The sequence below is a fragment of the Anopheles gambiae genome, chromosome 2 (genome assembly GCF_943734735.2).
Source record: "Anopheles gambiae chromosome 2, idAnoGambNW_F1_1, whole genome shotgun sequence".
Classification (NCBI taxonomy): domain Eukaryota; kingdom Metazoa; phylum Arthropoda; class Insecta; order Diptera; family Culicidae; genus Anopheles; species Anopheles gambiae.
This window is the reverse complement of record NC_064601.1, coordinates 108,379,021-108,510,356: the sequence shown is the minus strand read 5'-3', so window position 1 is coordinate 108,510,356 and position 131,336 is coordinate 108,379,021. Positions and strand designations below refer to the sequence as shown.

Below are 131,336 nucleotides of genomic sequence, written 5' to 3'. Positions count from 1 at the left end.
CAACTTAGGTTGCAACAACCTACCTACATTACCGTTGGGAGGAGAGGAGAAAAGAAAATAGACGAGGAAAAGAGATGGAAGATGCAACAGAATAACATGTAACAAAAAAAGGCTTTCAATTTAAGCTGCACAATTATTACAAAATAACCAGCGGAATAAAGAGACCAATGTTTTGGAAACATCGCGAATGTTACAATGCGGAAACACAGCGTTTGCTAAGCAGTGTTAGTTTTATATGTAGTGTTTTTTTTGTATATTATTTTGACGATAAAAATTAATTCAATTGACTCGAACTACTGCGAAAGATTGGCTTTTGGTCATTAACTTTCTCAGGATCTTTGGGAGTCTTCGAGCAATCGGGAATATTGAATCTTTTGTATCAAAATAAATGTTATATTTCCGTTTTTATGAAGTTTGCCAAAATTTTATGTTTATCGGCCAAAAAATCCTACGAAAAAGTAAAAAATTGCTTGGAAAATGCTTTAAAAATGCATGTTTTAGTAAATTATGGGAAAAATCCTACTTAAAGCTCTTTGCAGAAATTTTCCGTGTTTTGTGTGATGATGCTATTTGACCTTAAAACTATTTTTGTTTTTACATTTTTACAATTAATTTTTTTCAGTGTTTTTGGAAATATTTTATCTCATTTTCATAATCTGCCTACCCACCATTTTATAAGAATCCAATACAAACTTGTTTGTGCTCCTGCGCAACTATTTTTCGCGGCAGTTTCGAGCACGTGTTTGAATGGATTTGACATTGTCTGTTTATAAGTTCAAATCAGAATACAGCCTCTTGAGCCAGTGTAACATTTCAAAGCACGCGAAAATCTCACATGAAATGACTGGCACGTGTATTCATTAAACACATGGCCATTCGATTTCAACAACATATACAAAAAAGACATTTTCTTTGACATTGCGATCTTCATCACCGTTCTTACTTGGTAGCCACAAGGTCAATCTTTGTCGCTGGTTCCTCCGACGTGATTATTATTGTCAAATAATAAAAATCGTATCGTCCCTCGTTCATAAATTATCTTATGCTGTACGACGAAACGCTCATAAATACGACAAAAGTAAGGAAATAAATTTAACATAGAATTTGCAATATGACAGTCCGTAACAATTAGCTTGAAATGACAGCGTACAGTTCAGCCGATTAATGATGATTCATAAATCAACCAACATCATCAGAAAGTGATTCAGACCCATGACTCAAGGGAAAGGAAAATAAAAACCCCAACCACCCCACAAAAAACGAGCAGTTTCATTCGGTTCTAGACTAGCAAAACGGCATGGTAACATTTCGGTAACGTTTCATCACGCTCACGCTTATCCTTCCTCAATGTTGGGCGAGTTGTGAGTGTAAGTATTATTTTTAAAACGTGACACGGCGCCTGCCGTCCCGCTTCACGATCGGTTGCAATAAATTTGCTAAATAACTACAACCATATTTCGTCTCGCGGAAGCCAAGTGGCGCGCTGTTCACTTAATGTGTGATGTAAATTTTCCTCGCAATGGTTTTTGTCGCCACCAACACACGCACACAAACACACGCATATAAAACTTCCGGATGGGGTGAAGGTTGTGGGGTGGACAGATTTGAAAATTTTAGAGTGACAAAACCAAGCGCCACCGGAGACAGTGTGTTGGGAGGGCAGTGCCACAACGCGAGCGCGAGTGCAGCCCACCGGGCGCACAGTCACGTAATCATCAGCCAGCGCGCGAGCCGGACGGACTGTTCTGTACCGATTCCGCATCGCCACGTGGCCCGATGGGAAAACGTGCCTGATTGCGTAAACCTCGGCCCAAGCACGGGGAAGGCCAAGAGCACTCATCTGCTCGCACGGGCAGAGGCCGCCGGTTTCGCGAATGGCCGCCGGGGGTGAAGGTAATGGATATGGCATCGACAGCGCGCATACGCATTCGTACGGTTCTAATTCGATGATTAATTAATCGCACGTCAGAACAACGAATTAGCTGGCCCATGCTTATGATTGGGCCGGCAATAAATTACCTTGACATTCGGTTTCGGTTCATTCGTGCCTGCTCGTTTGGTTCATTCGGAGTGAACAGCGCTGTCTAGCTCTCCCCAGTTGCGGTGGAGATGCCTTCCGTATCGAGATGCCAGCTCCACTTCCAAGCAACTGCACACAACTCGGGAGCGGCGATGCATCTTATCCACCCACTCGCTTCCCACGCCCACTCCTCCCCTTCTGGCGGAAAACGTGTACCGTTCTGGCGCGGTTCGACTGTAGCTGGTTCATCGTAAAACGTAAACAAAACTCACGTGTAGCGCACCGGCCACGTGCGCATGTGCATCAATGATGGCGCGCGCGAGCACAGAACCGAGAGAGTGAGAGAGAGGTAGAGAGAGAGAGGCGCCGCCGGTGAGAATAAAAGCGCGAGCAGTTGTAACGCGCGTTATGTAAGCCGTGTTGTTGTGTTGTGTGCAGTCGAGAGATTGAATTGTTTTCTGCCACAAGTTACGCCGGCCCGGTTGCTACAGAGGAGGAACTTACGGGAAGGTATTGCGCGGGAGGTTGTGTATTGTTGATTTGAACGCATTTTGCGATGCATCCGAGCGATATAATAGAACGTGAGCAGTGAGCGGTGCATCCGAGCCTGTTGTTTATCTATATTTGTCCGGTTCGGAGTTGTGAAATGAGGCAAATATTTGTAGCCGGTAGCATGTGGGGAAGCATTTTCATTGCTATATGTTGTTTTATTAGCAGCGTTTAATTGGAAGGAAAAACTTTTTGACAATTTATTTTCTAATTTTCTTCCATTTTCTTCTTTATGAAAAAGTCATTTTTTTGACAAATATTTTACATAACATTAGAGAATCTAATACTCATGAAATAATGTCTATAAATTCACTTTTAATCAAACAAACAAAAATTAAAATATGTTAAAGCTTGTAGAGGCAATCGAAATTCAATAATAAAACACTTTAATTAACAACTTTAAAGTACCTAATGCTATTTAGTGGGATATTCGAAGGATGATTTACAGTACAAAAGACTTGTTTATCGCATCTTTAATGGAATATTGAGGAAATATCTCTACATATTAGGACACATTCAATAGTTGGTTGGAAATTAAAGTTCATTTTATTCTATCTATAGTTTTATTAAGTAATCTCTTTAACAAGAAGATATTGTTTAACAATATATTTTCAATAAATGTCTACAAATCCACTAAAATCACCTTATTTCAATTCTAATCAAAAAGCAATGCGCCAACCAAATCATTCGATAAAGAATAGGCTATTAATGCATATTTTTTCAAATTAAGGCTCATTTTAAATTTAAATGCTCCATAAATAAAGATTAACTAAACCATCGTGTCCCATTCGGAAGCTTTCACCGAATGCAGAACGCAACCCGCTCAATGTCATTGCACAATTACATCACAATCAAAAGATGGTTTGCAGCGGAATAGCATATTCAATTATGCAAATGGTGTCCGCTGGCGTCGCAACGCATCACGAACACTCTCTAGAAACGGCATCCATTGTGTGCGACAATCACAGCAGCAGCAGCAGCAGCAGCGAAAGGAGACACAAACATTACGTTAGGAGACTCGTTCCAAGCATGATCATTAGTAGGTTTCGCCAGAGGAAATCTAGCAAAAAGATGCTGACGAAAATGCTTTTTTTGAGTTTGGTTTTTTGTTTTTTCCTTTGGCAGCAGATACACCTAAAGAGGAAAGTGCTTTATACTAAAGCGTTTGAGATCGGTTGAATGACTTCATCCGTTTTTTTTAAAGATGAGATTAAGAGTGTTTTAATGCTGTTTGGTTTTGGTGCCCAATGCATTTTGCAGATTTACTTCAAGAAAATCATATATTTATATGCTTAATGAATATCGATCCCTGACGATGATTTTAAGCGATCTGAATATCGAAAAGGACATGTGCTTCGGTGGAAATGAAATACCAGGCGTCTCCACCAAATTTTCTTTCTTTCTGTGCAATGTCTACTACGACTTGCTCAGAGCAAAAGCGGAAAGATTGATGGCATTATAAAAACGAAACACGAGCACTCTGTAGCTTACGCAATCATTTGCCAAAATTTCATTGTTCTCATCGCTGCAACGTCACCGTTCGTCGTGTGAAACCAAATACCATCGCGTTCTAGCAACGGCCAGGCCCACCGCAATCGGCTGGGTCTATTCTTGAATTTGCTCTCTCGCTTCCAACAAAAAAGAAAAACAAAACAACCACACCCAACAGACCCATCACGTATTCAAAATCATTGCGAATCATACGAACCCATCCAACCTGGCCTTGCTTGATGGGCAGCATATTAACTGTTGGATTCGTTTGATTTTTCTGACAAATGAAAATAGACAATGATCCCGGTTCTGTTTCACTCGCACAGTGGATGCGGACCGCGTAGTAAACCACGACCCGCACAATGCAACACCAGACCCCTAAAATAGATGCAAACGATTCTTACCAACACATTCTCGTACGGAGTGGAGGCGGGAGAGCGAAGAAGATAACAAAAAAAAAAATGGCAAACCAACAAACTCTACTACGCAATAATTGTAAAATCACGCCACATTTTTTTGCTGACCGTCGACCATTGGGCGTCGACTCATCTCGAAGGCAGAAACGGTAACCGAAGCGGTTCAGTATGCTTTATTCATGAATCGTACCGTTCCACCGTTTCTGCGCCGTTCGATGTTCGATTGTGTCCGTTTTTCTTGTGTGGCCTGCGTGTGTGTGCATTTTTGCCGGATGCGCGACGCGATAAGCAAAGCGAGAGCAAATCGAATAACATTATTCGTGGATTTATTTATATGATAGCAAAAGAAGCATCAGTAGGAGCATTTTGTGGCAAGGAGCAAAAATTAAACGTGATTGCATAACCTTCGACCGAACCAATCGAAGGGGGAAGGAAAGCACGGTGGCCAAGGCACAGTAAGCGAAGGGAAAGAATGCTAATGAACTGAAGGAACAGTCCGGAGCACGTTTTTATCGGAAGGAGCAGCGGGGTGGAGGCAAAACACATCAGCCCAGAAGGAGACACCGAACGCTAGAATAATTGGCATTTATTTATGAGACGGCGACGATTTGCATGCCCGCGCCGAGCGTTTTTGGTTGTTTCGCGCGACGTTTTCGGTTATTTTCGTAGCAGCACAATTTGAGACACCCGACCGCGGTTGGCTTTCGGTGCGTTCTGTTGTCTTTAATGACAGATTCTGTGCGTTATGGGGGGTGAGGACTAAAACCAGTTTTGCGATCAAACGTAAGCGCTGAGCGCGTTTAACAGGTGCCAAGGGAGCAATGTTGGCTGTGGATGTGTGCATACAATAATGAAACGATTGTATAGTTAAAAATGCTTAAAATTTAAAAATAAATATTAGTTTCAAACCGTCAAGCAGTTGCTCGCGTTTGCAATTAATTTACGTCCATTTGCTTATCACCAAACATCTTTCCGCAAGGCATTAACGCGAAAGCAAAAAAGGAGCGCCAAAAACTGCATAATGCTAATGAGAAAATGATTTCAAACTTCAAACCGCCTGCCGGCAGACCAACAGTACAGTGAAAGTAGCAAACAAGAAAAAATGGACAAAACCCCCAACGGCCGCCCCAAGCCACGCCACGTATAATTAATTGAAAGTACCGAGAAAAAGGAGGCGCTGGAAAATAACAAAAACAAAATACATGCTGCAGTGCGCAGCATGCCCGGCCCGGTGTGTTGTCCCGTCTCATCAAGCCGCAAAACACGTTCCACCAGGGGTTGCAATAAAAAATTAATGAAAGCAACACACAATGAATAATGTTCGAACAGATTAGAACGCGCAAAAACAAAATTCAGACAGAAAAGCGGCGAACGTGGACAGCTCCCTTCCGGGAGGCAACATCAACACAACACACACAAGACAACCGGCCCAGGAAGGGCGGATAAAACAGTGCCGTCAATTTCGTGCCAGCAAAACAAAGTACGGACACAAAAGTTGGGAAAATAAAAGCCCTGAAATTCCAGCGGGCCAGCCCCATTTTGCAGCTTCTTTTGCTTCAGTTCGGGGAAAAACTTTCATGCCGCTGGTCACTCGGTATGGTGTTGTTCTTTTTTGCAGTTCCCGTGTGGCGATAATGTTCCCGCACGGTTTCGTCTGGCTGCCCGCTAGTGCACGGTGTATTGTGCAGTGTTTCTTGGCGTTTCGCTTGTTTCTTCTACCGTTTTGGGGGAAGCTACGGGCTTTCTTTTTTAATAATTCATAGCTAAAACTGCAACACAACTTTGCGTTGGGAGCTCCTGCAGCTTAGTGTTGGTTGGGAAACGTTTAAAAATTCTCTTGACTGTCTTTTCAATTTTTTTTTTTTTTTTTTTTTGCTGAACTTTTATGAGAAGCTTTTCCCAAAGAACAGAGGAATTAAATGTTTGCTTGCATTTCTTTTTTGTACCATTTTTTTTCACCGTACAGGAAGGCAAACATGCACCGTGTGCCAAGCCAATAAGGTAGAACGTGCAGCATGCGAGCACACGGAAGGCACGGAATTCAATTTGTTAAATGTATTTTTTGTGTTTTACTCGCGCAGTCTCACGTGCCCCGAGACTGCACATTTGCATACCGGTGCAGTGCGATGCATCCGATCTTGATAGTGAAAAGTTGCTGCTCTGCAGGGAAAGGTGGCATTAACAAAAAATACGATCTTGATAGCAATACGTGAAATAAAATAGTAAAACCTTTTCTAATAGCAAACACTCACGAAAAAAAATAAAATAAAACCAAACAAACATGATACCATTGCATACCACTTCACTGAACTGCGCATTCCGCGATAATCCTCTTGAAGCATGACTCCACCAAACTCCCCGGGAAAGCCTTCATGCAGTACCTCACACTCCATTTGGCATTTCAAATGCAGCACAGCCAACGGTTGCAATTGGAGCCCCCGGTTCTGCACCGTCTTCTTTTATTAACGCTCGCTGTGGCCATTTAATGCGTTTGCCCTGCTGGGCGGACGTCACGTTTGAAGTGGTCATTTGTCACAATCGTCCTCGGAGTGTGGCTGCCACCCAAACCCAAAACGCAAAGTGTCCTTTAGCGCCAGATGTGACGCATTGCGTTTGACCACATCAAACGGACGGAACGGAGAGAGCCGTTTTGATTAATCGCAACCAACAGACCAACCGAACGACAACAATCATGCACGATGAGTGAGACCGAGGCAACATAAATCACACGTCAAATGGGTTTTAATGCTTTTGCTGTGGTTTTTTGATGTATTACGCTCGTGTCTTGTGTGTTTGCATCCTGTTTGCATTGCAATTAGAAACCGAAAAATGAACATAATGAACATACCCAATTTTTGATTCAATTGAAAACATTTAAAACAAATTTTTAGTTGTCGTTAAAGCTCTTTGAAACCTTAATTTAAACACATCTTAAAGTTCAAGATTGACTAAATCCATTCGGATTATTTATTGAACATTTGCACACCCAAACACCCTTCTTCCCCTTGAGTTAATCTTTGGCACTCCAACTCTAACGAACCGAGCTGCTGCCACATTAGCAAACTCGAGGAGTAACATTTTCCCGTCTCCCAATATCTCCGTAGTGCGCACTAAATCAGTACGGTCGCAAATGCAAATGAGCTCATCGTTTTGCCCAAAACGTCTTGTGAGCTATCAACTCACCCGCCACCGACGAGACACGCTGTGTGTGTAAATTCGCGACAGCTAACAACACATGCACCTTCTCCCGGCGGTGGCGGCGGAGACTGATGAAGCCTGAAACGCCGTCCTTTGTCACTTCGAATTGACTCGTAGAATCGTAAGCCCTGCGAACGAACGAGCGCGATTTCGTGACGAGATTTCGCGCGTTTGCCATTCGCTTTTTGGTTGCACCGTGCCGTGCCGGCTGATTCGCTGATTGCTCGTTCGAGTGAGCTGATGCGAGATGATACGCTGCTGATGATCATAATTAAGTCGGTGACGGTGGTGACGGATAAGGACTTTCTGAGGGGTATACAGGGGAAGTTAATGGAGCGTTTTTCCACGTCTGGTTTTTGGAGCGCTATGGTTCGATGGAAAACGGCAACAGGGGGGTTTTGCACAGCAAGCTTGATGTTTGCTCTGATTTTAAATGAAAATTGATTAGCTTTTGTTTTTCATTTAGCAGCAATGCACTGCGTTTTGAGAAAAAAATGCGATATTTCTTCTACAACTAACAGCCGCGGAGACGGGAAAGTAGGTTAATTACATTTGTACAACAGATGTTTACTCTAACCTTCGCCATACGACACGTCTTTTCTGCCGCTTTTCTGACCCATTTCTCAACAGAACGATCAGTAACACATCGCTTTGAAGCAGCGCACCGGAAGCATTCACACCACCTTGACACATTTGCTGATGATGAAACGTAAATGTAACACCACACGGTGGGTGGTCCTGTCACATTTTCTAAGTGACGGGCTACACACACTTTTTACCAATAGAAGAAAAAGCGTGGAAAGGCGATTGCTAGTGTTAAGATAATTTTTTTGCTAAAAGACAAAATTTGGCTTTCATCTTAAATTCATTTAATGACATTTCAATGGCAACAACTTATACAAAAATCATAACATCAATCACGTACTTTTCCCTCCTCGGATTCACCATCGTATAGATGCTACGCCACATGTTCTTGTCATACTTCTCCGCACACACACACACACAAGCATACACTAGAGAAGTAAATCATAAGCATGTTTTCCCAAACTCTCCCACCCAAAACAAAAAATACCCCTTGTCGCTCCTTATCGCCCCGCCAGTTAACGAAACGGCGTCTCATCAATGAACTGGGCCGCGCTGGGTTGCTTCAACAACGCAGTTATGGTTTTATTTTTAAGCCATCCCCCAAACCCACCTCAAAAGGGTGCCGCGCGCTGCTGTACGTTAATGGGAGGCATGGCCATCCGTTGGTGTGACGCTGATCAGGCTGATAAGATAAGTGATCGTGGCAGAGGTTACTACATTTCAAACCAACAGTTGCTGACATTGGACACGATACAGACTGGTTTTGGGAGCGCAAAGTAAGGGCTCCGCCAAGCAGGAGTGTTTATTTGCTGCGGTTGAAATAGGTGCAACCATGTCAAGAATGGTGTGGAAAGATAAATATTTCAAAGTCGAATCGTAGGGCGATGCGTGTCAGAAATATGAAAAACAAACAAAAATCGAATACGCCCAAACCATTACTTTCAAAACACTTTCTCTTGATAGAGGGTTCTCGTACGTTTTTTTGTTAAACTGATAACATGAAGTAGTTTGAAACATAATGGAAAGTTTATCAGTGTAGCATTCATCGCATCAATTCAAGCATTGAGTTTTTTCTCCAAAACTCACTTTATAGTTTTCAGTTTTATGCTTGTGCCATTGAAGGGACGGTGTTTGGGTTTCATCTTTATCTTGCACTCGTAAACATCATACAGCTCAGACCATTTGCGCCCATTTTATCAAAGCAATATGAGGGTAAAATGTTCAAATATTTATTTAGCGTAGCGCAGCAGGGTGTCAGCCGACTGCTAGGCGATCGTTTAGAAAAATATAGCAAAGCTCGAAGAAGATAAACAATCGTAGAGAGGAACAACCATTCACGAAACATACCCAAGTGTGGCTTTAAACGCTATAAAGATGTGCATGAAAGTCGTGAAAAGTGAAATCAATGTTAAAGTTATAATAATTGTTTGTGTTTTAGTTAATGAACTTAAAGCTTTTCGTTGCCCTTGAAATAAATACAATGTAAAACTATAACAAATCCAACGATTATTATTGTGGCAAAGATTCTTTTTCATAAGCTCTACAAAACAAAAAAGAACTCAATGCAGTATTGCACCATCATTAAACGTACTTTAACTAGACAATTCTAAAGGGAGGCTGATAACACAGCGTCATATTGCAGCGATTGTTGCTCGTACCCTTTGCGTTTGTTTTTCCAGACGCTTCCGGTTGCACCAAACTCATCTGAAGTTCTTCAAACATGCTTCCCATAGCCCCAAGGGGGAAAATGTTTTTCACATTTTGCATTATCTTTTATCTGAATTTCGGTACGAACTTCACAAACTAGAAGTGCATGGTGTGATAGCTTTCCCCCTGCACTTTTCTGTACCCGGTTTCTTCGTCTCGTATGGTTATTCCAAGCGTTGAAAAGTTAAGAATTTTGTTTTACACTCATGCAGGAAGCGGAGACTCACTTAAAAAAAAGAGGAAGAATGAACGCGCTCCGAGCGATAAAAGAACGAACGCTTCCTTGCTTTAACGATGAACTCCGATGAAGCCCGCACTGGCACCGTGCAGGAAATGGGAAGAAAATCCATCCGTCCGGGGCAGTTGCAAGTACGTCTCGAGCCGGCCCTTTGGTTCACTTTGAATCAACTTTGATTACTCCAGAAAACCCCTCGAGGGTATCAAAACGATTCGAAATTGCATCTCCCGTCGTTTCATCGCCGTGCGCCCGGGTTCAATGGACACCGTTTTTAAAAGGAAAAACGGTGCCAAAAGGAGGTGTTTGCAGCATAGAAAACGGACGCTTTCAACGGGGTACTTTCAACGCAAGAGCGCGCACAAAAAAAAATTGGGATCACCGTGAAGAAATGAAAATGGAAGGAAAGGAAACTGCATAGAAATAGAAATTATGTTCCATGTTTTGCTGACCCGGAGCAGGCAAGCGAGCACGGGCAGGACACGGAATGCACACCAGTAATGATGTAGCCGTTGGGCAATGGGAAGCAAATAAAATCTCACTCGCTTCACCGTCAAGTCCACAGTGAGCGGACGCATAGCAAAGATGCTCGACCTCAATTTTCATCCCTTTGTCTGCGGATTGTCGTGTCAAGGATGTGTGTTTCATGTTTCCCGAGTGGAGCTGCCTGTCTGCCTCCATCTCGACGATAATTTTAATCTATTCCATGAATATGGAATCAATTTAAGGAGTAGCAAAAACTTCCCACCGAGCATGCATTTCAAACAAAATCTCGCCTAAACAAAGGGGATATGTTTCTAAATGCAGCGCACTCTCGGGAAACGAGATTGCAAACGATTTATTTCCACAGCTTCTTTCCACATTTGCTACATGTTGCTCGTTATTATGCGATCGTACGAGACGGTACGATTTCTGTTCCTGCAACCTGCACCCTGCCGGTGAACCGTACCGTAGCGCCAGTGCCCTCTAATGCCCCGACGCAAAGTTGTCTCAAGAATTTTCAATTATGTAGATTTCGCAACGCTGAACGCATTTAACTCGAGACGTTCACTTCGAGCAAAGATAGTGTGCGTATGCATTTGAGCTAGAGTGTCATGGCATGCCTTGCCTTGCCTTGTCTTCCTTTGTGTGGTATGCACACAAACCCATTCCTCCCCCAAGGAGTTCTTTCGTTGACGAGAAGTATTGTCCTCTGTTAACTGAATTGCACTAGGGAAAAGCTTTGCATCCGATGCACAATGTGATTGTTCATCTTGTTGTATGGCTGCTTTATTGTGGAAATGCTTGGTAAGAACAATATTTTTTATTAAAATTACTATTAAAATGTTTTGTGAGTTAACAAATTGCACATTGAACTATTCAACTGCTTGAAATGATTATTATTATTTATAAGTTACTGTTGAATATGTTTTGTACTAATATTACATGGAATTATACTAATATTCCTTGAAAATGATTGGGCATTTACCATTTATTCAAGATTTTCATATTAATTTTTTCTTTTATTTAAATTAATTCCTTTTTAATTTACGCCTGTTCTCTATAAATCCCTTTGTGATTCTATCCATTAATTTCATATCGATCTCATCACCTTCCGATGCAGGATCTAAGCAGCAATTATTGGAATGTTTGCTCATCATTTGCATGCCTATCGTTCGATTTCCTGCTCCACGAGCACACATTTTCATACTAAATGAAATAAGTTGCATGCATCTCATACTAACGACGCATTTTGTTCCCTTTCTTTGTCTTAACAAATCTTCATTCCCATCGCACATTGCAAGATGATAGCTTTTTTTTTGTTTTTTCGCAAAGAAAAACGAGAAAACAGCACAGGAAATGAAGGGATTAATCCCAATTTTAATTTAGCGAAACGATACAAGCAATCTAAATATTTGCTTCACTAAGACGCTTGCCTGCTCGCCTCCAAATGGCGCAGCACGGGACGAACAGCAACAACAACAGCAACAACACATTCGCACCCGTTCGACGCCAAGAAGTTTGTCGTCTGTCATGTTTGCTGCGTACGTGAGTATCGTGTCACGTTTGGCATGTAGTGTACTCGGTTACCCTTCCCAGCGCATCCGTTATCCTCCCGGCGTCCCGATGAAGTTCGACGTTCGAGCTCCCGCAGGCCCGCAAGTAAACGAACCGAGCGAAACAGCCAACCCCGGTAACTAGCGTATCGTATTCCCGCTTGGCAGTGTGCGGCATGCGCTAACGTGAAGAATACGAACTACGTGACGGGCATGCATCGCAACCGTGTCACTATGCGCAAACATTCATTCGGATAGTTACACTATATTTAACGTAAACGGCAAAACGGTCTTTCCATATCACACAAACAATCTTCCTATTTCGCTTGGGGTGATGTTTTGCGGCGGTTTTGCAATATTGCCTGAGATCCTGGTGGCCCCACTGCAAAAGGATTATAGCACGTCTCCGTCCTTCCGCTAGTGTGTGTGCGATTTGTAAACGAGCATCAAGCACCGAGTAGCAGTGTTTAAGGTATTTTGAGGGAACGTTTTGAATTCCGATCTACACCGAGCAGCAGCACCTTACCGCAATGCTGCGATGCTGCGTTTAAGAGCAAGGGTTTGTGTTTGCAAATTAATGAGTGGTTATAAATTAAAGCCCTAACGTGCCGTGTAAGCGATCCCTTGTGTGTCTGCAGCATTCCACTGTGAATAGCAATCCTGAGCCGAGACGCGTATCAGGCGAAGCTTTGTGAAGTCGTACATCATTTGGAGTGTGTTTTGTGGCGATGGTGATGGTTGTTGGCATTGGTGGATGGTTGCAATTTGTGGGAGATGTGATTTGTTTGCATTGCAATAGTTGGATAGTTGCATTTCTACTGCAGAGACAGGCGGATTGCAAGACTTTGTGGTTTTTTAGCTTAATGATACGGTGAAGATTCTTTAATTTTTTAGGTTCTAGACTAAAACAATGAACGAAAGTACGAAAAACATTATTCTGCGGACAACAGATGCCACATTTTGAGCACACGATTTCTCGAATACTTCACAGCAACATTATTAGCTAGTGAACGACTCTCTTAGGTGCAGATCCTTGCTATCTAAATTCTATTAACAGCCGGCCACACCAAGTGTCATGCACAGCGAATTTTAATAATTTACTGGTAAAACTATCTGACCAGTAACTTTTCACGGTTTATCAAATCTTTTAACGATTTGAAACGGTTTGACGCGGTTAAATAGAGCTGAAGATGATAGATCTTGCACATTCGATAATCTCTCTTTTGATCTGATTAACTGATAACATATATACCAATGTCCAGAAAAGCAGCTAGCTTGCTGTACCCTCTCAATGCCAAAGTTAAGGTTTGGAAAATTGCGCCATATATCCTAATTTCATCTACTTAAAAGGTATTGTGTATGCAGTATATTTTACGTTGTTTAGGCCTTTTTAAAAGTATTCTTAACATATAAATATAGCGCCATTTACTCTCAAATTTTATTTATATTTGCTTCCAAACGCATTTCAAAAATGGCAATCAAACGTGGAGCACATTCAAAAATATAAGGGTAATTTTAATTTAAAAATTATCACGTATTTTTAACCCATTTTATGTTTATCTGAGCAATGCTACATGAGCATCTTACATATATTCGTTTCACACTATGAATGAAATATTTGCTTTGCCTTTTTTTTCTACTAGATTTTTTTTAATTTTTTCTTTTATCTTACCGTCAAACCCAATTAGTAGCATGCTGCATTAACGAGAGAGTACATTTTAAACATACACCGCACAAAACTTTCCCCTCCGATCCACCTTGACGTAAAGACTCACCAAGCTGTTAACACAATTCTTTCACTCTCGCAACCTGCCTTCGCTTGTGCTGAGGAGTGGAGCGTTAAAAATTCATACATGCCTATACTTCTTCCCCCTGATCCTCCTTCTTGCTGGTAGAGCAGTCACACAAAGCAGGCGTGAATTTGAGTTCACTTCACGCTGCATGTTCACATCCTTGTATCCGTCCTGACATAGCGGTAGTGACGGTAGCGATAGTGACATCTGTCGTCCCTCTCCCCGAAATACTGACACCTTTCGTCGGCTGTTTTCTTAGCCAATTTAACGTACCTTTTGTTTATGTTGCTTCTTGCTTTCTCGATTTTTTTTAATTTTATTTTGAGTCGTTGCAGATTTTTCTTTCAAGCGTTGTCGACGGTGGTGTACTAAAAGCATGACCGCCACTTGAAACCGCAGCCACACAAAGACACACGTAAACACACCTGTTCGGTGTGCGAAAGGGCGTTAAAAGGCTTTTATATTTGCCATTTTTCCGACAGACCATTAGAGGCTGGCGTTCAGCACTTCCGATGCGGTCCGAACCCAATATGTCCTTTTCCCAGTCGATAGCATGGCCCTGCCTTCCTTCCTACTGTTGCTTGCCCTTAACGTCGCGCGGGAGACTCAGTGTCAGTGTGTGCCTTTCGTACGTGAAGCGACAGATGCGACACCGGAAGTAGGACGCATTCATAACCATAAAATGGACCGATCCCAGATGGAGCAAGGAAATTTTCCACCGGAATCGCGCTAAGCAGGCGATGACAATGGCAAAGCGACCGGAGGTGGTGCGTTCCCGCTCTATAGCTGATACGCTCGTAAACCCGGATCCAGACCAATTCAAGCACATCGACCGATTACGGTACTGCGGTTGTTGTTCCGGTTCGGTTGAATTTTACTTCCCGCCTTACGAACGACGCACGAAGCAGACAAAACACAGAACAGGGACAAGGGGACACATTGTGCGTTCCACCGGGCCCGACCGTTTGTTCCCGTAAGCATCGTAAAGAATGTGTAATTATTTCACTGTGTGCTTATCGTTAGTGCCGTCATTTCACGTCGAGTGTGCTTTAAAGTATGAACCCTTCGTACACTGTACGCTGCTCAACTGCTTTATTGCTAGAAGTACACAAAAAAGCAATTGACATTTTCTCGCTTTAAATCTACTGCTCGCGCAGAGCTGCGGGGAAGTCTAACAGAAGGAAATATTTCAACAAACAAGTGCACAAGTGTACAAGGCAAAAATGTAATCATCTTCACTGGAACCATCACAAAGAGCGCATTTTCCCCAGCGCTCATTAGAAATCAGACACATCATTAGCGCTCATTAGAATCGTGTTTCCTTTCATTGCTCTAGCCGCTTGCCATCTCGACACAAAAGCACCTTAAAGTTACGCCGGTCGTTAACATTCTTGCTTGGCGAGTCTCGTAACAGTGTCCTAGCACCCAAGTGAGTGTAAAAAAGAAATAATGCTAACACCAGCGTAATGAAACCTCCTCCTCGCGACGCTGAAGACTTCGTTATCAGTGATCCGTTTTTGGTTCATTGGCCAATTAGAGTGGGAACCTGACACCGGCAATGTACGCTGACGGACGAATAAAAGGACTTGTTTTGGCTATTTTCCCCTCGCAGCCAGACACAAGCCTAGAAAGCGCGTTCGTTGCTATCTTTATGATTTCCTGACATTTACGACAGTCAAAAGGACTGCCAACTCTGCGAAACGGTTGCTGATTAGCAGCGATGTGAATCATGCGTGCATTACTGCAATGCAATTTGTTCATGGGGATTTAGATTTTCTTTTATGGATTCAATATCATGAATTTTAAATAAATTATTATAATTGAAGTATAATGTAAGGGATCTTCATCTCAAATAGATTTTAAAACCTTTAAAGTACTTCCGTGCACTGGTAAGAAATTACATATTAGATATATTGTAAGTTTTTTATTTTGTAAAGGGTCTCTAAATATCAGCAATAAAAGTATAACGCATATAGTTGTGTTTTCATTTTCTATAAAAATGATACACCTTATTTTACATAATTTGAAGAAAACCAGTACAGAATTTTTTTCTCGAAGTACTAGGCGCCTCCGTCAGAGAACTGCAATTGCTATGGTGATAATATGAAGATATATTTATAGTACTGACTCATACTGACCTACAGTGACATTCGTTTACGTCTAATTTAAGTAGTCCACTTTCATATTCGATAGATGAGTGGGATCGTTCAAACATTCTCATTACGGAAAAATAATAATAATATGAAATATATCTTATTTATGAAGCGACACAGCCTCATTCTATTCTATTGACGAATATTGTGGAGTATTATCGAGTGTAAGACCTAGCAACATAACCGTTTTGACTTCATATCTCTTAACAAGACTTACATAGACTGGATTAATGATTTTTTATCTAATCCGATTTTATTTCTATCTGAAAGCTAAAAAGAAATCCAAAGTAAACTTTTTCTACAATCAACACATCATCCATCAATACGAGCATGAGTTAGAATACATCTGAGCAGCACACAAAATAGTCATATATTTTGCGTCCGCATAGGACGGACATGCCAGTCTTTATTGGCTTTCGAGACTTCATTTATACCATGCAGCCGGATAGTCCGTCCTTGCAGTCAGTCAGGGGGGACGGTTCGTTCTAGGCTTAAACCCATGACGGACATATTATTGAGTTGTACGAGTGGACGACAGTACCACGGGAACGCCGTAGAAAAGGATTACGCAGACCAACTAATAACATGCTCATTGCATTGCAGAGGTTTGTAGTTTTATTAAGATTATAGTTTATATTACCCATATAATGTTTTGGAGATGACATTTAACTTACTATCTTAAGGAATGATAAACCTTTCTTACTATCTTAAGGAATGATAAAGGAATGACAACTAACTGAAGCTTCTTTTTTGTTAAATATTCAAATTGATATTTTGTGAACTTTTTCAGTAACATCTACGGTATATTGAACAATCCTATTTAAAAAGTTCCATCAAGGTTATAATAAGCACCCAAGACATCCTTTCACTTACTATGAACCAAACCATAGCGCACTGTTGAACTGTTTATGCTTACCCGTTTACACATTACCACAAAACAACAAAGCTATCCAAAGCTGCTAGACTACTCTCTGAGCATGGCACGCGACCGGCTGCATTGTAACGCAACGAAATCTGCCCCCACTGCTGCTGCTGCTACTGCTCAACATTTGCCAGTGACCCAAAATTTGCCACTCAAACCATTTCAACAAACCCCAGCCTCGGAGAGTTGCTGCCCGGAGTAGCAAAAGCTTTCGCAACCAAACCACACCAAACAAAACCAAAAAAAAGGCACTGACGGAGCAATGTGGGAGAGACCCTAAAAAGACCCGAACCTTCAACCAGCCGGTGACTTTCGGTGGTCGTTGTGGTGATGTGGTGGTTGTGTGGTGCAACTCCCGCCGAAAAGCAGCGCAGACAGCTTGTAATACTGACCTAGATACGCGAGTGCAGAAAACTGAAACAATGAGCGAGCGCGCTGCAGACGAGATGATGGCGAACAACTCCCCATGCAGAGGCTCGCCCGCCTGCGAAAGGTGAATGGAGCAAATGGTGTTGCGTTTCCGAGGGGGAAGAGAGGGAGTTCGCTCCGAGTGTCCCGTGAGCGAGATGGAGTGGTGGGTGGGTTGAGCTGGGCCCGCCGGTCTATGTTGCGTGAACGGTGGTGCGTTACATAAAGAGCATATATCGCCATGTAACACTCTCGAATCTGCGTCTCTCCCTCTCTGTCTCTGTATATCTTTCTCTCACTCGCCCGCTCGAAACTAAAATGAACGTGCGGGAGAGCTCAACCCGATAGAGAGCTCACCACGAGAGTGCTCGCGAGTGCGCTCGGTCTCGTCCGGCGGGATGAATATCTCACTTTCAACGTGTCCGTTGTACGAGGTGGAGGCGCACGAGCGCTCGGTTCATCTACGTTACGTCTACCCGTGGCCCGGCTGTTTTGGCGCTTGAGGAGCGTCCTCCGATTCCGACCTCGAAGTCGGCGCGCAAAAACACACCGATACGTAACGAGCTCGTGTGTGCATCACCGTAACACCGTGCACTCTGTGTGTTGGTTGAAGCAACAAAAAAAACGTTTGTAGTGTCGAGATTCTGGAGCACAGACTCCGTGCGTGCTCGTGTGTGTTTGTGCTTTTCTCAGCGAATCTGATTCGCAAATTTGTTGATCGTGAGTGGACAGGCAAGCGTACAGAACGGTTTTGCAAGGTAAAAATACAAAACAAAAACACCAAATTAACCGACGCGTCCGATTGCGTCGTCTCGTGTGAGTGTCTGGCGGCGTGTTTTGTAATCAGTCGCCGAGTGTGAGGGAGCGAAAGGAAGGGGGAGAAAAAAAACGAATCGAAAAGTAAGTGCTGCGACAAAATGGGGTGTCAAAAATGGGGCTTTGCAATGAGGGCAAACACACGTAAATAAATAAATAATACGGGCGAATAGGTTGCGGGAAGGGTTTCGCCTTCGCCGGGGCCCTGGGTTCGTTCGGTGCGTTCGGTGCTTGTGATGTAAGTGTGTCCTCTACTGCTGCTGCTGCTGCTGCTGCGTCGCATGCAGTTCGAAAGCGCTGCAACGGTTTTTTGCTTGCCTGCTTGCTTCACCCCAAAACCAGCAGTGTGCGGGAGTGATTACCGAATCAATTCATTCTCGATTCTCGGCTCCATGGGGCGCGGGTGAGTGTGACGGTGGTGGCGTGAACGATTCGGCTCCAGGAACGGGACTGGTGCTGTGTCGCAGCAGCAGCAGCAGCAGCAGCAGTATCAACATCGTCACCAACGGCTCCACCGTTGATGATATAACAGCTGGTTGCCTACTTCCGTCGACCGTTACGACGTAACGCAGAACGAGAACGCAGCGTGTGTGTGTGTGTGTGTGAGAAGTGAGACGAGCAGCAGAGAATCGACTCGCTGGAAGGCATGGAAGGAGAACGGGTTGGGAGGCCCATGTGTGGCCTATTAGTGTGTGTTTGTTTGTGTGTATATTGTGGGGCAAAGCGCCATTTGTGTCATCATTACGTGAAGACGTTGCATTTATTGATGTGTTTGGCCGCTACCCTTCCGTTCCCTGTCGCAATCTCATACACGTCCAGATAGTTCCGTCCAGTGATGTAAAGCCTGTCGCTTAGTGAATCTGTTGTATTAGCACCTCAACGATTTAGAAGTGTCTTGTCAACCGCACGGTTACAGAACAAACCGCTCCCAATAGCGTAAACAATCGCCAACAGAATCGACCGGTTCGGGTCGCTTGGTGAAGTTTTGTTGTGCGTAAGAAGTGCGTTTTCCAACCACCCGTCGCTCCGAACCCTCGCTCCCCGTGCGTTACATAGTAAAACCGTACTGAATGGCGTGCTCCGTACGCCTCTCTTGTCCCCGCCGTGATTACCTAACGCGTGCTGTACCAGCGTATGTGTGTGTGTGTGTATGTGTGGTTTTTTTATTTCGTCTGTGCCCTCCCGGCTTGTGTGTTTTTCTTTGCGGGATTACCAAACCACCGCCGGTACGGGTGGTTCGGTGAAAAGGATTACGTGCGATGGGTAACTCAGTTCATTTTGCGCGAGCGATAATGGGGCTGGCGAGCGCGCGCGCCACTGTGTTCGCGGTTAGATCGCCGCTCGACCTGAATCCAGCGAGCGAGCGATAAAGTGTAGGCAACGAAGCAATAGAAAAACACACACACACACGCGCGAGAAGGTCCAGCAGCGTTCTGACGGCTGTGACGCTTGGTTACGCGATACAACGCGTTCACGCTCACGTTCGAATGCGGGGAGCGTGAATGCGATTGAGCGAGAGAGCGCGTGAGAGATTCGATATGCCACGCGTTCGGACGCGATAGAGAGCAGAAAGTGGGTGAAGCGTTGGGTTGGACGAACAGTTTCGGTTGATTTACTGAAGGGCACGTTGGCACCCAACCAATTAAAAGTACTGTTCCAGAATTTAACCCCAAAAACCAAAGGCTCCACCGACTTGCTTGATACTAGATTTTTAGTCTGAATAACAAAACCAGCATGCGCTCTAGTAATACAATCGGAGTCAAATAGCTGATCGCTTTATGGTTAGTTTGTTTTTTTAGTTCAATATTCGATTATTGGGGCTAACTTCTTCTTCTTTGGCACAATAACCGTTGTCGGTCAAGATCTGCCTCTGCCATTAGTGGGCTTGGCTTTCTGTTACTTATTGGTTACCCTTAGTAGGATAGTCAGTCCTGCGTTTGGGGGCTTGGTTCATTCGGTGACTGAACCTATGACGGGTATTTTATTTAGTCATACAAGTTGACGACTGTGCCACGGGACCTAACAGAATTAATGTAATTGAGGCTAACAGAATATCTAAAAATCGGTTATGAAATCGCTGTTTTTGAAAACAAAATTCGCATCTCACAATGTATTGGCTTATGAAGATCGAATTTAGTAATTAAGCTAGTTGATTCGGTGTGTATTGTTTGATCTTTGTGCATTACTTTTTCTTGTTACAGCGGATTTGTGCCTCTATATTTCTTTCATATTAAAAAATAAAAATTTTGCTTAGAACTTTTACTTTACTGTGCCATGAATTAACCGCTTTCAAATTCTTTGATAGAAAAAGTTTCAATAACAAGTTTATGATAATCTAGTATTTTTATTATTTTTAAAAATAAATTCACATATTTCATTAATTGCTCATTCCACATACGTCAATTAAAGATAAATAAAGCAAATTTACACAATCTATTAATCGGATGATTAATGAATGCACAGGTTAAATTACTAAAATTATAGGAAATTATAAAAATAGAATGGACTTCTTATTGTGCTTCTGGACTGCTTCTGGACTGCAAATTGTGCTCATCCTAATGCGGTTGTTACCGCTAGATCAAAGTATTTATTACGGCCCATCAGTATACAACTACCAATATGCGTCGTAGAGTTACTTTTCCTTCAACCCAACATGCCCTAGTATGCAATGCATTGTTTTGCTCGCTTCTGAACCAGTAAGCCTCTCACGCTTTACTGTTGCTCTCTTCTGAGCACTAAACCCTCAGTATTTGCCCTCATGTTCGACGGCGTGAGTGTTCTCGCGTACAGAGTAATCGCTCGCCCCTTCCCGTTCATCGGAAAGGGTGGTCAAATGTGCCGAAAACACGCCTCCCCATCCCCTTTCTTAATACTTCACATCAACAACAAGCTTCACTCACAGTTGTTGATGATTACGGATGAGGAGAAAACGATTTTTGCTGTGCGTTTGTGGTTTTGGAAAAATCGGAAAGCCCTGTGACTCAAGTTTTGTTCTCAGTTACCGTCGGGAAAGCTCATCACCGAGCGATGAATTCAATGAAAAATTAGAAGAAAAAAACAACCCCCTGAGAGATCAAGGCAGAAGAGAGGGAGCGGTAATCATTCTCCGAAGCCGGCTTGAGACGATTCTGAATTCATCATCCCCCGTTCCAACACCCTTCCAAGATGGACACACACATACACGCACACACACACACACTTAGATTTAGTGCTCCATACGAAACAGCTGTCGATGACATAATCCAAACCGTGCCCGGTACGGAATCGACCTTTGCCGGTGTTATATAATTCGGAAAAAAAAAATGGTTCCAATATTTGTCGCCACGTTGCGCACACACACACACACACAATCACGGCTGGAATGGGTGATAATTGTTCGCTTGATAATTTGCCCCGGCTTTGTTGCGCATTGTTGGCTAACACATTTTCATGCATTTTACTTTAATTTGGTAGTTTACGGAGAGAGAGAGGAGATTAGGGAATACCGATTCACTCCTGGCTGATAAGTAGAACCTTATCATCTACGCTTTATTCATTCTATGGAGGAGCCCCTAAGCGCAATTCTCACGTACCATTGCACGATGAATCATGGATGGGGCCATTACCGTTCGGCTGACGTATTCCCGTGTTCCGTAACGCTCAAATTGATGCCAGTTCCGGCGTCGGTTCACTTTATTGACTACTGCTGCTGCAACCGTTCAAAATTGGGTGTGCGTGTGTATGTGTTTATATTGTTTTTTTTTTCTATTCGTTCTAGCGCATCTTGTTCTGATGCAACCGGGACCGCCGTTTACATAACTTATAGGCGCGCGCGCTCATGCCAGCCCCGGTTAGAACGGGGTCGGGTTTTTCCTGCTCGGTCATCGGCACGACGTGACAGCCAGGCCGGGCACGTACTCAGCCCCTCAAAGCGAGCTTAAAAAAGGGGTCCCATGAATGGGAGCCGACATCCTTTTTTCTCCAGCGGATGTGAATCATCTTGAGTAACGGTTTTGTTAGTATCTCTTTTATTACTACCTTTTATCATAAGAACCTACCGTTGTAAAAGTAACCGATGAAGTTCTTATAATAAGTTCTATATAGTTTTTGCTGTTGTTGTTGTTTTGTTTATACAATAAGCACCACTAAGGAGTCAATGGAAGGCTTCGTCGTAAAGCTACTTTAAGCGCACCCACCGACAAAGAACGTAGCATATTTTTACACTCCATTATCATCGGAGTTCCTTTTTTGTCTTTCCTTCCCTCTGCCTCATAACGTTCACTGTCCGGTTTATTTTATTTTTTTCTGTGTGCGGTTACACAACAGTTGTATTTCTGCACCTTTCTCTCTCTCTCTCTCTCTCTCTCTCTCTCTCTCTCTCTCTCTCTGTCGCACGCACACACAACAATCATTCCCCGCTACTTTGTTGCGCCCGAGAACAAGTGGGCGGGAATTGCCGGGAATTATCAAGCCGGGAGGTGTTATGCTGGCACACGCTAACACCGAAACCGATTATGCAACAGTTTTCCGCCGACTTGCGGTGCGGCGGGAGGCCCTGTAGATGGTGAGACAGGGAGGGGGAAGGGAGGCGGGGGCAGGTTTCTCTCCGGGAGATTCTAGAGGCCTACTCTCGCCCACCTTTTTCCACCCAGTGTATGGAAGGTGTTCATTCCTCGGGGTGTGTGTGTGTGTGTGTGTGCGTGCCTGGAAGCGGCACAGCGTTGCCATCGTTATCCCGAAAAATCGTGCAAAGCGGTTAAAACAAGCAGGGACCAGGAGAGTCCTTCGCCACAAAGAGAAAGAGAGAGCGTATGAGCGCGAAAATGCGGGAGTATTTGTGTCCAGCCATTAACGCGTGTGTTGGTTTTTCGCGCCATCAGTTTCACCGGTGTGCAGCAGAAGGGGGGGAGGATGGGAGAAATTGCACGCCACCCGGGTCCGTTAATTTTCCACCGGTTTCGGTTAATGGCAATGTGAACGTGGCAAAGAAACGGCACGGCAGCACGCAGCTTAGATTTATGCGTGCGGTGATAAGAATGCTGGTAGTGCGTGTGATTAGGAAACACTGGAAGGGACCACTCTGGCAACGGTACTTTCCACGATAACAATGGTTTATGACTTTTATACCAGAGCGAGGGAAGAGAAGGGTGTGTGACGTTACGAGTAGTGTCCCCGTGTAGTCGGGAGGGATTTAATTACCCAACCATTAGCCGAACTCAAGCGCATTCGTTTTGTAAGGCTCTCGGAAGTGTGTTTATGACCCGGTGTCGATGGTAGTAAACTATTTGCCCATTAAAATGTAACATAATTCTTACATCGCGAGCCAATATCAAATTCGATCGACAAACGGCATTGACCTTCCGAAACAAAAAGATGCCACTCAAACGGTTCGATTACGTCGCCATGCATCCCTATGTTGTGGCGAATACATCACACCCCTTTTTTGTGTGCTGTCGCCACCACCGCCAATGATGTCCTTCCGCCATTGCAGCTGCCCTAGCGTGCGCAGTGCAGTGAGGGAAGTGACCGTTGCGTAATGCAGTGGGGTTTTTTCTTTTCTTTTCCTTCTTCCTGCAGTTGATTTCTTACGAAAGTGGGAAGATGGAAGGACAACCCCGCAGCGGATGGGGCCCCATTGTGAGGTTACGTCCTATTATTGTTCCATTTTTACTTTATGCATTACATGATGTCATCACGGTACGACCAGCGGAGGAGAATGGTTGAAACATATTTTATAATAGAATTTGCATAACCGCTCGATGGAGTGGGGGGGGGAGAATGGGTACGCTTGGAAGCACAGGACGCGGGTCAAAGATGTGCGGATTCTGTTCCGCGAATTGTTGCCTATTTTTAGCAGACAATTACACCCGTCGCGTGCCAGTGAAGTGTGTTTTGGTGGCCTTTTTTTTTAAATCGGCTTTGTTGTGCCAACACGTGAAACTGAAACCTCATCAAGTGGAAGTTTGCTCTGCGCTGCTCGCGCGAGGAGCTTTGTTTTTATTTTTCTATCTTGAATATGGTTATGGATTACTTCCATGGCTCAAACACGCTGTACCAACATAATTCCGGGACCGGAGGTCCTTATTGCATCATCTGCAATTGCATAATGTATTATCTCATAGTTAATGAGGAAATTTGTTTTGGAGCTTCTGTTTTCCCTGTTTAATACCCTAGCAGTGAAGTAATTTTAGATGACTAATGTCGAAGTTTTCCCGGAACAAGTCAAATGTTTTATTGGGGAATAAGGTATAGAGAAAAGGTTGGATGAAATTTAAGAAAAGTTCTTATTATTAGTAACGTACTCAAATATTTTACTTAACATTTTCATGTTTTAATGCCGTTTTCTATGAATTAATAATGTTTCTTCGAGCCAGAAATAGTTCTTCAAGCATTTCCAAACAATCACTCGTCACGCTAGCCCACCTAGGTGGCGAATATTGTTCCCCCTTTCCTACGTTAATTATTGCACTCTCTTCAACCACTACTCAGCGAAACAATACTGGCATAATTATAATTAAAGGGCTCAGCTCCCTTCGCTTCACCGCCCGCTAAGAATCTTAACCAACGTCTTACCCTTACGCTACCAAACAGGAAACGCACTGGTCCCGTTACACGCAATACATATCGCACAGCGGTTCCGCCCGCTTGTTTACAGTCCCCATCCCACATCATCCCTTCCAACTCCATAAGCCCTTGGCGTATAAACATTCTAGCCCTACTAGCCGTTCTGATGCTACCAGCGCTGCACAAAAACTTACGCCAACGAAAACGACATTGCAAACCGACAAACCCACAAACCCCCGTAGTACTCCGCCTCACTGTAGTAGGGTTGCGGCTGAAAGCATGCAGGGGGGAGGGGAGGGGGCGATTGCGTGCGGTCGGAAAACTGTGTGCTGTGGCGTTACGTTTTTGCTGTCCGCGTGCGGTTTTTTGCTTTCATAACACAACCTTCAAAAATCGCATTTTATTGTTATATGGGCTGAGGCCCCATGCTGGGGGGAGACAGCACCACGCGCCACACGCCAAGTTCGTGCCTCTCTCTCGCTCGCTCGCTCGCTCTCTCTCTCTAAGATTCACTCTCTCTGTTGAATGTTGGTGGGGGAGGGGGTATGTAAGTTCGTGTGAAAATGAGAGCGAGGGAGCAGTTCTGCGAACCATAGCAAAGGTAACAAAAAGCCGTGAACACGATTACGCGATCAGCGTATGCTCTGGACTCTCCCTCGAATCGCCACGCGTGAGTGTCCGTGAGTGGTTCATTCGCGCTCTCGGATGAACCTCACTCTCCACTCTCTCTCTGTCACTCGCTCGCTCGCGCATTGGCTGGCTCGCGTGTTTATGGCGTTCTTGGCTGCACCGCACAATGCCGTGCCAGTATTTCTTCGCGGCCTCTCAACACGAACGGGGCAACAATTTTGTCGGCTGCTCGGTCTGGCCGTTTGGCGCAAAGTGTGCAAGTTTTGTCGCGGCGTGCGTGCACGCTGACCCTTTTTTGGTTGGTTTTCTAGAGCCGGAGCACCCATTAGGCACTGCTGCAGCTCGCGAACCGGTAAGGGGGTTACTGTGTGTTTCGGCAAAACGAATTGTGGAGTGAAAAAAAATCTTATTCAGAATTTTATGGAAAGTTGGTGACATTTTGTTTAATGAAACCGGTGACTATCTTTGTGATGAAGCGAATAAAAAGTGTTCCTTCACAGCAATAGAGTCTCCAGACGGTGTTCCATCCATGTGCCGAAGAGCCACACCACCAACCAAACCAACATCGTCGTCGTCGTCGTCGTCGCCGAAAAGCGTCGGTCTCTTGCGTTATGTAACGAAACGGTGTCGGCTGAGAACGCGAGAATGAGTCTCGAGCGACAGGAGTGTGTATGTTTGATACACTCGTGTGTATGTGTGTGTGTGTGTGTGCTTGTGTTTGTCTGTGTTGCTGGAGTGCAGTCCCTCACCAGAAAATCGGAGGAAAGATGCCCCTTGCCCAACGACCGCCTCTGGGGCATTACTTTTCCACTCTATTTTTTTTGGCCGCTCCGTCACCCCGGGGGGAACCAGCCAGCATAGCACTATTTTACGGTTTTTGGTGTCCCTCCGGAGCGTTTGGCTTGTGTGTGTGCGTGTGTGTGTGTGTGTGTTTTCTCAACCGCCAACCCCCCTACCAACCCCAACGCCTTGTTGCTTTTCACCGTCGTTCTATTCCCATATTCTGCCCATGTTTTGCTGCTGCTGCTGCTGCTGCTGCTGCGTACGTGTCGCGTTACACGGTCGGAGTTGTGTGAGAACGCTGGAGAAAGAGAGTGAAACGTGTGCGCGCTGGTGAGCAGCAGAGAACATGTGCGCGCCGGGTCCCGCTTGTGCGAGATGGGTGCAAGAAGAAACAGCCAGCAAACCGACCCCAAAAGGGAAACGGGCGTGAGAGTGAGATTGCGATACAGCAACAGTTTTGCTTGCTGGCCGCCCGAAACTTTGTTAGATAACAGGCCGCCGACGGTGCTCTGTGTGTGTGTGTGTGTGTGTTTGGTTGTTTTTTCTTCTTCGGATTGCGAGGGGTTAGAATGTGTGGCTGTGCAGGAAGAAGGAAAAATGCTTACTGATGAAGTGTTGTGCTGCATTTTGGAGGTTGATTTTGGTGTAATTATGCGTCCACGGTGCACGGTTCTGAAGTGGGAGAACGTAACCTGCTGCAAGACGGGTTTATGTAACGTCGATTAGCTTCACCGGACAGTCAAAAGTGATACCATATGGAGCGGGCAAAGAATGAATTAGACTGGCGGAATGAGTGTTTCGCTGAAGTTTGTCAGTGGCACTCATTAAACGTAAATTATTTTTCGTAAAAGTCTTGCTTAAAAATCCAGAATAATTGTAAAATTCACATTCCCAATCAAAGCAGTTACATAAGAGGTTTGATTACAATAATCGTACGATTGTGGTACCATTTAAAATGCGATTTGTCCCTCAATTCTCGCCCCCAGAACTCTATTTACAAGCATTACTTGTTTACCGCCTAGAGAACAACATTTCTAACCCTCCGCTCGTCCCGCGCTCCCAGCAGCGTTTAATCGTTCTGTTTACCGACGCGGTACGCACCCAACAAAACGTGGCAACGCGCCTGTGATATTTTTAGGTCCCACCATGGGTCCACCATTTGTCCGAAGCACGTTTCTCACTGGAGCTAGCGTGCACGCGACACACAGCCAGTACAGGTTGGGGCCGCAAAAATGTCTCAACTCGAAAAATAAACAAACTGCTACCGATCCCCCAACTGGTCCGCAGCCCCCAAAAGATTGTTGTATCCAGGTAGTTGCAGCGGGAAAAGCAGTGCGAACAAAAGGGGGGGGGGGGAAACTGTTAACACCACCGGCACCGGGCACTAAGAACGAGGGCAGCCCGGTCCCCGCCTGTGGGCGAATTGTTCCTCCCTCGGGGCATTATGTAATCCGCGGAAAGTTTTTGGTGTTTTGATGTTTGCTGTGCTGGCTGAGGGGGGTTTTTTTTCGAGGATTTTCCAACCACCTGCACCACGAAAGCAAAGAGGGGGAGCTTTGCTTGGCCCAATTTCTAAGCGGTAAACTGGTTAATGGTGATGGTCAAACGACGACAGAAACAACAACAGGTCGGTTTGGGTTTTGTTCCGAATTTACCTTGCCTACCGGCCGGTACAGATAACCACACACAGGGGGTGGAGGAAAAGCAGAATGAAATTAAATGTTTTATACATTGTTCGGGAGCTTGTGTCTGTGTGTTTGTGAGGGCTAATGGAACTCATTCCTTTTCAATAAAAAAAAGACACAACCAAATTAACGAACAACCTAACCGCATGGAGGTGAAATGGAGAAATGAAAGCAAAACAAACCAACCCCGTTCACCTTCCTTCTAACCCCTAATCAGTGGTGGCTAGGCCGGGAAAGCTTCAATTGGTTGCGTTTATGTACCACACCGGATCGGCCACTACCGACGGCCATTACCGTTCGGTTACCCGAGAATCAATTAAAAACATTAAAACATTCCTCCCCGCGCACAGTCGCTCGCCGTCGTTGTCCCCGCAGTACACCCATATTTTTATAATTTATCTGCACAGAGTGGGGGGGGGGGCTTTCCCTTGTTTAATGCTTCTTTCGGGGCAAACTTCTCCATCGCGCGTTGGCGGGGCCGCAAATGAAAAAGGATCATTTTAATGCACCTTTTAACGTCACCCACCCGCAACGCACAGCGAAAAGAAAGGGCTGGGGCACGATAAGATAAACAGAGCGTGCAGCGGACCGCAATCAATAGCGGTCGCGTCTCTTCCAGAACGACATCCCCGCGAGACCGTGTGCGCGCGCTGATAAAGAAGTTTAATTATTTGCTCGTAATGTAAACAGCTCGTAATGTTGTTTTCCGATAAGCTAATTTGTGTACAGCCGAGTGGCAGGATGAGGCAGCTATGAGGCTTAGACGCGGGGCCTATGGCAAAAAATGGCGTAAATAACCGCGTTTAACGTCGCGACGTCAGCAGCGGACAGGCCGCTGACTCATGGCGAGCAGAATCCGGACGGTTCTGGATCATAGTTTACATTATTTAAAGATTTTTTTCTGCATTTATAGCAAACAGCACACAAAAGCAAATGCTTCAAAACTTATTCTCTTAGCACACTCTATTGGCTTGTTGATTTTGTTTTGTAAACGATTGCCTCAAACGGCAATCATGGCGAGCTTTTGATCAGCTTTCTATGTGAGAAAACGAACTTCATTTCCCTGTTTTTCCCAGAAAATGCTCTGTCACATCCAACCCCCCTCCCTCGCCGTCCCAACCAGATCGTTGTCCACCATCTTGAATTTCGCAATGATACATTATTGATCGGGCTCGGCAGAGAATTGTACGCACTGACGCATTGCATTCCGAGAATTGTTTTGCCAGCAAAGTATACATTTCCCTCCGTACATCTCGCTGCCTTTGCCCCCGGGATGGGAGATGTTTTACAGCAGATTTCGGTTTACTTTCGACAAATGAATTTGCCCGAAACCATTTCCGTGCCGTACCGAGAATTAATCATAACTTTTGCTAACGTTCCTTTTCTTCTTTTTCGTTCCGCTCTGCACTCAACAGCTAACGTTCATCGCAGCATTGAAAACTCGTACATCCAAACCAGCGCACTGTGCCCGCGTTCCGGGAGAGAAGTTGTACCGAACATTTTGCCACCAGTTTGCACATGCGAACAAACAAACCGAAAGCTCCCCAAAAACAATTGTACTGTGTGTGTGTGTGTGTGTGTGTGTGTGCCTGTGTGCAGAAGTGAACCGTTTATAGCCGATTTGAAAGTTGTTGTTACCGCAAAGTGACAAAACCACCACAAGCTGACATACGCTCCCGCTGGCCGGGACAAAACGCCCCCACAGCGAGGCGGGAAAAGTTTGCCCCAACCTTGCCAAAACCGCCCAGTGTTTGGTTGCAGTTTGCGCCTGGAGCACCACCACCAAAAAAAAAAAAACCAGAAGAGAGCAAAGTTCTGCTGACCAACCGCACAAATGCATTCCCCAGCATTTCCCAGTGCGCTGCAACGCTCGACGATGCGTTAATGTGTGCGCTAGTGTCACGCCATGCCGGGTGGTTTCTATTAATAAAGCGATGAAGCAAACGCTCCTGCTGATGATGATCATGATGGGCGCGAATAAAATAATGCCGACCGGCGCATCCGTGTGGATCCGTTGGTAAGTTGGAACCGTGTGTCACCGCCGCGTTTGCCGAATTTCCGCGCGCGAAGGTGCGTGAAGGATCGTGTGCAATCGCAGTAGGACGGACGGTGAAGTACCGCAGAAGTATCGGAAGTGTAAAAGTGTGCCCATTAGTTGATATTCTCTGCTAAGAAGTGGGGCAGTGTGTGTGTGTGTGTGTGTGGAGCTAATTTATTGTGGTGCATTCTTTCTCGCGGGAAAGCAAACGAAGCAAAAGTTTATAAAAACCTAGGCTCATAATAAGTGTCCGTTTTCGTACCCATTTGTGCTGGGTAAGTGTGTGAGTTTTGTGTGAGCAGTGATTACATAAGCACCAAGGAGTGTGGCAGGGTCCAAGGTGGCCAGGAGTTGCATCGCAAAATCGTGGTGCGTTTAAAATATTGTGCTCGTGTGCTGGCGCTGGCGCGCACGTAAATCTGTCCACACCTCGTTTTGGCGCTTTATCGGTGTGTGGTGCGCGAACGAAGCCGGCTTCACTTTCACGCGGCTTTCAAGTGTCTTGGCTTGGTGCGAGAAGATTAAGAACACTGGGCGTAGTGTGTGTGTGTCTGTGTGCGTGTTTTTGTGCAGTGAAAAACGTCGCTCCGATCAAGGCCGTCGCTCCGTGTGTGGGTTCAGGCGTGGTGCAGTTCCGCAGTTCTCCGTCCGCGGTAAAGGTTAGCTTTTGAAGGTGTGCGGGCGTGTATGTGCCAGTGTTTGGTGTGCCACACGTTAGTGCTAGCAGCCGGGTGGGAGCCGGGTGGTGGTGGAACAAACAAGGTGCGTACAGCCATAATGCCCGCCACGTCGTACGTGCGCGTACACCGGAAGTCGCTGTACTATGCGCGCCCCGAGCGGGCCACCCTCTACGACAGCACCGAGGAGGACGTTCGCAACGTGTGGGACGGTTCGTCCCAGGAGGGTGACGAGAGCGGCGGGAAGGATGCGGCCGAGGATGAGCTGTTGCTGGCCGAGCGACCGCAGCCAGTGGTAGAGCGGCCCGAGACCGGTCGGGCCGAGCTCAGCCGGCAGTTGATGGAAGATGTGGCCACCGTTAATCTTTGGGCGTCCGTGCTGGAGCTGGTGGGTCGGGTTGAGGCACGCCGTACGGAACACATCCGCCAGGGCATCGGGCTCACCGCCGACGGGCTGTGCTGTCCGATCTGCGAGGGTGTGCTGCGGTACCCGGTCACGGCGACCTGCGGCCACACGTTCTGCCGGCAGTGTTGCTTCGGGCATGGGCGCTGCACGGTCTGTGGACAGCGGTTTCCCTCCGTCGCGGGAGCGCCGGCTGCATCCAGCAGTGCGCCCGTTGTATTTACCTCCACTCCGTCCGCCTCCGTCTCGTCCGCTTCCGGCTCTTCCTCGTCGTCCTCGGCGACGGTGACGTCCGGGTCGTTCCGTGCGCTGCCGGCCCCGGAGGAGGGAAGCGAGCTGGCGCCCGCGGCGAGCGTTGGGTTCGAGCTGGACATTCTCATCCGGCGGCTGGTGGAGCGGTGGTGGGCACCGGAGCTGAAGGCGGCCGATCTGCACGAGGAAGCGCAACGCCACCTGGAGGACAACTCGCTCGACGAGGCCCTGCGCTGCTGCAATCAAAGTCTCGAGCACGGTAAGTGGAACAAGACAAGAGCACACACACACACTTATCATGGCGTAGGCGATAAAACCGGCAAAATTGCCACCGAAAGGAATCAATTGGCAAAACTTTTTCGTCACGTTTTACCGTTTTCGAAGCGAATCCGTCCGACGAAAACTAATTCGCTCACGGACCATTTTCTACGGCTCATCCATCACGTTTGCGGAATTTTGCACGACCTGAACGGTGTTCGAAACTAAGTTGCACCTCGGTCTGATGGCACGGGAACAGGTGACACAAAAGTTTCGCTGATCATCCCAAATAGAATCTTCCAATACCTTCCGGGAGGGTTTGATTAATTGAGTCTTGATAGAGTTCGCTCTTTTGCTAATGGAGCACCGTGTAATTGACTTTTCGGGGGACTTATAACTGCGCATTATTCATTCTGTCTGTGAAGTCGTTCAATTATTTGCTAGAGACAGCGTGACAGCGCTCTTAACTGTTTAAAAGTTGTGCATTACTGTGAAGAACGAATCAAAGGAATTGCGCTGAACCTGTTTCAGAAGGTCATGTGCAACATGGGAAAGAGTTGAAGGTTTTATTAATTTTTTTTTATGAACACGAGCAACATTCCTGGAAATGGGGAATCCATCCACTTTATTCCTTTCTTCCGAGAAGCGACATGAAACAACCTGTCAGTCGATCTACTCGTAAAGGGTCCATTTTCTTACTCTGCCATCTCCGACACGCCGGTCCCCGAACCTGGTGGATAGAGATGATTGATTTTGTAGGTAAAAAAGCTCCAAAGGTTCATCCTCGGCTACCGCATTTCCGTCATGTGGAACAGAGAGTTCGTTTCGCTACCAATAAGTAAAAGCAGCCTTCCGGTGGCTCGAGGCCTGACCATGATGGCACCTAAGGAGTAAGTTTCATAAACTTCTACATCGATGCAGCTGCGCTTCTACATCGTGTGTAGGCAGCACCAAGACAATCATAAATCGACACTTTGTCCATTTTCGTTCTGCAGTACCTTTGCCTAGCGCGGCCTAACACCATCCCCAGCATCGGGTTAAATCCTCCCGAGAATCCATGTGTGGAAGGATTTATGTGCCCGCAGTTGCACTTTTTTCTCCATTCCGTGGGCAACACGTTGCTCACAAAGCACACACGAACAACAAAGAACCCACCACACCCGGGTACGTGTGAACTGACAGCACAGGAGGCTGATAAGCGCCACCATCTCGAGGCGCATAATGTGGCGCGCGGCTATAAACACGGCAACCTCACGGTGTGTGTGTGTTGAGTTGAGTGCTCTAGTTTTTTTTATTTCGTACGAAAGTTTCTTTATTCGTTATTTGCAGCACTCTGGTGCCGACACAAAAAGGGTGGGAAAATGTTATCCTCCAGAGTGAGAAATATCAATTTAACACACCACAAAACACGACGCGCTTGCATTTCCACTCTGGCCTGGATTTGCGGTCGTGGCAAGGATGAAGGTTTGTTTTTTTGTTGGCCACCCAGTTCCTTTGAGCTGCTGCTACTCGGGAAAACTAACTTTCCATTTCGGTACCAAAGAAAAACGCACCAATACATAATCCTTTCCTGCGCCTTCGGTCACACATCGGTCGTAAAATGTGGAGTGCGACTATGGGGCAGAAAGAAAAGTTGCGCTCGCTGGTGATTGGAATTTAAAAATCAATTTTTTGGTACTCTTTTTCTCCACTGCTCTCTGCTTTTATGTTGCCGGTGTACATTTCGAGAAGTACATTCTGAGGTACGGGTGTATGTATGTATGTGTGTGCAAAGATTGTGTGGCAGCGTGCCTCTTCCCCAAAAAAAGTATTATTTTACGATCCTGTTTCTGCGATGGAATAAATTGAAAAAGGTCGTTAAAAAGTTGGTTATTGCAATGTTTGACTAGCGCTCGGTGCAAAGGATTGCTGCAAAGGATTGAATTACCGATCCTTCTGCTCGTGTAAGGCTTCGCTCGCTCGGGTACAATTTATTCCAATTAGATTAATCACCGAGGTTTGCAAGTTTTCCCTGCAATGTGCGTAAATTTAGCATCGAAAAGCACGAAACTGTGAATGTTTAAATTAAATTTAAACAATGAAATACCGCCACGAGTTTTTCGCTCACACGAGCTGGTTGTTTTCGATAATCGGATTTCTCCCCAGTTAAAGCTCCTTTTGCCTGCTGGATGCTGCCGAAATACTTAGCTCATCAGTTTCCCTACACCATTAGGCACAAAAAGGAGGGTTTTGTTCGAGCATAAGAAATCACATTACATTTCTCCCACCACTCACCATCACCTTCGGTGTGGGTGATATAATCTCCTTCCTTTTCAATCAGTCCTACATCTATCACACCCTTCAAAAGGCCGCTACCGCCTCCGAAGGCTTTTGCAGGATCGAAGTATAAGCCCCCCGCCGTGTGTGCTGGTGGTGGTAAGTACGGAAAAGGACACGGATTCTTTATGAATCACGATAAGAACGGTCCACAGATTACCGGGGCAAACTTTCTTTTTTTTTCCTGCCCGTCCCGTCCGTTCGTCCGTCTCGGGGCATTAGTTGACATAACCTGTTGGAAGAAAGTTTGAATACCATCATGAAGAAGCGCACACAATCGCTTCATTTCGCTTCCAGTCCGAAAACTTTAGAGCCATATTTCCTGCCCTGCCTTCGCACACTGCGGTTCTGCGGTTCCTGCGCTCTGCGGCAGTACGTTTACCCACCACTCGTTGCGTTTAACTTCGGAACAAAATTGTGGTAAAAATAGTAATCCCCCATCAAGCTGTGAAAGCTTTTCACGAAACAATTCCGGCCCCCCCCGCAGCTGAGCTCGTTCAGGAAGACTGCATGCTGCGAAAGGCATCGCTTTCCCTCGATACATTTATGAAGCCCTTTTTGTTCGTGATTGGGAACCACTTTCAGCATGGCTAGCGTGAGCTTCCGGACTTGAAGCAAAGTTTCTAAAGCTGGGAGTCGATTTTTGGTGAGAACATTTCAAGTCACTGTAGCACAAAAAAAAAATATAACCGTGTTTCATGAGAGCCTTAGGGTAGTTCCACCGAGGAACCGTAAGGAGTGTTTCTCGACAAAATGCCCCCGCAAAGCAAAGCGAGGGCGAGAGCAGAAGCGAGACGAAAGAAATTGCTAAGCAAAGAAAATGAAATAATAAACTGTTTAACTTTACGAGCGATCAAGAATAAAGCACACTAAAAAGAATCTTATCGTAGGGCTCGCTGGTTGGGGCTTTTTTTCTTGCTTTTTTTCGGAAGGATACGTAAGGAATTGAGCTCCACTATTCCCTTGGCAAACGCTACCAACGGTTGAAGATGTAAAAGATTTTTTATTTCACCTCCTGCTCAGGCCCCTACCGAGCCAACCAAAAAGGGAACCAGTAAATTGTCAAAGCGGAAGCACCAGCCCCGGGAAAGAGTGGACTGAGCAGAGCAGCAGAGAACGGACAGAATGGAGCACACAATTTAATTTTCGCTTCAATTGCTTTGCTTCTGCTTCGACAAAAAAAGGGACGAGAAAATCGGTGCTTGTAAGCGCGATGTACGTACGTAGTGAGTCAGCGGTTCAACAGAACCCCCAAATCGCTCGCCTTTTCTCGCCCTTTTTCTCACTCTCGAACGGCTCCTGAAGCAATTTTGATAGAAGTTATGAGCAAGGCTGATCGAAAGTGGAATCCTTTTTGTGGTGGTGAAGAAAAAAAAACCGAACCAAGGACAGGTGCCAGGTTGCGATTGGATTCGCTTTCAATCTTTTCGTACACTCCCAGCCACCCTGCCCAAATGAGCATGTAGCAAGTATGAGAGAATCGTTCTTTCCGGGGGTTTTACCGTGAGTAATTTATTTGAACACCATTCACACCACCCCTGGTAGACCTTTTTATACGAAAGCAAAAGTTGCTGGAAGGAAGGAATGTACTTTCCTGTTGTACAAACGATTACCAGCCACAAAAGTGTCGGAACACACGTCGGTGACACGGAAGGATCGTTAAGGGAGTTACATTATGGGCGGGGTTTTTTTTTTAAGCTGAAGCCATACTGTCGTCGTCGAGTGTGACATAACGAGCCAGCTTATGGAGTGCAGTTGCACAGTTTTATTTAAACAAAAAACCTGGAGTACTGTTTTGTGGCTAAAAGTGAAAAATTGTCGATAAACATGTTGAACTATTACTAAAACACTTATTTACTTAAAACACGTTCTTCGTAAACAACATGTTTTTTGCCCAATCATTCTGTTTGCCATTTCATCACGCTGCTCTTTACCTTGCGCGCCGTAATTCTTTCGAGGCTCTTAATTCGAGGTTAGCTAACAACTCCCACTCCCAACCATCGGGGCCACCGCGTTGCACAAATGCATCATGTAACACGAATTCGAATGCACCGGCACTGCCGACGTCAACCTAATCAGAGAACCAATCGTCCAATCACTATCGATACGATTTTTTGTTTCTCTTTTGCCTTTTCTTTGCCCCTTGCAATGCCAATCGGTTGCCCTTTTCACCGGCCAGACGCTGCGCATAGGCTCGGTTCTGGGAAATGTAGCACTTTTCCTTCCCTTCGCAGTCGCGCCTTGCGCCATTGCAAAATCCCGGCAACGTGCCGCTACAACTCATGGCCGGCTCATTTCGCAAAGGGGCTCCCCGTGGAATTAGGCGAACCCCGGACCGCACCGGTGCGTCTGTCGGGCACGTGACTGGGCCGGTACCCCCGGGTACCACCGAACGTGGTTGACGCGGGCTAGAAGTTTGAAATGCAGATCAAAATCTAGCGCCACCACCCGGCTGAAGAAGTGAAAGGGGAAAAGGCGGAGGATGCGTTACAGTCACACCCGTGAGTGTTGAAACGTTGCACGACGCTAGGGACAGGCAAAGGGAATTAAAAACTTACCTCCCACCTTCGCTTGGCAAAACTGGGTGCTTTGGGATGAAGAAATCGAGACCAACGCCACGGCACAAGCAGCAGCAGCAGTAGCGGCAAAAAAAAGACTCCGAACAAACTAAAACACATCTACATAATTGGCGTAACCATTTCGATAGTGTTTGCCCTATCCTACCCGACCAGCCCGCGTCCCGTTGCGATTGTGAACGCGTTACGTTGCGCTCACGTGAACAGCCAACAATACGTAACGAACGGAACGGGCTCCCTTTCGCTCCCGTGGCCCGACCGTTGGGGTCCATGCCACCCACACGACACACACACACACAATCCGGGGTCGGCACTTGGGATTGCGAAAAGCAGAAGTGGAGGGAAGAAAGCATTGAAGTTTATTTAGAAGAGTAAGAGAGTGAAAAAATCGCCACGGAACGCCGCATAACGATGGTGTTTCGGAATCGGGGTCCGGTCATCCCCACATTCCCTTTGCCGATGACCGAAGGGATTTGCGGGGGTTGGCAGACAACAACAAGAAGAAACAGAAATGGGAAGTCGCTCAACGCTCGACTTTTACACTGAATTTGCGTGTGCTTTTATGGCGTTTTTTTTTTTTGTTTTACTCGCACGTGGAACGCGCGGGAGTGTCGTTTGGCGCCACAGGACAGTTGATGGGTTTAAAACATACTGACATAATTTGTGGCACTGTTTCGAAGAGCTGTTCCGGTAATGAGGTGTTGAAGTAGTGAATGGGGAGTGAGTTTTTCTTAATTACATTTTATAATTTCTTTCACCTCTTTTAAGAGCAAGAGTAACGTTCAGCAAAGTGATTGGCTGGTCAGCTAATGAGGAAAAAGTAGCAGATTGATTATCTATTGTTAGTAAAGAACATTTTGGCTTATAAACAGTAGTAGCTGTGAACAGTTTCTGTTGATTTGATTTTTAAATGTTTTTGTTATACACTTTTGTAGTGTTTTTCTTTCCGAATTACTCTACTAATGGCTGTCTAGAATACAGTCACCTTTCTCAAAAAAATACCTTTTTGTATGATGAGAAAATATTTTATTATAAAAAGATTGTAACATTTTCATTTGGAAAAACACGTAATAATAATGCACTTATTTATATAATTGCATATTTAATTTAAAAAAAACTTTTACAACATCTTCACTAGATGAAAACTACTCCAGCAGCAATCAATTAACCGATCTATTTTCTGTAAAATATATTCCACCACCAGTCACACGTGTTTGTGCACGAGAACCAAGCATGACAGTAAGCATGATTCATCGCCCGGGTTTCAGCTTTTGTGTAACTCATAGCACAGCTCGATCTCGCGTTACATTACAAATCGCGCGCGCGCGCTCTCCCACCCGTGCGGGCCGGCGCAACGGCAACAATCGAGCCGTAAAGCACGATAAAGAAGTTTTGCATACGCAACCATTTGCATAGCTCGCGTCGGCAAAACTGCAGCATGGCCCGGGCCCGGCTTATCATGCTGCTTTGCTTGTGCTGAGGCAAAAAACAACCCCTCTAGGCGCTTGCCTCTTCCCCAACCGGGATGGAACGGAAAAAAAGGTTAGGTACCGAGGGTCCGATGGTAGATAACTCTCGTTACGGCAGCGGGTTTGGTACATTGTTGGTGCGTTACTCGTTGCCGTGTGCTAACATGCAAAATGTTGGTTCGGTTACGTCGTGGGTGGGCTAAAAAGAGCGTTGGTGGTGGTGATGGTTGTTTCTCTACAAACATCTATTTTTCCCCCGAAAACAGATACAATGTGCGTGTCTATGTTTGTGCATGCTGTTGCCGGGCTAGCGACGGTATGTTGGAAATTTGACGATGGGCGCTGAAAATCAAGTTCAGCGATGCTGGAGCAAGTTTTGAGAAGCAACACCCCTGCTTACACCGCTTCCCTTTTTGTGTTTTGTGCGCTGAGTTACGGGCAAAGTGCTGTCAGGCAGCGTATTTCGGAGCGAGTTTTTTGGCCCCACGACCCAGGGAGAAGAGGAGAGTAAGTTGAACGTTTGCAGATGTGTTTTTTTGGTGGTTTTGTCAGCAAATGTTACATGCACAAGAGTTTGCGCATCGGACAGGTGCAAGGAAATTTCATGTTAACAGCATAAGTTTTGTGCAGCAAGTCTTTGAGCAGAAGAGACCGTTCACCTTTTGACTACGGCACACACTCACTGTGAAGCGTTCTGTGCAGTAATGGTCCCGCCGATCCCTTCCGCAATGTCGTTACTTCTAGCTGACGCAAATACCAAAGCCAGCAAGCTTACACTGGGGCGCTTCAGTTGAGTTGCCATCGGGGTTAACCTTAATTTCAGCAACGTTCCGTTCCTGGAGTTGCCCGGCCACGTCGAAAGGTAACGCGATGACGTAAGGGCGGCGTGCAATCGATGCGATTATAAAATTGGCTCCCAATAAAACTGCAGGCTGGCCGCGCTGGGCAGCCGATCCGGAGGCAGGGCAGATTTATCTAGAACTGAACCACACGGTCACCAAACACGATCGCTCACGTACGCATTGCAACAGCAGTCGTCCCCTCGGTCCCCCGGATCCAGTTGCCTGCCTTGCAGCTCTGGCGGGCTTGACGCAACATAATTTGACGCAATGGCACCTGAACTGCGAACTGCAGTGGACTGCCGGACAAGACAAAAAGAGAGATAGAGACACAGAGAGAAACGGCGAAGGTGAGAGGTGTAATCCGCAACAAAGGTTATGTGCGTTATGTTATGTTTCGGTTGCGGTTTTTTTTGTGTGCGTTATCCACTGCACCGAAGACAGACATAATTTTCATCGAGTCCGATGTTTTCCCGAAGCATGTGCAAAGTGGGAGAGAGATAGTCCAGGCGTATTTGTTGGTAGCGCCAAACGATTGAACCAAACCCTGTGCTGTGTGTGGCACGTCGTGTGATGGTGTTACGGATTAATGTTTATGCTTCTTTCGCGGCCACGATTGCACCGCCACGAAACAATAGGTCGAAGGTGAAGCGTGCGCCTCGTGTGTCTGTGTGAGAGGGGAGCTGCGTGTGATTTAAACCGCAACACTCGAAAGAAGTACCGCCGAATGTCTCGCAACAAAACGAGACTGACTTCGTAACGCCGATTGCAATCGCGTGAGCCTCCGGGGATTGCTGGCTCTGTGTGTGATCTACATAATAACGCGTGATCGGCCGTGGTCACCTTCTCATCCCCTGCGCTTGCTGTGTCTGATGCTGAGACCGGCGCGGGCGCGCAATCTCTTGGGTGAACCGCAGCCGAACTGCATCCTGCACGCACGCGTTGTGTTTTGCGCACTCTCTCTCTCGCTCTCTGTTTGGCCATTCTCTTGCAGCTCTTGCAGCGGCTCTCGTAAGCGGCCCTCCGAAATGAGCTCAAGGTTAGCAGACGTTACCCAACCCTTGGTCTGCGGTCGAGCGAACCCGAGCGAGCCGCCGAACCGAGCGAGCCTGAGCCGAGTCGCAACTCCTCTGGGCGCGCGTTTGGCTCGTCACGATCGTATTACCTCACCGCGTGTGCTGATCGAATGTGTGTGAGCCGGGTACCATTATACAACCAGCGGCAAGTGAGAGCAATATCAGAGAGAGAGAAAGAGCGAGAGAGAGATAGGAGAGAGGGATGGTGTCCATTAAACAAATCGTACAACAAAATGCGAACCCGAATGCGAACGGTCGGAGCGATCGGAGGAGGTCACTACACCGTCCACCTTTGGCAAGCCTTCTCCACACTTATCCACACTTTTTGGGTAACAATACGCACCGGCAACGTCAAAGCTCTGACAACGCGCGCGCTGTCATTACGCGAAGTCACTCGTTATGACGCCAAACGGGAGCAGCGCGTAACACACGATTCACGCAATGTTTCTGGTTGCATAGGGGATGGTTAGACAGTGGACTGAAATCTTTTGTATGGTACATGCATATGGTTCAAGTTTGAGCACTGCTTTGACTTGTTGTGACCACAACTTCCACCGAAACTACCAACAGAGAGCAATGAGAACACAAATTTGAAGACTTGTAAATTCGCCTTTTTAAGAAGGAATTAGTTGCAATCATTTTGCAGCCATTTTGTCATTCGGCGTTACTGCACGCTCCAATCACATGTCACCATGTGTGTCAATGTAACAGTAACAGTAACAGTGCACAAAGCAAATCATTAAATAAAAAAGTCCCCACCGCACAACCCACATGCATGTAGCTGTAGCACTTGACGTAATTTCGTGAGCCACACGGGCGATGCTGCGCGTCCCCAATATCCCAATGCATCGCGGGTGCCTGTCGCGTATCTGCGGTTGCGTACACACGTAATGGTGCGAAACCGAAATCACGCAGCTTAGCTTGGCAGAGGTGATGGGATGAGGTGAGCAGAAATAAGTTATATTGCCCCCAAAACACCGACGGACGACTTTCGAGGGTCCGTTGGCTCGAAAGGGAGTGGGGGGGACCCCAAAACGGGCAAACCCGAAATAGGGTCATTCGCCGCGGCAATGTAGCAGCAGTAGCAGGCGACATAACGACCACGCGCACACACACTGTGTGCCCTCTGCCTCTGCCTCTTACTGCTGGATCGTCGATGCACTGTGCAGGGGGGGGGGGGGGGAGTGTTGCAAAAGCCCGTGCTCCCAATCTTGTGCCGTTCGTTCTTTCGAAACAGATTGGTCGAACCGTGTTGTTGGTGGCGTTGCATAAGCAGTATCCTTCACTGTTTGGACGTCCAGTGATTGAAGGTTGTGGCAAACAACTAGAAGAAACTAAAACATGTCGAAAAGCTAAACATTAAAAAGTTCAATAAATACAAAAAACCGTATAATGAATCGTGCAGTTTCAAAGAATGTAAAGCATATTCTCACCTCCAGGGAAAACGCCAATTCCACATTCACAACCAATTCATTCCGTCCAACGCCCAGCAACGCGTTGAAAAGAAAAAGTCACTGAATTCGGTTTGATTGGTGCAATTGATAGAGTTGTGTCTGGCTGGAACCGGTTGGCGCATACTGCAAACCTTTGCCCATGCATACATACACACACAGAAACCCTGTCTGCCTGGCCCAGATCCCGGACCGATCGGTGTTTTGTAAGCGTACGTTCTGTGCAACTATTGCGACATTACCTTCGCAGCCCTTCGAAAATGCTACTCCTACTCTCGCGACGGGGAGTGTTCTCGCTGCTGTGGCAGACGGCGAGCCCAGTTCTCCTCGTCCCCGGTGGCCTACCCTCTCGGGCCCAAACTCTCCCCCCCTATAAACTCGAAACCAGCTGGAGTGCCATAAAAAGTGCCGCGAATGTAAGCCAAACGGCAGTATGGCGCCGAAAAGTAGGTGAGCTCAAACAGGTTCGTTTGGCAATCGGTATACCACAGGGAGGTCTAACCAGCACTACACTGATCGATGCAATTATCACTGTTTGTTTATTGTAGATTATTTTAAATATAAAATAAAATCGAATTGTAAATACTAGAACAGTAATAATCTTCTCTACTTAAGTGATGATCGCATGATTTATCCCAACAATTGGATCGTTCGCTCACTCACCTCGTTGCGAAACGACGCCTCCCATGCAAATGTCAAACTGTATGTCGTAAGAGAAGCAAACAACCTGCAACACGGCACGATCTCGGCGAGGGTCATCGGTACGATAAAATTACCTTACTAAGATCGCTCACCCCGCGCTCTACACAGATCGATCAATACCGATCCCCAAACCGGCATAGAAGGTTACAATGGGCCCACCGCCTTCCCCCTTTCCAGCTCGATGTCACAACGGCGCTCTTACTGCTGGCGCTTTCCATTCGAACCCACACCACCTGGTTAAGCAATGCAGGCCCCCGCGTGCAGTCTGACTTTCCGTACAGCCTGTGTGTCGCTGTATTTGTGCCCGGCCGGCTGGTGATGAGCTCATCTCATCCCTCAACATAATTGCATGTACCGCAACAGCACTCGGAGCACTCGGCGGTCTTCCCCCCAACTCCACTCAATTATCGTGTCTCATGCAGCTCGTTCAGCCGGTGGCGGAATTGTCCTTCAACGCCTCCCGATCGCCTTCAGCTGGAAGGGGAATGGGAATTTATTGCTCCGGTGCACCACACACACACACACACCGCTCTACCGACCGGCTCAGGCTGGTGATTATTTAATTCAATAAATTTCTGCACCACCGCTGCTTGCGTTGTGCATCTGCCAGGGATCGAGTTTGGTCGTTTGTTGGTAATGTCGGGGTATAAATGGGGGGGGGAGCTTTTTTCTTCTTCTTATTAAATCGACATTAAACTCCAGCATGGGGCTAGGCGGAGTAGCGGAGGGGAGACACAAATTGAAGTTTGAATGTGGGTCGAGTGTGAAGAGTGTGAACGGAGAATCGGTCTGACAACATCATTTCGTAAGGTCAGGCTGAAGACACTCTCCAAACGAAGCTGTGTGCGTGTGTGTGCATGGCAGATGGCGTCTGGTTGGAGCTGAACAGAAGAGGCAGAAAAAGAGCTTAAGTAATTGCAACAGTGCAGAGCTAGCGTAACGCACACACACACACACACACACACATACACGGGCATTGGTAAGAGTCGGTCACATTCACCTTGCCATTACTTAACCCTCGGCGTTTCAATGCGCTGTGCGTGAAGTAAGCGTGAAGCGGTGGAGGGGGAGCTTTTTTTTCGCACTAATTGATAGTCACTGGTGTTAGCTAGATGGAGTCGCAGGCCGTAACGCGTGCAATATAGAACGTAACGGTTAGAGGGAGTTACCATAATACTAGTTGCATAATAAAGCATCTCAATTTAAATATGAAAATATTAAACATATTATGGGAATGATAGGAATTGTAAAAAAAATGACTTTAAAACTAGCATAAAACTGAACAAAACTGCTCTTTGAACAAACAAGAAACATTCACACTTTGCTTTCCATTCAAACTCTGCTTCACATTTGCGCTCCCAACCGGGAAGCTGCTGCTTCCGTCTAGCAGCTCCCAACCGGTGCTCGAAATGTTGCTGTCAAAACCATCCCCACGCTCGTTTAGCTTGATCGGCTATCCCGGAGGAGTAGTTGGCAGTTGAAAAGTCCACTCCTTGTCATCGCTCGCAAAAGAACTGGGTGGAAAAATTAACATGCCAGGGATAGGTAGCTCCCTGCGGTCCCTGTCAAACTCCTCCGGCACCAGTTCTCTGTTGACAGATTTGCGCAGCAGCTCGGTTGGTAAAAGGGGGGGAATTTTATTTTCTGTTTTCGAAACTATGCTAGAGAGCATTCTGCACTTCACACACTCCCAGCGAGCTAATCGAATGTCAAACTGCAGCAGGAGTGTTGTGCTTGGTGCAATCATACGATCGTACGCTGCTGTGCTGTTCTGTACTCTGTTCGATTTGTCAGCTGGTGCATCCTTTTTAATCCCACCCCACCTCCAGAGCTGTACGTGTGCATCTCGTGGCCAGGATGTTGTCACGCTCTGTTCAATATCTCATTTCTTTCGACGGGTTTAGCAAAAAACAAAATCTTCTGCAACACAGTTTTGATTGCATTCTCATCTAGCGCGCGCACACACACACTGAGTGCAGGAAAATGAATTTTTGATGAAGCTCACCTCACCTGCGCACTGTGCCCGGGCTTTGCTTCTAGTTTTTGGAGCGTCAAAACCGAACGCAGTAAAAAAACAACTTCTCTGACAAATGTGCTAAAGCTTGTCCCCAACACCAGGGGAATGGTGACTTTGACATCGCGTTTCAGTTCTTTGTGAACTCGGCATGGCTGTGCAATGAGAAGGTGTGGAAAGTATAAAGTAGAAAATCCGATTGCTAGAGCAAAATCCAACAGGATAAAAAGGCCACCCATCCAAACACTGAGAAAAATGTCCAAATACAAAATCAATCCAATCAAGCATTTCGTTCTGACATGCTGACTGGTAGCATTGGGAGAGCGCAATGCGAATGAAACAGATTTCCATCCAGTGACAACAACAAAAACTCCCTTTTGGCTACGAAAACGGATTGAATCGAGATTATGGCGATCGTGGAAGGGAAAAACTTTATTAGTGTCATTGACAGAAAGGACAGTCGACTAATGGAATGTCTCGTGCCCGTATCCAGCAGCAGCAAGCTAAGCGGATTAGCACGTGCAAATGTTTATTTCGTGAAATGAAATATTGACTGCTGGCGGAAAGGAGTTCAATTTTATAAAAAAGTGAAAATTGAATTCCTAGAAACGATGATGATTTTTTGATATTGCTTCATTCTTGATAAAGGTTTATTGGTAGATTATTATTTTATCTATCATAAACCTACTCTCACGCATACAATGGCAGCAAAAGCCCTTTGCTGATAGTTTATATTCCTCCAACATCACCACCATCATGACCTGTCCTAACCCACCCCAACGACAACAAATGAAGACTCTGTTTTGCTATCCGTACAGCAAAATTACATTACCCCTCCTGTCCGCTTGTAAGACGCGCCTTGCAAAGAGCTGCCTCTGCTAAGATCTCTATTTATGTGCATTTTTTACGACGTTGACTGCATCCTCCAAGCGGCATCGAAGCAACGAAACACAGCCATGTTTTTTTTTTTGTATCATTCCCGCCTGCAACGAAATGCAATTCGAATGATGATGGTTTTCGCTCGGTTTTACTTCTCCTGCGCTTCTCCATGGCATCTCCATTGCTCAATGTGTTTTTTTTTTTTGCTTTGTTCCTTTACCATTCGTCAGCTGGTAAACATTGGTAACAACATTATCAAAGCCCCTGGTTGGTGGTTTTGCAGCCGCTCGGGGGTGCGTTTGCGTGTGTGTGTGTGTGCGGAGTGGTAACCATTTGTGTTTGCTTGTGTAAAACATGGACTGTAATCATGATGCCCCGGTTCACTTACATCGTCGATCGCCCAGACCCTGGTCAGCTGGACAGCAAAACAATTTATCCTGCAGCCAATAACTGGGACTGCCTCGGGATGCACTCCGCAGTGGATGCGGGTGGATGTTGTAAACAGTTTATTTGTTTTTAACACTTCTGTTCGAATGCTGAGCGCAGGCTACAAATAGCCGTGATATCCTCGTGGCATCTGCACTTAAATGCAGTTTACGGCCCTGGGCGGGTGGGAGTTACTCGATAAGTTTAACAACCTCATAAACCGTGCTGTTGGCTGTGTTTTTCTGCTGATGTGGGTGATAAATGGAACTGTAGGTTAGATCGATTTTGTTTCTTGCTAGTTTGGTCTTTGCTTTAATTTCATTAAAACTCGCTTTTTTTACAAACATGCTGAACGTCTGTTTTTGCATTACAACGTATTTCAACGATTTGCAACAAAACAACCACCTCGATGGACAAGTGAATGTGAAATGCATGAATGCACTGTGATGAATAATTAAACTGCTTTCCATGCTGTAACACTTCCCCAGTAGCAACACATGCTGGCTTTGTGCTCAGGATATGTCTTTTCATTATTTGTATGACATTTTTCCGTGTAATACCGGTGAGAATTGTAACAGACATTGTGGCAGCGCAACAGGCAGTCGCAATGTCGAAAAGGGTTTAATAATTTGTTACTACTCAATTAGCATTTATTATGCATGTCTGGGAAGAGAATCTCCACGTCTCGCATTGAGACCACATCATTTAACAAGGAGAGATATTTAAAAAGCGTTTGTTGCATAAGCTTCTGGTTATAAAGTTGTTTAGTTTTTGAAATATTTTCTGTTTTAATTTATCGAATATTAATTTTACATAATACCAGCAAAACTCTGTTACATTGTCTTTAGTTTGTAACATTATTTGTTACATACTTCCCGAACGGAGGCGAAAAATTATTTGTGCTTGCTGTGTCATTTTCCGCTTTGCCATTTCGGAATCAGCAAACGCTCCCGTCCAACCATGAAGATGAAACGCAAACCCTGACCCAGCACGCGTGAGGAGAATAAAATCATTTAATGTGAACATCTACACACACACACACACACTGAAACACACAGCCTCACACACACACACACACACACACCGAATTCACGCAGAAATGCCGTATCGGTGCGGAGGGGTGCGATCGGACGTGATAAAAGTTAACTTTCAAGGTCGCGGCACCCGGCCCGACGAAACGCATGGTTGCGCGATTCCGGCCATTTCAGCGCGACGACCTCCCTGCCTCCGGCATCGCCACGAGCCAAGCCGTACTGTTGCAGGGCAGGAGAGCAAACCCGCCTCTTGCTGGTGGGTTCGTTTTCTGCTGTGTTCGTTGTTCGATTCGGGTCAGACCTTGCCGTTCGCACCAAACCGACCAAAAGATGTGTTACATAATCACAGAAAAACTCCCCGCGGCAGCGTTTTCTAGCGCACACCCGAGCACAACTGGCCGAAGTCGCACTGAGACCGCAACTGTCCGACCAAGGTGGCCGTGTGCCGTGTCCCAAGAGTGGTAACCGTGTGTCTCACAGTTTATTTTGGGGTGCCAGAAGTATGTTCCGGGTTGGTGCATGAATCAGCAAGAACGATGATCACGAAGCGGGAATCATACCCTTCACGCGGAACATGATTCATCTGCAATAATAAATGCTTGCTGCAAGAAATGCTTAACCATTACACCAGCCCAGAACAAGTGGGCCAGTTTACAATTCCATCCTTACTTTCGGACGGCGGAAGCACGTTTTCTCACATTCGTCATCACTTAGCACACTAACGCGGGGCGGGACGGGACGCGACTGTCACGAAGCGTCGACACACGATGACAGCTGTCAGTCAGTGATGAAGAGGGCGCAGATGGATCGTGCAAACCGATCGCAGCCGGCTCCGTCTTCACGCTTGACATCGATCCGTGTGTGCCGGTTTTCTTCTTGCCAGCGCAACCAGGCGCGTGTCCCCCTTTGCACGGTGGAAAACGCTCGCCAAAGACACACCTGTCTCGGTTCTATGTTGCGCTAAACTGTAGGCTGGCCTTGATGTCAAGACTGTACGTGAAAAGCGAAACCTCAAATGCGTGTTGCTGCGACACAATGTCAAACTCGGTATGGGCGTTGTGGTTAAAGCAACCGCTAAAGCAAAGCGTCTAAAACGCGTTTTCAAATCACACCAGTTAATAATACCTTTATGTGGTTGGACTTTTCCGCACCGGCAGTCACAGTCACACACACCGGCACCAGGCACCACGTCTGGCAGGCGGCGCTGGTTCTCCCGAGCGGAAGTGACTTCACGCGTCAGGCATTCGAAATAACTGCGGGAGCAATGAACCACGCTTGCTACGATCCGCGCCAATTCCTTTGCCGGCGTGCGAGGGCGGCAGGGCGGTGTGTTCGGGTCGAGTGCTTGTATATTTATTCCCGGTCTACTGCTGCCCCTCCGCACCACCGCACCTCCAAGAAAAGAGAATAAGAAGAAAAAAAACGTCACTCACAGACATTGCAACGGCGTGTGTCGTGTGAGGTTTGCTCGTGTGTCGTATGGTTAGATTACAGGGTTTCCCACGATTTATTGGTTGGATCTCATCAATTTTTGGTTGGTTCCCATATTTTTTTAGTGCGTTCCCACGATTTTTTGGCCGTTTCCCAGATTTTTTTGGTCCAATTGTATTGATATCCATTCGGAAAATACCAATAAATTATGGGAACGAACTAAAAATCCATGGGATACGACCAAAAATTCGTGGGAATTCACCAAAAAATCATGGGAACTGACCAATAAATCGTGGGAAACCCTGTATTGTTACTTGCTTGTGTTATGTTTATTCTTTTTCATATTGTTTATTTCACGGTTTCAAACATGTTCAAACGTGTCGCCACTCACGCCATACGGACAGGAGACCTTTCGCTCTCCGCTCTTTTAGTTCGCTCAACAGCATCCCCTAAATAGAAAATGAACTCACCGTAATGAATGTGTTCATGCTCGTGAGGTGAGTCTTGTGAGCGGTCTAGCGATGAGAAATGCTGGTGAGTGGAATTTTGGGGGTGCATTTTCAAGTGAGATGCTGTCAGTGAGCTGTCAGTTCAGAAACAGCAGCTAAGGTTGAGTCTGCATTGCGTAAACACCTACAGCATGAGTTGAAAAGTATATCGTTACGCCATTTCAAAATGCATTTCAAACACCCTGATCGACCATTAAAATCCATAAAGCCGATAGTAAGATGTCTTTGAACCATCGTTGTATATAAACGTCACCCTATTGACATTGCTGGTTTGCAGGCAAATTCAATTATTTGCTCGAGGAAAAGGTACACCTAGTACAAGTAAACAGTGCTACCAGCAAACGTAAATACAATTAGTACACCCCAATCGCTTGAAACGGAAACTCTTGATTGATCGAAACGCTTGACCTGTCGTATGGCGGTGCGCAGATTCGTTTGCATTTAATTGATTTTTATTAAAACTTTCAATGTAAACACATCATGTGCCGTTGAATTAATTGATCATAGAAACAGTTGATGGGTCAGATTTGCTATTTGTACAGCTTTTGAAGGATGAAATGGAATTTTATACATTATTTCATGCGTTGCTAAGAACAATCTTTTTTTCTTGCACTTCCACAACCCCAAAACTGACTCCTCAAGCGCTGCAATCTGGGCTTTATAAGCTGATGACCCGGCACTTCGATTAGCGCTTTATGGTTGGGATGCGGTCCATCGTAAACAGCACATTCTTACAAGGCGTGACAACGCTGAGCGACTCATAAACGAAAATAGCAAAATGAACATATTCGTCCGGTCAAGTATTCGCAGATTCGCAGCCACCACCCTTAAGGGTAAAATAAAAATCTAAACGATAGTCGCCCAATCGAAAATATGATACCGTGGCGTAGTGTTCTTCCTGTTTATAGCATCCCCCAGATCCAATGCATGGTTCACACATTTTACGTACCATTAAGCGATAAAAATGCTCAATCGCTCCTTATCCTACCCACCGTCCTATCGTTTGCCAATAAAGTTGGATGACATTAAGGGGGAAAACGGAAAATGTAAATTTTCCTATACAACCACCAGCACCGGGCACCGTTTCAGCTTGGGCATGGTGCTACAAATGGAAGGAATTCACCATTACGGATGCGGGTTTTGCGACGGTTTTTGGTGAAGGCGGATGCCACTTCTTACGGATGCTGTCTGACTATCGTCCCTTCGACACAGACTCAGACTGGCGAAATGGGCGATACCGTTGATTGCTAGTGGTTCCCCAAATGCCAACAAACTTGACTTCTTCTTTTCGATGGGTAAGCTTTCTCAGCTTTACGAGCTTCGGTACTGTCAATGATCGACCCCTGCCGGCTGGTAGCCGTTTTCGCCGAGACGAAAGCGCTGTACGAAACAGCGTGTTCAATTTACGAAATTCTACGCTACTGCTGCTGCTCAGTTTATGTCTTATTTCATTCCACAATTCTTCATGACCACCTCCCCGGCCAGGCCACAGCAAACGGTCCATGCTGTAAGTGACGGCAGCAGGATAGGGGCGGCGACCGTGTCAAGATCGGTACGCCTTGCATGATGCCCAGTGCTCCATTTAATCAAGTACGGCCACTACCCCCCAAAACACAACTGCAAAGCCAAGATCAAAATGGCAAATTGCTTGTTAGTGGAGGCTCTCTCAAGAACCCCGGTTGAGAGTGATACGAAATGCTTTTAAGCTGCTGGTCCACTTTGGCCGGCTCGGTGTTCAGTGGCTCTCGTGAGGTGAAAATAAAAAGCCACTAACATTTCGTCCTGCTTCAACCTGGGGTACGTGTTCCCACTTGTTATTCGTGCTTTAAGTTCCAAATTTCGAAAAAGGAAAAACAAAAATGAACGCTTTGCAAAATTAATGTTGATTTGTTTTGGAGTTTTCTCGGAGTTCCAGTCGAATGCTAACGATGGTGTACACCTTTTTTTGTGGTGTTTTTCTTTCTTTTCCCCGCCGCTTTTTCGCCCTCCCCCGTTACAGGTGAGTTGTTAAGCGGGTCGACTGCAAGGGACGACGGAACCGAACGACGGTTTGAAAAGTTGTTCAATTTTGTGGTCCAGCGCGGTTCGGCTTGAGCGACAGAAAATTGACACTCGAGGCAAAACGACGTTTCGGGTTTCGAGAGTGATGTTGGTCGGTCGCGGGAAAGGAAGCCGGTCTTTATCGCGTCCGGCTATGGCAAGATGCTGTATATCTCTTCCACCGTCGGCAATCTTTTGTATAATTAAGCAATTTTCCAAGTCCACTGAGAGCGCAATGGTTGCTCGTTGTGGTTTCGTTGAGGGGCTGTTTTCTTAGACACAGTCACAGGAAATGGTTCGGTGTTAGGTTTCGGGAAGGAAATGGCTTTCTAGGAACAGGTTTCACAGTGATTCATCTTATTAGCTGCTGGAATGCGGCAGGTTAGATTACACGAGGCACGTTTTCGTGCCATTTTACTTTGAGGTTTCGGATGAGTAAGCTGGATTATTACTAGTGTGTAGAAATTATGTTTTGCCATTCATCTTAGGTTCTTCGCTCAACGTGAGGTTAAACTTAATTTCATTACTGCATAATCCATGAATCCACAAGCACAAAAATTGGCAGTTCAAATCGATACAGCCATTTGCATGTGATGTTTATAAGCTTACCGGCGAAGACGGAGACTCAAATTCAATTAGGCATTTAAATGTTTTGTCTACGCATTATAGCTTAGCTTCCCACACACACACACACACTCTTAAGCACATATTGCCCTTATCGATAGCTTTTAACGACTCCCTTCTAATTGCCTTACGTACGTGCAGCCAACGGCAGAATTGGTTGCCCGGGAAGGGAAGGCCGTTTGTTATAAATAGAGCAACGCTCTTTATTTATCGCGCAATGCAGATAACCTCACGCAGCGTTTCTCCCCGTGGTCGATAGAGGTCTTCTCGACCTGGTTGCTGGAGCATCCTGTTGCTGCTGCGGTGCAGTATTGTATTCCCTGGCAATGGGTGGTAATGCAGTAGACGCAAAATAAGAGGACAGGAACAGGATAAGAGAGGAAAAGGGAATCTAACATGACCCACTATCATCGGATGATAAATGGACACTCGTGTCGGCCGGTAGTCGATGGGGTGACCTTTTCCTTTGCCAATGATCGACCTACCGACCGACCTAGCCTGGTCAATCCTGGAACGGTACCACAATGGCAAACATCTATTGTTGAGTGGAGGCAGTCAGTTTAGCCATCTCGTGCCGATGGATAGGCAATCTATTTTCTTCGCTAGCAATAATAGGTTCATGGGAATAGGTGCTTACAGTAATGAATTTGTGAAATTATATCATAAATTTATCTGCTTTCTACTATAGAAATATGTGCATTAGACTCTATAATACCAAATACTCTTTTACACCCATTTTCTGTAACGATGGGTCAGCCAAAAGGCCTCACGGACGGTCCCATAATCGATATGGTAATGGGAACGGTTGCAACAGCCATTCATTTGCATAGGTATGGACACTGCGGACAGATACCATCTACGGGCTTGGGTAAATAACTTCCAGCGTTCGCTCTTGGCTGAACGATAACGCAGCTGCTGCCAGGCATAACGCTCGACCGCGCCGAAGGACTGAAAAGCGTAACGTAACGGAAGTCCAGCTCGTCCGTGAAAATGTAATGTCCCTTGCTGTGCTCGCTGTGCGCAACGTTGGTCGCTGTTGCTCGCATCAGGTGATGCACCGCCTACAGGCATAGGGCAATATTATTTCAACCCTTCATCGTTCATCTCGAAACCTTAGGGCAACTTAGGCAAGCCTCCCGGTCTGCAGACTGCAAATCGATTTTTATGGAGCGTAATTAAAACATCACTCCGTTGGTCCGGAAATTGTTTTAGCTGCATCCTTCATGCGAGCTGGAATGGTATGGACACGCATTCACCAGTCCAAAGTACACCCAAGTACCGGTCCAGCAGTGTACGGACATCACACGCGATGAAAACGTGTGAGCCATAAATATAAGAAAGCTGCTCGTACTTTTTCTTCCCCTCCCAGCTGCTCGGGAAAAATGCTGCAGTGGTGAAGAACGCCATTCCTCATCTGGGCAAAGCGGCAAAATCGTGCCGAAACCGTGCCGAGCCGTGCAAGACGCAACAAAGAGGAAACAACCGGAAACGTCATGTTGAATGAATTATTGCCTCGCATAGAGTGCTCTTCCGCGTATGTGTGTATGTGGACGAGTCCAAGGTTTTCTACCGAAAATCGTTACAATTGTGCTTACTTTTTACTCTTCTTTTGTCCATTAAATGCAGTTTTTGTACGTCCCAGTTCACGCACTCCCGGGCTGAGGGCTTTTGTTTCTTTCCGGAAGGACACGACACGGTGGAAAGATTTATGCCCGATGAGAAGTAATTGAACTTTTACAGAGCAGCAAGAAATCAAGCTGGAATGTGAAAATCCCGCTCCAAGTGGCAATGCATCTTGGTGCAGAATTCAGTAAGAATGCTCAATATCTTTGGCTTTTATTTTAAAGCCATAAATGCAAGCGTTGAAAAGCACTCGTTCGGGACAAGCCACACGAGATAAAACTATCGGATACGCCGTAAATTAAATACGGATAATTTAATTACATATCAAACAACGATCTTTCGTCCCACCAGATCCTCCCACGTTGGACGTACCAGTTCGCAACGAAACAATGGTCATTTCGGTATGCCTCATTTGAAATTCAATCCTGTAAAGGAAAGTGTTCGGCTCCGCTCAGGGGGTTAAACAAGGACAATCCTGCAATGGTTGCGTGCATTTAAATAACCGCACCGGTCATAAATCATCACCACAATAACGATGTAAAGCCATGTAAATAAATACCTTTGAATTTATAGTCCCTCGGTGTGGATGCGGGTTAATGCAAACATTGGTTTTGCCCGGCTGTCCTGAACAATGCTGTTACTCCCGTTTGGAAACCCGGCAGAATGATTAGTGCAAGAGGAAATATAAACCGTCCTTACACACATACACACACCTGCTTATACACACATGTCATTTCAGAAATTGATTTTTATTTTCCATCTGGATTGAGCAGATGAATAATTATTTGCTTTTCCGAGCGAACGCTGCCAGATGGATCGGATGGCAGGTGTGATTGGAAATTTAATTGCCGCGAGCGAGTTAACGCAATAATGGTTAACCGGAGTCGATGGCGATGTTATTACTGCAGGTGGTGCACCTCCTCAGGTGCCTGCGGTGCACCCGCGCGAAGGCTCGGTAATTAATTGTATGCCATTATAAAGGATTTGTGATGGGAATGGCGGGCCGATCAAAAGCGCAATATGCGGAGAGCTCAATTCGTCAACATTAATAAAGACCACGCACCACGGCGTTGTACGGCCGGCGTTGACGGTTCAAAGAGAATGGGAAAATTATGGAAATTTATTTATTTTTTGTTCTTTTTCCTTTGCACTCCCTTGCATGAACCGTTCCGTATCGTGCAATTTCGGTTTCAGCAGTAAAAATAAATCTCTCGCGGCTACCTTTTTTTAGTTCCGCCAAAGCTTTTGTTTCCCAAACTATGAGTCTGGCTCGGATATTAAGCCCCGAGTCTCAGCGGAGCACTAAATAATATCGCTAACATGGCTGCTGCTGCTACTGCTACCACGTTGCAGAATCATCCGCATTCGCATCTGTTTGCAGTTTTACTGCCCAGCTTGTCCTGTTGTACAGAGGTGACGTACATTTTTTGCACTCGCTGCGTTGCACCCTGCAATACGCATCAATTTCCTGCAAGGGGTAAAAGTTTCGGGTAAAAGCGTGGAAAGCAAAACTCGCACACCCGGAACCCACGGGATCGTACAGCATCGCAAAATGCAATTTAGGCTTGAGTGGTATTGCGGCGATGCGCTTCAACAGTCTAGTGACGGCGTGGAAACAAGTTGCTGCACGCAGGCAAGGGAAATCAGTCGCCAGCGGTGGGCTTTGTGAGCGTAAAATGAATTCAATTTCACGCGCCGCACAGAATCAGAAGCACTCATAAAAACAGAGCACCGTCAGCTAGTTTTGGGATTTCGTTGTGGTTGTGTAGTTTAGCGCGATCGATGATGCGTTTGCAGTTAAATATTAAAAAAAAACTCTACCAGTTTTTACCAGCCTCACCAGAGGTTGTTCCTATTTATGAATATTTAATGACAACATCGGGCCATTAAATGCATTCTCCTGTGCGAGCAGAAGCCCTAGCAGAATGGTTCTATATTGGATTTTTCCTTATTTCTAGCTTGGAGAAGCGTGGAATATAAAATTTGAGTATAGAAAGGTTTTTAGGATAAGAGGATATCTGAATGTATGAAGCAAATACATGAACAAACATAAAAACGGAAAATCGATACCAAATTATATAAACTTTGCTGGGAACAATTTATCTGTATTTACTGATAAGCAAAAATTACAAAACACTTGAATCAATCTGAATAACAGTTCTACAACAACAAACATTTTCCAGAACAAAACACAAATTCGATTATTCCCTACAGAACACCGTAACAAGCAGACGATATTTTTTGACGCCTAGCAGCAAGCGAAAGCGAACATAAAAATTAGAAACGCCAAAACCCGCTGCAAACACGACGACATGCCGGAAAGCAAACCGGTAATAAAAACCAAACAACAGAGCCGGTGCCTAATTGTGAATGCAAAATGTGATGACACAAAATGGTACGGCGAGAATAAAAAACAGAAACATTCCGGTGCCACACAAGAGGCAAGCAAAAAATAGCATCTAGGATAAGCACACTGGATTTGCTGCCTGTGCCTTTGGCTGGATTATGATGAGCACAGCCCGGCCCGGAGAAGGGGTGGAAAACGGAGTGGAGCCGTAATTGTATGCAAATTAAAGTAGGCATCCTAGTCAGTCGATCGCAATTAAGCCAGCCTCGGATGGTTGTGTGTGCGATCTGAGCGTGAATGTGTATGCCGTTTTTTTGTCTTTCGTTTGAAAAGCCGGCGTTGTTTAGCCGTTTTGCTAACGAATTTATGTACCCTTCAGCGGGCAAGGCTTCATTAAATTGGCGCGTGCTGATGGAGGCGCACGGTACTTTTAACGTGTGCGGTGCGGCACTAGGCGCCTCCATGAAAAGCGCACCGCACACAGTGGGTTGGTGAAGCGATTTCACACGCCGGAATGGAATGGTATTTTGCAATTTCATTGAATGCATAATCCAGTTCTTCAAGCGTATATTAAATGATTTGGAGTTTATTCGAAAGCAGCTTTACAGTTGAATTGTTAAACATTCAACTCAAGTACGTTAATGCCTAGCAATCGCTGCTCGCGTGTTTTATTCGCTTTCTGTATACCTTGTATCAAAATTTAAATGCATTATTAAAGTCATAGCAATGCCAGACATGAATTAAATTTATACAATTTCCCTCAAACCAACCATTTCATGTCCGTTGCATATCTGAATTTGACATTTTCATCACGCTCTGCCTGGGCACTCTCTCGGATCAATTTAATATTTATCAACATTATTCGTAGCTTAACTCAACGTCCAGCCGTGCAATTGCCAACCCTTTCGGTGGAACGAATATTATGCAGGGCATGTAATTTAATCTCAGGCATGAAATGAATATTCTGAATGGGACGAGAGTTACTCCGCTCATCCCAAAGGGCGCCGGACGACAAACAGAACACAAACACGGTGCACCGGTTCGTTCCAAGTCCATTTTGATGTCAATTACTCACTAAACTAATCTTCATCTGCTGTGTCCATCCATTCCATCATAATCATCATTATCTTTTGAATGGCTTTGGACGTGTTGTGTACGTGTGTACGGGTGCGGTGAGGCAGTGATGATTTTTTTCCTTTCAGCAACCCACATCCGCAGCCCGAGGACACTCACTGTGGTCGTTCCGGTGCACTCAAGACGTCGTAATTTGCAATAAATTTTCATTAACCCACTCCCAACCCCAGTCCGTGCGCCTGTGGAGGGTTTTTCGGGGAGATGATACAGATTCTCGGACATCCAGTAGCTGTGTGGGATTCGAAACGGACGCGTCGGGCAGAAAGTCATTCCCGAAAACTCGGTCACCCAACCCGTAGAGACAAGCTCAGCAACGAGCACACACACACACACACACATCGATGCACAATGCCAGTTAAAATGGCTGGGAAATATATGGCAAACGCTGGCAGGCTGCTCGGGCGAAGACGAGCTTTGTGGCAGGATGAACGATGGGCGCTGCCGCTGATGACATTATGATGGAAGGTCCGGCAGCACGTTCGCATGTGTCACGGGTGCCCTGCTGCCGCTGCTGCCGGACGGGGTGCTGCTAATGAATAATTATGCTAATGCGAAATTTAACGCAAAAGCCTCATCAGCGCAGATGAAGTTTTAGAGCGAGTTGGGAATGAAGCCATTCCGGGACTTAATCAGTGCCCGGATGATGTGCACGGTCGAGATTGAGCATGACGGAGCGAGCACAGTCACCGACACATTAGTCGGTTAAAATCAGGACAAAGAGTGTCTATGGAGTGAGCAATTACAGAGCTATGCGAGAAAGAATGAGCGTGTGTGAGTATGTTGCTATGTAGTGGAAAATTAGGTTTGAATTAATTAGTTTGCAACGTAATTTGGGGTTTGTGCAGCTTTGCTTTGAAGATGAATAGACGCGTGACAAATGTGGAAATGTTTAATTCTTTTACATGAATTGGACATTTCCTTGCGTCATGAACACAAGCAATTCAATTCACATTTTGGTCTACCCAACAACGTCTGTACCAGCTGGAAATTGATGTGAATTTGCTTACACCCTTCCGGTCCGAAACCACCGAATCTAACTCACTTTCAGCGCCATTAAGCGTGTCACTCGCGACTTCAAAGAAAATACAACACCCCAAAATAGACGCTGCCATCGTTCACACGCGCCACTGCAGCAACAGTGCGCACTGTCAAGACGACCGGGCAAACCAACGGCAAGTATATTGCAACTCAGCTGACAAAGAAACGAAACGGGAAGGAAGGAACGTATATAGCAGCAACAAATAACACTCAAAATTGGGGAATGTCTGGTTCCATGGCTACTGCCCACAACCCTCCCGCCGCAGCAGCTCTGTTTAATATCAGCCCTCCAATGTCACGTACACCATTGCTCCCTGTGTGTGTGTTTTTTTTTTGCAGTTTCGTTCGAAACCGTCGTTCTTTGTGTGTTTTCGAGCTCCAAGTGGACAGCCCGGACGCGGGCCTGACTGACAGATGGACTCGTTTTTTGAGGTCAGTCGCTGGCGTTTACCAAAACGAAGAAAGAACGCAGTTACAGCGAACCACACCGGATAGACGGAAGGGAGTGAAAGAAAAACTTTGAGGAGACGTGATCGAGGTTGGTTGGTGTTTCCTACGATTTGCAAAAGAAAGCAATGGCGAAACAGTGCTTTTATTCCACTTGTCATGAAATCGTTTTGTTTACAGACCTGCCGGTTCAAACACCTACTTTGCTGCACTACTTGGCTGTGTGAACCTGACAGCACGAAATGTACACCAAGTGGGGTGGAGGAGACCGAATGGAGGTTATCAGAGTAAAATAGAGTGAAAAAAATATGGCAACTTGACGAATCGTTCAGTTGACGAATACAGAGGCAGAGGTTTCGCACTGTCATCCGGCGAAACCCACCCCATAGCAAGTGTTGTGGTTGCATGTGTAAGTGCTGATTCGTTTATAATACTGATTATCAAGTGCATTGTGAGCACGAGCCGGAGGGGAGGGGCCGGGCTCAATGCCCGAGACAACAAAGAAATGGCGATTGCCCGTCCGGTTCCAGGCCAAGCAAGGTCGGTAGGGGGACGTTTATTTTCGTTTATCAAAACAAAAATTTCTCACCCCAACGAGTTGAATGACTTGTTTACGTGTATCTGTGTGTGTGTGTGTGTGTTTTTGACCGGGTGTGACCCCATTCGCGGTGTGTGATTTGCTCACGCTGCTCACGAAATTGCAGTGTACGGCTCGCTGCTATCTGACACACCAATTTGCTGTCCCGGCCAGACAAAGAACAGTCCCTGCTCACGAAAAGGGAAGATTTTGTTTTTCTGCCTGTATTGTTGTTATTAACAACCAACATGTCCTTTCCGTTCTGAGCGCAAGGGGTCGCTTATTTATGCTGCCCCTGGTACACTGAAAAGGTACGCGTCTAGTCAAAGGAATGTGTAGAGGGGCTGGTTGTCTCCATTTTCATTCTTTCAATGGTTACATCGCACAAACTGGATTTAAGAATCCAGCGGATCGTAATTCGTTCCTCAACGCGAGCGAGCGAGATAGAGAGAGAGAGAGAGAGCGTGTTGAGTGAGCGTTGGGTGACATTTTGCTGAAGGACAGCACTTCTAATGGCACTCATTATTCAGCAAGTGGGATGGATTATGCAAATTGAAGTAACATGCATACGCCGCTTGTGTGGGGAGCGTATTTTTCATACCAAAGATTTTACAGCAACTTTGTTGCAATGGTGTGCTGTGCCGGTAAATGAATGAGTTTATTTATATTTATTCCACCCAGTGCTACATGGAGCGTTAATTCAGACCATTAATTGTGTGGCTTGCAGGACAGCGCTCAACAGCTTCTTTACAGTTTGTTTCACAAGAACCATTGCAATCATGAGAATGTTTGTTTTGTTTTGCACCATTCTTTGTAAAAGTCTGAAACATCTTTTTATTTTCAAACACTAAGATGTTTGATGACACTTAAAAGGCAGCGAGAACGCTTACTTGCTTGTATTTTTAGAATGTCGATCGTATTTTCAGAGTATTTTCTGCAAACAAATAAAGGAAATTTAACTTCATTCAGATACTTCAAAATAGCAGTCAAACAATCCTCTACTGTAAAATATATTGCCCTTGCCAGCTAATACAATCATAGCTCCTTCCAGCTCCAGTTCAACAGACACCGCTCTCGTTACACAGAAAAGAAGGTTAATATCTGTTTACTTCGCCATAGTCGCCTTCTACCCATCCCAGCTCAGCTTGATTGAGTGATTTATTTCCGTGTGCTTTTGCAGGATTCACTTCCAAGGATTAACACATCCGGATTCATTTTGTCTCGTGTTCTTATTTCACTCCAGCCTGTAATGTGGGATTTTTCTTCAGCACCTTACTTTACCACCGAGAGAGGGATCCTTTCTAGCTATAAATTAATTCCCTTGCGCACCTTAGCTACCGAGCTACCTTCGTCGTGGCGGGGATTCTTGAAGTCAAGGCCGCAAGCACACCACAAGCCGATGTACCGAAGGATACCGAAAATAATCATCTTGCACCGACACAAACCGAAAGACAAAGGAAACCCCACATGTACCAACATGGGACAGGGCAATCAGGTTTCTTTCCGTCTCGTTTTTGGAAGGAAATTGAATTTCCGCTCATCGACAGCGCGCACCCAAAGGAGCGGAAACATGTGCGGGGCGTGCGGGACAGCGAAAGTAACGTACCGTACATGAACTAGCTTTTTATTTATCTGCTAGCATCAATTTGTGACCACGTGCAGGGCTTCTCCAGTGCGGTGCGTCTCCAAGGAAGCATAAGATACGTTCTCGCTCGTTGCCTCCCGGGCGGGCAGCACCGTGAAGGCGCACAAAACAAAAAGAATATGCCGAAAGACTCATTTGCCGTTCTTACCAAACGCTGGGACAGGTTTTCCCGGAAAGCACGCCCTAGGGTGGAATGGGAGGTAAACGACTGTACCAGTATCCGGATGAGCCGGAAATGGGCAAAGGAATGCTTTGTGCTGACAGCTTCCTTCACCTTCAAGCCACGAGCTACACTCCGTGACGATTGCTGCCCACCTTCCCCGGCTCCCGGGATGGAAACGATGGACATACCCACATACCCAGGGCACGGGCAAGGAATTTTGAGTGATTCACTTCTTCACTTCCTTCCGCCTGCCAGCCGGGGGAAGCGTTGTGGGCGGTGTTACCGTGGGTTGCATATTACCACGAGCGTCTTTTCTGTTCGTGTTTGGGAATGGCACGTCGCTGCACCGAAACACACGGGACCATGGGCGACGATAAATTATCTCACTTCCTGGATGGAGCTTAGAGCGGAAATTCCATTTCGTATTCACCACACACACACACATTCATCTGGCTGGCTGCTTGTCACGGTCTTCTGGGGCATCCGTAAACCAGGTCGAAAAGGTTGTTGCTCGCGCAAAGGTTGATTTATTAAGCAGCAAGCAGGCCGTGTGGGTTGGGATTGATCATACGCCGGAAAATGGGGCATAAACTATGAGGACTTCGTTCCGTGTTCCGTAACTTCAAAGAAACGACGCGTTGCTGTTAAGGTTTCCGTCCATCATGCGAGGAAAAGTGTTTAATAAGAGATAGATCGTTCACACGTATGCTGTTAACATATCACACAAGAATGTAAACAACGGTTACAGATGAAAGCAGGTACAAATGTTGTTCAAAAAAAGACATCAAGCACGAGGAATATTGTTGAGTGAAATCAATGTTGCCTTTGTTTTACTCAAAACCTAAACAACCATTCAAGCATAAATCAGGTTTCTCGAAGGGCTCAAAATGGCCCAGGCAACATTCGATACGCTTAACCGCCTAATGTGAGATGACCCCTAATCCGCTTCGCTCAGCTTTAAACTCAAAACAAAAGCCTTTGCCGTTTCGTTTGCTGTTCATGTTTCGTTCGGTGTAATCGGTTTAAAACGTGCAACGATAGAACAAAACACAAACCGATGTTACGGATGCTCAGCACAGACCTCGACATGACACTGGTATCCGGAGCGGCTGTTCAACGAGAGGCCATACACCGGCGTAACGTCGGACGGTCGGCGCGTAATACTTGCGCGTTATCAGCTTACAAGGCAGAAAGTTAAACAGCGTCCCAAGCAAGTACGCCACCAGCTATAATAAACACCGTTCGTCGGTTTGCCGATAGCGTTACATGTTTGTTTTTGTTCGCTCCGGTAGCCCTTACACAACCATTTCTCCCTAACCCAAGACGTCAGAGCGTACGGTGGTGGTGAAGGTTGAGACCCAAAGGCGCATTTGACAACCATTGTTAGGTATTTTTACTATGAAAAAAGGAGGAAAATCGTATTCCAAAGTTCGACTTATATTCAAAGTCAATTTTCACATTGATAGCTTATTAATTACATCAGCTTATCAGTGTACTGCACATTACTCCTAGTAGCATGATACCTCAAAAACTCAATTTACTCCAATATTATCGAATAGGACATCCCAAACGTCTTACCGAACCCAAGGTCTTACTGAACCCACTCCTAAACACAAACCGCTTGGCTCTTTGAGACCCCGTCTGCTTGGCCGGGTGTTCCTAACCTACCACAACAAAACCGGCAGCTCCATCAACCCGCGACCGCTGATAGTTATCGTGGACGCGCCTGATATGTAACGCTCTCTCAACCCATGCAGCAGCTCAAACCCCCCGGCTAAGACAACAACTGAGAGCAAGAAAGTTAGAAATCAGAAAACCTTACACTCCGTTGACGTGGATTCACCAGAATGAAAACAAATCGCCTTCGCCCATTATCAGCCCGACGGTGCGATGGGGCGTGCTCCGTTGCACGTCGCAAACCTCTATCGCGGTGATTGATGGTTGGCTAGCTGGTGGTAGTGGTGACGGTACGTTGGTGGCAAAGTGGGTGGGTGATTCATTGATGCAAGGCGATAGCAGGTTCCTAAGGGGCAAAGAGGGAAGAGAAAAGGGTAGTGCGAGTGGTTTTGAGAAAGTCCGGTCCATCGAACTCAAGCGTGAAGCGTCTTATCAGCCCGCATTGTGCTGAGGCGAGAAGAGCCAGCTGTAGTAAAGGTGTCAGAAATCGCAACTCTTGATCAAGATCCGACACGTTGAGACGCTGAGTGGTGAGATCGGTCACAGTCCCGGGGTCGATGCACGCTAATCAACAATGGCGAAATAAAGCCAACGGTTTTGGGAGAAGTTTTTTTGCGTTATCGAGTTTTGTTTGAAACTCTTTTCTTGTGAGCTATGGTAGAGTTTATTGAATATATTTGTTTCATCCCTTGGTTGTGATACAATAAATTAATCATTTTAACCTAGATTATATAGATTCAATTCTTCATGAGTAGTTAAAGATAATCAAACGTCACAAAACATTATCGAAATCTAGCGACAATGATCCAATCACGCCCGTCAACCTTGAGCTCCATCCAATAATGATATACCAAGAATGACTATTTACACCATCGCCTGCTCATTCAACCATCGCAAAGCAAACCCAGGGCCAACGCAAACTTGTTGCTTATCCCGACAAAAGGCGCCTCATCCATCGCGCTCATCGCGGTGACTCATCGGGTTTTTCTGTGGACGAAGCTTCCTAACCATGGCAGGCTTGCTCATCACCACCACCACCACAACAACAGCGACAACCTGTAGCAGCTTATCGATAGATTACCACTGTCACTGTATCATCTTCGCGTGGCCTCTCTTTTACTGCCCCGTAAAGTGGTGAAGAGGATTTAGCTTTTCCACCGACACACACCAACATGCAAACCCATTTTGTCCCGTCATTCTGGGTTGATTATTTACGTTAGTCATCGAACGAAAGAGAGGCGGGGAGAAGATTGTCTCTTTGTCCGTGATCCGTTGCCATAGAGCGCATTTTCCATATTAAAGGAGCAGACACCGATGCCGAACCTGCACGGCCACAGCCACAGAAAGCGAAACGAGCGCCTCGCCGCGACGGTAACCTTCTGCCAATGTCATGGTTATCGGTGCACGCGTGTCACTTGTTTCTTTTTTTTTCTTTTATTTGCTAACCTCCCACTGCCCGATTGAGTCTTCCCGGCGTGTCGTTTCGCTTGTCTGGAAGTTTTCCATTTGCTTTGCGCATCGCACCCACTACTTTCCCATCGCTTATTTTTTCTCATATCTTCATTTTTAACTTTTGCTCTCGAGAGTTTTTTCCAGCACTTGCCCCGAGCGAGTGTAACTTTGGGGTGAAGCAAGATTTGATGTTGTTTGTGATTGCTTTGTATAAGGGTCCGTAACTTTTGACGAGATTTTTTTTGAAGCGACTAAAGTTAATGGTTGTTTGTGGTGATTTGTCGCAACATAAGGTTACAGTTTAAATCCTTCATTTTCATGATTTCACATGCAATCGTTATGATTTCAAATATGACAGTTTTAAATGTGTTTTTAAGCTTCAGAAACATGCTATGGTAACGAAGGGAAACATTCAGATTTACTGACCATTTAGCCTCAACACACAAACTCAGTGGCCTCACCTACCAGAGTGCCTGTGGCCTGGGCTCCATTACAAACCCGCAGACATGTAAAGCGGAGCACTACACTAAGTCCAATTAAAACTCCATCAATATTGATGGCCATCGGATAAGTTTCGCCGCTGCCGTCAGCGTCGTTGTCGGTGTAAGCGAAGCAACAGGTGGCAAACCCTACACACACACCTACAGTGGCCTCGCTGCCCGGCGAGTGCGGCGTTCAGCCAATCGATACCGTACCGATGTGAAAGGGACCGTGTGGACCGTGTGTGAGGAGTGCGAAATAGGATCTTGTGAGGAGTGTTGGCGGACGCCATGGCCTTCCGGCGGAGGACGGAGAGAATGGGATTGATGAGGTTAGGAATAAGTATCAGCTAATGGTTTCGCTAGCTAGTGGGATAATGTAGCACACACAACTGTACGTCTACTGTGTTGGTAAGCTGTTCGTGGTAGTCACAAGGGGGTTGGCAGAGGGAAAAAATATGACCCCGTGTGTATAACATTTCGCAAGGAACCAGTTCAAAGGGTATTCCAAGGAGGGGAAAGCAAGACATTAGCAAGGATGGGTTAATAGAAGTGTGCAATTTGCCATCAATCATTTAATCGGGCGGGATTGATCGGTAAAAAGTTTTATAACTATGTTATTATAAAGGGGACGTGCGACTAAAGGAGTGGAGTAAATAAATAAAACATATTACTCCATTTCCATCAAACAACATATTTGCTTGCAATTTTTCTACAAAATAATACTTTTATAACATGTCTCGGAAAATAAACTTAATTAATAACTATGTTAAATAAAAATTACCTACAACTGACAGTTCTGATGCGTATGTTTGTCATCCCACACTCATACACGATGGTTTTTCTTTCTCTTCCACAGTGCCCAACAGTGCCAAAGGACTGCAGCTACGGTCGGAGGTGCTGCACCGGTTGCACCACTACCAAAGCGCACTGGCCGATGCGGACAGTGCGCTCAAGTGTCTACCCACGTCCCACAAGGTAAGAAAGCTTCCTCCCCTCCCCTGAATCAACAACTCATACACACACACATCTGCCTGGCACGATAACACTGCACCCTCAAAGGCCTACTCCCACGTTCCACCGGTGTTCCGCTAAGCAACACTCAGAACGTGACCATGGTATCGCGTTTTCCGAGATGGAAAAACGCGCCCTCGCTTCCCACTTCACTTCCAAGCGCTCGTAATGGCTGTGATGTAATGAAAATCGAAACCAAATTTTACCAACACTTGCACACCCACCCACACTGCATTATTTCGCTCGTTCAACTCATCTCAGCCGTGTGGTAGCGTTTGCTGGAGCGCTCGGCCAAAAAAAAAACAAGCGTAACAACCCAACCTCAATGCACGTTTTTATGAAGCCGTCTCTGGCCAGATCGGACGAGTAACGGCAGCATGGGGATGGTTTTTGTATGGGTGTGTGTGTGTGTGTGTGTGTGTGTGTGTGTGTGTGTGTGTGTGTATATGTCATTTACTAAATCTTTCGCAGCATGTGCCAACCCCGGCACATGGCGTACGATTGGATGCGCTCGGTGCGCTATACTATGGATTCTTACTGGGCGACTCATGGCCAGACTGGTCAGCTTTCAGTGACCGGCGGTGGTTTGGAAGAGAGTGTGACATAATCTTAAAAATCGTCGGCAACGGTAATTTAATATTGATGTTGCGTAGCCATCCCGTCAGCGTTTAAGACGATGAGCTGCATGTTGTTTTCTCATTTCAATTTTTTTGTTGCCGAAACTATGAAACTCTTTCAAATCGCTGCCACGAGTTTCAACTATTCTATACTAAATAGTAAAACTCACACTATACTTTCCATACCGGCAAAGCGCACGTTTTTATTGACATTTTGACGATGCACAAAACCCCGTACAAACACAAACACACTGGCATCACTTTGTAGCGCTTAGTGTGTGTTACGTGTCAGTCAGTTATCCCAGCAAACATACGGCGAATTAGCCACGGGGAGGTGAAAATTTCGTTTGAACAAAATACAACCTCAACACCCTCCCGATACCCCTAATAAGAACATGGCTTCCACAGGAAAACGTGAGCTCTTACGCTCGCCTGTCGCTAGGCTAGGGGCGGCAAATAAAAACGTGCAGCTAAAAAGTGTGCCGCTGGGTGCTGAAACTGAACCCCCACTGGCCTGGTGTTGGGCGATGCAAACGAAAAAGTGCAAATGAATCTTGGGTGCGGAGAATGCGGAGGTGAAGATGGAATAGACATTTGGTATTCTTTGTTTTTCTTTTTTCTTATTTTTGCTGCAAATTTTTGTTTTTCGTCCTACATGTGAGTTCAATAGCATGCGTTGCACTAGACATGTGTAGACGGAGCGGTTGAAATTGCTCGAATCACCTCCGGGGCGAAGTCCTTGGTGTGTGCGATGGCTGGTAAACGTTGAAACACGTTTGCCGGAAACTCATTGATCATTCATGAGATTTACTCGGTGGTTGGGGAGTGTGAAGAGAAGAAACAAAGCACCGTTGAATACAAATTTAACCTTAAAGAAACGTGATCTTGTCGGGAGCAATACATTCAACCTCAATAGCGTATGACTATTATAGCTTCATGACTAATTCAAATTAAAAAAAAATACTCAAAAAAAAAACTCAACAATGTCAAAAGGTTCCAAACTTTATTGTATCTGTGAATGAAGAAATTGCTCAAATATATTTTTAATTTGATTTAAATAATAATTTAAAGTGTATCAAAAGTAATGAAGCTCATTGCAAAATGATAATTAGAAAATTATTTTCTCCAATATGAATGATATCCAATATGATCCAATATGAAAAAACGCAATTGTCAATTGCATATGCAAAATACAAGTCGGTTGATTCAGTATTTCCACTTAGCCAGGCTGTCTTCTAGCTTAAACCATGAAAGAGACCACTATCAGAGCATAATTCGATAGTGGACTAACAAATTTGTATTTAGATTGTTGTTCTAGGCCTCCAATACCTTCATTCCATATCTTCTAAACAAACATATCCCTAACTATATTAAAGCAGCAGAGCAGTACACTAATTGTATTTCTTTTTCATTCCACTTGCAGGCTCACTATTGCCGAGCCAAATCGCTATCAGCACTGGGCAAGTACGAGGAAGCCATCATAGCCCGGTGCCTATCCATCTTCCTAGACCGGCAGTCACAGGCCGTACCAAGCGGTATCAAATCAGAACTGATGCAGGTACGTTCAAATGCTTCCCTCAAAATTGGTAGCGTTCTTCCTTACTAAACAACCCTTCTTGTGCACCCTTCCAGGATCTGCAGCAACTACTTTTCGAGCCCGCATCGGTCGCAGGCTCCCGTGGCGCTCTCACCGATTATCATTCTCCCAGCGAGCCTGACGACCCACTCGGGCTGATGCTGGACCATTCTTATGATCTGATCGCGGGTTGCCGCAAACGACGGCACCGGTGCGATCCGCTCGCCACCCAGCGGCGCAAGTCGAAGAAGCAGTTCCTCACCCTTCGCCAGGGCGACTTTGACGAAGATCATTCCGACTACGGTGGCGACGACTACCTGAGCAGCGAGCTGCTGTTCGACTACATGGACGACCCGTTCAGCGAGGAGTCGCTGCTGGGACCGGTGCCGACGCGAAACCAGCGCCAACACCGTAGCCACCACCGGAGGCGCCGAAAGTCGGGCAGCGCACTGCTGCTACAATCCGATCTCAGGCTGGAGCAACACCTGCGGGACCACCAGTACCATCAGGCCCAGTATCAGGCGCCGCACCTGGTCGAGCCGAAACAGGAGCAGTGCGACTCAATCATTCCGCAGGCCAGTGCCCGACTGAAGTCGCTTCTCGAGCGGCTGGATGGTGAGCTGCAGTCAGCCCGTTGGTTGGACACGACGCCGGTTCGGTTAGCGGTAAACCCATCCCTCATTGAACCTTCCGACTTTGACTGTGTGCTGTGCTGCCGGACGCTGTGGCGTCCGGTTGTGACCCCGTGCGGTCACACCTACTGCTGGGTATGTAGACACCATATTGATGCCTTGAAGACTTAGTCGCTCTAATAATGTCTCCTCCCGAATTTTGCAGGTCTGTCTCGATCGGTGCATGGACTACTCATCCTCCTGTCCGCTCTGTATGGCGCCGCTGGTCGAGCAGTTTCGCAACCATCTGCCCGGCAGTGCTGCGACTCCACCGGAAGCAGCCGCAGCGGGCCCTGCCAGCCCGTCCACCAACCTGATCTCACTGGCGAAGCGGAAGATGACGCGCTTCGTCGATCTCGCCATGCAACGCTTCATCCCGGAGGCGTACGAGCGGCGCCAGCAGCAGGAGCAGGACCGCGAACCGACCGTACCGGTGTTCATCTGCACCACCGCATTCCCCTCCGTGCCGTGCCCGCTGTTCGTGTACGAGCAGCGCTACCGGTTGATGGTGCGCCGGGCGATCGAAAGCGGCGAGCGGCGGTTCGGCATCGCCCTGCCGGCCCAGAACGGACGACAGCGGTACGTCGAGTACGGCACGATGCTGGACATCCGGGACTGCGTGCAGCTGGGCGACGGGTGCTCCATCCTTTCGACGGTCGGGGGCCGCCGGTTCCGTGTGCTGACGCGCCACGAGCGGGACGGGTACGATACGGCGCACGTCGAGTTTTTCGAGGACGAAAAAATACACGGCGGCAGCACGGAGGCGGACGAGCGGCTGCAGCTGGTGCGCGATCTGCACGAAAAGGTGCTGCTGAAGGCGATCGAGTGGCACCAGAGCCTGCCGGAGAGCATACGGTGCGAGATTTTCAAAAGCTTCGGCAAGATGCCGGACCTGGAGGAGAACTGGGAAGATGTGACGGACGGGCCGGCGTGGGCTTGGTGGATCATTGCGATCTTGCCACTGAACGATAAGCTCAAGGTAGGTTTGACATAGGTAGAAGATACCTATATCGACAGAAATTTAATACTGTGTACTTTTATAATGCCCCAGGTCGACATCCTTTCGACGACGAGTCTGAAGAAGCGGCTGCGTGCCATCGACAAAACGCTCAACCTCGAGTCGGCACAGCAGAAGCGCCAGCGCTCCGTGTGCGTCATGGCTGGCGCGTCGTCCGCGTGCTGCGAAGGACTATCATCGACGCAACAGTGCCAAGCGATCGACTGTTGCCTGCGAGAAAGAACTACCTCAAGCGTTCATAATCACCACCATCACCCTCATCACGATAGCGACCGGCAGAGCGACTCCACGCAGCACCAGCATCTTCACCACCACCATCATCACCATCACCATCATCATCATCACCATTTGAGCACGTCGACGGACGAGTATCTGCTGTAAGGGCCGGGCAGGAGAGCCGAAGTCGAGCAGAAGCATACTTCCACTGCAAACACGCCAAAAGTGTAGTGCGTCTCCGTATCGCACAAGGACCGAGCTGAACTGCACAGTCGGCAGAAGCTCACGGAGAGTCCAGTTTTGTATCTCGTACTAGCTAAACAACAGAAACAACTCTTTCCTAATCAATCGATAAACACTGAAACCGATGGATCAATAGTAAAAAAAACACATTAGGGCAGTAATGACGGGGTCGAGGGCGCAGAAGAATCGAGGGCGAACAATTTGAATCGTGATCAATGATGCATTTGATGTAACTAGAAGAAAGGAGGGGAATAGCGAACAACCGTGCAAGGGCGCACAGTGTGCGTATGCCCTTCGAAATCCATATCGTCGCGGTAAGGTAAAAACATAATTGCAAGCTTTAATGAGAGTGTTATTTCCAACGCCAAATCCAGTTTTTCAAACATAGAAGTGAATATTCCTCTTCCCAACTTTTAAAAAACAAACACCATATAACCTTTAACTACCAGCAGCTACGCATATTTCTCCAAACAATTACCACACTTTACAACCTTCCCTTGTACACGGCTATTCGAGCTATACTAATCGCGTTATTAGAAGTTGACACAGAAACCTTTGCCTTGAGCAATGTAATCGCATTCAATCTTACCACACACGGTGAATATATCCTTCCTCCACGGTGTTTGTGCCACTAACTATATAGGAACGTTTTTGCCATTTTCTGATCGCATCTTATTATCCCTCTTGCTCGTTCGATAGCTTCAACGTTTTGGCTTTGACTGCACTTACACCTTTCACAGGTGGGATCCGCCTCCAATGTACAGCAAAGCTTTATCTCTTGAACGTTTCCACTGCAACAAGTTTTTTGCTACCATTATTATTCCCTGTTTTCTCTTCATGGAAAACATGTTTTCTCAATTTTTACATTCTTTCCTTCTCTTCTATCAAAAATACCAAACACGTTAAATTTGTCCCAAACTCTACTATGATTAGTCGTAGCAAAATACATGTTTAGCAAAAGAAAAACCAGAAACCAATATTGTGCATTTTTGTAAAAGGGAAATGAAACGTTAGAAACAAAAGGTGTACTTGTGAGGGACAATGAAAGATGAGATGAGTTGTGTGTGTAAAGCAACACAACAGATCAACCAACAGAAAGGCATGCAAAAAAAGCAAACTTAGCTGGTGCTGTGAGACAATGTGAGGACAATCTTTTCTGCAGGTGACCAAAAACCAAACGAACAAACAAAACAAACAAAAAACCCTCAACAAACAGTGCAACGGAATCGGTTTTCTAAGAGGGCGGTGCCGGGCGAAGATCAACCTGATCTGACCCGGCACAACCTCGACCCCAAAGGGAACATTTCCTCAATCAAATCAGATAGCAGATGGTAAATGGTAGTAAATGTCACAACGATCACACAAACACGCAGTATTCAGTGCACGTATAACAAACATGGAAATCAATTTTGCTAATTAAAGTAAATGCAAAAGGATGGAAGAATGTTGCCGCAGGGACACTATTACAAACACACAACACACACACACACACACACACACACACACACACACACACACACACACACACACAAGATAAAACACAAGGCAATAGTAGGCAATGGAACAATCTGGCAACAATCAGTCAAGCAATTCTCATATTTAACTTCCTGCTCTACTGTACCCGTAGAGAGCAGAGGCCGACATCTATCGGTCACAAAAAACCACGCACTAAATAATCAAAACATTGCGAATGGAAGAGACTCCAGTAGAAAAGGGAGAGATAAGATTACGTTCTTAGCTATCAGCACCTACTTTTTTTGTTTTTCAAACTCTATGTACATGTTAGCGTACTTTATCCATAAGATCGTTTGCTGATCATTAATTGTGATACTGTGAATTTTAGTTTAGTTTCTATGTTTAAGCGTCTTCTGCTTTCCTTGTTTCCTGCTTTCCACGTTTCACACTTTGTCTAGAAGAGTTTAGTTTTCTTATATTTTAATGTATATTTTGCTACCTTTCCTTTTTGTGTTACCTTTTTACCCCCGAAACAACTTTAATCCATTCTTTGTTCATGCTCCTGTGCTCTCCAGGAGTAGCCCTGGTCTCTGGTTTTGAAAAGCCCTAGCTCGAATGTAAACACAGGATGGTAAAAAAAACAAATATGCATTTCAATCAGAACAACACAGAAAGGGATAAATGTTTGTGTAAGCAGCTAGGCCATAGGTTAGCGCACGATGTAAAATGAACACTTAGATAAGGAAAGGTAACTAGTACACTAAATTCAATGTTTGGGACGTAAGTAGAATGATAGGATTTTTTAAATGTAAACTGAATTACCAATTACACTCACACTCTCACAATAAGCAAACAAGATCAGTTCTGGCTGCTTGGGCTTACTGGTGACAAGCAGTAAACGTACAACAGGTGCAAGCGTGTGCTGGAAACAACACACAAGCAAAACACAGCGTCTCGGTCACTTCTGACCTTCGCATGCACGACCACACACACACACACACACATAAACAGACAACACAAAGCACACTATTACACAGTAGATAAGGAGAAAAAATTGTACTAGCTGTAAGCTAAATTATGTCAACTACTAGGCACCGAATGTATCTCAATCATTCCCAAATTTCCCTTCTCGTCGTTCTCCCGTTTTTTTTTTTCTTAACCAACTGCGTACGCGCAAACACCGCCATAAAGCGTTAGGGTTAGAAGCGATGCGCGTGGGAGACGCCGAAGTAGACGACATGACAGCCAAAGTGTGCCAGCAGCAGGAGCAGAAGCAAGAAATCATTATGATCCAACCTGGGAATGGGATTAGTTGTTCGAAGCGAAGCAAGGAAAGGAACGGCACTCGCTAGACGCAGGGCGGTATAAAGTGTCACAGGAGTCTTATTCGTAAGAGGTACAAAACTACTACTATTATTACTACTACTACTACTCCTACTACTACAACAACTACTACTACTACTGTTAGAACTGGTGTGATGTTCTCAGTCGCATAAGTAGGGAAAGCGCCAGCGCGAGTCGTTGAAAGCCTACGAAAATGATGCACAGTAGTGTGTTGGGGACAATGAAATCGATTACAGAGCTGAGGACAATGATCGACGTAGAGTTGTGTGCAAGCTGCGGCAGGAGGAAAATTATTTTTATTTTCTGTTCTGTCTTGAGGCACGTAAGTTGCTAGGAAGCAATTGATAGATCTTCAACTAAATAAAAGAATGAATCCATTTTTCAATGTAATTTAAATATGTTATTCCTTTTTTCAAGGATTCTCTTATGCGGATGGATGATTGAAAAATCCGAAATTCTAATAATCAAGCCAGCAATTTCAGCCTGTTACTGGGGCAATATTCATCATCCAGATTATATCTATCTGAAGTACTTTGTGTCACAAAAAGGCATTATTAAAATACTGCATAAAAATCTAACAGTATGTGAGCGTATTAAAAGCGTTTTATGTGTATTAACATCTAACATCAAATCTTACATAAGTGATGAAGGATATTAAAAATGATATTCTCTTTATCGTAATGCATCACACGATTTTCACTTGCTATCAATAATATCATATTGATATATATGTCATGCAGATTCACACTTCAAATTCCACACCATTCAGACTAACATTCAGTTGCCTCAATTCCTTCGATAATTCAGCATGTTCCACACTTTCTTCATTTCATTTGTGTACCTTATTACTATTATAATGGGCAATGTCCTCAACCCTATTTCAAAACATTGTAACCTTTCACCGTCAATTCACACAGTCATCCAACTACAACATCAGCGTTTCGTACACAACAACCATGCTGATGTCTGCATCATATCCACCAACAACTCCACACTGGACCAAACCCATCCAACTGTCAAAGCTCTTTTCATTTCCAACTATCCTACTAAGCTTGTAGCTGAAAAACTTGTTGCACCAGACAGTACAATTAAGCCCAAGCTCGCTAGTATCGTGCTGCTCGATGCTACTGGCTGGGAACAGGTGATCTTAAACGATCGGGTATAATGCGATTCAATGTGTAATGATAAATGCTCGTTTCTCAGTTTCCAGTGCAACAGTTTACGCATCAGTTCAGTGTCAATCCAAGTCATTTCATCGATGCTCGCTTTATCGTCCTTGTGACGCGATCGTGTTTCTCCGACGATCGTCGCAACATCATACAGTTCCTCAACGATCAAGGCATACTGAACTATGCAATCATCCCAATGCCCAGTAGTGCCTCAGAGCCAGTGCATAACATCAGCGTGTACACAGAAAACCGATTCTCAAACGAGACGATCTTCGTGCAGTTAGATGATCTTGATAATTTACATCGTGTGTATCCAAACAAACTATCTAACTTCCATGGATACACCGTCTTCATGGAAACAAGCCTAGACAACTTCCCATACGTTATATCTTACACAAAAGGGTATTATTTCGGTGTGATACCGGTAATGTTTCGCAATTTTGGCATGCAGTTTTTAAACCTATCATTCTTTTACATTGATCCCAACTTCAAGTCTAATCAACCCGAGGTACAATTTGGCCTCATCACCCAACAGGACGATTTCCAACAACAGATCGTGTTCCGTGAGATGACCGGTATGTGTTTACTGTGTCCAGAAAAGACCAATCGATATTTCTCTGCTCATCTAATGATGCCGTTCTCTGTGGAGTTTTCTATACTCATTGGAACAGTGATCATCTGTTGTACTTTGCTGCGACTTATCTTTCCAGCCCTGTTCCGATTCGATCCGCTATTTTTCATCTTGTTTGGAGCTTATAGGACCGCTTGCAACCATAATTTCTATACTCAATTACTGCTTTTTCTATTCGCTATGCTTTCGTTTTTTCTTACCAAAGCGTACAACAGTCAAATCATAAGTCTGATCTCCTTTAGAAACTTTCACACACGCTCAAACACAATCGATGAGTTTATGCAGTCCGATTATATGATTTTGGCTCACCAAAACCAACGCACTCAGTTCATTGAGGATATCTTAGGCTCAAAGCTGCTGAGTCCAGAAGATGAGCAGCGTTTAAGTGCACATTTTGGAGTGGATATTCACTATTACTATTGCTCACTGCAAAGTTGTTGCGATGCTAATGAGCTGAGCTCTGTCTTTCAGGACGAAGCACATCCAATATACACAGTGAAAGAGAAACTAGTTTCAGATATCTTTCGGTTTCAGTTTGCCGCTAACTCACCGTTCGCTACGGTGTGGAAGCGTTACTTTGGATGGATCAACGATGCAGGGTTTTGGAATCATCGATTGCAATACTACCTTAATTTAATGCGCGTAAGCCTGAAGGCACCGACCCCACCGCTATCGGAGGTCCTGTTCACTTTTGAGTATCTAATGACTGTGTGGCAATTGCTAGCGGTAGGTTGGATGATTAGCTTTGCCGTTTTCATTGTAGAGTATTTTTCAGTATGGAAAATATTCACCAACAGCCGGTTCAAGTCAATCACTTAATCATAGTGTATAGCGTGTGGTCCAACCAGCATTAGGCTTTCTCTCTCTCTCTCTCTCTCTGTCTCTCTTTCTATTACATTTGTTATAAGTAATATGTTTTAGTAAAGCTTTACTTGGGCGTTTTGTCATTAGTAATAATAAAAATACTGACAATACATATTTTATTGGAGCTAAGAGGCCCCATCTTGGAAAGAGACACTTATAACTCTTGAATTGAGAAAACATACGACTTTGTTTAATGTCTTTACTAATCGGTCTTTATTTGACAAAACTTGCTTATTTATCCGGCGCTACAACCGCTTTGCGGTCTTGACCTTCCTCAGGAATGTCCTAAACCGCACACGGTCTCGCGCATTCGTCTGACAGTCCGTTATCCCGGCTATAATGGGGGACGCCTTCTACGCCTTGGTCCTACCAAAAAGTCCCAACAGATAGTTTCCAGATGGTTGTATGATGATATAATTATCTATAGCAGACATTCTACAGTATAATAAAATCATCCAAACCATTACCAAATCCTAATGCTTCACACATTTTGGTTTCTTTATTTCTTTATCTAAGCAGACGACATTAAAAAGATGTGTTAAAAAGAGAGAAATTCTACATATCATAGAATCTTTACATACGAATAGTTTAATAATGCCACGAACAAGAGAAAGAAACTATTAAAAGCATGATTCCACATTCCAATCATTACAACACCGTTGTCTACAGCAGTGCCAATAGCGCAAATGAAAATTTATAACTAATATAAGTTCAACCGACAATAATGTCCATTTCACCTACATACAGTATTGTTGTAACAATTGAGCAGTTGCTGAGATTTCTTTTAACTTTTAACTCTTATATCAATTGAATGTTTTCTACTGAACTGTGCAACATGAAAAGGCTATCAGTCAATCTGCTGCTCAAATTGTGCATTATTCAAACATAATGAAAAACACTCATCTAAGATTCAGTTTAGTATTGCATTATTCATTACACTGAAATGATATTTACCAAGGTCACCAAAATGCATACTTCTCCAAACTATTGGTGTATAACTTCGTTAGATTTACTTCGAACAGGCATTCCTATCACTACACAATGCTCACAGCCAGTTTCAATTGTATTTTGTGTTGGTTTTGTGCCTCTGTCATTGGACTTAGAGCTGAGCTGGGTATCATTTCGGACAGTTGTAACCTTTCGCCAGCTGTTGAAACTATCATCCAACTACAACATCAGCGATTCGTACACAACAACCATGCTGATGTCTGCATCATATCCACCAACAACTCCACACTGGACCAAACCCATCCAACTGTCAAAGCTCTTTTCATTTCCAACTATCCTACTAAGATTGTAGTGGAAAAACCTATTGTATCAGACATCAGAATTAAGCCCAAGCTCGCTAGTATCGTGCTGCTCGATGCTTCTGGATGGGAACAGGTGATCTTGAACGATCGGGTATAATGTGATTCAATGTGTAATTATAAGTGCTCGTTTCTCAGTTTCCAGTGCAACAGTTTACGCATCAGTTCAGTGTCAATCCATGTCATTTCATCGATGCTCGCTTTATCGTCCTTGTGACGCGATCGTGTTTCTCCGACGATCGTCGCAACGTCATACAGTTCCTCAATGATCAAGGCATACTGAACTACGCAATCATCCCAATGCCCAGCAGTGCCTCAGAGCCAGTGCATAACATCAGCGTGTACACAGAAAACCGATTCTCAAACGAGACGATCTTTGTACAGCTGGGCGACCTGCATAATCTACATCGAATATATCCCAACAAACTAACTAACTTCCATGGATACACCGTCTTCATGGAAATAATTCGAGACGATTTCCCATACGTTGTATCGTACACAAAAGGATATTACTCCGGAGTTATACCATTAGTATTAAGCTCTTTCGGAATGCAGTTTTTAAACATATCATTCTATTACATTGATCCAAACTTCAAGTCTAATCAACCCGAGGTACAATTTGGCCTCATCACCCAGCAGGACGATTTTCAACAACAGATCGTGTTCCGTGAGATGACCGGTATGTGTTTGCTGTGTCCAGAAAAGACCAATCGATATTTCTCTGCTCATCTAATGATGCCGTTCTCTGTGGAGTTTTCTATACTCCTTGGAACAGTGATCATCTGTTGTACTTTGCTGCGACTTCTCTTTCCAGCCTTGTTCCGATTCGATCCGCTCTGTTTCATCTTGTTTGGAGCTTATAGGACCGCTTGCAACCATAATCTCTATACTCAATTACTGCTTTTTCTATTCGCTATGCTTTCTTTTTTTCTTACCAAAGCGTACAACAGTCAAATCTTAAGTCTGATCTCCTTTAGAAACTTACACACACGTTCAAACACTATCGACGAGTTTATGCAGTCCGATTATATGGTTTTGGCTCACCAAAACCAACGCACTCAGTTCATTGAGGATATCTTAGGCTCAAAGTTACTGAGCCCAGAAGATGAGCAGCGTTTAAGTGCAAAATTTGGAGTGCATATGCACTTTTTTCACTGCTCACTGCAAAGCTGTTGCGATGCTTTCGAACTGTCTTCTGTCTACTTTCAGGACGAATCACATCCAATATACACAGTGAAAGAGAAATTGTTTTCGGATATCTTTCGGTTTCAGTTTGCCGCTAACTCACCGTTCGCTACGGTGTGGAAGCGTTACTTTGGATGGATCAACGATGCAGGGTTGTGGAATTACGTAATACAATACACCCTTAATTTAATGCGCGTAAGGCTGAAGGCACCGACCCCACCGCTATCGGAGGTCCTGTTCACTTTTGAGTATCTAATGACTGTGTGGCAATTGCTAGCGGTAGGTTGGATGATTAGCTTTGTCGTTTTCATTATAGAGTATTTTTCAGCATGGAAAATATTCACCAACAGCCGGTTCAAGTGAATAACTTAATCATAGTGTATCATAACTGCAAATGAACGAATAGAACATCAGGCTATTAAAATAAAATAAGGAGTGGCCCCATTACCATTCGGCTTTCTCTTTCGATGGTTCTACAAAATTTGTCAAAAGTAATATGTTTCAGCTAAACTGATATGTTACTCGCAATTTGTTGATAGCAATAAGAAAAACGAATATGATGACAACTACACACAATAACTCTCTCAAAACACATAATAAATTCATCCAATCCATTACCAAATCCTAATGTTCCACACATTTTGGTTTCTTTATTTCTTTATCAAAGCAGACGACAGTGAAAAAATGTGATAATTCAATTTTTCCTAGAATCTTTACATACAAATAGATTAATAATGCTGCGAAAAGCTATAAAACAACAGAAACGAACTATTAAACGCATGAGTCTGAAATTCCAATCATCACAACACTGTTGTACATACATCTACAGCAGTGCCAATAGCGCAAATGAAAATTAATAACTAATGTAAGTTCAATCGACAATAACGTCCATTTCACTTACATACAGTATTGTTGTAACAATTGAGCAGTTGCTGAGATTTCTTTTAACTTTTAACTCTTATATCAATTGAATTTTTTCTACTGAACTGTGCAACATGAAAAGGCTATCAGTCAATCCACTGCTCAAATTGTGCATTATTCAAACATAATGAAAAACACTCATCAAAGATTCAGTTTCATATTGCATTATTCATTACACTGAAATGATATTTGCCAAGGTCACCAAAATGCACACTTCTTCAGACTATTGGTGTATAACTTTGTTAGATTTACTTCGAACAGGCACACTACACAATGCTCACAGCCAGATTCAATTGTATTTTGTGTTGGTTTTGTGCCTCTGTCATAGGACTTAGAGCTGAGCTGGGTACGATTTTGGACAGTTGTAGCCTTTCGCCAGCTGTTGAAACTATCATCCAACTACAACATCAGCGTTTCGTACACAACAACCATGCTGATGTCTGCATCATATCCACCAACAACTCCACACTGGACCAAACCCATCCAACTGTCAAAGCTCTTTTCATTTCCAACTATCCTACTAAGTTTGTAGCGGAAAAACCTATTGTACCAGACATAAGAATTAAGCCCAAGCTCGCTAGTATCGTGCTGCTGGATGCTACTGGCTGGGAACAGGTAACCTTAAACTATCGGGTATAATGTGATTCAATGTGTAATGTGTAATAAGTGCTCGTTTCTCAGTTTCCAGTGCAACAGTTTACGCATCAGTTCAGTGTCAATCCATGTCATTTCATCGATGCTCGCTTTATCGTCCTTGTGACGCGATCGTGTTTCTTCGATGATCGTCGCAACGTCATACAGTTCCTCAACGATCAAGGCATACTGAACTACGCAATCATCCCAATGCCCAGCACTGCCTCAGTGCCAGTGCATAACATCAGCGTGTACACAGAAAACCGATTCTCAAACGAGACGATCTTTGTGCAGTTAGATGATCTCGATAATTTGCATCTTGTTTATCCAAACAAACTCATTAATTTATATGATCTGCACCTAGGCGTTGGAATATTTCGTAGAGATTTTCCTTATGTTATATCTTATGTGAAAGGCATGTACGCAGGAGTTTTACCAGTGACGTTTACTTATTCAGGCACCAAGTCTTTGAATGTGAGATTTTATTACATCGATGCAAACATCAAGTCTAATCATGTTGACATCTACTTTGGCCCAATCTCCATGGAAGATGATTTTCATCAACAGATCGTGCTGCGTGAGATGACTGGCACGTGTCTGCTGTGTCCAGAATGGACCTTCAAATATTTCTTTCTTCATTTGTTGAAACCTTTCTCAGCTCAAGTTGCAATTCTACTTGGAGCTATGATTACCGTTACTTTTCTTCTGCAACTTCTCTTTCCAGCACTGTTCCGATTCAATCTGATCGGGTTCGTCTTCTTTGGAGCAAATAGAACTGCGTGCAATCACAATTTCCCCACTCAAATATTGCTTTTTCTATTCGCCTTGCTCTCGTTCTTCCTGGCCAAAGCTTACAACTGTAGACTATTAGGCCTAACGTCGTTAAGAAATTTCCATACACGGCCAGACACTATCGACGAGTTTATGCAGTCCGACTACATGGTTTTGTTGCACGAACAGCAACGCAGCAAGCTGTATGAAGACATATTAGGACCAAAGATACTGAGTCCAGAAGAAGCGGAGCAAATGTCAGCTGAACATGGAGTTCTATACAATCGTCATGTTTGCTCAGTTCAAAATTGTGGTGATGCTTTAGAGCTTACCTCGAAATATTTCTACGACCCACAGTTTCCCAAATTTGTGGTAAAAGAAAAGTTGATCCCACATATCCACAGGTTTCAGCTTCCTGGCAACTCTCCGTTTACGGAAGTATTCAAGCGTTACTTTGCGGAGTTCAACGATGCAGGATTATGGGAACGCGGTAGGCAAAGGGCGTATTTCGTCATGGGATCAAACATAAAGGCACCGACTCCTTCACTATCGGAGGTTCTGTTCACCTTTCAGTATCTGATACCTGTGTGGCAGTTGCTAGCGGTTGGTTGGATGATTAGCTTTACTGTTTTGATTGTTGAGTATGTCTCAATACAGATAATATCAACTAAAAGCCAGGACAAACCGCGCAACAATTAAATCACATTGTGATTTGTAGTTTATGTGGCTAACTATCGCTTATGGCAGTATAGTGTGTGTGTGTTTTTTAACATTATTGGTGGATAAATCTGAAATAAATATGAACCATTCGCTGAGGACGAGCAAATATAAAATCGAAACACATTTGCTTTGTCTTATTGAAATCGACCAGTTCATTGGTCATTCGAGCAGCTTTAATGCAAAAGCTTGCTTGCAGCTGCTCACGGCCTGTGTACAACTTCTAGCCACTGCTTGCATACAACATACAGGCTTATTTCTCGTTTAGGTGTTTACATAAGTTCAGTTTTATTTTATGTAAATCACCATCTCTGTGTTTCTAAAGGTTTTTATTTAATTTTGCTTTATTTAGCAATACATTATGTTTGATTATCATTATGTTTGAACGTGGGTGCTCTTATTCCTACATTCCTTAAACCAACAGGAAATACAGTCTGTTCCTCAGATATACGGATATTTTGTTAAGTACTTGTATACACTTGATCGCTTATTTGATGTGGCTGACTTTTAATAAATTTTAATTTAATTTTCAATTAGTTTGTTTATAACAAAAATGCAATTGATACAGCATTAGACAATTATTTAAGCAAATTGTACTGATTTGACATTTGATCTGTCAAATTTAGAAAACCGCGTATCTCCGAATCCGCGTCAGTCAAGAACCGCGTATCTCGGGAACAGAATTTAAGGTTTATGTGAAGTGTAAGCAGTAAGTAGTAAGTAATTGAATAAATTAAATAATTAATTATTATTTTAATATATAAGAATATTGATGTTAAACCAAATGTCAAATTCAACTGCAAAATACAAACTATGCACAAAACAGTTCATCAGTTCAGTTATTTTATGACCTGTTCGCTATGAAAAAATAAACAAAATTAATTTTTGTGCCCCGAAGCTCATTTGTCATTTTACATGCACGCCAAATCAATGCCACTTGTTCCAACACATGCTCCCGCTTGCCAACCGCAAGTGCGGTGACATAATCAGCCACTAGCTAACCGGTGCACTACTACTGCACGGTGTCCCGAAACCGTGCCGCACTACTAACCTTTCACATGGTTGTACCGGTCCCCCGGTCAATAGGCTCCGATCGGACACCCATCATGCATCGAACAGGTTCTGCTGGCACAATCGCGGCCAGTTGCGAACCGAAAACCGTCTCGATTAAAAGTGTGCCAATAAACTCGCGCAACCTTACCGGCCGAGCGCGCTAACCACTGTTCATTCTCTCCCCCCCGGAACGTTGCAGCTTTTCGTGGAGCCACCGAAGCTTTATAAGAAAAACAAAACACAGCACAACAACAACAAAAAACGTACAAACGGGTGGCTGATAAAAGCGAAACAGTTAAGTGGGAGGCGGTAGGGCAACAAAAAACTAGAACATCTCGGCAGGACCGGCCGCAGTAACGGGGAAAGTCTCAAGGACAGCCATCATAGGACAACGGTATGAAGCCACACACACATGTGCAAACACACTCATACATGTGAGCTAAATATCACATCATTGGAATGGAGCGATCCGACAGCCTGTGCATGTAATTTGAGGCACACACAAAAAGCCACCACAAAGTGCAGTATAACGAAATGTCCAGTCTGGGTGATCCTGTTCCCCTCCGAAAATGAACGAACGAGGGAAGCAGGGACTGGAATGGCTGCTCGAGTAACATGGTTTCATTTTTCTGGAGTTTTTTTTCCAGTATGATTACTCAATCCGTGCCGCCGAGATTGTGGCTCGTTAGCCCGAAATGGCACACGTTGTAGAAAACGACAAAGAAACAGCTGTTGATTAGCAACAAGTCTAAAATTACCAACCAAAAGCAACTCTTTGGAACGAATTTTCAAGATCGAACGTTTGTGTAACGTTCCATTTAACCTTCCTCATTAGCGCGATTTTCACAAAAATGAACAAAAATAAACTAATGCTAAAATTATTCCTCATTCATTACGACCCACTCACGCAATTGTTTGATTTATTTCAAACAAATTATTCCAAATCCCTACTCGAAACCTCCGGACGGTGACATAAACTCCGGAAGACGCGAAACCACAGGCTCTCCCTCTGTGACGACGCATTCGCAAACCCGTGGCACATTGTTTGATTTTCCTCCTTGCGCTCGCGTACACAAACCATCGTCCCACTTACTACAACCCGCTGCCCCGCCATAACGCCCAATGCCTTTCTTTTAAGGCTGGGCTCGACTTTCCATTTGCAAATAGTATAATTACTCTCTCGCCGGACTCACACACCCGCTGGCGAAGGGTTCGTTTCGGCTGCCTGACGGTGATGGGTTTTTGTTACGGTGTAACCCTCCTCCTTGTGCGGACGTCGTCGTCGTCGTCGTGTGGGCAGCCCACTGCCGTCAACTACGGTCTGGCTACGGTTGGCTTGCTGGCAGCATCACCGCCATCTCCCGCCGTAATGGTGCATTTTGCGCAGGTGGAGGAAAAGTCAAATAAAACACTAATCATATCATTAGTATACGGTACCTCCCGCGCGCAAAGTGACGTTGGTGTTGGCTTAGCTTTCCGAAGCGGTTTCGGACGCGCCTGCACAACAATGATACGCAGCCACAGTGCCATAACCGAAAGGGATACATTTTGTGCAAAATTTGGTAATGTTTCTGTTGCCACAAGCTGCGTCGCAAGTGTCACATTGTTTTTGGGAGAGTCGTGGCTATCTTGGATGATTTTTTACAGTAAAGGCAAATTGTATGTGAATATTATTTTGTCATAGATATTTTGTGAAGTTTTGAACAAAATTAATAAAATTTCCCATAACATTTACCATAACAAGAGCTAAACCTAATAATCTAATATAAGTTTACTTACTACAAAATCCACACAGCGTATTCTACCTTGCAAGGAAGCACTGTACTTTGTTGTATCCATGTCTTTGTCTGTATCCTGGGACATTCCCTTACCTCTGTCGTTAATCCGGTTCCTTTCGAAACATCTGTTCCTCAAAATGCTCATCGATGCTTCACTCTTGGCTCTGTTTCAGTCTTATTTCCAATCTCAAACTACAATCCATTCGGGGCTTAGTACGATGAAGGGCAACCCGCCTGCACTACACTTGCATTTATTCAAGCTTTGTTCAAGCATATACAATCACCACAAAAGCACTTTAATACACATTAAATCATCACTCAAAAATAAATAAATAAGTGTCTAAACAGTTTGATATTTATTGCTATCGCACACACATTTGTTGACTATTTTCGTTTTAAGGAAAACATGCAGTTGTAGTTCTTCCAGAGCCTACGTGGATAAATCTCAGTTTCATGACTTCTTCTTCTTCTTCTTTGGCTCAACAACCGATGTCGGTCAAGGTCTGCCTGTACCCACTTGTGGGCTTGGCTTCCAGTGACTAATTGATTCCCCCCATAGCAGGATAGTCAGTCCTACGTATGGCGGCGCGGTCTATTTGGGGATTGAACCCATGACGGGCATGTTGTTAAGTCGTACGAGTTGACGACTGTACTACGAGACCGGCTCACAGTTTCATGACTAGGTGTGCAAAAAATCGTCGGTTTTCTCACTATATGGTTTAAGAACCTCGAATAATGACCAGCCGCTCCTTTTATCCCTTTTCAGATCAATTCGGTTTCTATCTTCTCGGATTTTTTGCTGTTTTTGACATGTCGTAGGGCGCTATCCTAACAAACAGTCTCAACATAGTGATGAGTGAAGAAAATTATAACTTTTTTTTGTAGAATTTGATATAGTACTGGTTACTTTGGTACGATTTTAGAGTTAGGCAATACAATTGCAAAGCACCCTTTAGCTGTAAGAGATTTACGCAAAAACCGACTCAAAAATTCATTTCTATTTCGCGCCTGGAACTAATCCTACATTCTAAATCCTCAAACCTCAAATCAATACAGGGTTTGGATCTGATTCTGAACTCATAGTGTACCTCAATTTGATCTAGAACACATACCAATCCAGGAACTAATTCATAACTCACCTCAAATTGATTCTTTTTAGAAGTGTGTACAGTGGACTTCGTTAAAGAACACTGTTAATATGTTTTCTAAAGTAATGAAAGGGCTTTCTTTAGCTTCTGTCGCATTCAAAATAAAACTGTTTCATTACGCACCGAATCGGGTGCAGAACACATCTGCATCGCATGACTCATACATAGAGCCAACCAATACGATGGAAGAAGAAAACCGTATACTGCAGTACAAAGTATCGATCCGCTCAACACACATCCTGGTGGGGCAATTGATTATGAATTAAGTGTTGAAGTGCTTTAGATCCCCAAGTAGTTCTAAATCAACGCGATACATTACTGTGTAAGTGTGTGAGTTTGTCTGTTGTATAACTCGCCCAAACCTTCCCCCATTCAAACCCGCCGGCCACTGTTCGCCAGTTCGGTTTCACGGTATCCACCGGGTGATTAATCTCCCGACTACCACTCCCTGCCATACTTGCCCTGTATGAAAACCACCTAACCCACTGCCAGCTGCCGAAAGAGAAGGGATCCGGTGTGTTTCGTCGCAAATCGGACCGTTCGGTTGAACGGAGTGGCCACGTTCTTTTCGCTACTAACCGCGTCCGTCATGCAATTATTCGGCTCTTTCGGCTCGACTCGACTAGTTTGTCCAGCACTGTAACGCACCTTAGTCGGTGGAATACTTAAAGTCTCAACCGTTCGCTCACTCACAAGCACTAAAATTGCGCCCCACAACCGAAGGGATAAAAAAGTGGTTAGATTTTGGTGCGTTTCAGGTCGGGGCACGACTGGGCTTAAGTGTTTTACTGCTTTAGATTCAAGTTTTTTTCTTCCTCGTTTTGTTGCACTTTCGATTCTCGTCACAGCTCGCTGGACGTTGGATCGTGTCAAGCCCGTTTCCTCATTTGGTTACCATGCGGCCGGCAAGAACCGTGCCGGCACGGGCAGGGCACAAGCTCGGCGTGCGAGTCGCGATTGTACAAAAATTGACAATTGATCGGGTGTCAGTTCGACGTTCGATGATCGCGAGACCTTGAATCGCGTGTTGAGATGCAGAAATCTACTCTTACGGTGTTGTGAGTCAAGATGCCGTCCTGTTGAACCTTAAGCAAACAATTACTGCAAGCTAGTTAACCATCATTACAGAAAACCGTTTAGCACCAATTATCCAATGATCCACTCTCGTGCATGAAATGTGTCGAACGATGATTTAATCACACACTTCGCATCCTTCGCAAGCTCTCTGTTTGCTCGAAATAAATCAACAAACACCTCTCACACACATACACTCCGGGACAAACAATTTTCCCTCTCCCCATTCCGTCCCTCAATATATTAACCGGAAACCAGACCAGACCACCGGCCAGGTCTATAAGAAACGTACTCCAAACGTACCACTTTAACCCGCTAATGATTGGTATTACCTTCCTGCAGGGCTCCGCCTTGCCCCGTTTGGCTTAGTGCGCGTCCAAATTAGTGTCCCTGTCTTTCGGGCCGAGTTATGCAATCCTGCCATACGGTCAAACAACGGCGTCCAGAGCCATTCCGAGTGTTTGTGCCAACGTCAGGGATGTTGTACAGAACAGAGGAACTGTTAGATTAACCAGTTTATGGGATACCGGTGGCAATTAAGCACCGTTTGCTCGTCGTTTGCTTGCCACCGGTTGCAGATGCGCTTTGATGGATGATCCAGTTACTCGTTCCTATTATGTCATGGCACTGACGACGCATCGCCACAATTGAGTGGACGATGATGATGCTGTCACAACGATGCAATCCCGATGGGTGGAGTTATTATGTGGAATACACGCTCGCGCTCGACTGTCAAGTAATGTAAGTCACAGCAAATAAACTAGCACCTCGCTCCGTCACCCAATTATCGGCAGGATTCCACTCATGGAGTCCATAGCTCGATGCTGACCTGAATTCTTCTTGGTGGTCAGGGAACGGGTTGCACCGAGGTTGCACGTGAGTCCAGTGGAACTGGAATTGAAGGTTTCAAGATAACAGAAAACCATACGCCATGCAGAAGGATGCAAGAGAAAGGTGGAGATGGAGCTTTGGGGATTGAAATGTAGTGCAATCGTAACCCGTGACATGGCGATTTCGATTCGGTCTCGATTAATGCAATGGTGACTTGCAATGTAACAGGTTGATCCCCAAATATCTTGTATTGGCACCACAACGATCGTGTTTCGAAGGACCACAAGCCTAAATCAATACCCTTTCTCCAAATTTAATTAAAAATAAAACCTAAAACGAATGCAAACCTTTATCATCTGCCACTTTCCCCACACTCGATCGCTATCGATCGTGCCTTTTCCCATGGCTCGGTTAGTACCACTTACATCAAAATCGTAACGTCGCACTATTCAATCTTGCAACCGTTCGCAAGTATGGCCCCAAAATTGCGCGCACACACACGTAACGGAATCGCTGGAAACTTGGCAACGTTTAGCGTTCTTCGTTAGATGTCTCCACCAGAAAAATCAAGCCTAAATCGCCACAAAACAAGCACCGAGAAAGAAGCTTGCCACGAGTGGACGGTTTGTTTGGTGGAAAACCAATCCGCCAAAGGGGCTGCCACTTTTTTCGCTTATATTCACCAAACCAGATCAGACTTTGCACCAGCTGGTGGATGCAATGTGTGCGTCGACATCGGAGCGCCAAACTCCGGGGGACGGAGGGGAGTGTTACTGCTTTCGAGCGGCAAAGGCGAGCGCGCGCGCGCGTGCGGCTTTTCGAGTGTGGAAAAATCGTTCACCTATATTTGAACAAACGCTTACATAATGGACCAGACACTTGGGTATGCCGTCTGTTTGGGGGAGAATTTTTTCTTTCACAGTCGCAGGTGCACAAAGGAGCGTGCTGAGAAGGTTGATTGAAGAAATGTGAAAAATCCAAATGAAATTGTGTTTGCATTTCTACGGACATATCTATGGGTGAAACTGAAGTGGAAATAAATAAAATAAATTGCCTTCAAGTTGTTTTTCTACTGGCAATTGTTAGGATGCAATGGTATTTTGTACACTTTTTGGCGAGAATAGCTAAGATGCTCAGGAAGTTTCTACAACTATTTCAATTTACCTTCCCACTTTAATATGCCTTCTGACAAATGGTCCACTACCGAGTTGATGCCTTTCCAATCACAGTCACACTCACAACTCAGCAGCATAAGTAGTGCAGCATAAGAAGATGACGAAAACGTTCCAACCTCTAAACCGTATCAACACACACGCGCGCGTTCGTGCTGCCGACCTAATGCAGCACCCGGCCGACACTTTACACCGAGGCATATTGGGGTCAGGTGAAGGGTATGCATTATGTTGCCGTTTCGTACACCTATAAACACTTCCCTTACTTGAGGAGTGGACCGCTTCAAATGCTCCACTGGTCCTCGTTTCCTCCGGCAGGGGTTTGCATTTGAATGTAACACATTTTCGATGGACAACACTTCCACGAGACTAACTAATTAATAAAAGAGCGACAGCAAATCCGCAATCTAGGCCATCGCATTAGAGCAGTGGTCAATAAAAATGGATGGGCCCGCCTCCCCATAGGACGACGGGGATCGGTTACATTAATCATGCCAGAATCTTGACATCACGCTTCCGCTACGGGGTCGTGTGCTGTGGTGGAGAAGACTGAAACGGGTCACACGGTACCAAGTAGCTACAGTATCAGCCCCATGAAATGCATCGAATAGATTGGCAACGCTCCACGTCCCAATGCACAACCGGTTCCAATGTGGTACAGGAAAACTGATAGAATCGCTCTACATTTTCTCTTTCTTCTAGCTCTAGCTCGTCTGCGGCTGAGGAGAATGCACGGATGCTGTGGAAATCTGCTTCGGTGCAGTGCTTCAAGCATAAGAAAGAGCTAACGACCAACCGTTTCAAGGAGAAATCGGGTGAACATTTTTATGGGGCCCGAAGGCTGATCGCCGATGCCCATCGATTTTGTGTCGCAGTGCTGACCCATTTTAGAGGATGATCAAGGCACGAGGGGTGAAGATGAAACTGATATCAGAAACACTTTCTAACAGAACAGAGAAAGAAAGAGAATGACTGCTCGAATATTAAGTTTTACCTTCTCTTTAATTAGTGAATTTATTTATTTGTTTGTTCTTATCGTTTCCCGATTTGTTTGTTCTTATCATGTAATATTGTTACTAAGCCACACATAACAATTGCACATGTTACATCTTATTCTCTACATCCCACTATGCCAGCAAGTAAAACGCATTTATTCGTTCAACTAAAGCTGTTCCACTCAACTTTCAATTACACCAACGCCAACCATACTCAGCATTTCAGCTTTTGCATCGCTCTCGCTCCAGTTACAGACAGTTTTCCATTTCGAGCTGCCGTTCTCGATCAACATTTTGATGCAAAAGCACCTCAACCCCAACCACTGTGTGTGTGTGTGTGTGCTGCATAGTGTTTTAACATACCGTGCCGCGTGCCCAAAAGACGCTTGGCCAAGCGAACGAAACGTTGCGCTGTTCGTTCCTACGCCCGCTCGGCTATAGGTAGTACTACCACCCAACAAAAGACACAAACACACAGGCAGAAAAGCGATTGCTGCAACCAGTCATCGAAACAACCAGCCAGCGGTCGCCAATGATGGTCATCATCGCGACGTGCAAGTTTTTAGCCGTCATTCTATCGATCGAGCTGCATCGATGGTAGTGGTAGCAGTAGTGGCCAACCACCTACCACCGGTAGTAGCTCTAGTACGTAGCGTTTGCTGTTCGCAACGTTCCTAGCTGATGTTGGTAGTAGTATTTGCAGCATAAAATACACTCGCTCGCGAACCGCCGATGTGTGTGTGCGTGTGTGGTTGGCAACGAAATCAACATATCCAGCACGAGAGTTAGGAAACGGCCGTTCGTGCTCTTGTGGAACTAGCGGCAACAGCAGCAGCAGCAACTGCTTACCTTAATGAGTGGATCAATCGTGCAACAACAAACGGCTCACAACGGACTGGCGACACGAGCGAGACGGAGCATATCGCTGGCAAAGAGGGTGGAATGCAGCCGCGACATAAAATCGAATCGAACGGCGCGAACTGATCGGTCCCAAGAGACCGAACCACCGAAGAGTGCAGCGGCCGAAGCGGTACAGCGGCCAGCTCCCTCCAGTGCGAGCGGGATAGAAACCGTGCCGTGTCTTTACTGGTACGGCTTCCCCTTCCATCGCTACCGAAACGCGCTTCAAGCCGGTGGCCCGCTATAGCGCTAGCTTTGGAACGCTCTGGCTTCGGCTGGTTCGCGAAACCCGAACCTCGGGCGGCGCCTTTCCATTTGCGGGCGAAAAAAGAAACCCCCTCCCCCCAATCCCTGGCCGGGCGATCTTCCTTCGACTGGTGTGGGCTTCGACGCTTGCGACAGATCGAACGGCGAGTCAGTCCCTAGTGCGCATAGTTTGTGTCAGTACGGACAGTTTGCTTCCAGTCCTCCTCCACCAGAGAGTGTGCGAGGTGCTGTGTGTATTTATTTATCGAGCGTGCGTGTGGTTTTTTAACCAACCCTTTTTTAAAATCTGAGTGGTGAATTAAGGGGTGACAGAAAGTAAATCAATAAACTACGTTAAATATTACAAAATTAAGCCAAGAAAATTGCTGCGATCATTCTACCAGCTAGTGATCGTCTAAGTGACAAGTGACACGATCAGCAAGAGTCATATCAAATGTTGTTCCGTGGCCTTGAGCAATGGCCACTGTTTGGTGTGGCGTGGTGTGGAGTAAAAAAAAAATAAATAGTTCAACCACTCAGTGTGCCTGGAGTATCAACGACCGAAATCGAGCAAGTCCTTGGTCATATTTCCTGCTTCCGTACACATTAGATTGTAAAGTGTTTCATGCTGCTAATAAGTGTTCGAATCAATACGGAGCAAAGATGGAGAGAAAAACACACCACCTTGACTATTACCGCTAACGGTTGAATGGAGCCAGAAGACTTGCTGAACTGAAGCATGTGAGGAAAACGTGCTGTGTGAAGAAGTTTTTTCGTGTCGTTATATTTTGACGTGTCATGCAAGTTCAATTCAATTAAAGGATTGTCAATACATTGTAGTGAATATTTCGGAAAATCTGTTTATGAATAATTGGTATTTAAAAAAAATTAAGCTTTCTACACGCAACTTGACGCTTAATGCCATGTTTGCGACAATCAAAAGACTTCAATGAGCGTGCAGAACAGTAAACTTTTCGTTGTTTTAATTTTATAGTTTATTTATTACAAATTTGATTTCCTTCCGTAAGGAACGTTTAAAATGTTATACTAACGAAATGGTTATCACTTTGCAGCGATCGTTTTTTTTCCTCCCAAGAGCCTGTGCAATAGTGTGTAGTGTGTGTTCCTAGAGTGTCTAGAGTGCGTGCTGGTTAGCCACTGAGGATTACAAATTATCAAACAAAAAAATGGTAAGTGCATGCATACAGCTCCGCAATGAAAGATGAATTATCATACATAGCCAAGCGAAACAATGCATTCTGGCAGCTACCACTAACCATCGCTTGATCCAAGTGACAGATCGTCAGCTTAGCTAGAATCGAAACCGAACAAGCTGTTCGCCCTCCAACCTTGATGACAGCATAAAAGCTGTCCGTCGAAACTGAAAGCCAGCATCAGACACGGGCGATCAGCGGGGTCTCTGCTTGGTGCGCGTTGGGCGATGTGTTGTGTTGGGTACGGTTTCGCCTTGCCACCACGCTCTCACACACATCGCACTATGTGAAACGGCCACGACAGCAACAAACAAAAAACCACAACCCTCTGATAATCAAACACCGGTTTTGGGGACGGTTGTAAATTGTTTCTGTCTGTTTTTTTTTTTTTCGTTCGTGTGTGTGTCTTGACGCTTTGCACAGATCCATTCCTTTTGGCCGTGGCTCGTGAGTGTTGCCTATGTTTTGCAGACCACCCGGTTTCACACCATTTGTCGGAGTTGTGTGCGTGTGTGTGTGTTTATGGGTGAAGCATTAATTAATGCAAGAGCTGCAAAACACAGGGAAAGGGAAACTAATGAAGGAGGTTATGGAATGGGTATCTAGGTTTGAACACTTCGTAATCGTGTGTGAGCACCATTTTTGGTGTGCCTTATTAATTATTGTACGTGAAGAAATGTAACAGTAAACAAATGGTTTTGAAATTACCGAATAAACTTAAACATCTCAAAGTAAAAAAGACCTTTCCAGCACAGCAAGAACGATGACGTGATACATCGGATAATCAATCCAACTTCTGATCGGGCTTGTGACTCTGCTTACCTTGTCGTCTTCGTCTGTCTTCGGACATTGAAAACTCGGACAAACTCATCACATACACATAAGTATGCAAATTTATGCTGCCACTTGGACGGGCAGGCAAATAAAACCACACCAAGAACACGCCGCAGCGTTGAGCGTGTCGGTCAACATTTGCCAATCATCCGGCACAGTGTGACCGGCTCAGGGTTGCTACGCTTCTCCACGCTTTTCCTAGTATTGGGCCCAGTTGTGTGGTGACGCCCTGGTACTTCTCGGGCCATATCTCACGGCCCTCAAACAGCCACACACAAACACACGCGCACACACACACGCCGGTACCGGTACCAATTGGCTACGCGTGACAAATAACTGAACGTTTTCGTAATTATGGATTTCGTTTGTTCTGTCGCGACGTCCACCTCCATCATGGTCCGAGACTACGCTCGGGTATCGCGAAACTGTCTTGCAAGCTGGTTCTGCTGGGTCGGGTCGGGTTTTGCCGGGTACAATCGGGCAGCACGGGTACAATAAAAAACCGTGCCACCGATACCCGTTATGCCACGACGCGCGACACGGCCCGTTGTCTGTCAACCGTCACTGGCATCGTTTCGTGAAAACTCTTGGCCTCTCTTGAAAAAACAACGGGCTCTGGTACGGGGTCCTCTGCAAGCTGCACACGGCTGCACACGGGTGTATTGGAAGGTGATTGTTGCTGTTCTCTCCGCTTCACTCTAGCCAATTAAACCCGACAGTGCAGAGCCGTTGGAGTGGTGTCTTGTGAAGGTTACCAAGTTTGTTCGCTCGTTGTTGTTTTTTTTTTGTCTGTTGCACTCTTGAAAAGCTGTTCTTTTTCATAAGAAAAACGAGATCACAGTACTTTACAGTTAAAAATAGCATGCGTACAAAGGCAAACAAGCACAAGCGACTCAAATCATTTGCAAAGTTTACCGTTTCGCTAGGTTAATGGCAGACCGACCCCACACATGGGCCACACGAATGCCACTTTCGCACAGACCACAAGCATCATCGATTGCGGATAATTGCACGTAATATTTTGCACAACTGTAAATAGCTTGCAATTGCAGTTGCAGGCTGACTAACCAGGGGGACTAACCGTGTGCGCTAATCGTTGATACCGTTTGGTTTGGACGCGTTTGTTGTCCAAACACCGCAAACAACACAACAACGCGCGTTCGGCAGGTGCAAAACGCAAAACGGAAAGCCAAACCTAAATGTCAAGGAAACTCGTACCGAATGACAACTTCAACGATGGCTGAAGTTGCGCTGCGTGCCTGCGTTAAAGCGTCTCAAATGGGAAGAAAATTCACTTCTCTTGTCAGAAGAGCGATCCATTAATTGTTTGCTGGGTTGAAATTTCTATTTTTCATACCTTAAGTTCCATTTCAAAAGCAACAAAAGGTCGTTTGCAAAGCTTGATAAAACGTTAAACATTCAATTGTTAGCTAATCTTTGTGTGGCGATTCTTTCTGCTCACATTGGCGGAGGAATTGTGTCTAACGAAATGCCCTCAGCCCTCAGCTCCAGCCAGAGGTCACGCAAAATCAACCAAAAATCGTCGTAAAAATGCCACCCTTCACTAAACTCTTCTACCCTTAATTGAGACCCTGATGCTCTAAACCTTTCAAACAGCGTTCACGCAAAAGGCAGTAGCAAAACAAAACAAAATTCCAAACCGGATGCAATGGAGGGCAGCATAGCAATTCGGTGGCTGAAAGCAAACCGCAAACGGATTACCGTTTTGCTGCTGCTGCTGCTGAATGCTAATGTGTTTGAACTTTTCCACGCAGATCCCAACGGCTGGGACGGTAGTATCTCTGGCCGCAATGGGATTGTTTCCAGTGTGCCAAGATAATGCTAATGCTTCTATTTTTTAAACAAGGTTTTTTTTGTCTGCCCCACAGTTTTTAAGGTGTGTTTTCTACCAGCTGCCATTACAAGTGATATCATTTTTCATTCACCGTTTCCCATTCACTTGCCATTTTTTATTATTTTTTTTAGTTGTCCCTTTTAGTGATATTAGCGCTCTTTTGCATCTCTTTCTACCACTGCACCATCTAACGATCATCGGCAGTTTTATTTATCGCTTCCGCTGATTTCATTTGCGCCGTTTTCAGGTCCATTTTTTCTTGTATTTCCCACACCGTGAGAGATAGTTTTAATGGTGGGCAAAAGCATAAAAAAGCAGCAGCAAAAAAGTGCGCAAAACTGTACAGCCAGTGAACCACTCAAATCGACCGGCCTGTGACCTTGTGGGAGAGAAAAGAAATAATAATAAAACAGGAGTTTTCAATCACAGCGGCAGCTGTGAAACGGGTTGTGAGATCGTGCCAAGGTGTACCTTCCATCTGTTGAGTGAAAATGAGTTAAATCCACGCAAATTGAGCGTGAAAGGGATAAGGCTCATTTATGCTACTCTTTTGCCATGCGTAGATTAAATTGCAATCCTCTACTAAAGGTCACATTTTCAGGTTTTTAAACGGCCTCTTAAATGAACTGAAAAGAAAAACCAAAACACCATCCCGATCCATTCAATGTAAAGACTTTTCCACGATCTAACCTTGCTGAAAACCCCTGCGGCTGGTACTCTTTAAGCATGTAGTCGCTGCCTACTTCTCCAGTAACTTCGATCTATCGCCATAACGACGGTGTGTGTGTGTGTGTGTGCTCTCTGCTCCAAACCTCGCTTTAGTCGATTCAATCGAAAGAGAAAGTAAAATCGGCCGTTCCCTTCCGAACGGCTCGAGATTTCCTCCCCGCCCGGGATTCTCGTCGCCTGCCCGTTCGCTCAAGTCTCTGCGGACCAGCGTACCAGTGAGCGACGACGACAACAGGCCGGGGCGTTTTTTTTATTTATTTACGAGCTTTATTTTCTCTTCCAGTGCCACCGGTCGCAACCTGGTCGTACGGTGTGCTGTCGGCCTGCGAGCTGTTGCCACTTTTGCTGTTTATTTTCATAACTTTTATTTACCACCCCAACGATCGTGCCCGGTTTCGCCTGTACACGTTCCGCTTGCCTCGCTTCACCCGTTTTGCTCCCTTTTCTTGCACAGTCTCTCACTCTCGCTTGCGATCGCTGCAGCTTGGGTTGGGTGGGTTTGGGTTTCAATTGTTGGTGGTTGCAAATTTTTCGCCCATCTATTTACGAGCTGTACGTGTGATCGTACTGCGGTGTGTGTTTGTGCAAATTGAGAGATTGCAATGCGTCGAGATGAAAAGGAGAAAACGAACCGCGAACCGCGTGTGGGCGACGGCCCCGTTTAGTGTGCTGCGGCTTTTCCGTTTTCTCAGTCTACCTTTGTTATTCTCCAGCATCAGCGTTTGTAGAAACCCTTTTCTGTTTTCAGCTTCCCTTCCCTTCCTCGAAATTCTACCCGTCAGCACACAGACAGGCGCGCGCGCGCGAAGCATATTTTTTAATTGCACTCCCTGCCGCATACCGTAGCTAATCATGATTGAATGTTTATTTTTCCACCCACTTGCAGCATACGCTGCGGTGTTGATTTTTGCTCGCTATGTTTGCGTTGACTTTTCTCTCCGCTTTCACGTTGATCTTCCACCGCGAAACATTCAAAACCATTCAAATGCTCACCTTACTGCTGGTTGGTTCCGCTGCATCTGCTACGCTTTTTCCAATTCCGGGTGCATCGACGCAAGGACTGCAAAAAAAAGACGCTATGCGATGCACCGTGGCTGCTGAGTGTTTAAGAAATTTTAGAAACTCATCCCACGATCACCCCCCCCCCCTTCCCCTGCCCACGGTTCGTAGCAATGCTTCGGAAATGGGCGGACGGAAGTGCTTAATGAATGTTTTCTCCCATGCCCGGTGCGGTCTCTGTCATGCTTTCCGATTCCGATACCGGTTTTTCTGTCTCAACCTTGGAAATACAAGATTGCGAACCGCTCGACCAGGGCCTGAATGCGCTGTACGCTGCATCTGGCCATTTGACGGCTCAATAATGCGTAGCATGACATTTGATTTTAAGCTGGACGACGATCAATTTGACTACGTCTGTCTGTGGTGGACGGTTTCATTTCGAACTTGTTCGAGATTGTTTCACAATCTTACATCAGGGTTGAATTCAAGAACTACATTTGTTGTAGAAAAGAAACTTATAATTAAAAGAACTGAGTTAATCAATTCTTTAAGTTAAGCAAACTCATCGTTTAAATTATTTTGTCTTTGCTCAGTGCTACATTGTTTCTAACAAGATTCGAGACAGTTGAAATTTTTTGCAATTGAAATTCATATCCATTAACATTCATTTTATCTGCTAAAACACACCCATACCATTTAAATTGACTTATGACACACATTTAACCAATCCATTCTTTCCTAAAACCAACTCTACTGGGGGTTTATCCATCAATAGCAACACGATCACCGTTCGGAAAGAAACATTACATAATGCTGCAATTGAACTGCAGTTGAAATAGAGTGCACTTACAGCAGGAATAAGTGTAGAAAAGAATAAACGAGTGAATGTTGCTGCCCTGGCCAACCTAACTCCCCACTAGCTTAAGTGAATTGCAACAGTGTTTTAATTTGTGTTTTTGTTACACTAAGCGCAATTAAAGTGCTGTTCTTTAACACCAAAAATACGACAGGGTTGCTTAAAACGTAAAAAACGCATTTCAAGGAAGCAATCTGCTCCATTTACATTACTCACAGCTAACAAGGATATCCTATTATAATGCTACAAAAGCTAACAAAAAACAATACGCCTCCTCAAGCAGAACCAACGCGATCGACGTGCGTCAAAGGCGATAAATGCCTTTGTCCATTTTTTTTTTACTGTTTCCTCAAAGATCACGCCTTACCGCTTTGTTAAAGCGGATCCTGCCGCCCAGTGCTGGTCACGTACCTGGGGTGGGTGCTACCAAAAGTGAAAATGAAGCCAAACTCCAACCACTTCACCCGCGCACACCCAAAGGCTCGTTTTCGAAAGCGAAACCGAACCCACAGCACACAAAAAACCCTTTCGGACGCTCAAAATTTGGGTTTTGAGATCATACGGACTTTGACTACATAAATAAGATTGACCCCCCTTTAGTGGGGTATGGTTTCACCCCTTACCCTCACAAAAAAAAATTGGCACCCAAGGAACCGCGCCCGCATTAGAAGCTCACGCCGGGGCTCAAACCTCAAACCCAGGGCGCTAATTTAACAATAGCCCCACAACAGGCCGGCTCACGTTCCGTTGTCCTCCGCACGTTTTGGCTTTCGCTCCAACAAACTCCCGCCGTGCCCTCGGACTTTACTTCGAGGGTAATAATTCATTTGTTTATTGTACTCAACACCACGTCCGCCCCCTCCCGCCGGCCAGCTCGGACAGCAGCATGATCCATTCTCAAGCATAGATGGCTGGTTGGGACACAATAAATGGTTGACCTCGGGGCACCAAACGCCCCACCGCAAATGGCTTCAGCATATCGCACAACCGGGCTGGGGGTGTGGGGGTGTGCCTTAGAGATTTGAAGCCAAAATCCAAGGTGTCGACGAAAGAGCAGACAGTGTGAGCTCCAGTACGCTCGCGTGTTAATTGAAAGCTCCTAAAACAAGCGTTAGCAGGGTGGAAGAGTGCGTAAATGTGTTGACTGTATTGGACAGCTTAGCCGTTAATAAGGCGATTTGAATACAAAACTGCCATGTGAAGTTGTCAGTTCTCCCTCCGAGATGTCGTCGCTCAAAACAACTATCAACAGCTTCTATCTTCCAGATCGGTATCTTCCCGTTGCGTTTGATCACGCAGGAGACGAGCTCTTGTTTTGCTTGGGGAAGGAGCTTTATTTCTAATTAAATCTTCACATCCCTTTCACTCCTCTCGCACAAACTCATCTCATTTTGCAGATCTTATCACACCGATCATAACGAGTGGGATTTCTATGGGTGTGCCGTTGGCAAACGTTGTGTGTTATGCGTAGTGGCTCCTTACGTACCACGACAAGTCTGGCACAATTGTCGCACCCGAACCGAAAATGGGTAAAACGATTTGTCTCTGGTGCTGCTGTCGCTGTTGCTTGCCGCTTGCGTGATGGCTCATCTTGGCCACGGTCCGGCCTCTCGGTTCGTCGACGTGTGACGGAGGCAAAGCTGCAAAATTACATAATTTTCTATGGAACGCAAAAAAAAGCGAGACCTATACTTCAGCAAGCCGCTGCTTTTTGAATGAGCGAGCCAAGTGAGACTCCAAATCGGTCATGGAGTTTTGCGTAATTTCCTACCGTCAGCAGTGGGTTAGGACGGTGAGACGGTCTTTTGGTCTGGTGCTTCTGCTACAGCCGGGCAACACCATACTTGACTGATAAATTTGATTTATCGTTCAAAGCGATCGTGCACAACATTGTTTATGCTGAATAAGTAAATTTGTTCAATTTCGCTTATTGTGATCCAGCACTTATACATCCTCTAAACTCTTATACAGATGCAGTAAAGCTTCACTTCGCAGCTACTGTTAGCTATTCACTATCTTCTTCATCATCTGCGTCTGAAATGACAGTCTCAGTGGCTAACAGTTTTCTACATTTCACCAGTGAGAGCTGTTTTTTTTACTTTCTAACGCCGGCAGATCTCACGTCATCAAACTTTTCCACGCTACCGATCAAAATAAACCTCCCATTTTCCCACCCAATATCCAAATTACCAGTGCGCGAGCAGCGTAAAATTCAACCCAGTTTTCATCGCACGCCATGCGTTGCGCTTTTATTTGGTTTCGATTTCGAACCTCCGGCCCCCGATCGTCTCACGCCCCGGCATATAACTTTTACTATTTCACGCGATAGTTATGGAATGCAGCGCGTGCACAACCGAAACCCCACCGCGATCAACCGCCAACGCGATTTGGGCAGTAACTTTTCCTGCTACAGTTTTTTTCTATGTGCGTGTGTGTGTGGCTGCTAGATTGATGGGGAGCGATGGTGCGATCGATTATTTGATTGTTGGCGAAGATTGAGCGTGATTCCCACACACGATTCGCATACCGAAATAGAGAAGCCGAATGGAGAAATGCATTCCCTTTTAGCAGCAGGAGAAACTGTTACGCTTTGATGCAACGTACTGGGTACTTGCAAGGAAAGTTTTGAATCATTGCGAGTGATAAATAGAGATCACAATTGCACAGCTTTCTAGCGCATCCATGATGGATGAGCGTTTTCTTGCAAATATTTCTTAAATGTCTTTTTGTTTTACTTCATCGCAGCTCAATAAAACTCCTTCATTCCTAACTCATTAAGATTTGCTCAGAAATACTTCCGCTATCATGCCAAAAAACAACATTGCGCAAATTTGTCCAAAACCAACGATCAGTACGAGCACGCTACCACTGCCGTATTTGCTATGCCATGCAAATTTACCTTACCAATGTTTGTAAACATAAAACACTCGCCACAAGGCAGTCCTGATAAATAAACACCCTGAAGCAAAACCCCCTAAATCCCACACACGCGCACACGCACACACACGCACACACACACACACACACACACACACGCCAGCGTATCGTCTAAATCCAAAACACAGGCCAGCCGGAATCGATGCGCACAAGCGCAAAGTGCGCCCCGGGAAAATGTCAACCGGTTCGCTAGCTGCTCATCCTCTAAAAGTCGAGGTGGAAAAACAGGTTTTGGGGTAGCTTTCTGAGGGTAGTACCGTGGATCAGGAAAGGGAAGACGTTCAAAAACACACACACACAGGCATGCAGAAAGCGACACTCATCCAAAAACCATCATCTTTCGTCGTGCGCTGTGCTGGGCCCGAAAAACGAACGACTTCAACGAGCGTAGCTGCGATAAGCAAGCGACGAACCTTTGCCCGCGCACACTGTCGACCGTTTCGTCAACGATGGCGCTTACGGCGTACAGTATGGATTGATGGTCTCCTTCGACCGATAAAACTGCCGCATTATGGCGTTATGTTTCCTGTTCTGGGGTTCGTGTGTTGTGTTTTGCTTTGCCGAACCCCCCCTGTTAACCTTGTCTCGCGGTGCAAAAATGACCCTGTTGACCTGTCCTTGAGTGATGATAGTTTACAGTGGAGCTTGAACGCTATCTCAGAAATGTGGTGGGTTGATTGTTGTGACAAGAAAGGAATTTTCTACATGGATGCGATTTCGACTGAAATGGAGTATACGGTTCGTTTGCTCTATGCCACGTCAAAAGTGACACTTGAAATTCCAACCAACACGGCAGGAAGCAGAAACATTCATGTAGTGAATAGTGACCAACCTAGTTGCCGGCAATAATTATCGCTCATTCAAAGCCTCTTGAACGCTGAAGAAAGATAATCATGGGCTTCGTTAAACGAACTTCAGACACTTTACGGGCTTAACCTGCATCCTGGCTGCAAAGCTATGAAGCAAGCTCTCGTTCATTAGGGCACACAATCTGCCCTGCCCCAAACGGCCCCTTCCTGCTATCACTCCTGTCTCCTGCTTCCCAATCTCCGCCTTCAATTGATCCCGATCTAATGTGATAATTATTTTGCAATTAAAGGGCTACCATCGTTATGTTTCTTTTTTCCATATATAAAGTCCTCTCTGCACGATTCAAAGCAAAATTGAGACATATGCAGTACGACAGGGCTTGGCAGTCGTTCGAAGGAGCGTACGTTTTGCCGTTTCCAAACAGACAAGAATGTCGGCGCTAACAAGCAACCTCACGGGTTGAACGGGTCGATCGTGTCTCGAATAATACGCGGAAGGTTTGATGAAGATTGTGCTGGGTACTGGGTGAGCCCGACGCTACGACTGGCTGGTCGAATGATGGAAGGAGATGTTGCGAAAACAGAGATACATTGATTTCCGCATTTCGCTCCACAGCGCGCAGAGTGAAAGAGCTCTGTTTGCCGTGAACAATGGTCCATCGAGGGGTGGTTTGTTTATTGATTTTGCGTACAGCAAGGCGATCAAATTGATAGTTAATAGGTTGCCAATAATTCACCTCGTTTGTGCGTTGTGGAAACGATATGGCTTATTATTTTACGCCTAATTCGTTCCTCGATTCGAACAACTTTATTAATGCTGTTTTTTCTTTCTACTTTCAGGTAAGCAAACACCAAACATCCAAATTAAAACTAAGTAAGGTAACGCCCATGATTTTAATGAAAAATTTCCAACTGAAAACTGCACCCATCAAGCGACCAGCGAAAAAAAAATTGATTGCCCATTCGGAACACATCCGGAAAGCGAGTCCGAATATTGAACCGCACGAAACATGAAACCATCGCAAATCATATGGTTGTATCAATGTTTCTGCACACATCAAACGACTCACTTTCTTTCCATTTTGCTTCAAAATGACTAGCAGAGAGAGCGTATTCATATTGATCGTCCAGCCATAAACGATCAAATTACAGGCGACTTTCAGAGAATTGAAATTTTCATAAAATCAATACACAAAAGTGGAAAAGTGGAATCAAATTAGAAACGAGTTTTACTACTGCACCGAACACAATATAACTATTTACTAGTAAACCAAGCACTGGAAACCGATCCCAATCTAGTCGCTCCCGGTGGTGACTTTGTGGCGGGACCACCGCAAACACACAGACTTCGATTCCTGATTATCCATAATATCATTCCCACGGCATCGTCCAGGAACCGGAAGCACCGCCAATACCGGTTTGATTTATACCGTCCGATCTGGAGCTGGCGAGCGCTCCCTCGAAGCCAGGTAACCCAATCCAATCCTGGGGAAAGAAGAGTAAGAAAAAGAAACAAACAAAGCACACTCACGCACAAGCGGCAGATCTTTTTTAAAATCTGCACTGCCGCTGCCACCATTGTCGATCGTTTTGGGTGCGACGAACCCCAAGCGCGAGCACCCGGTAGGTGTGGCGATAATAGTTGCCAATACACAGACCCAGACTCAGACTGTGGTCCTGTTCCATTGTGTTTTGTGCGGGCAGAAATTGGTTTCTTTTGGTATGGTTTATTTTAATGTTGTTGTTTTTTCTACACTAAATCAGCTTTCGACAGATCGTTGTCTGTGGGATTTCGATCTAAAGTTGGCACCCATTTGCAACGATTAACGATCTCGATGGGAATCAGGAAGACAATTTTAAATCAAAGCTCTTTTTTTGGGGGGGTTTATGGCCGTTTTATGACACGAAAAATGCGATCATATCGTAATGTTTCACGCTCGACGGTGAGGCTTATCCATCATTTTGTAAGATTTCGATCATCTTAAATGGAGTGCTCAAACTGCTCGAAACAATGACTGCTTAAGTATAGGTTGAAGATCAGTGGGCTTTAATAACCAAGACAATGCGTGAAAAAATGATTTCATTTCTTAGCAAAATGCTACAACGAGAAGAACTGTCAGAAATATCTGTACAGATAATAAACAATAATTTACAAAATTAAATTTGCAAACCACAGCTGTACCAGCTGCTGGACAACAATGTCAACAGCAGCGAAGTGAATGGAGTACAACACCGCGAACCGTTCCCGTTCCCTCTGTTTCATCCATTGCCGAAACAGGGAGTGTCCCATGGACATTATGCCAGCTCGTTAGTAATTTTCTTCTTTTGCTCCGCGTTCGCATCATTTTGAACAAACCTTTTTTTGGGGAAACTCTCAACAACGCGCATTTTTTGTGTGTCTTTACTCTTCACCTCCATTATGCTTCGCTCACTGTCACGTGACAATTTTGTTTTGCGTTACATAATGCTGCAACAAGCAGGCGTAATTGAACCGAAAGGGAAAACGCGTCTCACACGCGACAAAACGCGTCTCACACTCGTCGTCTCGTTGACACCGTGGACGGACCACAACGTTGGACGGTTTTTCGCGCGCTGTGCAATTATCCTCCGACACGGCAGAAGGCAACGGAAGCCGTGTTGTGTCACTTTCGATTTCCTTTTCTCGGACCGGACCCGACCGGAGCCCACACATTGAAGGTGACAATTTTTCCCGCAAACATTAGCCGACCGATCGGTGTGTCCACCCACTGCCCGGTGGATGCAAAGAGGGTGTAATTGATTGTGCAAATCAAACGCAACGTGGCCCCGGGAACTAGCATCTTTCTTTGCACACTTGTCGCTTCTGATTCTGATCGACGTTTGTATGATCGACAAAACGTGCAGAGGTCATTGCTGCAGCGTTGTAGCTATTGCAAACGCGCAACGCGCAAACGCGATCAACCGCGAGGACTACCGATCGCAAAATTATCGAGAAATCGATGTCATTGAAACTGGGCAGCTCGGTGGAATTGCTATGCACAGGCCACCACCAACGACTCCACGCACGCAGCACTGCTTCTCCCTTCCCCGTTTTCTTTCGAACTTTTCCGAACCGATCCAACGCGCAACGTTCAAGACGTGTGAATATTTCGCTACCCCGTTAGTCGCATACCGAAAACGAGCGAGAAGAAAAAAAACGCTCACAAACACGGTCCACACGGTCATGGAGGTATGGCGATGTCGGGGGTTGGTTGAAAACTGAGCCCCAGAAGGTCGGTGTCCCCTTTGCCTGCGCCAACCATCGGTGCGAGCGCGCCCGCTTGATTGACTTGAACCGAAACGAAAACCGCGCGGCTCAGCGACATCGACGACGACGATGACGACTACGACGATGGAGTGCATAATTAACTTTCCCAAACATAGTCCAACGACCGGCCAAGAGTTCGAAACGGGTCCGGTTTTGTGTGCGCAGGTGAATCGAGTAGCAATACGCACGCACGCCGGAGAGCCGGACAATTCACAATGACACAACGGCGCTTTGGCGAGCGGAGCCCGAACTTATTGGCCCACTGTTGGCCGCTGGTGGTGGTGGTGGTGGTGGTGGCGTGAGTCTACACTGTCGAACGAAATTAAATCAGAATCGTGTGTACACGGTTTTCCCAGTCGGAATAGTGTAACTATCAGATCAGACAGCAATTTATTTTGTTGGGTACCGACGAAAGTGTAACAACCGTACAACAACAGGCGAGACAGCTTTTGCTACTCGTAACCAGCTGGCGATGGTCGAAAGACAAAGGAATAGGAGGAAAAGAAACAAACATTTTGCAACAACACTTTTGTGGCACCTAGGCTATAGTTTATGGTTTATGATCATGCAGTAGGTGATGTGTTGGGTACGAAGGAAACGGAAGTATTTTACTGCTTCGTGATGGGGTTCGTTGTTGAACCACTGTCCAATGCTTTGTGCAATAAATGCTCCAGTTACAGTGTGTGGATTTTTGGTAACTATTTCCAAACATTGTCAAAATAGAGCATCGAAGATAGTTTAGTACAAGCCTTTGGCAAGCAACAGAAAACATTCAAAATTATCCATATGCAACCTTTTTTGAAGAACAAATGATGATCCTTGTAAACTCTGCATTGATCGCATTGTCCAAAAACCTTCAATTATCCACATCCGATAAGGTGAGAAAATTTTCACTTAACCTTCCCCACAAACGGGCACGAAACCTTTTCCACCCCGTATCTCCACCCTCAAACGAAAACTGCTCGACCATACTGAAAGTCATCTAGACAGGCAAAAGGTCGCAACCAATAAGTAAATGCACAATGCCCCATCATTAAAGATAAAGACGCCCGCAGAAATCGAACACCCAACCACCACCACCACCATCACCACCCCCAGCAGAAAGTCGGTGCCAGTGCCGGGGGAACGATGCAAAAGGTCATAAGCCAAGTGGTTAGTGCAGTTTTTCAACCCTTTTAGCCGTTCTCACGATGCCACAATTGGCCAGCGGATTGCCGATGCCACACTTCCGGTTCATTGTATCTTCCCGAACCGCTCTCCTCATGCTCATGTGTCTGTGAAGGTTGCACTGTTGCTAGCTTAAAGGAAGCAGCATCAGCAGCAGCATCATCATTTCCATTTCCACCCAATCGAGTGCCACCGACCGTTCGAGTGCGAACGAGCGAGCCCTTTTTAGGGGGAGGAAACGGGCCCGTCGATCGTACCCGTTGCAAAAGGGTTACTGCATGGGAAGCGGCGGCGACGAAGTGCAAGACAACCGCAGACAACCGGTCGTCGTAATTCACTTTCGCTTTCATCTTCCATCAGCCCGGACTCGGGTAATCGCTTACCTCATCCCCGACGTCCCGTTTGCTGGCAAAAAGAAAACACAAACCGGGCATCGCCATGCACGAGTGGAGCCCGCGGGTGGAAGCGGGAGATGTGTCTATGCACAGCCTTCTTCGCTGTTCGATTCCTTCGATTGGTTTTGTTAACGAGCAACGACAAGTACGGGCCCAAACACGCATGCGCGCCAACCGACAACGCTCGATCGCTCCATCAAGCAACGCGAAGGTTCGTCACTTGCTTTGTGAGAAGCGTTCTTCTGAAGCGTTCAAGTCTTTTGATGATTTCGCATTTGGATCGCGTTTTTATCCCCTGTTTTCTGTCTGGAACCTGGCTCCTCACACTGAAACACATTTTCGGCCGAGTGAATTCAACGATAACGATGTAATAAGTGACGAACCTGCCACGAACCTGCAACACTACATCGATGCTTGCTCCATGCGGCGAAGATCGTGTTTTGGGGTGTTGTGTCGTTGGCGTTGTCTTTTCCACTCCCAGCTGTAATTAATAGTCGCCGCTCGGACAGGAAGAAAGTGGCTCTCGCGTTGGGGGTGTACGGAGGCGTTGGGGGAGAAGCGTTCGTGAGCGCGTAGCGCGCAACCGGTAACGTAACCAGCAAACGTGCCGTGGCCATTTTTGGGAAGCTGTGTTGCGTTCGGCCGGCATCGCTTCCGAAGCGGGAATGCGTACCGTATTATCATACGGGAAGGAGAAATCCATCAGCATTATGGCATCGAGTGGTTGCGGTTTCTTTCCCTCTCGATACACGCACGCTCGAACGGGAACGAACGAACGATCCGTGATCGATTCAATCGATCATGATGATGGGGCATTAAATGAGAGCGATTTTTAACGCCAATTTTTCATTCTCGTTTTGGTTTTTTTCGGTGAGATGAAGTAATAGAGCCGGTTTTGGGGAGTAAAAAATAATTAAGCCCTTTAAAGAATGAAAGTGGATCATTCAGGTACGAGGACGATTCGAAACAGTCGTGTTGTTTTCTCTTTCACACCGTACTTCACCATTTCTGATCAATTTTTCGTTGCAAAACTACTCCAGCAACCGGCCGTGTCTGAACGTCACGCTAAACGCCACAAACCAACGCGCGTGGAAAGATCAATCGAATGCTAATGTGAGCATAGTGTTCGAAAATCAGTGGTCCAAGGGCGTAGTAAAAGATCGTCTGAAATCATTCGACCTTTTTTTCTCCGGGCGGCGTTGGTGTTTGTGAGCAGAGCCCAGCGCCATCACGATTAAGGTACCGTCTTCATCTGATGTTTACAGCGAACGACAACGAAAACGGTCTACCCCGCTCGCTCCTCTATGTCTGCTCGCGGCCGGTGAGGTCAATGAATACTTAATCATATGGCAGACCGACCGGTTTCCACGCACAAACTGGTCAAACTCGACAGACAAAACTACGCATGAAAGGCACTTGGGCGACACTTGGGCAACCACAGCGGGTTTCGCAGTCAAAACAGTTACACGAGTGGAGCGATTGCGTTACAATCTGGAGTGGAATTAGGAGTTTGTGCTTCAAAACAAACCACTCAGTCGTATGAGGCGTTGGTGAAAAAGGTTCAAAATTTGAAAATTTGTGTCGAAAAGGTTGAATGCAAAAGATAAAAGGTCTGTAGCATTTTTTTTACCATTAAAAATATTTTCTTTATACAACACGCTTTAATTCAATTCGTTTGGCAAACGTTGATCAATCACGCTGCAACATGAATCATTCCAATAATTGATCACTTTTGATAGATTCCTCTTTGACCTTGAAGTAATTAAACCAACGAGCCAACAGCAATCAAACATTTTGACAAGTATTACAGGTCTTCCATCAACCGAACATCATTCCATTTCTGTTAAAAAAGAAAATTAATAGCCACACACACAATGCCCATTGCATCAATCGCACCTGTCTGTGACAGGGTTTATGTGTTTGGAAACCAAATTACAGTGTCAGTAAGCACGGGACAAGCACGCACAATGCACGAGACCGTCACTAAAACCTACACAGCTGAAGGTCAAACGATTAGAAAAGCATCACCGTGTTGCCGCGCGCGTACCGTTCATAAATGCGCGGTTATTGACATTTGACGCTTGCGTGGCTTAATTGATGTTTACTAACTGTCATCATGACACGTTTGACAGATCCGCTCGTAAGTAAACAAGGCGCACGCGATCCTACAGCCCGGTGCAGATGCCTTCGCTTTTTCGCGTTCGATCGCTGTGTAAAGGTCTCTCGCTAAATGCAGTTTGAAAGGTCTTCCTGCGAAGGAAGCTGCGATTGGCAAACTGGCAGAAAACAAGTGAAACCCCTAAATCAATGCCTCCGCCAATAGTTGACATTCAGCCAGAAGAACAGAAGCCCACACAGGCCACCACTGTGCTGGCTAAATGTCTGTTTCGCCATTACGATTCACTCGTTCTAGCTGATCGGAAACACGAACGATCGAAGAGCTATCGCTGCGTGTGCTGTTGCTCTTTAACTTCCTGTAAGTTTTTCAGTCCACCCTTCCCGCCCTGATAGTTTGTCGCTTTTTTTGCTGTTGCCTACGACCGAATATCGCTACCTGCTTTACCATTTCCGTTCTCGGTACTTGGTGAAATGTCACTCCCTGGCGGCGGCACTGTGCGGAGCTGGCGGAAGACCTTGTAATCCCAGCCCCCCGAAAGGTCGCACCCCGTGGCATGAAATGGCAGCAGGTAGTGTTTCGCGGTAAGGGGCAATACGGGCATGATAAAAAGCTGCTGCAGTTCGAGTACGCAATCGCGCCAAACGTCTGTTGCCAAGTGCGTGCGCGGCTGGGAGAGCCCGAGACCTGTGTTCTGCTAGCCCCAAACCGGACTGCCCCTGCAGGTCCGAAGTGAATGCTTTTGTCGCCCCTCGCACGGGGTGGGATCTGAATTCGCGTGGAGAACAAAAGCGTAAAAGTTGCCCTGTACGCGCAAGTGCGCAATGCTAAGCGTGGCAAATGGGGAACGAGAAAAAAAGGCAAACCTGCACAAAGCCACGGCAGTGTGCACCTTCGCCATGCGCGCACACACACACCCTCCGGACGCTGTTCCATGCGCCGCTGAAGGTAAGAATGGACGTGGTGTGGCTCTCGCGCGCTCGGTCTTAGAGCATGGAACACGAATCGATCGCATGAGCGGGAACTGGATCACCTTGGCGGGCAGCCGGGTTCGAAAACAGAATGACGTGAACCGAACCCACCCTCTCTCTCCATCAGGGTCTTTGTGTGCCCACTGTAGGGAGGGGTTTGGTCGAGAGAACGCCACGCACCAAAGAGAAACCAAATTGTAGCATATTGTTCTTATTCTTCCAATACAAACCCCGTTCAGAGACAACAAAAAAACCGTTCACATTGCAATCACACCACGACTGCGTGCAATTAATTTTAAGCAGCCGCCAACAAACTGCCGAAAAACTGGCCCGTGCTCCGGTTCTTGGAAGGTAGCCGCTTGGTAGGTGTGCCCCGTAAACATCAACGTAAGCGTTAGAAATGGTTTGTTGTGTTTTTTGTTTCGACTGTCATTGCTTCATCTGAGCTCGCGATACTAATGCAGCTCAATCTTAGGGATCGTGAAAGCAATCCAGTGAGACCAATAAACCTGCCCGTGCTGGTTCACGGCACGCCAAAGTCAGCGCTTAATGATCGGCTGAGCATACTAATGAACCTTCTCCAAGAGAGTCGCCGGTCCAAAACCTCAGATACGACGATGGTCAGCGATCGATTTGCGTAGTGACGATGGGCTGTTCGATGTCACAGCACGGCACCGTTGCAATCATGTCAAGGATTGAAACCAACACAAATCTGCCCCGGTGATCTATTGGGGTTATGGTTATTAAAAATTTCCACCACACTGCCCACACACACACACAGGTGTTTGTACGGCATCGATTTAGGTTTTGTCATCATCATGAATTGGCAAGAGAGATGCAAACGATCACACCCTGTCTTAGAGTTCAATGAATGCGCGGTAGTCTTATACAACACTGAGGGCGAGTACGTCACACACTTAAACCTTCATCATTTTGTGTATAATTTCCGTTTCCTGCCGAGCGCGTGCATTATCCGGCTTTAGGCCGGCCTCGTCTTTGCCTGCTGGATTTTTGCCCTCTACCAGTGCGGTCTGATAGTAGTCGGCCGCTTCCGGTGGTGTTTTGCGATCATTCCCGCTTCCCAGGACGAACTGCACCAGGTAGTCGATCAGGTACGATAGGTGGTGGATGAGGGCGATCGCTTTCGAGACTGGTGTTTGGTTTGGTTCAGCTGGAGCACTGGACACCTGAAAAATGAATCAATTCTTCACGGTTACTATGCCTTATTTACTACATTTTAATCTCACCAAAACGAGCGAGGCTACGAAAAATAAAAGAATACATAATCCTTTCATTTTCACCATTTTTTTCCTGTGTGTGTGCCTTTAATCTCACACAAGATCGTCAAGATCAAGAGTCATACTGAACTATTTCTTGGCTAGAAACTACCTGCTGTGCAATGCGTTCAGCTGGCGTGATTGCACCCAGTTGAGCAAACAACACCGAGAACATTCTCGATCGCTCAAAGCGCAAGCCTTGTGCAGTTATTTGATCTGTGCCTGGGAGCAGCCCTGGGCAATGTCAAGTACAAACCAACAGTGGCAGCAGTCACCGTAGGCTGACCGTGCGCCACGACGGCATCTTAAGGTGAGCTAGAAATTCAATCAGATGGTTGACCGTTTCAACAGGAGTGGTTGGAATGAGCCGTGCAAGATGCTAATGATGGTTCGTGTCCGGCTGTGTTGCCACTATAAGCGTACCAACATTCATCGAAATCAGTTCAAATTCCATTCGCTTTCCTGAACCCGGTTTTTTTACGAACACAAAATAGCTCAAGTGTTTATTCATTCCGATTCACGCTAATCACTGCAACGCCTCATTACCCAGCAATTGCTCACTAAACGATGTAATGTGCAACAAAGTCATACACAATTAGGCAGCACGACAGCGTGTTTGCTATGCTCGTGCGCACTTTTTAAATACACGCACTGCAATTTAGTAAACCTTTAATAGGAATTGGAATGGAGGAAATCAAAATACCAACACCAAATTTCAGGAACATTGGCTGAGCGCTGGGCGAAAGGTGTCAGGCAGAGTGAGCAATCAAAAGGCTGGAGCACATTCACTTCGTGTCGATTAGTGTGTTTAGCTGTTGGAAAGCGGACGCCCACTTCCGTGGATCAACAAGGAAACTGCAGTAAAAGCAAAGCAAAGGGATTGTTTTCTGCTCGGTTGAGTAATTTGAATTTGATTTCGCTGCTCCCAAACACGGAAAATTATTGTTTGAAAGTGAATAAATGGAAATATTATCAAAAACAGCTCTTAATATTGCCGTAAGATTTCGCAAAAAATCTCCCTTTAAAGTGGCACTAAAGCCACATTTCCACTTCAATGCTCATTTTTAAAGTCCATCCCTCAAAACACCTGCTTCCCTGGTAAAACGAAATCATAATTCATGCTCCAGTGAACCCGAACGCACAAACACATCCTTATCGTGGGGCTCCAAACACGCCACGCCGGCCATATTTTAATTGAATCCAACACTCCCCACCCCAATGATAACACCCACAGACATCGCGGCGAAAAGTTCCACTATCATTCGTGTACTTCCCCCCACTGAACGAGGTCTATCACCAACAAACAAACACACATACACACTGACAGTTCCGCATACATAGCGCCGGAATGTTTCCGTTCCACGCGAGGGGTTAAAAGGTCCCTTTTACGCATGACTGAACAATCCGGAGTCTCAATGCAAAATCGGAAAGAAAAACACACATACACACACTCTCCGGCACACTTCCTGCCCAGTCCTGGGTGCCTGATCGGTGTGGAATCGAATTTTTCGCATCACTGAGCACACGATTAAACGATTATCGGGCTTTTTTGGTGCGCAATTTTACCCTTTTCGCTTCTTTCTGTGCTTGCTTACTCTGGCAATGCTTGTAGGTTCATTCTTTGTCCCTTTTCTTTTACCGTGATTCAACCCGATTAGTAGTTGAGGACCCAAGCAGTAACAGTCTACCGGGTTTAGGGTTATGCGACCCTGCTCGCTCCGAATCGCAACTGTTCCGCTTCATTAGACAATGCCATGAGAAAATCATCGAACCTTATGGTACGGAAGTGGTCCGTGCGCATGCGTCCTGGGGAGGGGGGGGGGTGGTATATATTCTCTGCCCTTCTAAAACCTGTGCTGTAAACATTGACACCTCGCTGGCGGTGTTGTTCGTTTGCGTACGCTCTCTTTTCTTGCCGCCACGATCTAGATCGGTGTAACGACACAGCTACAGTGAGCTACAGGGAGAGGGTAGGTAACGACCTTCACGGGAGCGAGGGATTGTTTCAAAAATTGGAAGATTTACAGTGCCGCGCGACAACTAAGAATCGCTAGTTAGCAGCTGTTCAGAAGAAGAGAGGCTTAGTTTCGGGCAGCATTTTGAGCTCATTAATAAGTTTTAGATTGCCTCATAGATTTGTATCTTTTTGACGGATTTTTAACTCTGGAGGGGCTGCACTTGAAAGAGCCTTTTTGATGGCAAATTAAAATGATGATTAATGATGTTAGAGTTTACTGAGGAGCCTTAGAGACCATAATGAAACATAAAAAAGACCAAAACAAATATTAAAAAATATATACATTTTAAGGTAAAACATGACTTCGATTGCGAACAGTAACGCATTATTGAATATTTTACTTGCACCAACACTTCGATACGAATCAGCTGTTTTCTTACTTGCTGTACGCATGACTGAACAGGGAGTCCTTCTACACCGATAAGAAACATCCTCCACTCGCTGCTGCGCTCTTTGCACGGGAAAATTCTACTTTTCACGCTTGACTGAACAATTTGCAGTGGAAAATTTCCAAATTACGGACACATCAAATCCTCAGGGAGTTAAGCCCTATCAGTATGGTTTTCCCGTGGAAAATCCCCCATACACACACACACTCAGACACAAAACGAATCTAGAAGAAACGCATCACCCGTGCTGCGTTGGTGGTGAGGAATTGTTTTCCATCTTTTACGCATGACCGAACACGGGAGACCCCGGGCGTAAGGAAAATTCAGTGAAGGGGAAAACTCATAAAACAACCTACTCCCTCGGATGCGTTCCTGGCGCCGGAAAATTCTATCTTTCACGCTTGATTGCACCGAACGAATTAGTGCGCTCGGGCGCGCCCCGTTTGCCCGTTTGATTAGGAAAAACGGCATCGAAATCTTCCAGCTCAGTCAGCTGTGGCCGATAAATTTCGCTCCATCCCACTGCACAATCGAATCACAGCCGTGCGAAAACGGCTCCACCCGGTCTGGCAGGCGGTTTGCCACCAGTGTACAGGCAAGGGCGCACTTGTCATTCGGCCGCTGCACGCATGCGCCCTCCCTCCGAACAAAAAGCGAGAGAATGGAGAAAGCGTCCCCCCGTTAAAGACCGGAGCACGTGATAACAGCCTTGGCGTGGAAACGGCGCTTGGAGAAATTGGACCTGCGGGCCAATTGTCTGTGCGGCGTTCGGATGCACGGCAAGTGGGGGAGGGGTACACGCCCGAACCCGGACACAGCCAACCCGGACATGGCCGGGAGGGGTTTGGGCACGATTTGAAAGGGCATCGGCAGCGATCAGATGCAGCGAACCGTGAATAATTTGATTTTCACCGCACCAGGATGTCATACGCGGCCGCTACTGCTGGGCAGGTTGAAGTCAATAAAGTATGCTTGGGGCACCCCATTTTCCAACCCAAGCCTTCGTCGCGTGTCTACGCCAGCCTCGAACGACGACCTCCTAACCGGGCATGCTCTCCCGGCCATGGTGTCTCCAGCTTTCTGCCTCAGTGAACATTGAAGTCCCAAAATCGCTCCAATTAGTGGGGCGGACTTACCAAGCGTATTCGTGATTTGATATCATTTGTATGGTGGATGGGGAGCAGCGTCCCACTATCACCACTATTGAGAATGCTCGCTGCTCGGAGTTTTCCCTTCCCTGCTACCAGGAGCCTGACAGTGACAGGGGCAGTTTTGCCACCACGCATGACTGCACAGTGGAGTCCTAGCAACCGGCGTGTATAGCAACCAGCTGACAGGACACACAAATACACCCACCTGCTCTGCTCACGCATCCTGCTGCATGGTTCTGCGCTCCCGCTACGAAGAAAATCACAACTTTACGCTTGATTGAGCAGAAGTCCCTCTGATGGAAAAGTTAATTGAGCTGTCAGTCTTGGCCCACCCGGGAATGTCACGCTGGAGCTGCTCGCAGAAAAAAGGGGTTTTCCACTGATGCTAATGAGGTTTTCCCGCAGCAAAAGGAAAGCGGAAAACAAACGCCAATTTGAACTTTTCACCCATGTCAGTCGTTATGGGAGTCTCTCCCTCTCTCTCTCTTTCTTTCATCGAAATCAAAGCCTCCTTCGCTCGGTGTTGTGCGCCTGGTGAAAGGAAGCGTTTGTTTTCGCCTGACTGCACACGGATGACAGTTGGGCTGACAGTAGGGAAATTGAACACGTGGCCGACACACACACACACACCGGCGCCCTCCCATCCAACTCCCTCTAATCTGTTGCCGTTGTGCGCACGCGCGCTCCATAGTTGTGGCAGGTCAGTAACTTCTTTCCAACACCTTCCAGCAATCCCTTCGGAAGCAAAAGGGCTGCGGTGTTATGGGAACCGAGGTGAACAGCTGCGTGTGAGTGTGTGTGTGTGTGTGTGGAGTAACTTTCACCTGCCGTGTTAAGTCACAACCATACAGCCATGGTAGGTGTGAGAAAGCGCCAAAGGGCCGCTAGCATGTTTCGTTCTGCTTTGACACGTTTTTTCTCCAAATGCGGCGATAACGCCGTCCGCCAGCAATCTGTAAAAGGTAGCCAACGCTCACGTAAGACCTATCCCATCTTTCCGGTAGTGCTGTGGTGGTGGTGGTGTGAGCGCACTAATGGTTAATAAATATTAAAATATCTTGAAACAATGATTTATCATCCAAACCACCATCGTCCGCTTGGTATTATGCGGCCCCTCCAGGAACGGTGTCCAACGCGGTCGTGTGTAGTCACGCAAACCATTAGGTCCCCGGAGTTGGTTACGGGTGGTCTGCTGCAAATGGAAGACAACAGCATCCGATCCCAGTCCGGTAGCGGGCTTTCATTCCATTAGAGGCACGCTTCCTTCGATGGCGCCTCGTACGGTGCCGCCGGCCTGTCTCTGTGTGTCGCTTCTGTGGCGAAGGGATAAAGCCTTCGATTAAGTGTTTTCGCTTTTGCATCACCCTTTTGCCGCCGTAAAGTACGAAGTAATGCTGGGAATGTAGCGTCATGTAGCGTCGGTATGCCATGCTTTCCCATGTGAGCTCATCGTATGATAAGCTGGCAAACAGACAAGCTCGTCGTGAGAGAATGATCAACCAGCAAATCCGTACCTACTGTTGTGGCTGTTGCTGCACCGAGTGGAATAGTAGCTCATATGCTAATGAGCCTGCCTGAAATGTCTATTGCGTAAAGGGTTGCGCTTTGCGGTTTGTTAAGAGTCTGAGAAGAAGAGGGCCTATTAGAAGATTGTAGAAGAAAGCTTCAACGGTAGCAAATTGGGGTTTGGTGCATTGCCGTAACCTTTAGGTATAAAGCAGTAGAAGGGGTCATAGGATTTACTATAATAGATGATTTCATTCCAAGATGTTGAATGCAGTCTAATGAGTTAATTGAATGCATTTAATCGTTTTGATATATTCTACGACTACGACGACTACGAGTTCAGTAAGCATTGCATCAACTTCATTTGTTTTACAAACTATTTTGTTCTTGACACCTTTTTGTTCTTGCCTACAATTGGAGTCGTAAAATTGCAAGTATCAAATTCCATTGCAAAATAACTAGAACTACTCGTTTGCTACATCAATTCACTTACTCTGCCGTCCTTGAGTCCTATTCCACAATAATGTGGCGTAAAGTACATTTACCTATCAAACAGCAAATCCATTAAACTAACACTTGTAAACGCTTCAACTTCGATTCAGATAATTAGCTTAAACGACAGACTATCAAATGACTCAATTCCCTGTCCGTAGGTACCAATTGGCCTTTCACTAAGCAAAGCACAATCTATTGCTTCTACGACCCGTTCTCTCTGTGTGTGTATTTTGTGTGCACACGAAGATTAGATTAACAAATCAGCAAACCGATCGACAGCTTTTGCTTTACCACTTCAGCACTCCTTCTCGGCTCACGGTAAAGACGTGAAAATTCACAACAACACCAACAAACGTGGGGGGCTACTGCTGCTGCATTGTGTGATAATATGGCACACCCGGGGGCTTGTGTGATTTGTGCTGTGAGTCGTACTGTTTGTGCGATCTTGAGCTGAGCTTTGTGTCGGTGGGTTTTTGTTTGCCTCCACACAGCCCGCCACAACCTCTAAGCCAGCGATGGAGATGGAAGGCGCACGGAGACAGCTAACCTCAAATGGACACACGCGCTACATAATCTCCTCCCCTCAGTGGTGGGTTTTTCGGGGGGGGGGGGGGACTTAACGTCGGTATCGTGACGCAGTGGGTACGGTAAGTCTGCGAATGTAACTGCCGTATCACTTACGCAATCTGCACAGCCCAAAATGGGGCGAAATAGAGTTTTCAACCCTCCCCCCATTAGGTTTGCGTTTGGTTTTGCCAAATGCTTTTGCCAAACTCTAACCGAACTGCAGTTTTGAAATGAATGCACTAAGAATGCCCTCCCACCAGGTGTTCTGGTGTTGAGAACCGAAATCAAAGAATCTGCAAAGTAAGATGTTTGCACTCGAAAGCACACATGCAGAAGCAGCTGCAGCTGAGAAGCTGTCCGTTCAAAGCACAGACAAACGAAGCATTCTGCCATGTTTCAGCCAGCTGCCGTCGTTGCACAGAAGAGTAGCAGCAGCTGTGGAGGTTCGCTGCCGGTCGCAACGTCCCCGAATGCCGTTTATGACGTCGGGGTGGCCAATTGCGGTCAAGTACAAACTGATCGGCGCTGCGGCGAAGTCTCGTACTCGGAGGGAAGTATGCTTTGAGTGGCCAACGAAAACAAGCGCGTTTGCATGTACGTGGTGCGGTGAGAGAAAGTCCAATTTTGGACGTGGTTAACGCACGGGAAAAAAGGTTAACTATGAAAATGGTTTGAACCACGAAAACCGAACAATTTTTCATGCAGCAACCACGAACGAAGAAGTCGCGCTAGAGACGCGATGGCAGCACCGCTAATAGACGCTTATTACCACCTCGACATTTGATGTGCTGGTGGCATTTGATGACTTTTTCAAACATTCTCGCTCGCTGCCGCTAGTTTGACGAAAGGCCAAAAAGATTAGGCCAGGCAAAGCCAGTGCCGACCGTCGTGCCATACTTCGAAGGTTTGGCGCTGCTGACAAACGGGGTTTGGGGTTGGGTTTGAAAATGCTTCGCGCGCCACGAATATCTTTGGCGCGCACGAGAGCGCGTACGGGAGCTTCACCCCAACATCTCCTGCACCTTTTGGTGGCATCTCGTGCCGTTGCATCGCCACACATCTTATCGCACGATCGCACGATCGCAATCGTATAATCATCACCCATCCAGCCCCTCCACCCGCGGCCGCCTCTATTAATCTATTAATCAACTCGACCCAATTAGGCAAGCCGCCGAGAGGTGGCCAGCGTGTGGATAGTGTATCGGCGTTGCTTCAACACGCGCCGTCAAGACGCGCCGTGCCTTTTTCAGCATCCAGCAGCAGTCAGAATGGTAAACCGATTGTTTCGAGCTGTGCTCAATCCACTCGATCATCTGCCGAAGGTGATCTGGAAGATGTGCCCGTGGCACAAGCACTTGAGGCAAGCTGCTGTTGCAGGCTTTGCAAAACTCGTTCTCATCGAATGCAGGTCAGCTCGCTGTGAACTTGACGGTAGAGTGATTATCTAACTGGCGAAGAAAACAGCCCCATACAGATCCACCGGTGTGATTAGATAACAACTGTTTTGCCTGTGCTTTTTGCTGAGTATGCATCAAGCCCTACCCTTACTACCATTGGGGGACGCTTGAAATGTGGGCTTATTGACAAACAATGGGGGAGTAAATGGTTTACTAAGCCAATTTGCTAATCAGATTAGTACTTGCCGCGGCTTAGACAGCTCGCAAAACGTGTAATCTTCAATCCTAAAATTGGAACAACTTCGCAACCGATCGTTTTCTATCGCTGCCCGTGTAGGGAAACACTAACTGTTGACATCCAAAGGTAAACAGTAAACATTTAAGCAGGTGCTGAAAGGTTTCACCGTGACCCATAAGGCCTCAGTCGTTATCGATGTTTAACGCTCAACCTAAATGGTGGTGCGAATTTAAATGACATACAATTAATACTTTGCTTTTCCATATGCGCTCTTCTCCACTTGCAGTTAACGCCTCGGATACTAAGAATAGCGATAGTGCTATGCATCCTCATCGCGATCTTCTCCCAAGCGACAGACAGTGCGCAAAGTAAGTACTTGCCCCCGTCGTGGTGAACGCATTAAGCTGGCATTTAACACCCAAAGAGGAAGGTTAGATAAATCAAACTAATTTATTGTCCTGATGTCACTGCAACACTTCCAATGTGATCTTTTCACATACACACTCTCTGGTGACTGAAACGCTTGAGTGGATCGCCCGCACAACTAATCGTTCACCGTTCTGCCTTTTCTGCCCCTACAGCAAAGCGAAGAATACGGCGACCCACTAACCTAAAGTCCTCCGTAGCGAAGCCAGAAGACAATCAAATCCCCACGAAAAAGGCACAGGATCGGTCGGATCAGGCGCCCGCCTCGGCAACGAACCGATTCCGCGTGCGCACGAAAACGCGCGGCTCACTGGCGGCCGGTGCTGCCGGTACGGCGGTCGTAGCGGGCGCTGCCAGCTCTGCCCTCGTGTCCAAGAAAGCGCAGGTGGACAGTGATGGCTACAAGGTAAGCATTTCCTGACATATTGCCCTTACCCACAAACGTATCGTTTGACCAATACGGACACGCTTCGCTTTACAGATCGTTTGCTACTACACCAACTGGTCGCAGTACCGTACCAAGATCGGTAAGTTCGTCCCAGAGGACATCCCGGCCGACCTCTGCACACACATCATCTTCGCATTCGGTTGGCTCAAGAAGGGCAAGCTGAGCTCGTTCGAGAGCAACGACGAGACGAAAGATGGCAAGACGGGCCTGTACGAGCGAATGATGACGCTGAAAAAGGCAAACCCGAAGCTGAAGGTACTACTGGCCATCGGTGGCTGGTCGTTCGGGACGCAAAAGTTTAAGGAAATGTCGGCGACGCGCTACGCCCGCCAAACGTTCATCTACTCGGCCATTCCGTTCCTGCGGCAGCGTGGTTTCGACGGGCTCGACATGGACTGGGAGTACCCGAAGGGTGGCGATGACAAGAAGAACTTTGTGCTGCTGCTGAAGGAGCTGAAGGAAGCGTTCGATGCGGAGTCGCAGGAGATCCGCCAGCCGCGGCTGCTGCTCACGGCGGCCGTCCCCGTCGGTCCGGACAATGTGCGCGGTGGGTACGATGTGCCGGCGGTGGCCAGCTATCTCGACTTTATCAACCTGATGGCGTACGATTTCCACGGCAAGTGGGAACGCGAGACGGGCCACAATGCACCGCTGTACGCACCGTCCTCGGACAGCGAGTGGCGCAAGCAGCTGTCGGTGGACTATGCCGCCAATCTGTGGGTGAAGCTGGGTGCACCGAAGGAAAAGCTGGTGATTGGCATGCCGACGTACGGACGTTCGTTCACGCTGTCCAACACGGAGCGGTACAAGGTGAACTCACCGGCCAGTGGAGGCGGTAAGGCGGGCGAGTACACGAAGGAGTCCGGCTTCCTGGCGTACTACGAGATCTGCGAGATGCTGCTGAACGGTGCGGTGTACATTTGGGACGACGAGATGAAGGTGCCGTACCTGGTGGACGGTGATCAGTGGGTTGGATTTGACGATGAGCGCGCGATCCGCAACAAGATGAGCTGGATCAAGACGAACGGGTTCGGCGGTGCGATGGTGTGGACGGTCGATATGGATGACTTCTCGGGCACGGTTTGCGGTGGCAATGTGAAGTACCCGCTGATCGGGGCGATGCGCGAGGAGCTGCGCGGTGTTAGCCGTGGCAAGGAGGCGAAGGACGTCGATTGGTCCTCGGTGGCTGCTACCATTGTGGAGAAGGTAAGAGCAATATGATTGTAAGGGGTATCTTTATCCTAACAAACCAATATTTTTATTTGCAGGAAGTTGAAAAGCCTGCACCGATCAAAATCTCCGTGTCGGAGCTGCTGGCCAAGGTGCAGAAGCCTCAGAAGAAGATCATCAAGCAGGGACTGGCAACGGTGGAAAAGAACTGTAAGTACCGGGTTGTCCCAATTTCCAAGAGCTCCTGCCAATTCCATTCATTCCAACCTGACTCCCATTCTACACAGCACGACCAGCGCAAGTGTTCTGCTACTTGACCAGCTGGTCAGTGAAGCGCCCCGGTGCCGGTAAGTTTGAACCGAAGGACGTCGACGCCAGCCTCTGCACGCACATCGTGTACGCCTTTGCCACGCTCAAGGACCACAAGCTGACCGAAGCGAACGAGAACGATCCGGACATGTACGACGAGGTGATCGCACTGCGCGAGAAGAACCCGGACCTGCAGATCCTGCTCGCGATCGGCGGTTGGGCGTTCGGGTCCACCCCGTTCAAGGAGCTTACCTCGAACGTGTTCCGCATGAACCAGTTCGTGTACGAAGCGATCGAGTTCCTGCGCGAGTACCAGTTCAACGGGCTCGACGTCGACTGGGAGTATCCGCGCGGTGCCGACGACCGCAAGGCGTACGTTGATCTGCTGCGCGAGCTGCGCGTCGCGTTCGAGGGTGAGGCGAAAACGTCTGGTCAACCGCGTCTGCTGCTGACCGCCGCCGTGCCTGCCTCGTTCGAAGCGATCGCTGCCGGGTACGATGTGCCCGAGATCTCCAAGTATCTCGACTTTATCAACGTGATGACGTACGACTTCCACGGTCAGTGGGAGCGTCAGGTCGGGCACAATTCACCGCTCTTCCCGCTGGATTCGGCCTCCAACTATCAGAAGAAGCTGACCGTTGACTATAGTGCGCGCGAGTGGGTCAAGCAGGGTGCCCCCAAGGAGAAGCTACTGATCGGTATGCCCACGTACGGACGATCGTTCACGCTCGTTAATCAGACGCAGTTCGATATTGGAGCGCCTGCATCGGGCGGTGGTCTGCCGGGCAAATTCACCAACGAGGCTGGTTTCCTGAGCTACTACGAAATTTGTGCCTTCCTCGGTGTGGACAACACGACGCTGGTTTGGGACTCGGAGCAGCAGGTGCCATTCGCTTACCGAAAGGATCAGTGGGTCGGTTTCGACGATGAGCGATCGCTGAAGACAAAGGTAAGCTGAAGATTCAATAAGTACTCAGAACACAGAATTTGATGCCTATTTGGTGGATACATTGCAGATGGAGTGGCTCAAGGAGGAAGGTTTCGGTGGCATTATGGTTTGGTCGATCGATATGGATGACTTCTCGGGACGCTGCGGCAGTGGCAAGTACCCGCTGCTGAACGTTCTCAACAGTGAGCTGAAGGACTACAAGGTGGCGCTGGAGTACGATGGCCCGTATGAGTCGTTCGGACCGCGCGGTGCTTACACGACCAAGGATCGTAAGTGTCTCGACTAGCCGATGCTATTCATTGGAAAGATATTAATCCCGAATATTTGCTTTCCCAGCCAACGAGGTGACCTGCGCCGAAGAGGACGGCCACATCAGCTACCATCCGGATAAGGCCGACTGTACGCACTACTTCATGTGCGAGGGAGAGCGCAAACATCACATGCCATGCCCGGCCAACTTGGTCTTCAATCCGAACGAGAATGTGTGCGATTGGCCCGAAAATGTGGAAGGCTGTCAGCATCACACGCAGGCCCCGGCAGCTTAAGTAGACGAAAAAAAGGTCGGCCTTGTGCGGCCCCAGTGAGCTATTCTGCCAGGCGCCCCCTTTATCGTGAGCCGTTTTACAACTGCCTGTCAACTTCAAACTTTATCTTCTACTGCCCTGATTCATTGCTAGCGTGTTGTTAGCGTGTAAAGCAAATGAAAACAGAATACTCTACCCTGCCACCTTAAATCGAAAATGGGTCAGCCACACTCTGCTCCCTGGAGTTTGGTGCGGCCAAACTTATTCTGCCACACAACGAACGCATGACATGAGAAGAAAATCGACTCACGACAGCCTTGGAGCCACTGTTTGTAAATACTATTATATTTGTATGCCACACGTCCTTACTTTCACCTTCACATGGAGATTTAAAGTAATACAAATTGCAACCTGTTTCCTCTTTACAAACGCCTGTGTCTTGGCACACGGACTTTGAATTGCAACGGTAGAACGGTTGATAGGCATTTCTTCTTGCTAACAGTACAATCTGAATGTGCTGGAGGAAAACATCAATTATTTATACATAAAAGTCCTTCTTTTGCTATCATTCCACCAGCCACAGCAAACAGGTCTCGACAAACCGGTATGAGATGTTGTTGCATATGCTGGACGGTGTCTTTTCTTAAACTATGCTCTTGCTTCTACACATTAAAAAGAAAAAGATGCTATTTATGAACGAAAAGAGATGAAGCTTAAATTGCTACAACACGCACCGGGTGATTGTGCGTGAGCTCGTTGTCAACCAGGCTCAATCTACCGTAAAAGGCGGCACGCTGAGAGTTTCGAACGTCGGTTACAAAAAGGAAGGCAAAACAGCCACAGTTTTTTTACACTTTTTTAACATACAACCATTAAATTACACACGACATCAATCGAAGAACAGCAGTTGTTTGTTTGCTTGTTTTTTTTTCTCTTTTTTTAAAAACACCAATAATATCTGTAAATGTCGTTTTTGATAGATGTATAAAAACTGTGATAATTAAGTGTATATAAACAAAAGAAAAACAAAACAAGGAGCCAGCGAAAGCTAAGCAGCCGTGTGAAGAAAAAAAAAGTATGTGAAAGAAGAGATGATTAGGAAAGCAGGCATAGTAAGAGAGAGAAGCGAAAATGAAATGAAAACAGAAGTAGAGAACGTCTCACCAACAACAGAGAACGGAAAACAACGATTTAAAAAGAGATCAAACACACTAGCAAAACAACAAGCAAACAGCAAACATTAAAAGAAAACTTTCCAAAATCAGACAAATAAATACAAACCAGCAAAATGAAAAAGACAAAACGAAACAGCACCAGCGACAACGAGCGGGAAAAAGGAAGAACATTACTACTTATAAGCGGAACACAAGCGGAACAAGAAAAGCAGGAACTGTTTCTAAGGCTAAACAGATAGCTCATTTTCTGTTTATGAGAAGATGAATTCAACGCAGGACGAGTAAACTGGACGGTGGAGAACAGGAAAGCGTTAAGCGGATGCGATTAACAACACGTGCGAAACAGTGACGCGAGTGCGCCTTGCCGCCGAACCTGGGAAAGACGCGTGTCCCACACCGATTGGAAACGGGTTTTGGGGACAGTACAATTTGAGGGAGACACTTAGAAAACAAAAACCTGCAAAATATTACGAGGAATCAGTTAATTTATGGGGTTCTATGTGGAAAAAACGGCCCGTTTGACAGGCGTAGTTTCCCTTTCGGAGTGCAAGCGACAAACGAGAAGAGTTAATGCAAACTGCGACAATACTTTATTTTTAATGTAAAAAAATATATGTTAAATGTACTTTTTTGATGAATAAATCACTTATTAGTATAAATATAAACTTTGATGTGGTTGAATTTTACAATCCCTGACTTCGATAGTAGTGGTAGTGCGTTTTAATTCCAGCAGAGGGCACTGTGATGGCATGCGCGCACTAAATGCTGCGGATGATCGATCTCAGGAGTTACTGTGTTAGGCCGTGGGGCCATGGGGTTTCTCAACGCTCATTTTCTCAAGCACTCATGAGTACTTACATTCTGCCTAAGTTTGTCGCATCGGCCTCTGAACAACATGATTGGCGAGGCAATGCGGCCCTCCAAGTGAAAAGTTTGAAGAGCGCTGGACAAGAAAACCTCTAACATCGTTAGTAAAGGATCTTAAATAAAAGACTCAGCCCTGATAATAACACTAGATGATTTTTATGTGTCAAAAAGAACATGTGGTACATAGTGCCAGGGTTGGATAAACCACTAATCAAACTGGGCGGTCGCTTGAGGCCCCGAAGTTTCGAGGGAACCGAAAAAAACACTCTTCTTTCATCTTCATATCTCCCAATGAATTTATATCACATTCTCGAAATTCTCTACAAAAATGGATGACTTAAGTCCCAAGAGAAATAAAATTATTCAAAGTTTTACTAAACTTCATACATTTATATTATAGTAACTAATTATTTCCTCACCTATCATCACTTAGACTACATTTTCTTTGATTTCCCCGATCATTGATACCTTCGACTGCAGGGCGCACTGCTCCGACTGGACCCCGAACGGAACTGACTCGGTCCAGCCGCACTTCGACTATAGCCCCACGACGATCCACCGTCGAACGTTGGTCCCCATGGATGTTGCTGAAACTGCTGCTGCTGCTGCTGATGCTCAAAGCCAAACGAACTCATACTGCCAGCCTCCTTCGCAAGCAGATAGTGCGGTGGTGGCGTTGGCTGCGGGTACAACGCTTCCTCCGAGTTGGGCGGGAACAAGATGGGACCACTTTCCGGATCGGCAAACTCAAACGGTACGGTCAGTGGTGCAGGTACGGCTGGAATGAACGCTTCCGGCGGTGGTGTCGGCACAGGATACATCTCGTAGTTCTTGTCGGCCGGACCGGCCGACTCGAACAGTATTGGGCCGACCTCGGCCGTCGGTGGCTCGAACTCATCCCGCAGTGGGCGCGTTGTCGGCTGGAACGGTTTGTCCGTGTACCCGAGGGCAGTGTCGACCTCGATGATCTGCCGACTAATGATCTGATTGTACGTGTGCATGTCGGACGGATAGCGGGGTGGATATTCGGGCCAGTCCTCTACCTCGTTGTCGGAGAGTGGATGCACCCCGTGGGATGACTGGTAGGCGCGATGCTCTTTCGAATTGTCATCATACTTGCTATACTCAACAGGCTTCTCGGGATAGTATTCAGGTGTATCGTATTGGTCATGAGGATGGTAGTGACTGGTGGGGTAGGATGGGACGTAAGAGGAAGAGAACGATCGATAGGATGATGGCGGTGGTGGTGGTGGTGGAGGTGGGGCATGATAATAGTTAAAATCGTAGCTGTCAAACTGACAGCTTGAGTGACTCGGTTCGTCGAAGCTTCTCGATGAATCTATGCGCCTCGGTGGAGGATCGACAGTGATCATCGGCGGACGCACGGGAGGTGATGGTGGTGATGGTGGTGATGGTGGAGTGAACGAATGATGCTTTGGAGGTTCCTGGTTAGAGTGTTGTGGAGCTGGTTTCGGACCAACCGGGGCTCCGTCGTACAGGTTCGGTGGTGGAGTCAGCTGATGTTGGGGAAATGGAGTCACTGGGGGTGATTCAGGCTCTGCTGGTGGTGTCGGCTGTGGTGGTGGTGGTGGTGGTGGTGGAGGAGGACCTTGTTGAGGAGATGGTGGTTGTGTATCCTGCGGGTGATGCATCGGTTCCGGTCTCGGTTCCGGCGAAGGTGGATCAGCAGACTTCGCTCTAGGATCCACCGGATAAGGCGGCGGTGGAGGTCCATACGATGGTGGACGCCCGTAGTGTGATGCAGGTCTGTGATGTGACGGTTGCTGATGGTGATGAACAGGTCTTTGGAACGGGTGCTTCTTGGCCTGCTTTTGACGGTTCGTCCACACCGCCACATCCATCGGCATGTGGGCCGGGTTCATCTGGGGACGGTCGGGAGTTGCTGCGCGATATCCACCGTGGTCTTCGTATCCTTCATAATGCTCTCCTCCTTCATGTCCTCCATGACAAGAATGTTCGGGAATTTTGCCTTTCTATAAGGAGAGAAAGGATAGATTTAATAAAAATGCTCCAAAAAATAACATAAATAGCGCATACTTACAATCACAACGTGAAACTTCATATGTTTCTCGTGCTTTTTGTGCTTCTTGTGCTTGTGCTTCTTCTCCTTGTGCTTGTGCTTGTCCTTGCAGCACACCAACTGCTTGACGCCGTGGCCGTATCCTTCGTCATACCCATATCCTTCCCCACCATGTTCGTATCCGTCGTAGCCTCCTTCATCGTGATGCATCTCCTTCTCGTAGCACGACATCGTGTGACATCCGCGAGGCTCTCGGACGTAAGCTTCCTCTGTTCCGTTGAAGACACACTGCACATCCATCTTGCTGCACAGCTGCTGCACTTTCAAAGTACATTGTTGTCCTGGACCATTCAAAAGAGATCACCATTATCAGTTATCGTCTTCATCAATCTTCATCACACCCTTCCTTTCAATGTCTTACCTCCCACACTGTCCACTGCAAAGTCACAGCTGCACTGGCACTGGTTCTCGCTCACCAACCGTCCGCGGCATTGACACTCCCCGCAAAGACTTTGGCACAAATCTTCGGGACTGATCGAACCGTACTCGTTCGGCTCGAGCAGCTCACCCACAACCGGGACAGTCTCGTCCGCCCCGACCAGTGGGAGTGAAGACCCCACCAACAAAAGGCAACCCACTAAACACCAAAGCGGCCACGCGCCGTCCATAATTCGGATCACCATGGTACGGTTCTGATTAGTGAGAAAGCGCGTCGTACTGTATTTAACCAGAATCAAAGCGTTGCCGGGAGCGGGTAATCCCATTGCTGCCCATCTTGCCGTGGGTTCATCTGCGGCCTTGCGACGCACATGTTTTCGCTTGGGAGTGTGGAATGTGCCGCAGCAGCATCTGTCGGGGCTCCAGGTCAACTGGTGCGTCCGCTGCGTCAGCTCTTTCTTGCTGGAATGTTATGCCGCAAATCAGCTTAACCCTCGCGGGAACAGGGCGCCATTGCAAACGTAAGGTGCCTACAGACACACGGTTGCGTCGTTAAACAATGTGGTGGACAGTTTATTGCCGGTGCCGAAAAATATACAAGACAAAGTAAAACAAGTCACTACCTTGCAGCAGGGTGGATGTCCTACAATTTGTGGAACGTTATGATGGAGAAAAAAAGTTTAGAAAAAAAAAACTCTCAAAACCCTCATTAACATCAAGTAACTTTAATTAAAATACAGTAAATTGCCATCAGCAACTAGCTAGGAATCGTTAAAAGCAATTTACTACCAATCTTTATTGTTTTTTCTACTTATTTGAAGCATCAATCATTGTCGGTCTATGTCTGTCTAAGCTTACGGCTATCAGTGACTGATTTGTGTACCACAAGTAGGAAATGTAGGACAGCGAATTAGAAGTTCGGTCCATCTAATGCTGGCTATTGTGCTTCTAAAGTTAAAGGCTCCAAATTCTTAAGTAAGCTTAAATCGTCTGTAATGCTGAATTTTCTTTAAAATGCTTCTTGCTTATCTACGATTTTAGATAAGTTTACGTACACTCTCCTTATTTATATTCATCGTCTACGGAAAATTGTATTATTAATTTGTGTTTTGTATTTATACATTTATTTTATGTTTTCTTTGTTTGTTTATTTATTTATTTATTCATTTATTTATTTATTTTTCATTTCTTTGATTTATTTAGATAATTCTTCTGTTTTTTATTATTTATTATGTAATTATTAATTCATTATTTAATTTACTTAATAAGCTTGTCATTTACAAAGTTAACGACACACAATAAGCCTGGAAAACGAATTCCTATGCTTTTACATTACATGATACTGATACGGGCGAGTAAGTTTAATAAATGATAACACACAATTGTTTTATCAAAATGAGCTATGTAAGAGCTTTGCTTCTTTGCAGTTTAATCACACTAACACTAAAATATGAAGCTGTTTTAGAGGAAGACGCATGATTTAATTATTTTGGAAAGTGGATCATTGGAACCAATTTTTGTTGATCTTAATTACTATGTACTTTAAAATATTCTTAGCCAAGGAATACTACTGGATGCACTTTGGAATTAAAGTGCATTGGAATTAAATGTTTTGAGAAATGGAAAAACTAACTTTTAAAACGCAAGCAGTTTTTATTTAATTAAATTTTTGTCATTTATTTATAGCAAAATGATCATAATTCAATCATCAATTAGCTCTAATTAATTCTAAAAAGAGTATCCATACCTAAACGTAACCTTCAATAAACCACATTCTACTACTATTTAAGTTATAATTCTGAACAGAATCAGAAACTGACTTACTGAAATGTTTACTGAACATGTTTATTTGTTTCACTTTCCTTTTTGGTTAGAAACATGACTGGGTTACGCTTTGAATTCCACACAGCAGTTGCTCCTCGGCCCATGCGCGCCCTCAGCGATGCCACTTGTCTGATATCCCGAGCAAACCTACCGCCAGTACGCGTGAGGATCAGAATATCGTTATCAATGCCAGCCCTCAGCTCATTTTTCCTAATCGACGACAAACAGTTTTCCTCTGGAAAGTGAAAAGAAATAAAGATAAAAATGAAATGATGAAATGAAATTAAACTGCACTTCTGTCATGACAACATTAACTTACTTTCTTTGTCGTCGGTTGTGCAGAAACAGATGCATTTCTCGCCTAGATAGATTCCTTTGCAGCCACAATGCTCACAGGCAGCCTCACACGGTACACCCGGTACGAACTGATTGCCGTGCAGTTGCAGCCCATCCATGGAGTGATGGGTCAATCGACTGGTATCACCAATCGATCGAGCTTCCATCGAACCAACCAGGAAGAGCAGCAAGAAACTGAGCCAACACAGTAGAGCGATCGATCGATACAGTGCCATGATCGTGAACGGAATCACCACTTGTGACGGTTACAGCTTATCCTCGTGTTATGGTCGTCTTTCTTCGTATCCTCTGCGTCTTTATTAGAACTTTACCCGTGGCGTACATTTCAATGAAAGTGCTTGCCCACTCCAACAAACATCTCCGCCAAGGCGCCCTCCTTGTTTGTGAATCTTTCCGCTGACACTAACAAACCATCCGCGCAGATCGCGCACTACTCGGAACACCCTTGTAGCAAACGTAAGCAAAACTAACGCAAGACCGTAAGCTCCCTCAAGCGCCGGATGGCGCCTGGTATAATATAAATCCCCATCCAGAACATGGCGGACGGACTACTTGATGTACGGCAAGCACCGGTAGAACGCACACACAGCGAGAACCTCCTCAACCATGGTGCTGCAAAGAGTAGTGGAAGCGCTGCTGCTGCTGGGCATTCTAGCCCTCACGCTTCCAGCGACGATCAGTAGCGCATATGAGCTGACGCTGGAAGGTGAGCTAGAATCGGGCATCAAGGATTGGTCCTGCAAATCGTACTGCAACAACTGCAACTGTACGGCCGAGTTCATCCCGGACGAGAACCTGTGTCTGTGCTACTGTCCCAACCCGACGCAAAGTGAGTATCATGCCACGGTTTTAGTGAGGGTTTTTTTGTATACAATGTTAAATTCTCTGCCTTTACACCGACCAGAACCGACCTGTTTCCAGTTCGTGCGTGAAACGAACAACATACTCGGCATCGAGTACGATCTGCAGGTGCGGGATGCGGCCCGCAGTGTCATTGGAGTGCAGCGAAGCAAACGTGACACCCCGAGAATGGAGCGAAAGGCTAGAAGGAAGGAGCGCATGGAAAGACGTAGGGAAATGCGGAAAGAGAGGAAAATGGTAAGTGTTTGTTGAATGTTTGTGTTTTGCTGCTTTAGGGTTGGACTGATTTTAAATTGATCCCTTTTTTTACAGAACCGAGGTGTGGTGGCTCCCGCTGCTTAGAAATCGCCATCCATCGTAAGTCCATCAAACTGGTCATACATAAGTGTAAAAATAAATACTTTAATTACTATACCAATAAAAGTAATGCTTCTGGATATCTAGATATGTCCAGAATGAATCTGAAAGTGTATTTGTAGTTGGTTGATTCCATTTGGTTCTGAATTTGACCAATGACCAAAAGAGTCTAGGAAAGGTTCTTGTTCGCCCACATCAAACCGTACTTGCAAAGGCGTGTCGTCTACATCCTATCAAATGTTCTTATTCGTAAAGGAATACATTCTTTGTTCTATATTGTGCTCGTTTGGCATAACCTGTTAGAGACTAATGAAGGCATAGGTTTCTAACAGAGTTGGTTTATCTAGAATTAATTCGCTCACTTACAACATGATTGTCTTACCTGCATTAGGGGAAATAATGGTCTGTCCATACTTGTGCATATGTCCATTGCTAAACCCAAGACGAGTGCATTAATCCCTGCATAAGATAGCTACACCAACGGACCAAAGTTGTGAGATGCATGAAGCAACTTAATTTATTTCATGAAAAGGATAATTTTGCAACAAAAATTACCAATAATCTGGGTGCTTTTTATGATTTACTGTTTCCTAGTAATTGTTAATCATCGTTGGTTAATGCTTGCCTATCGTTATACATATGTGTAATTATGTCTATATTTATGACATTTATCTTCAACGCCAACTGAACGGATGTTCAGTTCCGCGTATTAGTAGTGATCTTGCGATCTTGTAGAAACCGACACAGGTACCAATTAACTCGTAAGATTAATGAGTCTATTATTATTTCGAATCAGGATGAAATTTCGGCAAGAAAAAGGTAATTCAAGGTAGTCAAAATCATTTTTTCGTAGTGCCCGATTTATAGGAAGTTGTCAGGTGCTAATAAAAGGGAAAAGTTTAAGGCATAGGATAGAATGGAATAAGACAATAAGACATGAAACACATTTGTTTTTTTTTTATTATTCATATATTTTTTTATTAATTTTTTCACAAAACAATAGATATTCTGTTGAATGTTCCTAGCAGATTTATTTGCATAGAAAACGATCTGTCTTTAACAATTGGTTGCGAAGTGTTGAAATCAACCAGCATGTCGACCAAACCACATTAGCTTACACGAGCATTGATTGAACGATTCTTAAGACTCAGGAAGACTTTTAAGTTGCACAAGTTTAAGCAACACAGATAAATCATTTTAGGCCATACATTAAATTGAAATTAAAAAACTTTCCCCAAGAAATACACAACAGAAAATAATGTAAAAATCAAACTTTTCTCGAAAACAAACGTCAATCAATTTATATTTTTGAAGGTATAAGGTAACTCCAGTGAACTTCCAATGTTATCTTAAGTTCTTCAAGCTAAAAATCAATCATACAGCAAAATGGTCAACTAAATAAAGAATGTTCTTTATTTTTGCAAGACCTCGCACAAAAAAAAAATTGTATGCTAATGTGTGGTGCACCGTGAGGAAAAGGAAAAGAACCAAAGACAAGTACACAGTTTCTCATACGCTGACCATTTCTTTTCCCCGCGATCCCATCCACACCCACCACAAAAAAACCCTTTTCTTGCTTCATCTCCTTAACAAAACCTGCAAGAGCAAAAACACACACACACGCACATGAGACAACCGAACCCCGTGGGAGACGGCGGGCGTCTTTTCCACGCGCCGTGCCAAAGACATGCCGTTTTCTCAAACAATCGCAGGATTTCGCACCATCCAAACGTGGCCAAAATCGGGAGGTCCGTTGCGTTGCGAAAGGTCATCCAAACAAAACCTTCACCACGGGTACCGTGGGGCTGTGTTTTTCCTTAAAGCCCGGCCAGCTCGGGGCGCTGCCACACCGAGGTAAATGTGCCTCGTTCAGCAGAACCGATCGCACTTCGCTACCGGAGGCGGAACAGACACAGTCAGCAGAAAAGGTGCACCACCAGCGTGGCAACAGAAGGATGGGTACGGACATTGGGAGAAAGTGGTCGCTGGTGGCAGTATTTTCCATCGGTAAGTGAAATGGCCTGCGCGCTCAGCAAATTCCTTTCGGATGGGGAGTGCAGTTTGAAAGAACAAACACAGTGCAAACAAGACAAGCAATAATAAAAAAAATGCGTTCTCTTCTACAGCGCTGACTATCTCCAGTGTGCAGGCCAATGAGGTCGTAACGGTGGATGAAAGTAACTGCAACATCAAACCGACCGTGATAAGCTGCGAAAAGAATAGTAAGCATCGGTGGCCTGTGGTCTGTCCCCGCGATACCATTTCACTGATTGTGCGGTCACACTTTTTTACGTTTCTCTTCCAGAGCTAGCGTACAGTGTGGTGGTGCCCGATTCCCATGGAGGTCAGATCGTCTTCAACCACAACATCGAACGGATACCGGCGACTAAGCCTCCGCGACCGACGCGCAAACGCCGACCCGCTGCGAATCGCGCCGAACGTGTCGGTGTCTTCCGTACCTTGCTGCGGGAGAAGGCCGCTGCGCTGAAGGAAAAGATGGCCCTGCTGATTGCTAGGCGACGGGCGCAGATGAGACGGCAGCGTAACCGCGTCAACAATAGAGCACGTGCTCGATAAGTGTGAAGTGCGTTGACAGGGGGAAAGGGTTGCACGCTCACACTATTAATTTATTTTGTCTTTGTTGACCGATTCCACAACCGAATTGATTTATGTGTTAAAAATTGTTAATCATTTTGCTGACTTTTTTTTCCTTTTACTTGAAAACTAATTTTGCTCCACAACTCAAGCTGAGCAAACAATCAATGTAAATAAATTGGACAAAAATATATAAAATCACACTTAAAGGGATTTGTGGTTTGGTGTGTTTTGGAAATCATTGTTTAAGTTACTGGGATGGTCGAGAAAGGTAAAAGCTGGATTCAGAATCAGGGCCAAGATTGAAACAGGTTCGAGATCAGTTCCAGGATCGGGATAAGCTTAGGAGTAAGGAACAAGATCACTTTCAGGACCGATACGAGTTCAAGATCAATTAACGAACTACATGGGGGTTTTCATGGATTCTGTCGTATTTGGCATGCTTTCTTGACACTTTCACACTGGAAGTGATTATTTTGGCGCGCTAGTACTAAAGCTGTCACTTTAGTGGATCTTGTGTAAAGGGAAGTAGATTCTATGGAAACCTTATTCGACTGGCACATAAGAAATTCCAATTGGATTCCAAATGAGCCAAGACAGTGCGTCAAAAGTATCGGAACCCTTGAAGGCCCCTGCAATAGAATAACAAAAATTGTTTTGCATAGCCCGTTAACC

At 45.8% G+C, this 131,336-nt stretch overlaps 4 protein-coding genes across 9 annotated transcripts; 2 read left to right on the top strand and 2 right to left on the bottom strand.

Annotated features, from left to right (window-relative positions):
• The first annotated feature begins 17,919 nt into the window (after positions 1-17,919).
• Positions 17,920-72,110, top strand: LOC1270179 (LON peptidase N-terminal domain and RING finger protein 3). Of its 3 annotated transcripts, none has more exons than XM_061642165.1 (7): positions 17,920-18,271; positions 29,386-31,599; positions 64,426-64,544; positions 66,621-66,755; positions 66,830-67,540; positions 67,611-68,423; positions 68,496-72,110. In XM_061642165.1, the coding sequence occupies exons 2-7, from the start codon at positions 30,696-30,698 to the stop codon at positions 68,841-68,843; spliced, it is 3,030 nt and encodes a 1,009-aa protein (XP_061498149.1). In that variant the 5' UTR covers positions 17,920-18,271; positions 29,386-30,695; the 3' UTR covers positions 68,844-72,110. The 3 variants fall into 3 exon arrangements, with proteins under 3 accessions (XP_061498149.1, XP_061498148.1, XP_308856.4); XM_061642164.1 differs by having other exon boundaries at positions 17,920-18,413; XM_308856.4 differs by lacking the exon at positions 17,920-18,271 and adding an exon at positions 25,672-25,854.
• Positions 72,111-89,277: 17,167 nt separating this feature from the next.
• LOC1270181 (probable chitinase 10) lies at positions 89,278-121,512 on the top strand. 4 transcript variants are annotated; one of them, XM_061644474.1, is made up of 9 exons: positions 89,278-89,386; positions 90,189-90,305; positions 116,607-116,688; positions 116,902-117,152; positions 117,228-118,400; positions 118,463-118,574; positions 118,652-119,622; positions 119,690-119,891; positions 119,959-121,512. In XM_061644474.1, exons 2-9 carry the CDS (start codon positions 90,303-90,305, stop codon positions 120,165-120,167), a joined length of 3,003 nt encoding a protein of 1,000 aa, XP_061500458.1. In that variant the 5' UTR covers positions 89,278-89,386; positions 90,189-90,302; the 3' UTR covers positions 120,168-121,512. The 4 variants fall into 4 exon arrangements, with proteins under 4 accessions (XP_061500458.1, XP_061500455.1, XP_061500457.1 ...); XM_061644471.1 differs by having other exon boundaries at positions 89,279-89,429; XM_061644473.1 differs by having other exon boundaries at positions 89,279-89,451.
• Positions 108,002-109,524, bottom strand: LOC5667165 (uncharacterized). The gene is made up of 2 exons (XM_001688060.2): positions 108,531-109,524; positions 108,002-108,470 (listed from the first exon to the last, which is right to left on the bottom strand). Exons 1-2 carry the CDS (start codon positions 108,585-108,587, stop codon positions 108,201-108,203), a joined length of 327 nt encoding a protein of 108 aa, XP_001688112.2. The 5' UTR covers positions 108,588-109,524; the 3' UTR covers positions 108,002-108,200.
• Positions 121,513-122,612: 1,100 nt separating the features above from the next.
• Positions 122,613-125,803, bottom strand: LOC4576638 (protein PRRC2A). The gene is made up of 3 exons (XM_001237143.3): positions 124,651-125,803; positions 124,251-124,570; positions 122,613-124,182 (listed from the first exon to the last, which is right to left on the bottom strand). The coding sequence occupies exons 1-3, from the start codon at positions 124,991-124,993 to the stop codon at positions 122,647-122,649; spliced, it is 2,199 nt and encodes a 732-aa protein (XP_001237144.3). The 5' UTR covers positions 124,994-125,803; the 3' UTR covers positions 122,613-122,646.
• Positions 125,804-131,336: the final 5,533 nt, after the last annotated feature.

Excerpts from the sequence above, each read along its gene's own strand:
- LOC1270179 (XM_061642165.1), top strand. The coding sequence starts at position 30,696 with ATGTGCCAGTGTTTGGTGTGCCACACGTTAGTGCTAGCAGCCGGGTGG. Across the intron at positions 66,756-66,829 it reads TCAAATCAGAACTGATGCAG|GATCTGCAGCAACTACTTTT; the intron begins GTACGTTCAAAT and ends GCACCCTTCCAG. Across the intron at positions 68,424-68,495 it reads CACTGAACGATAAGCTCAAG|GTCGACATCCTTTCGACGAC; the intron begins GTAGGTTTGACA and ends ATAATGCCCCAG.
- LOC1270181 (XM_061644474.1), top strand. Across the intron at positions 116,689-116,901 it reads AGCGACAGACAGTGCGCAAA|CAAAGCGAAGAATACGGCGA; the intron begins GTAAGTACTTGC and ends CTGCCCCTACAG. Across the intron at positions 119,892-119,958 it reads TGCTTACACGACCAAGGATC|CCAACGAGGTGACCTGCGCC; the intron begins GTAAGTGTCTCG and ends TTGCTTTCCCAG.
- LOC5667165 (XM_001688060.2), bottom strand. The coding sequence starts at position 108,587 with ATGGTGAAAATGAAAGGATTATGTATTCTTTTATTTTTCGTAGCCTCG. Across the intron at positions 108,471-108,530 it reads TCGTAGCCTCGCTCGTTTTG|GTGTCCAGTGCTCCAGCTGA; the intron begins GTGAGATTAAAA and ends TTCATTTTTCAG.
- LOC4576638 (XM_001237143.3), bottom strand. The coding sequence starts at position 124,993 with ATGGGATTACCCGCTCCCGGCAACGCTTTGATTCTGGTTAAATACAGT. Across the intron at positions 124,571-124,650 it reads TGCAGTGGACAGTGTGGGAG|GACAACAATGTACTTTGAAA; the intron begins GTAAGACATTGA and ends TGAATGGTCCAG. Across the intron at positions 124,183-124,250 it reads TGAAGTTTCACGTTGTGATT|AAAGGCAAAATTCCCGAACA; the intron begins GTAAGTATGCGC and ends CTCTCCTTATAG.